At 40.4% G+C, this 118690-nt stretch overlaps 7 protein-coding genes and 1 non-coding gene across 12 annotated transcripts; 3 read left to right on the top strand and 5 right to left on the bottom strand.

Annotated features, from left to right (window-relative positions):
* Nucleotides 1–6186: 6186 nt before the first annotated feature.
* med1 (mediator complex subunit 1) lies at nt 6187–17582 on the bottom strand. The gene is made up of 16 exons (XM_085170616.1): nt 17390–17582; nt 15605–15711; nt 14930–15008; nt 14794–14848; nt 14343–14475; nt 13992–14020; nt 13753–13824; nt 13360–13434; nt 12972–13135; nt 12773–12884; nt 12487–12611; nt 12253–12380; nt 11822–12023; nt 11625–11720; nt 10753–10858; nt 6187–10669 (listed from the first exon to the last, which is right to left on the bottom strand). The coding sequence occupies exons 1-16, from the start codon at nt 17508–17510 to the stop codon at nt 6847–6849; spliced, it is 5427 nt and encodes a 1808-aa protein (XP_085026742.1). The 5' UTR covers nt 17511–17582; the 3' UTR covers nt 6187–6846.
* Nucleotides 17583–23904: 6322 nt separating this feature from the next.
* On the bottom strand, nt 23905–46338 carry LOC146512628 (neurogenic differentiation factor 2-like). 2 transcript variants are annotated; one of them, XM_085170618.1, is made up of 2 exons: nt 44515–46338; nt 23905–43319 (listed from the first exon to the last, which is right to left on the bottom strand). In XM_085170618.1, the coding sequence occupies exon 2, from the start codon at nt 43304–43306 to the stop codon at nt 42233–42235; it is 1074 nt and encodes a 357-aa protein (XP_085026744.1). In that variant the 5' UTR covers nt 43307–43319; nt 44515–46338; the 3' UTR covers nt 23905–42232. The 2 variants fall into 2 exon arrangements, with proteins under 2 accessions (XP_085026744.1, XP_085026743.1); XM_085170617.1 differs by having other exon boundaries at nt 45455–46333.
* Nucleotides 46339–52564: 6226 nt separating this feature from the next.
* Nucleotides 52565–64350, top strand: LOC146512626 (protein phosphatase 1 regulatory subunit 1B-like). Of its 2 annotated transcripts, none has more exons than XM_085170853.1 (5): nt 52565–52803; nt 59595–59678; nt 60476–60551; nt 62917–63036; nt 63143–64350. In XM_085170853.1, the coding sequence occupies exons 1-5, from the start codon at nt 52708–52710 to the stop codon at nt 63253–63255; spliced, it is 489 nt and encodes a 162-aa protein (XP_085026979.1). In that variant the 5' UTR covers nt 52565–52707; the 3' UTR covers nt 63256–64350. The 2 variants fall into 2 exon arrangements, with proteins under 2 accessions (XP_085026979.1, XP_085026978.1); XM_085170852.1 differs by having other exon boundaries at nt 60473–60551.
* trnal-aag (transfer RNA leucine (anticodon AAG)) lies at nt 61974–62055 on the top strand. Its single transcript has one exon. It is a non-coding gene; the product is annotated as a tRNA-Leu (tRNA).
* A 2543-nt stretch (nt 64351–66893) lies between the features above and the next one.
* pnmt (phenylethanolamine N-methyltransferase) lies at nt 66894–69569 on the bottom strand. The gene is made up of 3 exons (XM_085170677.1): nt 69395–69569; nt 68814–69024; nt 66894–68397 (listed from the first exon to the last, which is right to left on the bottom strand). Exons 1-3 carry the CDS (start codon nt 69567–69569, stop codon nt 67959–67961), a joined length of 825 nt encoding a protein of 274 aa, XP_085026803.1. The 3' UTR covers nt 66894–67958.
* Nucleotides 69528–90151, top strand: aldh18a1 (aldehyde dehydrogenase 18 family, member A1). Of its 3 annotated transcripts, none has more exons than XM_085170674.1 (18): nt 69528–69624; nt 73029–73134; nt 75147–75298; nt 75666–75815; nt 76235–76339; nt 76421–76579; nt 82356–82446; nt 83081–83205; nt 83619–83763; nt 83855–83928; nt 84053–84152; nt 84494–84714; nt 85059–85196; nt 85315–85510; nt 85592–85713; nt 85890–86076; nt 87466–87561; nt 87697–90151. In XM_085170674.1, exons 1-18 carry the CDS (start codon nt 69529–69531, stop codon nt 87891–87893), a joined length of 2460 nt encoding a protein of 819 aa, XP_085026800.1. In that variant the 5' UTR covers nt 69528; the 3' UTR covers nt 87894–90151. The 3 variants fall into 3 exon arrangements, with proteins under 3 accessions (XP_085026800.1, XP_085026802.1, XP_085026801.1); XM_085170676.1 differs by lacking the exon at nt 69528–69624 and adding an exon at nt 70640–72850; XM_085170675.1 differs by lacking the exon at nt 69528–69624 and adding an exon at nt 70641–72855.
* Nucleotides 90152–92942: 2791 nt separating this feature from the next.
* Nucleotides 92943–95198, bottom strand: crygmx (crystallin, gamma MX). The gene is made up of 3 exons (XM_085170679.1): nt 95101–95198; nt 93765–94007; nt 92943–93550 (listed from the first exon to the last, which is right to left on the bottom strand). Exons 1-3 carry the CDS (start codon nt 95107–95109, stop codon nt 93275–93277), a joined length of 528 nt encoding a protein of 175 aa, XP_085026805.1. The 5' UTR covers nt 95110–95198; the 3' UTR covers nt 92943–93274.
* A 384-nt stretch (nt 95199–95582) lies between these two features.
* Nucleotides 95583–97123, bottom strand: crygmxl2 (crystallin, gamma MX, like 2). Its single transcript, XM_085170680.1, has 3 exons — nt 97023–97123; nt 96423–96665; nt 95583–95910 (listed from the first exon to the last, which is right to left on the bottom strand). Exons 1-3 carry the CDS (start codon nt 97029–97031, stop codon nt 95635–95637), a joined length of 528 nt encoding a protein of 175 aa, XP_085026806.1. The 5' UTR covers nt 97032–97123; the 3' UTR covers nt 95583–95634.
* Between the last annotated feature and the right edge of the window lie 21567 nt (nt 97124–118690).

The raw sequence follows: 118690 nt of genomic DNA, 5'->3' as shown, positions 1-118690 counted from the left end.
TGCTGATAGCCTTAAACACAGTTGATATATTTAGTCATGGGAATCAATGTAAATCATAGCATTTACACCAAAAAAACAGCATCCTAAAACGATATGTTGAATGTGTGCCCTCATTATGGGGACAGTAGCCCAGAGCTGAACTCCTTTTTGAGCCTCTAAAGTGGCATTTTCAGCCAAAGTTTTTATAATCAATATTCTCATTTCTACCAGGCCATCTTTTCGCCATCCTCCAGCTGCGAGCTTCTCTCCATTCCTCCCTTTGTGGCTCTTTGACTTTATATTCCCTGCCAACCTTTTGAAACTGCTGATCTGCCTTTTTTCTCCAGCACAGCTAATTTCTCTATTGTTGACCCTGTCACTCACACTTTCTGACTGCTTGGAATATACCCACATATTTCCTTTTCTTCCCATAATCCTCTCATTCTGTGCAGTCTTTTATCGTCTCTCGGGCACAAGCCTGATGTTGACTAAAGGTCCGTGTGATGTTACTGGAATATCTCTGTGAAGGTTCTCAGTCAGTTTTTCCAAGCTCCTTTGACTGCAGTGTTACTGGAAAGTTTAGAACTGGTCACGTGACACATAATATTTATTTATATTTCTCCTCTATTAATTGATTACTTTGGCATGAATAATCCCATTCTTCCTTGCAATGTAGATACAAATTTAAAGTCCTGACAATTTCAAATTTTATTACAGAGTACTCAGCAACCCAACATTTCAGACTGCCCCATTTTTTAAAGTCTAATTTAGCGAACACATTTTTGAGCTGTGCTGGAAGTTTGCTACTATGGATGGTGATGTTGGTCTGACCACAACTTTAGTCTTCTTGGGTGATCACCTTGCTTTATGTGTAGCTCCATCATGACTCCATCAGAAAATGGGTACATTGTGATTATAAAGAGACAGACATGGTCAGCAACAATACTCAGCTAGGCTGTGTTTAAGTAATGCTCAGTTGATAATAAGGGGCCCAAAGTGTGCCAAGAAAATATTTCCCACACCATTACGCCACCCTCTTTTTCAGACCATTCACTTTAAGCCCTCGAGACCAACAACTGTGCCACATTCAAAGTCCCTTCAGTCACTATTCTTCCTCATTCTGATGCTCAGTTTGAACTTCAGCAGGGCATCTACATGCATAAGTTCATGGAGTTGAGCTGTCATCTTATTGGTTGATTAGATATTTGCTTTACTAAGTACACCTCAGCTGCTTGTTAAAGACTGTATGTCTTACATCCAATCATTTCACAAAGACAATGCAGAAAATGCAATGACGGAAAAAAGAACGCACAGTGGTCATGTGCATACAGTGATACACAGACGTTGCTTTGATTTAAAGGTATGTATCTGGTGCTACAAAGTCATACTTCTTTAAAGCACCAAACTAAAAAACTACACCAACTCATTCTGGCATATCTGTACTGTTAGGTCTTAATGCCGGTTAGTTTCCTAGAAAGATTGCCTCAACACAAGTATTTTGCTGATATTCGCATATTTTCGATATACTGTAATTCTGACATGTGATAATTCTTTTCTCGTGAATACCTAATGGATCTAAGCCTCAGCCTTCAAAATAAAGGAAAAATAGGTTTTGGATCAAATGAGCACAATATTAGGTACAGCACTCCCATAGACATTTTCAGTGGTTTTGAATGCAGGTCATGGTTATCTTATTATGCAAATTACATGGCAATAAAACAGCTGACCACCATAAAATAGTCTTGATGTAGTGGAACTGATATAAGAGAGTGGTGTGAATGTGATTGAGAATATATATATACTGTGTGTGTGTGTGTGTGTGTGTGTGTGTGTGTGTGTGTGTGTCGGTCGCAAACAAAACAGCCCATAGAGCCGCCTCCTTGAAGTGAACAACAGCCTGCAACTTTCTTCTCTTCCTCTAAATCTCTCTAAATGTTTGAATCTCTTCACTCTGAATGAGCCCTGTTTGCTCTGAGCAGTGAGGGGGGTGGGGGGTGGGGTGCAAGAGCAGGCACGTCTTTGTTAAGCAGAGGGGGGAGGGGTGTGAAATCAGCCACCTGGCTGGCTGTTTGCTACGCAGACAGGGGAAGGGCAGTCTTTGTGCCAGTGACACTACAGAGCCGGGGGGAGGGGAGAGACAGAGAGAGATCCTTTTCCAGTCATTGGATTTAAGTGCACATTTGAAGTCTGTGAGAATAGTTTGCACAGACGACACGAAATGCACTGACGTGCGCACGCACAACACGAAGCGCACGGTCAATTTTGGGGAAGTTTGGAAGCTGTGCTCATGTGCAAACAGCGCGTTATTATTGTAACTGCTGCAAATGGTAGGATATGTTCTGTCTGCAAAATCCACCCATCTAGAGGTTCGTGCTATAAAATGTAAATTACATCTTTGTTCAGTTTGTTGTTGAGTTTGTTCAGGTCAGTTCAGTTTCCCAGTGGCACAGGAACACAGAACAGGAGGGCGAGACAGAAAAAGATCATCCTCTATCCAGTAAGATAGAGGATGATCTTTTTTTAATTCAGGTGCACCTTTGAAGTCTGTGAGAATAGTTTGTAGCCTTGTCTTACTTGTCATTTCTGCACAGATGCCACGAAATGCACTGACACGCGCACGCACAACGCGAAGCGCACGGTCAATTTAGGGGAGGCTTTTGCTGAGAAAGAGCAGCGTTCCAAAAAGCGGAAGCAGTGCTCATCGTGCATACAGCGCATTATTATCATAACTGCTGCAAATGTTATATATATATATAAGATATGTCCTGTCTGCAAAATCTATCCATCTTGTGGTTCATGCTATAAAATGTAAATTACATCTTTGTTCAGTTTGTTGTTGAGTTTGTTCAGGTCAGTTCAGTTTCCCAGTGGCACAGGAACACAGAACAGGAGGGAGAGGCAGAAAAAGATAATTGTCTGTACAATAAGATAGAGGATGATCTTTTTTTAAATTCAGGTGCACCTTTGAAGTCTGTGAGAATAGTTTGCAGCCTTGTCATTTCTGCACAGACGCCACGAACAACACGAAGCGCACGGTCAATTTAGGGGAGGCTTTTGCTGAGAAAGAGCAGCGTTCCAAAAAGCGGAAGCAGGGCTCATCGTGCATACAGCACATTATTATCGTAACTGCTGCAAATGTTAGATATATATATAAGATATGTCCTGTCTGCAAAATCTATCCATCTTGTGGTTCATGCTATAAAATGTAAATTACATCTTTGTTCAGTTTGTTGTTGAGTTTGTTCAGGTCAGTTCAGTTTGTTTTTTTGCAATAAAGTGTTATTGTTCCAAAAATAATAATGCATCCAAATCAATGTTGTTATGAATTATTTACCTATTCAAGGCTGCAATAACCTCATGCCAAATATTTCCATTTGCAACTAATTTTTTGAAAATATTGCATATTATGGGTTTTCCCTCCCAAAAAAACATGGCTTTATTGTCTTTATGACAATAAAGCCATAAAAACCTAAAAAAACAATGAAAAAATAATGAAAAACTTTATAGCTGTGGTTAGGTCAGAAGTTGTTTAAAAGATCTGATGTGAAAAAAAAAAATAATAATAATATATGATATTGCTATATCACCTTTTGGATGGGGACCCGTTTGGGTCCCAAGGGACAACAGTGGATGTAAATTGCAAAAACTCTTATTGCTCCAAAAATAATAATGCATCCAAATCAATGTTGTTATAAATTATTTACCCATTCAAGGCTGTAATAACCTCATGCCAAGTAGTTCCATTTGCAACTAATTTTTTGAAAATATTGCATATTATGGGTTTTCCCTCCCAAAAAAAACATGGCTTTATTGTCTTTATGACAATAAAGCCATAAAAACCTAAAAAACAATGAAAAAATAATGAAAAACTTTATAGCTGTGGTTAGGTCAGAAGTTGTTTAAAAGATCTGATGTGAAAAAAAAAAATAATAATAATATATGATATTGCTATATCACCTTTTGGATGGGGACCCGTTTGGGTCCCAAGGGACAACAGTGGATGTAAATTGCAAAAACTCTTATTGCTCCAAAAATAATAATGCATCCAAATCAATGTTGTTATAAATTATTTACCCATTCAAGGCTGTAATAACCTCATGCCAAGTAGTTCCATTTGCAACTAATTTTTTGAAAATATTGCATATTATGGGTTTTCCCCCCCAAAAAAACAGGGTTTTTTATGACAATAAAGCCATAAAAACCTAAAAATAATTAAAAAAATAATGAAAAACTTTATATCTGTGGTTAGGTCAGAAGTTGTTTAAAAGATCTGATGTGAAAAAAAATGAAAAAAGAAATAATATATGATATTGCTATATCACCTTTTGGATGGGGACCCGTTTGGGTACGAAGGGACAACAGTGGATGTAAATTGCAAAAACTCTTATTGCTCCAAAAATAATAATGCATCCAAATCAATGTTGTTATGAATTATTTACCCATTCAAGGCTGTAATAACCTCATGCCAAGTAGTTCCATTTGCAACTAATTTTTTGAAAATATTGCATATTATGGGTTTTTCCCCCCAAAAAAAACAGGGTTTTTTATGACAATAAAGCCATAAAAACCTAAAAATAATTTAAAAAATAATGAAAAACTTTATATCTGTGGTTAGGTCAGAAGTTGTTTAAAAGATCTGATGTGAAAAAAAAAATAAAAAAAAATTAATATATGATATTGCTATATCACCTTTTGGATGGGGACCCGTTTGGGTACGAAGGGACAACAGTGGATGTAAATTGCAAAAACTCTTATTGCTCCAAAATTAATAATGCATCCAAATCAATGTTGTTATGAATTATTTACCCATTCAAGGCTGTAATAACCTCATGCCAAGTAGTTCCATTTGCAACTAATTTTTTGAAAATGTTGCATATTATGGTTTTTTTCCCCCCCAAAAAACAGGGGTTTTTATGACAATAAAGCCATAAAAACCTAAAAATAATTAAAAAAATAATGAAAAACTTTATATCTGTGGTTAGGTCTGAAGTTGTTTAAAAGATCTGATGTGAAAAAAAAAGAAAAAAAAAATTAATATATGATATTGCTATATCACCTTTTGGATGGGTACCCGTGTGGGTACGAAGGGACAACAGTGGATGTAAATTGCAAAAACTCTTATTGCTCCAAAAATAATAATGCATCCAAATCAATGTTGTTATGAATTATTTACCCATTCAAGGCTGTAATAACCTCATGCCAAGTAGTTCCATTTGCAACTAATTTTTTGAAAATATTGCATATTATGGTTTTTTCCCCCCCAAAAAACAGGGTTTTTTATGACAATAAAGCCATAAAAACCTAAAAATAATTAAAAAAATAATGAAAAACTTTATATCTGTGGTTAGGTCAGAAGTTGTTTAAAAGATCTGATGTGAAAAAAAATGAAAAAAGAAATAATATATGATATTGCTATATCACCTTTTGGATGGGGACCCGTTTGGGTACGAAGGGACAACAGTGGATGTAAATTGCAAAAACTCTTATTGCTCCAAAAATAATAATGCATCCAAATCAATGTTGTTATGAATTATTTACCCATTCAAGGCTGTAATAACCTCATGCCAAGTAGTTCCATTTGCAACTAATTTTTTGAAAATATTGCATATTATGGTTTTTTTCCCCCCAAAAAAACAGGGGTTTTTATGACAATAAAGCCATAAAAACCTAAAAATAATTAAAAAAATAATGAAAAACTTTATATCTGTGGTTAGGTCTGAAGTTGTTTAAAAGATCTGATGTGAAAAAAAAAGAAAAAAAAATTAATATATGATATTGCTATATCACCTTTTGGATGGGTACCCGTGTGGGTACGAAGGGACAACAGTGGATGTAAATTTAAAGGGATGCTCAAGAGTTAAACATGACAGTATAAACATCTCTTAGTTCTGTCAATTTGGAGGCTCAAAATGAGCCCATTGTGAGCAAAGAAAAACCCTTTAGTTGCACTCTGAATCTACAAATCATCCTTTATAATACCTGTGAATAAAGATGTGAAAATCCATTTAACCTCCACACCTTTGGGAAAATGACTCATTATAACGCACCCTGTAATTCTGCAGCCAGAAATAGAGCCTGATACACTGCTGCCATCTAGTGCCACGGACACTTTCCTCGCTTTCTCTAAATGGTTGCAACTGGTGTTTTTGTTTGACAGAAACTTATAGTAATCAAATCTCCCAAAACACATTAATATGAGGAAATTGGTTCACATGTAAAATTTTTATTCCAACCTTCAAAAACAATTCCAGTTATAAAAAATAACTGCATGTCTCTTTTACTCCACCATCGGCATCATCATCATTATCAGTTACAGTCTTTTTACCTTCACTAATTTACTCGTTAACAATTTAAAATGTATCAAAAATCTACAAATTTGAAGGTTTTGTGAAAAACAAGGCAAGTAAATGCTGTACCCTTCGGTCTTTACAATAACTTCCAATAGATGTCATACTGTATAATAGCAACACATTGTTTTTTATGACAGAAGCAGAATGTAGATGGATTACATGGATAAAAAAAATGGGGAAACATGTACTAAAAAAAATAAAAACATCTGACATCACAGGAAAGACAAAAATGGTTAACTTCTCAATTCGGAGGTGGCTTTTTATGTGTAGTGTTCACATTCACATACACCTGGCATCCTAACCTCCCCGACATCATACATCGGTATTCATACAGTAAAATACAAAACTAAAATACAGCTTTAACAGTTCAATGATCAGCTACAGAGCTTTAATATTCCTATATCCAGCTCTAATCTGCAGCTTGATTAAAATAAATAGAAGTTTACTTTACGTTTTAAAAGGAATGGGTTAAAATTTGACAACAAATGAGTAAAATCAAAGCACTTTCTACATCAAATTAAAGGTTGCCGGTGAGGGCTGAGTCCATGAGGTCATCATCTTCATTTCTCATATACATTGGGCTCGGCCGGGAAGGCCGATCTGAACTTAACATGGACAAAGATGAATCTGAAGCTGAGATGGGAGACCTTGACCAACTGTCCGATTTTATTGGATGAGAAGACGGCCCCATGGACATAGATTTCTTTTTCTCTTTGTCCCTGTCCCGTTCTCGGTCTCTGTCCCTCTCCCGTTCCCTCTCCTTCTGCTTCTTTTTCTCCTTCTTGTGTTTCTTATGTTTCTCACCTGAGCTAAGGGGAATAGAGCTCATGTAGTCCTGGGGAGGAAGTGGGCGCATGGTCTGGTCATCGTCCGAGCTGGGGCTGTTCTGGTGAGACTTTTCAGCCACTGAGCTGCTTCCTGACTCACTCTCACTATCTTGGTTAAGTGGGGTGTATCCTGGTGAGCGGCTGTGACTGGGGGAGGAGCGGTCATGTTTGGGAGTCGAGCCACTGAAGAGTGGAGAAGCTTTCAGGCTAGAAATCTGAGGACGCATATTGTCACTAGATCCTTCTCCTCCTTTCTGTAGGGTCACTTTAGCCTTGATACTTGGAGAGCCACCGTCTGGTTTGCTAATTATAATCTTGGCCAAAGCAGTCGAACCTACCCCACTTGTTTTTGGGTCCATCAACTTTTTATCCCCACTGCTCCCCCCCGACACTGACACTTTTGCCTTTGCCTCTTTATCAGACTTTTCCCGCTTATAGTCACTACTTTGAGAGGATGAGACATGCTTGGACGGTGCCATGTTTGAAGGCCCACTGGGAACATTTCCAGACCCACCGCCAGGAGTAGATGACAAACCAGTTCCCCCTACTGGTGGCCCTACCTCACAACCATCCTCCCCTACTCCTCCTCCTCCAACACTCTTCAGCTTGTCTATGACTGCTATTAGAGAGGGTTTCTTGTTACGGCTAGGAGACTTTCCTTTGGCGTTTGGGTTATTTGCATTATTCTGGCCAGCCCCTCCACCACTGCCACCTCCACCCCCACTTGCACTGCCTCCTCCACCACCTCCACCACTTCCCCCTCCACCACTGCCATACTGAGACTGAGAGCCTCCTGAGAAGCCAACTGAACCTGAAGATGACGAGGAACTGGAGGATGATGAAGAAGATGAAGAACCAGATGAAGAGCTTCCCCCAGCTGGTTTCTGTGAGCTCATGCCTCCACCGGAAGAAGACTTGGACCCTCCGGAGCTGCCACCTCCTGAGCCCATGGGGGATTTGGCCTTGGAAGAAGGTGGAGTTCCTGGAACCTGGGACTGCTGCATCTTCATAGGGGAGGATAATTTTTCACCAGAGCTACTGGAACGAGAATGGGAAGGTGAAATGTTGGGCTTTATGTTGGGATTCATAAGTGAACCAGGAGGCTTGCCCCCCTGAGGCTTAACTTTATTACCACTTCCTATTCCTCCGCCAGTACCAGGCCCAGACAGGCCATGTTTGGTGATTGGTGAAGATCCTGGCTTGCCAACACCCATCCCTTGGGAGGAGCCTTTAGACTGGGATGGCCCACTTCCTCCACTCCCTGGTTTGGAGCTGTTGCCTTGTGTCATGGAGCCTTCCTTGGATTTGATCTTTCCAGAGGACGAGGAGTGTGAATGATGGCTTTTGCTGCTGCTGGTTCCTCCAGTTCCTCCTGTGCTGCTTGTGGCTGAACTGCTGGAGGTGTATCCACTATGGGAAGAGGTTTTGCCCCCAGTTATGGTCCCTTTGGGGATCTGAATAGTGATTTTGGGAATTGGAGGTGTGGCACCTCCAGGGGGGGTTTGTGACCGTCCTGAGCTACCAGGAGACTTGGAACCGCCTCCACTTATGCTGCTACCAGAGCCTGAGCCACCACTAGGTGGTGTATAAGGTCGTCCCCCTGAGCTGTGAGAAGGGGATTTTCCATCAGGATCGAGCTTTTTGCGTTTGGGAGGTTTATCTTTAGATTTCCCCTCACTGGATGGCGTCCTGCTACGCTTCACCTGTTTTCCCTCTGTTGAGCTGCTCCCCATTCCCATCCCAGAACTGCTCCCACCGCTGCCCCCATTCTCATCTTTTGGCCGCATGAGAACCTGTTGTTGTTTAACTTTTGGTTCACCAGATGCTCCTCCAAGGCCCATGCTCAAAAGGGGGCTCTGGGACCCTCCACCATGTGTGTCTCCTAAATCAGGAGCTTGTCCCAGAAGTGGTTTACCACTACCACTGTTGCCTCCAAACACCATCCCAATATCAAAAGGGTCCTTTAGTGAAGGCTCCGGAGTGCTCTGTCCATGTGGAGTAGGATTTTGAGGCGTTCCTGATGGGGTATTCTGCTGGCTACCTCCCCCAAAACCCTTGACAAGGTCCATGTCTCCATCAGCACTTGGAGAACTGTCATCAAAGTAACTCTGGGAGAAACCATGGCCTGAGGTAAGAAGGTCAGGGTTAAAGTCCGCGGCATCAGGGAAGAAGTTGGTAGAAGAAGAGTCACTGGTGGGAGTGGTAACAGTTCCGGCCGCCTCAGCAATCAGGTCAGCGGGGTCTGTGAAGGGATTCTCATTGCTGTTGGTATTGAATATATCTGCTGAGTCAAACACTGCACTACCCTGACCTGAACTCGAAGAGTCACGGATAGGGGTACCTAGTGCGCCTCCATCCTCCCCACCGCTGCCCATTGGATGCTGCCCATGGCTCCCACCACTGCCTTTGCCAGTTTGTTCAGGTAAATCTGACAAGATTTCTGTGATATCAGGTCCAATACTATCAGAGCTGGAGAGACGGACCATACGAGGTGGTACGGTACCTGGTGGCTGCTGTTGCTGAGACTGGACATGAGACTGTGAATAAGGCATGCTGGGACCAGATGGTGGTGTTCCACACTGGCTTGGTGCAGGAGTAATGCTATGGGGCGTGTCTAAGCCATCACTAGTCAGGTTAACATCATAGATAGAATTCTGAGATGCGTCCACATCCATAGAGAGGAGCTCACGGTGGAAATCATCCTCGTGAGTGACTTGATGGTGCTGGTGGTGCTGTGGCATGGAAGATGACTGTTGAGATTTCATGCCTAAGCTACCGCCTCCAACACCAGCAGCTGTTCCAGGCAGCATGCCACCCTTTTCATTCCCCCGTGGGCGCTTCTTTTTTCCCTTCGTGGTACCTCCAGGGCAGGTTCCGCCCATGCCTTCTGTCCGTGGAGAACCAGAAGAATTCTGTCTCTCTAATGGACTAGACCCATACAGGGAAGCAAAATCTTGAGTGGGATTGTCTTTCAACAAGTTCATCAGCATGGGGTGATTCTTGGTGTTGCTGGCAGGGGAAGATGTTGGAGGTGGAGTTTGGTGGGGCTGTGGTGCATTCTGGGAGCTGGGACTAGAACCCACACTTCCAGTTATCTGTAACAGACTTGTTAGTATGGGATTTTGTGTGACTTTGCTATAGTCATCTGAATGGCCTTGACCTTGCTGCTGTTGTTGCTGCATCTGTTGCTGGCTAGCCACAGCTCCTGGGGTTAGGCACTCTCCTCCTTGAGCTTGCCTGTCAGTTCGGGACATCCCATACAGAGAAGTGATTGGACCTGTAAAATTGGGCCCTCCTCCAGTAGGTGTGTTGCCCCCTGTAAGCCCAGGCAGTCCCATGGGATTAGATCCATCAGCTGTTACCATGTTATAGGTGGGACTACCAGAGGGTGGAAGGTTGTTTTTCACCATAGTCTCCACGGTTTGTGCAATTAGTGAAAGGGCTGGAGTGTCTGCTTGAATGGTTTCTGCTTTCCTTCGAATTGCCCTCATGGTTACAGGGATGGACATGCATCTACAAGAGGAAGGAAACAATTACCAACCATGTACTAAACCGTGCATAACCACACAGTTATGGTGTTATGGTGAGTATCTCACCTCTGGACCACTTTGGTGATGAATTCATCAGTGCAGATTAGAGCATCTGACACTCCTTTATATAGCTTGCAGGATACCTGTCTGGAGTCAATCACCTCCATCACCACTAAAGGAAAAAGATCACATAGAATAGAGTTACACAAAAAACAAAAGATATTCTAGCAGATTAACCCATGAACCCCTGTAGACTGCAATCTACTCCAAAGCTAAAAGTGCAAAGTGGCTGCCTGCTAATCAACCGTGAAGTGACTGCAAGGATGTTTTTTTTTTTCAGTCAACATTTTATATCAGCCAACAGTGAAAAGACAGACAGCAAACATAGGTTTGAGATAAAGGTTCAACATGCTGCAGTCATGTGTTGAGTCCCCCAGTTAAAATAATAAATACCAGTTTAGCTGAACTTTAACCCAATGGCAATTTTATAAAAACTTTGCAATTGTTGGTTTTGTGTTTCTGGGCAATGAGTTGGGGAAACCTTTATATACTCAACCTAAGATAATTTACCATGTAAAAAAACAGTTCTCTGTAAAACCACTATACAATCAGAGAAGACCAATTTCCCACATAATTAATTAATATCAACCACTCCAACAGTGTCACATCAATTTCAGTAGTCAGAACCTCTGACTTAAAAAGGAATATATGAAATATAAACAAATTAAAGTTCAACGTCAAGCTCTCTATCAGGATTTCAAGTATTTGTAGCAAGTGACTACTGGGGAGAAAAAAAAAGTTGTATAAAGACATTTGTGTCAAATCCACTTGTTACAAAACATCATGTTTGCTGTGAGGTTTTTTAAATGTATCTATTTTAGTGAAACAACTTTATTCCCCAAAACCTCCCAGAAAAAAGAGCAAAAGTATGTGCTTACCACAGACCAGGGACTCATTCACTGGATGCTGGAAAGAAACGCTGAAACTTGAGTCAGTAAGAGGACACACCTCAAACTGCAGCAGGCCTGCACTGTCTGAAATAACAATGACACTTATTATAAGTAATGTAATATGATAGAAAACAGAGCACATGTTAATAACAGGAAATAAATACAGGAAATCAGAAGCCACCTACCTTCTTTGATAGAAGTCCGCTTCACACAGCTGCCAATCAAGGTGTTATAGGCTGCCTGATGCCGAATGATATCCAACAAGAATGGTACTTGTGCCGGGTGGCGGAAGGGGATCTTGGACACCAGTGCTCCTTGAAGAGATCGACCATCTTGCACTGGAGCATCGCCATTCAGGAAGTAACAGTGCTGCTGATCAGGTAACACCTTAGACAGCAAAATAGAAGTTTTCAGATACTTCCAATGACAGAAATTGTGATAATTGTGATATATAAATACAAGTAACGGAGACAATTCTAAAGCCAAAAGAAGAGGTTGGGGGTAACCACCGAGGGTGGACAGACCTTTAACTAAACCAAATAACGTGCAAGTTAAAAGATTCTAGAGATTTACAACACATCGCTGATATTTGTGGAGGCACGTAATGTCTGCTCACAGAATAAAAGTGCATGTTGTGTGGGGGTGGAGGCTGGGAGCTGCCCTCCTCAAGACGTTGGAGCTGGCTCTGGACAATTAACTGGTAGAGAGGTGACAAGGTGGGTGGGGTCTCAAACACTGGGATGGCTAGGAAAAAATTGACAGAGATTAAGGTTAAACCTTTCAAATAAAGAATTATATTTTCCATGTGTGTTAATGAATAGTGAATACAACATGCATTAGGTAAACTCACAAGTAGCATTGCCCATCCTCTGGATAAAAGAGAGTGAAAAGGGCGTGGGTTGGTTCATCTTAAGGAAAAAACAAGCTGGCAGGTCCACACAGTTGGAGTTGGTCACAGTGGAAAAGGATGGTGTCCTAAAATAAAGAGAAATAAATCAATTACCCATGATAACTGCCAAATATTTGCAAGAGTGGTGAATTTGTAAACAATTCCCAGTATAGCATAATTGCAGGTTTTACACAGATTAGTGTTGCTCACTGGAGGACTTTGTAAACACTGGTGAACATGTTCTTACCCCTTGTTGTCAACAGGGTGGGATCCTGTGATCAGTGGAGCAATTGGAAGCTTATAGACAGAGGAGGTTCCTTCAATTGTAACAGAGACACTGACACCCAGAGAGCGCGGCACTGTAACAACAATCATCCAGTAAGTTACATAGGTCGTGACTGGTAGATGATTCTTGATAAGGTCATCAATGTCCTGCATGCACTTGCCATTGTTGTCCATTAGGTTGACCTGTGTGCCTGTTCCCTCTTCAAATATGTCATAAGGGGACACATAGCACTGGAGAGAAACAAGGTGACCACCACTTCTGGCTGTCAGCAAGCCCACACTCCCATGCAGAATAGTTTCTACTGTATTAGCATTGGTAGCTAACCTAGAAAACATAAAAACAAAGAAGACTGCATTAAAATAGAGATGATCAAATTCAGATTCAAACTGATTAAATCTTCAGGGATTTATTATTTAACATGCTTTGACATTTTCTAGAAGCACATACATATAGCATACAACCAAAGTCCTCAGAAATGTGATGAATATGAAAAGTCCAAAGATCCCAAAGGCAACTTAAACAGTAAATCAAAGACTTATTGAACTTACCTAAACATGTGCATCATCTTTGTAAGATCTAGCTCCAAAGACTGGAGTGCTATGTACATCTTGGTTTTCAGTTTACTAATACACAGAAAGGAAATATTATTAGACATATGAAAACAATATTCAGAGATGTATGGCATATGCATCTTATAAAAAAAATAATATCACTAATCTGGTCTTTGATTGCTTTCTTTTCAGCTCTCCTGTCTCTCAGCAGTTAAAAAGCCTAAACCAAGTAATACATTACATATTTATAACTCAACAATTTAATAAAAGATAATTTTTCATAATCTGTAAGACAGCACGTGTAAATTCAATTTTATACGTGGAACGAAATATCTACTCGTGCTTTTAGATAAGCCTAAACCAAACGTCAAAGCCTGCAAGCCTACTTACTTGTCTCCAGGAAGCTTGTATAAATCAACAAGTCCCTTGAGATGTTTAGAAAACTCTTCAAAGTTCTTTTCCCTGTTAAAAAGAAAACAAAAGTGGCTCAATCAGCTATTAAACAGGAATCTCTAACAGGTAACTGCAATTTTAACTTTTAATCATTAACAGAAATGAAACACCATGCACTACAGGTTTGTCTCTTATCATCCACAAGAGTTTCAATTACACATGTGCTTTCTACTCACCTTAAATGCTGAAAAAGCTCAGGACAACTCTGTGACCAAGAATTAAATACAAAAAAAGATTACTGAATCTTCACTAGTGGAATTAGATTAATGTAATTTGCCTCTCCCAGTCACACAAGCCTAGAGACCAGTTGGCAACCCCCGGCAACCACTGGTTGTAAGGGAAAATATGTGTATTCCAAACGGTTGCCAAAGATTCCTGGTACTGCACTTTATTGGAAACCTCCTTGTGATTGGTTAGTTTTTTTCCCAGCAGGTGGAGGTTGCAATGGTGCACTGAATGGTCTCTAGACCTGTGTCACCAAGGCCTTCTATTACTAATTTATGGAACTCCATAGTGATTAGACTGACCGTGGGGCTTTCTCCTTGATGAGCCACTTTAACATCCACTAGCTGGCCACTGGTATCTAGCTGCACCTCCACGTAAAACATGTCCATTGTGATGTAGCACTCCGTTCCAGAGGGACTCAGGTGGGAGCCCAGCCTGCACAAGCAAGGCAAAAAAAATTGACAAAATAATGCTATGACGCTTCTATACTCAATTTCCTGTTGTGCTTTAGCTAAAACAGTTTTAGTATATTGGCAAAAATGTAAATATTGTTGCTGACTACGTTCACAATGGATAAATGCCATCAAAACTGTAAAATAAAGAACATCATGCAATGTGTTGTATGTAGCCCTCCCAACCAATGAAAATTCTCATTTGAAATATTAAACTAAAGGTTTTTCAACCTAAAAACTGAAAGCTTCCACTGCTTTCAGTGCTTAGGTTTACCGGCCTCCGTAACCGTAAGAGACTTACATGTTTTGTCGAGCAATGGATTCCAGACGATCTGTCATGGAGGGAAGTGATGAGACTGAAAAAGAAAGCAGTTTGTTTTTCTAAACAAAAAGGTCAACAGACTCTCCCTTGTGTTTCAATCAACTGACGTCCTCACCTTTCAAAGCTCTCTGCAGGGTCTCCAGACAGTTGAGCAGGAGCTGGTGACCTGCTGCATTCATTACACCACGTTTCTCCTGGGACACATTATGTGGAAAGAAAGAGAAACAGTTCATAAAACAAAAAATGTGCTTAATCAACAAGATCTAAAATTTGTTTTCCACCTGCTCCACTGGGTTCAAGAATGTAAATTCCACCACCATTACAGCTTTACTTATCCAGAAGCTAAGTTACTGAAGAAAATACCTTTTATGCAATTATATGTTTAATGACATTAAATGTGTTCTCTGTTGTGAATACTTGTTACATTGTGACCTGATGTGGGATTGTTAAGTAAACAGATGGATCATGATGGGTATTGTGTGTGTCTATAATGTTGTTAAGGCCTTCTAAAACTGGTATATTACACAACTGTAGAGAATATATTGTATGACTTTCCCCTTAAAGTCTTTCTAAGTCTTGGTTTTTCTGCAGAGCTAAACTGCACCACTAGGTGGTGCCTCTTACTGTTTCAAGAAATGGAGTTGAGGATGTTTTTGGCTTTCTATTCACAAAGGCACCACAGATTTTATCATAAGGGCCTTGCTGCAGATGCCTTTTTCCTGCCTTTACTGATGTAAAATAATGCTTTTGAAATTTGTACAAATCACTTATAGAAAGGTCTCTCTCTCACCATAGCCTGACGAACAACCTTGCAGGTCTCCTGCCATGGCCGGGAAGCATTGTGTTTGGCATGAAGCCTCTCCAGCAGAGCAGCCATGCGACTCTGCTTCTCTGCTTCTAAATAAAAAAAAGAAATACATGCATTTAGATAACCTTTAAGCAAATTTCATACACTTATTCTGTTCTGCATTTTAAAGGAGAGGTTTATGATCTTTTTTGCCACCCAGAATAACCATATTTATGTAATAAAAGTACTTAAACTAGAACAAGACAAAGTTTTTACTATTCCTCTAAGCAAAAACTAATTTCATCAAACAAACACTTTTTTTTTCCAGTTTAACAGCTGCAGTTTGAGTTAGTTAAGCTATATTGTATATCTTTATGGGTGTTTCTATTATCCTTGTTATTCTGAGAAAAACACAACCACAAACTATACTGTTTAGAAATAATTTGGGTTAATCAACACCTGTGTGAAAGGCTATACAAAAACTTCCCGTTCAAACTTCTATGTGGCATTTGTCTAAGAAGTGGTAAACATTGTAAAGCTACATGTGGTAACTTCAATGTTTTAAGGCAATATAAACAAACAAAACAAAACTTAAAGAAATAAAATATCAACTTAACACGCACAAACACTTTTTTTTTAGTGTAACTCTATGAGGGGAAAAAAAAGTTTTGTGCGTGTTTTTGAATGTAGATCAGCAGGAATCCCAAAAAGTGGATTCTGTTCTGAATGTAGCGTTTTCAGCAGGAGAAACAGTTTGTCACAATTGACTTCTTCAGTCTCAGCTGACTGCAGGGTTCCTCAACCTTACAAAAAGTACATTTGTTTAATAACATGACCACTAATCAAAGACCATTGATCAATGATAGATAGATAGATAGATAGATAGATAGATAGATAGATAGATAGATAGATGGATAGATATAGCTCAGCCGATCCTGGTGGCCCAAGGTCTAATAGTGTTGTAGGTATTATCATCATTTACGTATTCCAAACAAACTGGAAGCCAAATGTGTACTGTAACAAATATAAGTATAAAAATACTTTCTTTCCTCGATATTTTCAAGAGTGACCTGAGAGCATGACAACAACATCATTATCATCATCTATCTCCCACTTGTACTATTTGTGTTCCAGGCAGATGTCTCACGTAGGTAGGCGACTGGCATGATTTTTATACATTAGCTGGGTGGTAGGATTTGTCAGCTCTTTGGAAAAATAACAAAAAAAAAACAAAAAAAAAACAAAACAACTTTTAATAAAAGTGTTGGGATCCTTTTACCAGGCTGTTAGTCTAGGATGTCTAGTGTTGTCAAAACATGTCGATAATGAGCTATTACAATGTTGCAGCTTATTACACAGTTTGCCAAACTGATGGACAGACTGGCATTTTTTGCTCTACACACTGAATAAGTAAGCAAAACTTCTGTGGTGTTTATATTTTCAGAGCCTTGTTTTGCACGACCTACATATCATCAGTGTTTGCAGAAAGTTGACGTTAGCAAGTTGCTAACGTTAGCCGTTAGCTGATTACAGATCAGCAACTAACGTGACTTTAAGCGCACCAAAAAATAACACCAATCCTTGTACAGATAAGCCGCACTTATCAATCTGGAGTTATTGTGTGTATATGTTACCCACGGATGGATTTCAAATCTATAAAACATACACAAAAAGCAGCAGTACTCGCCAACATAGTGGGCTGATTTAGCAGTTAGCCATTGATAGCCCAAGTCCCAAAATAAATTATCAGTAAAGCAACGAAAAATAAAGCACGAGTCGCGTTCTTACCCGTTACTTCTTCGGTTTTAACCCGATCACCATGAGTCTGATTTCCTCCCTGCTGAACTGAAACAGAAAGTTCCCTCGCAGGGCTGCAGCTCTGCATAGAAACACCAGGCCCCGCCGCCATTGTACCCCCCTGGTGCACTTCGACTTCCCCGCTTCAGGTTCCTAGCATCCCTTCCGGGCTTCCATACTACTATAAACTCGTCATAGCAAGCGAGGGACAGCGATTTTTTTCTCCTGGGTGAGTCCTTTCTCTATTTGTATGTATTCTCCAGACTTTTTTTTTTTTTTTTTTTTAATGTATCAATTTTTTTTGCATGCTTGTGTGTATATATAACATACACGAGCACATTTAAAATAGTATAAACATTTTAAGGTTCCAACTTACCATTTTGCACGTTGTAACAATTGCTTTGGGTTATTTATCACAACGTTTCCAGGAGAAACGAAACAGTTGCCTTTATCGCTTCAAAAATAAAAGCCTTTTCAGCTTATAGTAAGACAGTGGCAAAATTAATACTGCAGATGGCGTACGGTCGCTGCGAGTAAATGATTCATGATTTGCCAACAGCAACTAACAGGCAAAATCCAAAGGAAGGTTGAAATAATCATGTAAATAATGCACTAAATTACTAATGTTTTTTGTTTGTTTGTTTGTTTTTTCCTACTGTTTTATGCCCTCTACTATAAAGCAGTCAGAGAAATAGGCTGTTTAATCAAGCAGTAGATTAAAAAAAAAAAAAAAAAAAAAGATTAAAGAGCAAAAGCATCCATGCCTTGCACACACAAGCACATACTACAGGCACACACCTGAGCCTATTGTACAGCTGAGCCTGTGGCAGAGTGCTCTCTAGGGAGGATTTTCCCACCAACCATTATGACCTGCCTAAGAGGAAAGCACAGGGTGTGTGCATGAATAGGATTCATGTGCATTTGTGCATATGCAAAGATGTATTTGTGAACATGGGTAGGCTATAAAGCAGTATGCACACAAACACAGGAGATAGCTATAGACAGCAGTGGAAATGGAGTGGGACCAGATTGGCATCGTCTGAGACAGTAGACAGACCCACAGATAGACATGAGAAAAGAGGGGAGGTGCCGCTATGTAATTGATGTGCCCACCAGGAGCTTTAGCTGGCTGCCTGGCATGGAAGAGGAGTTGGGCACTGCTGCCAAGACAGCAGTAGGAAAAAGGAAAAGGAGGCACGGGCCTTAGGGAGCACAGTAGCAGGCTGAAACCATGCCCATCAATCAGAGGCTAGTTCACCTTGCCATGCCAAGCGGGACCCCCCTCTGTGCCGAGGGATGGCGTGGCACAGGGAGTGAGGCTGGCACCGGTGTTAAACCTTCCCTAATCCTCCTGGTGGGTGTATCAGTGCCACGTCCGAATGGCAGCAGAGTGGGCAGAGTCAGGCATGAGAAAAAAAGAGAAAGTTCAACCCCTGTGCTGAGAAACGCTTCTCTGCATGTTGTTAACATGATGGAAAAATGTTCGCATTGTCTCAACTACAAAATGAATGCCACAGTGGCTAAAAAACCCCCAAAGTAAAACAACAACAACAGCAGTAAAAAAATAATAATAATCTAAGAACTGTCACATTAATCAGAAAAGGTATTATCTCATGAGGCATTATTGGCAGTACATTTTTGACGCATTATTACACATTACAAATTTTACATTTAGGCCAAATTTACATTGCTTCTTTGCACATCTTGAGTCCTCCGATCCATTTATTATCACATTTTATTATTTTATGAATAGATAAAACATACACACACACACATGTGAACACATATATACGCTCCAAGTTCACTGCTATGCAACATTTCTACACACTTTAAATGTTTAGATGCTCGTTCATCATATGGCACCATTAGGGTGTAGCCTAACAGAGCCCCAAAATCATTTTGCAGCTTGACAACTACACAGAATATACAACCAAAGTCACGAAGAACTTTCTTCAGCAAGACAAACAAGGAGTCCTGCAACAGATGGTATGACCTCCACAAAACACTGGTCTCAACATCACTGAGTCAGGGTGGAACTGAATAAAGAAGCAGAAGCTAATGAGACAGCCTAAATCAACAGAAGATACTTACCTTGGCACATGCTTAAAGGCAAATGTTAGACATACCCATTGATCCGATTCAGCTTTTTTCTGCTTTCTGCATTCGGTGCAAAGATGTGTCATTATTTTAAAAGAAACCTGATTTTACATCCAGTACACAAAATATTTGCATAATATGTGTGTGTGCATACATATAATATACACATTATATGTATGCATACACCTACATATAAGCTGTATGTGTGGGGTGGTGAACATATACACCATACATATACATATTTTGCTTGCGTCAACCACTAATTTTCAGTGTTTTTACATTTTGTAGATTTTCACAGTGTTGTTCTGTAGAACATCTCCTTATACACATGTATTTGATTTCCTCTGCATGATTCCAGCTTTAACACAGGGGATGAAGATGTGTGAACAGCTTGGCAACCTTATTGAGCGCTTTGAAGTTAACTACCCTCCTTTTTTTTTTCCCCACAGCCTCTCTTGGTGAACTCTCATGTTACCTGCAATGAATAAAGATAAATTATTTGATGCATGCATGCCTTTTTGAAAATTCATAGCCACCAGACAAATTAAGCATACAATGCATTCAGCACACTTTCTATATGGTTTGGCGGTGGGTTTAGAAGCGGCCTTATTAAGATGCTCTTGTACAAATGTGCCAGACAAAAAAGGAATCAACTGAGCTTTTTGCTTTCCACCTATCGTACAAGTTTGAGATCAGTGAGCCTGAAGGCTGGAAGCAGTCCAGAAAACAGTGAAGCATTATCAGGACACAGTTTCTGCTTCTTTGGCACCGAGTGCCTTGAAGTGCTCGGGCAGCTGGGAAGACTGGAGGGGGGAGGGTGGTGAGGGAAGAGTAAGAGACAAGGAGCGGGAGAGAGAAAGGAGGGGTTAGCCCTATAGGACCATTTGTGATGAGGCTCATTTGCACAACGGCACTTAATTGGCTACAACAATTAATTAATGTGTTGGAAAGTTGGCACAAAAAGTTCATTTAAGAGGGTTTTAATAAGCAATTAGGGAGAAGTAACCAGTGAGGTAGAAGCAAGCGCAAAAAATAGACGTAAAAAACTCTATGTATAAACTTCCAACTAGGTCTTTTTGGGAATAATGTGCCATATCTGGAAAGCAGGATGTGGTTTGCTAGTATGGGTAGTTATGACGCATCCCATTGTGAGCGCTGATGACATTAAAATACATTATTTTTACCCCATACTTTTATAACCCCACATGTTAATGGTACCCACTTTCCAAAAACAGCATTGTCTCCTCTCCCCTTCATTCTCCCTCCCACTGTCTGCCTCCCTCTCTCTCATTTTCACTCTGTGTATGAAATATCGCATGACTAATGAGTGGAGCAGGTTGAAATCCTGGGGAAGATGTCCTTGGAAGACGAATGCATTTTCAGCAGAATAATTAACTTAATTAACAAATTCACATGCATATTCATCAGCCTATTAATGTCTCCTCTGTGCGGCTTGATGAGCAGTGGGGTAATAACCATCTCATTTGCATAGCCTGTTCACACGACTCTCCGTTTAAAGACAAAATAAGGAAAGGAAGAGCGCGGGAGGAAGAAGGAAGAGAGAAACTGGAAAAGGAGATGACACGTAGAAAACAAGGGAGAGGCTCAGCAGGGTAACACGCAGAGGTGAGGCAGCGATGCAGCCTGGTTGGAAATAGGCAAACATTTATATTTTGACTGATAGGTGACATGAGGAGCGGTGACAAAAATGAGCCCAGATGAAGGGGCTTTCTCATCCCTCCAGTCAACCTTGTAGCTTCCCTCTCCTGCTGTTTTATCATCACCACTTCCTAGCATCAATGCCTTAACATTATATCTCCTCAAAGCTGCAGCGAGTGCGCTTTTGCTTTTTAATGACCCTCTTAGCCTCATAGTGAAGTCACAGTACACTAATACTAGGGTTCAGATGTTTATCTGCTGATAGTGAACTGCTCGTCCGTCATTCGGTGGAAACACATGATCATATCAGCATGCCCTCTCCGTGCCTCTCTCCCTCTCTGTCTGCCTCATTCTCTCCTTGCTACGGTCTCTCTGGGGGAATCTTCTTGGCATTGCTCCACTCCTTTCTTCTCCACTGCCAGGCTGCTGCTGCCGTCTCTACTCTGCTACCACTGTCTGCACACAACCTGGTGCTCCTAGCAACGCCACCTCTCTCGCATACACTCCACATGGCAGTCCGATTGGCATGTGTGTTTGCACCAAGCACGCACACACACACCTCGTGTTTGACGAAGGTTTATCGCCGCTCTTATGTTTGTTTGTCGTATCGTAAATCCTTTGTCCACAGTGTGAAAGCTCACTGTTTATTCTGCCACTTCAAAAGAAAACAAAATTAAAAATGTCAATTTCAATAAACCCTCTTTCTCTCTCGACTTCTGATTGGCTGCCGGTTTGGAATCACTGAGCTTGTTTCAAGCACATGCCGTCTTGAACAGTGTTCTTTACTAAATCATGTGAGACAACTCTATTACTTCTCAATAATTACAATCATTTTACCTTTTCAATAGCATAAAATTTTTAATCATGATGACTTACTGACATTTCTACAGGTTGTATGATGCTTTACTCTTTACAGCTTCATCCTAAACTTAGCCTTTTGTAGTCTTTTTAAAATGTTATTCAGGTTTTTTTTTCACCTCCAGCACATTAATTTTGTGTACTTGGAAATTGATTCGTCGCTCAGTCACTTCTTATGGTAACAGAGACTGTTAAGAGGAGTTTCACGTTTCTGTATGATTTCACTTCAAACAAATCTAAAGCACCTGATTTCACATCAGACACTGAGGAGAAATCAGTGTCTGATATCACATGACGCATCACTGTTAGATTGCAACATGCAACAAACTACTTTTCCACAAAATTTGTGGGATTTTACTTTATTTATTTATTGTCAGTTTTATTTTTTTGTATTCGCCACATTATGCTCTGATGCTGGTTGCATGTAATTCTCTGGCTTCTCTTCCGTCTGCTCTCCTTAGCATTTATATGAGCATGCACAAATGTGCGTACACATAAATTTAGAAAGCTCCTAGTCCCATTTGGGATTGTTTTGGAAGCTGACAAGTTTCTTTCTTGTATTCGAACACTCTAACATGTCTCTCTGTGAAGCATGTAATTAATCAAATTAATATGTGTGTCATAACGGTAGATCTATTCTTTTGTGTTGACAGAAATTTAGGGTTTATTTCCACCTTTTAATTTTCAGTACTCTCAGTCACTTCAGTGCTCTGTTCATATGCTTAGCGTCACGGATGACGTCCTCTGACTGAGGAAACATTTCCATTTATTTATTTTTATTTTGCTTGTGTCATATTTACTTGTTTTTGACATTGTTTAAATTTTGCTGTTTTGTGTTGGGTTTCTCCTGCATAGAGCAACGCGTGCAGTTATTTCTGTTGTTGTTTGCTCTATGCTATATGTCTTTTACTGGAGCTGATACCACACACAGATATTTTTTACTGGGGCATATAGCACCCTACACACTTCAACTGGTGGAGCTGCGGAATTGGAGATAAAAAGTTATTCCTCCTCAATTAGAAGCATTTAAAAAGTATCGGTACAAAACTCTTTACACATGTAGCAGTTTATACTATGAGATTTTTCCCCCCCACAGCATGTGAGAATGTTTTTTTTTTTCCTAATTGATTTTCTCACTTCCCACTCACACTGCAGTTTTTGATCTGGCTGCCTGTACAACTAACTTGGCGCAAGGGACTCAAAGGGTACCAGCTAATGGTTTGACACTGATAACCATAAAATGACCATGAAATCTTAGAATTTGCTGAGTTTTGTTTATTCCAGAGTAAAATTTTCTAATCACATTCGTAAAGAACACAACTACAAGACAAGCGACTGTTCTTAGATACCTGAATCTGTGTCCTTCCTTATGAGATGGTTTAGCTGTCACGCCATTCCACTTCTGTTGCTTTCATAATTTTTATCAGCATGTTAAGTCATGTTTCTTCATTTTGTGCATTATGACTCTCTGGGGGAAAACATTATCTTGATATAATACAATTACTCCCTTTTGATTAAAGATTGAACACAGTTGCAAGAGAGTTTTAGATTTCTTTTTGTAAAATATCTCTTACACTTTTTAAGTCAGCTTGGAGGATGCCGACAAGCGGTGCAAGCTGTTGTGTTCATATAGTTGTGAGAGGGAGAGCCAGGATGGGCAATTGAGATACAGAGCATTAGCCAGTGTCAGGAGAAAATTAAAGGCCAGATCGCTTTCTTAATCAGAGCACAAGCACTGCGTTAAGAAGGAATTAGGTCGACAGCTGCTGTTTAGCTGCTTACCTTGCTCCCGCGTTCTCCTTTCCTCATATATGTACACACGTTTTTCACACTGTTATTGTCATTCTCCTTTTTATTTCACTCTTTATGCTCAAAGGCTTTTTCCTTAGTCATTGTTTTGTACATGTCCTCCTGGCCTGTCACTTTTTGTTGCCCTGTCTCTCTGGCTCCCCTTCCATATTTAATCTTTTCACCCCACACGAGAGCTGTGCTTTGGCCGCTCGTCAGCACCGGACACAATCTCAGTCAAAAGTAAAAATAACCTGATTTTGTTTTTTAGAAGAGAAGAGAAGAGAAGAGAAGAGAAGAGAAGAGAAGAGAAGAGAAGAGAAGAGAAGAGAAGAGAAGAGAAGAGAAGCATGATGGATAGAGGTGGTTTTTGGTTCCGTTCCAGGAGGCTCAGTAGTCTCCCTGTGGCTGATGGATGAGTTGTCATAGTTGAGTTCTTCTACATACACCTGAGATGAATGGACAAACAGCAGTGGCTCTTTCCTTGTCTATCCATCTTCCTCTGTTTAGGTACCTTCTACTGTCCACACTTGTCCCCTACATCCGCCCATGCAAAGGGCTTTTCAGATATTGGTTTTTCAAAATGAATGTCTAATTATAGACTTGAGAAGACAATAATTGTGTGTTTGCCAAGCTTGTTGCTGGAATGATGAAAATAATTCAAAAGTGCAAGAAATGTAACAGTTGGATTTTTGTTTTATTTATTTAAAAAAAACCAGACATTGTAGAAATTGTTCATACAAAGCTTTCAAAGAACCTGCAACACAGCATGTTAGCACACTGACTGGAATGTATATGTTAAAAAGCCAATATCAGATCTGTGCCAAATCAGTATGTCAGTCTAAATGGTTTACCAAAACATCCATATTAAATTCCAGCCCATTTTTCCAGCTCTCGCAGAAATAGGGTGGACTGTTCACCGAGGTCAGGAGTCATGCCACTTTCTGATTTGGCAAATGTGGCGTATAAATTTGAATTTGTTGCGTTAATCTGTGGAATCAGCTGGAATGACCCTTAGCCCGAGTGCCAGCATTTTACCAGGGATAACCAGAGCTCTTTACACTGTGGAAATTATACCACAAAGTGGAAGGTTTTAACTGATTTTTTCATTTAACTTTCATTGCAATGCATTAGGTGCTAACAAAATTACATGAATTTTCATTTTTAATTATTTTGGTTAGGGAGAATTAATCAAATAATACTGTAAATTAATGCTGTTAGGACATTAGGTGACCTTGTGGTTAGGATAGTAGGATATCAGCAGTTATAACAGTAACTGCATTTAATATTTTGTGTGTTCTGCACTCTGTTAGAAAGGCAAGAGAGGCAAAATGCCAACACGTGCTAGTTTGTCATGTGATCAATACCCTTCAGACACAGTGGAATTCAATGTCATGAATACAAGTTTAGTTCTGGTGCATTATAGAAAGACTGACTCTTAAAATGCTTTTGTGAGTGTTGGTCTCACCCTGGGTGCACAAGCTTACCACAGACTGCCCTTATGTAGTTGGTAGGCTACATACAGCCCATACTAACCCACCTCTTTGAAGCACAGGCACACTCTGGGGTGAAACTACTCTGTGTCCTCTCCAAGGGGAAAGGTTTAAAAAACATTTAATTAGGCTTTTGGCATGGCTTCACTTTTCGCCTGGAGGTGCTGGAGGAGGTTTTACAGACTTCATCCCTATTAGAGCCTCACCGATTAAACATTCATGAGAGCAATCAGGAAACCCTATGTGTTCTCTCCTGCTGTACAACTTCATCTGTAGTTTGCAATATAGTGTTGCATGTCAAGGTTTATGTCGCTGAATTATCCGCCTGGGTGGCGTGTGCACTCTTTTTATGCAATGACTTTGTAATTATTTGTCTTTTGAAACATAGTACATGAAGGTGTTTCCTCAGTCGTGGTGCATCCATACATGCGTATAGTAAAAGTCTTCCTGTTTTGGTGGTTCCCAGATCCGGTCTAGAGAGGTGTCGTACGGCTAAGATGGCGCAGGAAGGCGGAGGAAGTTTGGGGGAGTAGGTTGGGATGGTGTTGGAGGGAGATATTGGGGGTGGGCGGGGTGGAAGGGGGGCAACAGATGGTACGCCACGCTGCGAGGGACGTCGGCTGCCACGGGTGGGGGTGGGGGGTGTGGAGTGGGGGCAGATAAATGGGAGTGGGAGGAGGTACTTTTTCCCCAAAGTGCCAGCAGGGATGATGAGGAGGGGGACTAGATGTATGTTAGCGTGCTTGTACGAGTGTGCCTGCGTCTCCATGTGTGTGCCCGCCTTGCATGTGTGAAGCAAGGGCCATATTCAGACTCCCGCTTCTCATCGAGCTGGGTGAGGAGCCGCTGCCCCAGTGCCTTGTGCCCACTCAGTGTCTGTCTGTGGACTTCCAGTGTAGGAGAAGAGTGATGACTCCCCACGTGCCAGTACACAGCTAGCTTGCTGGCATCAAGGCTGTATGAAGAAGATGCTGAAATTACTCGTAACCCAGTTGTTGTGATGAACTACAAATTGTGATCCTCACGTCAGACACCATAAATCAGCCTCGAGCAAAACGGCCATATGTGAGGGGAATTTAATAGCGCTCGTTTGATTTTTGTGCTTTTTCCTTTTTTTTTTTTGTTGGGCCAGCCTTTATTTCATTGAAAGCTGCTGAGCCAAGAAGAGAACAATTGAAACTTACCCTCAATATTTTGCATCCCTACCCATCATCTCTTTCTCCCATCTTCATCTCCCCTCTTCTACAACACCTAGGCACGCACAGAAGGCGCACATGCCCACACACATGTACACACCAACCCCCCAATTACAATGGTTGCCTGTGAGCACACCAGCTTCAGTGGTATATATGGCTCTGCCTATTGAACAGATGTTGTGGAATTTAAGATGCAAAACCACCCCTCCATCACCCCCCACCACCCCCCATGCAACTCACACATGCATGTATATATACACACACACACAACCCTCACTTTCCCTCCCCCCAGCTGGCCCTGCCATGAACATGCCATGTGGCGCTCCATTCCCCCTGGCACTCTGACTCTGGCTGTGCCAACTCTGCCGCGTCTGGCCGCCGCCAACTGGAAAGACTAAGAAAACAGCAGACTCAAAGTGCACTCTTTCTTTGTGTGCTGTCTGGGAGAGTGTGTGTGTGCATTTGTTTCTACCTGCAGAAAACTTAAACTGTCAGTTTTTTGGAGCAATAATTTTTGTAAAACTGAAGAATTGATTTTTACTTTCAAGCGACATAACAACGGCTCTGACGTTCTGTACAGTTTGATGGGAGATGGAACTGTGCGCGTGTGTGATCATTTGTGAGTTTGCGTGCCTTTTGCCTCCTTTTCTGTGCACAGGTGTACAGCGTACGCAGTGTGCACAGCATGTCACGCTGTCAGTCCGTACGTGCTGATTTTGAATCCACTTGGGAATGGCGGTGGAATTCCTGTTACCATGGAGATGTCCAAGCTCGCCTATAATAAAATTTCAACTTGAGAGAGATTAATTTAGGGGAAAGTGTTGATTTATTCATCCTTGTGGCTACTGATGCACTTCCTCATTCGCTCTGATGTTCAGCTCTGATGGCTGCCCATTTTCTGACTGGTTTTGATTTTTCAACCGTACCACAGCTGAAACGTGGCTGCTGGGCCTGCTGATGGGCTTTTCCATCTTCATCATCAGATAAGACAAAGGCTAAGTCTAATGATATTTTCAGTGTTTCTTGTAATCATCGCATTTTTTAAGCCAGCAGATCAGAGTTGCTCTTTATAGCAGTTGAGCTCTCTTGTTGGAGAAACAAACACATTCATATGTCACCTTTAAGCTGGATGATGTCTTATTTCATTACAAAGCACATGGTCACTGTATTTTATGTTAAGCCAGTATAAAATATGCCAGCCTGCTGCCATAATTCTTCACAATGTGCCATTTAAAAAAAATTCCCAAATATACTGCAACATGTATGTGTATAAAAGATGGCAACAGTCGTTGAAGATTGTTGTGAAGCTGTGAGCATGGTGCAGCTAGACCAGGAGTGTCAAACTCACTTAAGTTACTGGGCCTTACTTGAGTCCAATCTGATCTCAAGTGAGCTGAAATAGTGAAAGAGTTGCATAATAGTCATATCTTTTTAATTTAAAGATGTGCAAGCAAACATTCTCTTTTAATGAACCACCACATTTCCAAATCAGATAATGAACAGCCTGAGATATGTTTAAAAAAAAAAAGTCCAGCATAAGCATTATGTTCTATGTGATATGTGACTAGCGCGTCACAGTGGTTCATCAAAAACACAAAACCTTCACACGTCAAGTTTTTTACTTATTTTACACTTTATGATTCAATTTAGCAAAATCCTTACCTTTTATGTCCCTGACATTTCAATTCAATTTTTCAGTGCAATTTCATTTATTTATCAAATCACAACAACTGTCTCCTCAAGGTGCTTTATATTGTAAGATGAAGACCCTACAATAATACAGAGAAAAAGCCAACAATCACATGACTCCCCTGTCAGCAAGCATTTTGGCGACAGTGGCAAGGAAAAACTCCCTTTAAATAGGAAGAAACATCTGGCAGGACCAGGTTCAACGAGGGGCAGCCATCTGCCATGACTGGTTGAGGGTGAGGGAAGGAAGACAGGACAATAGGCCCACTGTGGAAGAGAGCCAGAGATTAATAATAACTAATGATTAAATGCAGAGTGGTGGATAAACACATAGTGAGTGAAGAAGAATCGCTCCGCGTCATGGGAAGCCCCCTGCAGCCTAGACTTACTGCAGCGTAACTACAGGAGGATTCAATAAAGACATCTTTAACAATGTGGAAACAATAGGTTTGCCACCCACTGCACAGATCCTTAAAATACAACAAATGCCCCTAAAACAGCTACGCAGTGTGCATTTTTAAAAAAAAACTGTAGACTGAGTAAAACAACTGCACAGGTATGTTCATTTTCAAGAAACCTGTTTGTGAGAGTCCTTATCATTGTATTGTAATCAGTGTTTCTCTTGCTAACATGTCCTTTTTGGATGCTGGTGAAAACCATTATAATGTATTTTTGTGGATGAAGCAGGTTTCGAATTGCTCAATAAAGGGAGGTCAGAGTTTCACTGGCCAGTGAGCAACCATCGTAGTACCGTGGGGTTAGTATCATCATGTATAACAGAAGATCTATTCAGAGCTATTGGCATGACCTGTCATTTTGGGGAACAATGTCAGGTTCTGTCATGCTTAGCTGAGGCAGGCCTGCTTTCAGGTCAATCCACATATGGAGTAACTGGTGATTTCACTGCAATTTTCACACTGTGAAAAGCCTACCAGTGGGGTTAAATTGGACTTTTCAGTAGGCCAGTTCTGGCCCTGGGGACACATGTTTGAAACCCCTGATCTAGCCTATTTAGGTACAAAGCACAAACAAAGAACTTAAGCACAGGTGACCTGCTAGTTATTAGATTGTTAGATTTAAAATGCTCCAAAATGCACCAAAACCACAAGGACATTCAATAAGTCAAATTAGGTGAGGCTTGCAGACATCTACTATTACTACTTATTAATCACATAAGTGAGCTTCCTAATAATGCATGCCTGTAAGAGTTAATACCTTTTAAACAGGAGGATTAGAATGCAGTTGTCATGAAGTTGCAGGCTGCAAGCATACTTATTTCTGCTGTAAAGTGGAAATCCATGAGGAATGGCTCATTTTTGGAGCCATTTATAAAATGTAAGCTTTTATTACTTCCATATTAGCTTCATTTTTTCATTCCCTGCAGTCGCAGCCTAAGAATGACACATAGACATGTCTCATTCGATGTGAAATCTCCTTCTCAGCGCTTCTTTCACTGCAGTCATGAACCATTACAAAACACAGATAAGAAGAAAAAAACATTTCAAAACCAAATATTTTGATAAGTAGAAAATAGGAAGCAAGCAGAAGACCCCTGTGAAAAAGTCAGATGTTTTGTTGACCCATGCTTGCGCCCCAAACTCCCCCGTAACTATTTATCACGCCACAACTCCATCTCCTCATTTTGTTTGTCTGAGCCTAAAGAAATATTATTTGATGCACTTGCTTAATCGAGTGAGATTTCTGCTCTTCTCCTGCCATAAATCTGCAATAAATGCTCACTGGAGCATCAAATGTATACTAATTTGCACTCGAAACAGTCAACTAAAAACATACAATTTACATAATGTTTAAATTATATTCACTATCATTTATGGGAATTAACTGAGTTGGGACTGAGTGACACATGGTGTAAAAAAAAAGTTGTGGTGGTGGGGGGTACTGCCCTTCAAAGATTTTAATATTCATCATTTCACAAACAGCTGTTGCACACTGAAATCTTCTTTTTAACAAAGCGGCTTTATAAATGTGTATTTTTTCCAGGTGCTCAACACAAGTCTTTCATCTGTAGTTTTGATAGGAAGCACTTATTACCTTTTGTTAATACCACTTCCTAGCATGAGAATAGATGTAGTGAAAAGACGCATTAATATACACAGCAGAGATAAACCCATATTTTAATTGAAATTGCAATTCAATTTAATGTAAGGTCTGTGCTATTGTTTACATTTAGTATGCATCCATGTGTGCATATGCATGGACATGTGTTTAATACCAGCATGTCTCAATGCGACCCTCATGTCTTTCTTTTATTCAATGGAATTCCCCATCGAGCCCCTCACCCACACCCCTTCCCACATGCTGTGATGTGACGTGAGAGCTAATCTGTTCATTCCTCTCCTCATAATCTCTTTTAATCTGAAAAAGCACGGATGGCTATGGCATTACCTTGTCTCAAGGCTTCCACTGGAATACGCACTCCATCTTGTTTTTAGCATGTGAGGAGAGGATGAAGGATGAGGGAATGGGGGCTATGGATCAGCAGAAAAAGAAAAGAGATATAGAACTAGAGGGAAGAGCAGAGAAAGGTGACATTGACCTATGAGAGATGGTTGCAAATATTCAGAGAGGCCATGTCAGTGCCATAGTCTATGTACGCATGTAGAGGAAAGATGGCTGTAGCAAGGTGTAACCTAATGGATTGGTTTACGTTGGAGCCAGATGGGCTCAGTTTTCAGCTGGTGCTGGTCTCATCTGTTTGAAACCATGAATTTCCACCTGAGGTTTTACCCTTCACCCTCCACAAAAAAACATTCCTAACTATCAAAGTTTAGAGTTACCCCTAGCTCAAATGGAAACACTAACATGAGGAATTCTTAGTAATAATAATAATAATAATAATAATAATAATAATAATAATAATATCACAGTCAGCTACTGCACGAGAGGCCTTTACACACCAGAACCATAAAATCCGTGCCAATATTAAGTGCATTAAAATATTTTTCAGACTGTCCTGTTTTCCACATAGCTGTTCAGATAGGCCGCATCATTTTGCAGGATGAATTTGCGTCATTTATTCTTTTCAAACCAAACTCGATAAACAGATCTGACCAATCAGACCACTGCATTTGGCAACAAGTGCACTAAAAGCTCCAAATGTGCACAGCTGCTGGATATACATTGATATGGAAATATTAAAATAGTAGTAAGACACAGATACTGCTCCAGGTCAATCAGCTCTCTGAAATGATTTCTCTGCCTCCTCAGATGTAGTCCCAACTCAATCTAACCTCCTGAACTATGCACTAAAGCAGTAGTGATACAGCTTCAACTCCTAAATCAAACCATGAAATTCTCCCTGCTGCTGCCTTCTCTTAAGCAGAGGTGGCCAAAGCACAGATATTCTGTACTTAAGTACAAAAACTAGTGTTAAAAAAAAATTCAACTGCTTTACTTAAGTGAAAGTGAAAGTGAAAAAAATCACACATCAATCACAAAAAGTTTCAAAAGCCTGAGACAAAGCATATTAGCTTGTTAGCCTGAACAGGAAGACTCCCAAAGAGATTTTTATCACGCCAACGTCTTGAAATTATCCCAGTAAAGGCTAGATTCAAGATGACAAAGAGGTTTGGTTGGGGTCAGAAACAAAAATGGGTGCCGTGCATGACAACTGACATGACAACTTTATCTTGCAACGTGTCATAATGGACACAAACCGATGCCGTATCTGGAACTCCAAAAGGCAGATTAGCATGTTAGCATTTTCTAATAAGTTGAAAAGTGTTCATTGTCAGCCTTTCAGGGGTAATAAAGAGGAATCTGCTGGTGTAGCTAGGTGAACTACAACAGGGAGCAACACAAAACAGCCACTATCATGAACACCATGTCAATCCTATTGTACAGGGTGGGCCATTTATATGGATACACCGTAATAACATGGGAATGGTTGGTGATATCAAAGTCCTGTTTGTGGCACATTAGTATATGTGAGGGGGCAAACTCCTCAAGATGGGTGGTGACCATGGTGGCCATTTAGAAGTCGGCCATCTTGGATACAACTTTTTTTTCGATAGGAAGAGGGCCATGTGATACATCAAACTTATTGGTAATGTCACAAGAAAAACAATCGTGTGCTTGGTTTCAACGTAACTTTATTATTTCATGAGTTATTTACAAGTTTCTCTTTGTTCACAGCCATTGACATGTCGAAGATGTTAACACGTGAGGAGCGGATCTAAATTGTGTATCTGGTGAACGCAGTAACTGGGTCATTGCAGCAGATTTCAATGCAAGACACCCTACGAGACCACCCATCTCCCATGCTACAGTTAGCAAACTGCTTGCTAAGTTTCGTGAAACTGGTTCAGTGTTGGATTTGCCAAAATGTGGACGCAAGAAAACTGTCACTAATGAAGAAACATCAGTGGCTATCCTAGCTTCATTCAGCAAGAGCCCACAGCGAAGCACTCGCCGCATGTCACTGGAGAGTGGCATTAGTCGAACATCCCTTCGGCGGATATTAGCTACTCACAAATGGCACCCTTACAAACTCCAGTTACTGCTGGAATCCATTGCATTCATTTCCTAGAAAGTGCTAGCTGATGCCGTCTTCCTAATGAAATCAAACACATTGTAAAAGCCGAAGAGCGTGATGAAGTCTGTCATTTTGCTCATTTGCAAGAAGTCAATATTATATGATCACCAGCACATTAATCAAAGCTCTAAATTTAGCTGTTGAAACCACAATGAAACCGACTGTTGAAATAACTAATTGGTTTGAAAATTTTACACTTTTTAAATCAGATTGAGATTTGATTTGAATCCAGCACCCAGCGACTGTTGTTTGCACTGCACTTCAGCACTGGCTTCAGCCTCAAACCGTGGTATTTGACTTGTGCAAAACAGCCTGAGAGATTTGAGATTATGTTAATAAAGGTCAACAATACACAGTAATTATCAGGACATGATTGCCAGTTGTTGCTTTACATAATGCCGAACAGCTCAAATTATAAAGCTTTGGCAAACTCATCATAATCAGCATGAAAGTGAAGAGCACTTACCTCAGAGTGCTCCATGTCTATATGGAGGATCATAAAATCAAAACAAGGATAGAGCAAAATGCAACTGTTTCATGCAAAGCCAGAATATGCAACACTTCACACTCTTGACATTTCACACATGGTAAGCTGCTACACCAAGTAAACACAATAAACATTGTGGATCTTACATAACTCTGGGTACAACGTGAAACTAAATTACCAATTACCTTAACACACAAATTAGTGAAACTGTAAATCAAAGCATCTGTATGTTGTGTCAGCTCAGTAAGTATTTCCAGTCATGTATCAATGTGATATTACTATGTACATTTTTCTGAGGACCAAGAGCAGAAACCTTTATTAATCTTCAGTAAGTTCACAAAAAACCTGCTTATGTTGATCCAAATACTAAACTCTTGTTTCTTTCCTTAACAATGTGAACAAATACACTCTTTGCTTCATTGGGCTATTATATGTCTCTATGTTTGACGAAAAAGAAGTATAGCATTTAAAATTAAAGGTAGAAACTGTCTTGAATTTTCCTCTTTATCACAACAAGTATAGGATTATAAATCTCTTGTTAGGTGGAACATAGTAGATATTTAATTAAAAGCTATTGTTTTCTCAAAAGGGATTGGAAGCACGTTGTTTGTTGGAAATAACTGAATGTTTTTACTGTCCTAATATCTGATTGTGTTGTGTAAATCTGTTGTTTTGAGTCTGAACATGTTTAACTTGTTAATAATTTCAGTATGTTCCAATTCACCAAAGCTAGATTTTGACATTTCTTTACTGTATATTTTTTATTTTTGCCAAATACTACACTGAAACTGATTACTGATGCTAATGGTAAAAGCGCTGACAGCATGTAAAAAAATTAAAAATTCAGAAATATGCATTCCTTTAAATGTGATTCTGAGGACATAAGAATATGTAAAGACAGCTCATCGTACCGCTGATTTTGAAATCATTGTACACAGCATGATTTCCCTGTAAATCTAAGCCTCGTATTTACAGTAAAATAAAATCAGGGGCAGGTCTACAACAAGACAGAGAACTCTTTCAAATTTAACATCTGGGCTGTTCTGATCAAAGGCTTTTTTTTTTTTAAACCAGGGGAAAACAAGTGTTTTATATGCACATCAAGCAAAAAACTCAGGTACAAATGCACACTTAGAGGTCAGAGCCACACAAAGTCGAAACCTGTGGGTGGTTGCTAAGTCAAGGCCAGTGACTAAAGAGAGAGAAGAGGTTGTGTGTGTATACATGTCTGCACATATGTGTATGTGCATGTGTGTGTGTGTGTTGTGAGCATCTGCATGCATGAGAGACACTGTGGTAGTCTCAGTATGTGTGAGAGAGTGTTTAAATTCAGTGACAGCTGTTCATTAGTCCATTACAACCCCACACTGCTGATTCCTCGAAGCAGCACATACAAGCAGAAAGACACAACAGGAAGGACGGGCCACATTTCATATACATACATCTTAATTGTTGTTGTGTGTGTGTGTTCTTATGATACCTGTCTTTCCTCTGGCGTTATATTTCATACAGGTTTATGTATTAAAAGAGGAAAATTGTATACATTGCTGTTTTTGACAAATCTAAATTTTAGCTAAACATTAAAGCTTCTTCTTAAATTTTCTTTTCCTTCTGTCTTTTCTTTGTCTTCATTTTTATCTTGGTTGATTTTTTCAGGCCAGCATAATATTATCTCACTGATAACAATCTCCATTGGTGTTATTTTAATTTTGGTCTTTTTTGTAACCTAATCACCCTTCACTTAAAAAAAGAGCATTTAATAATAGTTGAAACTGCTTCTTTTGAAATAAAAGGTGTAATTCTTAATGCATCAGTGTTTCAAATGCATGCATACAACAAACGTATGTTTTATTTAAAAAATTGACCCCCTACCTAATTGCATCCTCGTGAGCGAGTGCTGAGTGTCTGAGCTTCTCCTGTGGACATGCAAATAGTTTTCCTTCTGTTATGGTGTGTTTGCTGTGTTATGCTGCGTGTACATCTGGGGGATGTCTAATGTGTGAGTGGGAGAATGCAGAAACATATGGACAGCGGCCAGCACGGGTCTATTTCACTGAACTTTAAATGAAATCTGCACACCTGGCAGATTCTCGTCTTACTGTATCTAAAATCAGGTCTTTGGTAGTTGCATTTACATATTTTAATATATAGGAATCCACTAAAGACACTGGATTTTTTTTTTGTCTGTGTTAATGACAGTTTGTGCAGCATTTTTCAGGTTTTATAAAATCAGAGATACACTGATGTTACGGTTAAATATTAAAATATTAGTCTGTGTAATATGGAAATATAAAACACACACACATGTGCACAGAGACACCCAAGCACTGTCACTGTGACCTCACCATACACAGATGATTTAGCCACACTGACAACTAACAGCTACAATACAACCACATTATCATTTGTAATTGAATTAAATGCTCAAAACATTTCGGAATAGAGTAAATTTACATCTTACATCGTTTTACATGTTGTGGATATTTAATATTAAATATAATTTGTGATTTCCATTTATCCAAATTCTGCTGTTTATTATAATATTGATCATAATAATACAATTAATCTTCCTGAATATCATGTTATTATGTGGGAGAGGCAGGAGCCACAAAGACAAACTGCAGAGGTCGGTTAAGTTAGGACACTTGGATGCTATTTGTTGGATCCAGGCCCAGATTTCCTCAGCTGGGAAGAGATTTGACCTCTAATCTTAAGTCTATCACCTCTTTAGAACTGAACCTGCGTAAAGCATCATCCATATGGTTGATTGTCTCACTTTAACCTCAGCAGAAAGCCTGGAAATTATAATGTGAATATTAAACTCAACAAATCCAGTACAGTGTATGGGTAGCTACTTCATACTCCTGTCATGTCACTCTCTATGTCCTGTAAAGCAGCCCTGATGTCCTCTCACTTAAAATTACTAGTTATTACTACACCGTTAAATGAAGCTGCCTAGCTCTAAATTTTCAGACACTATTGGCTGCATCAGCATCTGATAAAATTTCAAGAAAGGACTTCTTTAATAGGAAGTCAATGTTTAGCAAGAGAGACACAACTGCGAGGGTGGGAACTATATTGAGTATCTTAGAAGGAATGCTTGCATGAGGTGTGTACATGTATGAAAAAGTATACTTGTGTTGTTCATGTTGTGGGGACATAAATTTGCATTCACACGTTGTTAGGCAAGTAGGAGTTCTGGTTCAATTTAGGGTAAATCTTCTGGAAGTGAGTGCTCGCTGTGAGTTGTAATGTCCTCCGAAGTTATGAAAACACGACTTTGCATGTGTGCGTGTGTTTGTGAATGTGGGTGACCAGTGACGGAGGAGATAGGCAAGGGTGTGATGTACTTTTAGATACTGAACGTGTTAGATAGAAGTGACCATGTGCCATTAGTGCGAAAAACCGAGGCGAAAAAAAGTAAAGAGAAGAGAAAGGTGAGGAAAAAAGTGATATGCCGGGAGGAGAAAGTGCTGTGTGGAAGAAAAAAAAGGAGAGAGAGAAAGAAATATGCGATGAGTGTGTGATTAAAGAAAATAGGAGCTGTGAGGGAGAGTTTGTGTAAGTTTGTGTGTGGGATGAAGTAAAGATGGGTAAAAAGGCAGGGAGGAGAGGAGAAGAACAAAAAGAAGTGAACATGCCAGAGTAGGAGAGGAGATGGAGGGAAAGAGAGGAGAAAGGAGCAGAGGAGCGAGGGCAATGAGCTGGATTGAATACCATCTGACAGGTCCAGCTGGGAGTTTGCCCACCCTGCAGCACCGCAAAACCCCTCAATATGGAGGCCAATTACTGCTGCCCGTGTGACCGTGGCATGGCAGCATCAGAGACGCAACCCTCCTCCTCGCCTCTCCTTTCCCTCTTCCTCTGCCCCCCTCCTCCCCTTCTCATTTCCTCACACTCCCCCAAAAAATAAATAAAAAACACTCCCACCATCTGTGCAGAGTGACAACAACCTCTATAGCCTACCATGCACAACACAGACTGTACACTGCACACACAGACACACACACACAGGCACTTGGGGCAAACACACACATCAAACATGACAAATCCTCACTGATGGGCTCTGTGTGCTTTCATACTCACCATCAAGTGTGTGAGTGGTTGGGTATCAGTGTGTTTGAGTTGTGTGTGCATCTTTTTTTTCGAGGTCTGATACTTTTACACTTGCATTTTAAAAAGAAAAATAATAAATGTAATAACCCTGCAACACACAAAGACAGTCAGCCATGCACATGGGTATCCATGCTGTACCCAGTCACACAGACTTGCACACAACACTATTGTTCTGCAGATGCAGTGGAATTTCACCCCATGCCAGCTTCATCTCTTTTCACAGAGCTGGGCGTGGCGCTCAGGCTGGCAGGGTGGTAATGGTGGGAGGGGGCACGGTGGCTAAATATGATGCAGTGCCCACTGCAGTGGAGGTGAGTGCAGAATTTAGCCAGGAATAAAAAGATCAAGGATGAAAAATTAAAAGACACATTTTTTTTGTTCTTGTGCCTTCTCTTCAACTGTTGGGGAGTAAGTGACAAAACATGTTGCATATTATATAGAGCTCTCTCTCTATGTGTCACACACACACACACACACACACACACACACACACACACACACACTGGGCCCCACAGAAGCTCTCCAGTGAGTGATCCTGGTGCTGCATTGGGACTTTGTCACTCTTCTTTTAATAGCACTAAGTTATTTTAAGCCTGATTTATTTGTGCCTTCCGCCTGTCTCTCTCCCTCTCCTCTAACGCACAAACACTCTATGCTATGACACTGATTAGTCCCATTAAACCATTAAATACATTTTCGAGATTAATCCCAATACAATTAATCCGGCAAATGTTTACCTAATCTGATAAATGGGAGTAAAGCGGTCCAGATGGAGATCTGTGTAGGCTCCCGTAAGCCTGGGACTACCTTGTGACCTGTTTGCAGTGTCGCGAGTGTTGTTTGGTGTCCGGCGACTTTAGCGAATCGCCAAATTGGAGCTCTGAGCTGGATTATTTAATTACAGTAATTGCACGGTATTTTATAAACACTCATTTGAACAATTACGCCTAAACGCGATACCAGAGAAATTGTTTTTTTTTGGTCATTAGTAATGTCACTTAACCCGATTTGTCATAGATATCCAGAAATACCACGTGTAGCTACGATAATGTAAGATGTAAATATATATTTTATTAAGATCTGGCAAATCTAACTTGAAACCCGTAATGATAAATAATTAATCGGGTAATTGTTTTAGACCGAGGCCCATAGACGTATGGGTGTCAGTGGAACACTGTTCAGGGGCTAATTTGACATTTATAATGATTATAATAATATTATTATTATTATTTGTTTTTATTTTCTGAATGCCCCTGGACCCACAGGTGAGTTTAAAGGGTTAAAGGTCATGCACCATTTAAAAGAGTGCTGCAGGAGGGACTAACGGGAGGTGAAACGGACACCTCTTTAACCCAGTTCAGTGTCCGATTAGTTTCACGCTCGGTCTCTCTGCAGTCTCCTTCAAAAGTGCACGACCGGGGGAAAAAGGGTCCCTTTCTGCGCGGGGCCGGGGCACTCAGCCTCCTTTAACGGCGGAGAATAATGAACAGATGCTGAGTGAATTAGGAAAGAAATACTGGGTCCCTCCCACAAGGGCCACTTTGGCAGGGGCCGCCTGGCTGCCACGTGGCGCAGCTGGCACCCGGGTCGGTGATGGTGGGCTCTAGTAGTCTCTGGCTTTACTGGTGCTCAGACATTTAGCGACTTGGCACTGAGCTCAGCCATCAAATCCACTGCCAACCGACACCCTCCTCGCTAAAAGAAGTCCACCACCGAACTGTCAGGTTACAGCGGAAAATAAAGTCAAAAATGTACCGTCTCACCTTGCCCTCTGAGACCTGCCCTTCACCCGGGACAGAATAGTGGTCAACTGGGGAGAGGGGGTGCCGGAAATATCAGGTGGTGATCACTTTATTTTCCCAAGATTGTTTTATGCAACCTAATTTTATCTTATGCAAAACGTTAAAAATATACGTCTGTGTGGCCACGCTCGCTTTCAGGGATGCAGCCACTTGTAGGATACAGGGACATAGAGTTTTCCTTTTCTTTCTAATGCTGGCTAATTAATATATAATCTAAGAGTTTCCAAAATGAAGAAGCTTTTCGTTACTTGAATTAATCAAAATTGTTTTCTGGAAATTGTTTTTGCGGTTTTTTTACGCACTCGTGGGCAACACCACATAATAAATATTAAACGCCGGATGCAAAAGAAAAGATGTAAACCCCAAATTACGATTTTCTTTAAAAATCACTTTAATATCAAATATTTCTTAGCGTGCAAATGCTTTTAACCATGTTTAGGTTAAGTCAGTTTATAGTTGAGTGCACGCATAATACAAAACTGCGTGATTTTCCCTTCAAAAGTAGAAATAAATAAATGAAAAAATAAAATTATGTTTAAGGGTTAGATCCGTTTAGTAAATATTAAAGTAAAATAAATTACAATAAATTAATCATTTAAATTCCTAAAAGACATCAAGCTCGTTATCTGAGAACTTTCTCGGACCAAAAATGGCCTTTTAACCCATGTTTGCTTGTCTGCCCTTCCACGATCATCAAAACTGCGGCCCTGCCAAAACCTTTCAACACTGTGCATTTTCTGTATTTATACAGGATATATGTTACTACTATGTATCATTTATGTTGGTGGTTTAGCCTTTACGGTGCAGGTGTGCGTGCATGTCTATTCTGGCACGGACTTGATCTTCAGGGGATCGGGCCACTGACTCACCTGATTTTGCACCTGCACATCTCTTTCACCGTTTTAGGGCGTCAGATGGGCTTTTTTTAAATGGTAAAATGTAATTAAATTAAAATGCAAAAATAAAATTCTTACAGTACCAATCGATTTTTTTGCAGTGCAAATCTTTTTTACGTACATTTTTGCTGACATTTTTTTCTTTTTTGCTTGTGTTAGTGCTTGGATGGGACCGTTTCCACCCTGCGGTGCCCGGTACTGATTTCCCCTGGATGTCCAGAGCAACATATGGGACCCAGGGCACTGGTCCAAAGATGGTGGCTGCTTTCTCCAGTGATATGAGAAATCACCCAAAATATGATCTCGACCACACATGATTAAACTGTGAACTATTCGCTCAAAAGGAGGAGTTTAACTTCAGCTCTTGCCAAAACGTGGTTTAAAGCGAGCATTAAAAACTTTACCAATAACTTATTTGTGGTCAGTGTTAATATTAATAGTATTGTTTTGCATTAAGTAAGTGTTGTGAATCTTTAATGAGGTCATTCTATTATTTAAGCTGTTGGACAAATACACTCACCTGAGAATCAAACCACGGTGGCGTGACAGGGCCCAGATCCATGCGCGGTGTGCTGGAAAAGAGAATCTGAATCTGAATGCCAGGCGCCCAGTTTCTGAAGACCACTTGTTCTTCCTCCTACGCTCTGCATTCAGGGGCCTTTAAACTATACCCATATTGAACGGATCCCTTGCATTCCATTGTTGAGAATTTAAAACCGTGGAGTTAAAAAAGAAGAAAAAGGAGGAAAAAACGCAACCACAAAATAAAAAGATGGAAGCCAAAAAAGATATGGCACGATTTTATCGCCAAACACTTGAGGGTTTCGTTAAGGTTGCCGTGTGAACTGCTAAAAATAAAATAAAATAAAATGTGTTTTAAAAGCAACACATCTCAAGTATATTATCCGCATATTTGATTTGGCAACGACGTCTTTTCCTAGCGCAACTCTCCCCGTTTTCTGGGCTTGTGAGCGGCACTAGGATTACACTGGCTTGTGCCCCCCTCCCCTGTGGCTGGGTTACATATCGCCTCAAAGAATTGGCCTCAGATTTAGCATTACATACTTGCCATTTAGCAGGGTACATCACTCCTTATGGATGATAATTCTGTTCCAGGCCTCTTCAAAGTTCAAGGATCCATCCTGCTACGAAGGCAGGAGAATGTGCCTTTAATGAGTGCACATTATGGCACAGTGAAATACAGCCCAATTTCTTTTTCTTTTTAGTCAAAGTGCTGTTTCAGTTTGTGTAACAGGTTTGTTTGATTTCTATACCTGTTTATCGTAGCCTTTACTTTACAGTGCGCATGCGTAGAGGCTGTTACAAGTGGTTGTTAACCTAATTAACCCACGCCTTCAGCAGTCCAGATTTTCTAACTATCAGCTGTGTTTAAAATGTTTTTGTTCGTTGGATATTTTGGGACCTAAAAGCCAGGGTCACAGACTTCACTCCAAAATTTAATGATTTTTCTTTCTGCGTTTGATTCTAATAAGCTGTTGTCTAGCAACGTACATAAATTCTTAATTTATAAAGCAGAGATCAAGTACATATTGGCATTGAGCAGAGATAAAAGGCTTTTAGCCTACTGCTCTAATCTGTCTACTGTAAATCTTTCACTGCCCTGAGAGCGAGTGAGCTGTAGGACGTGTGTATCCTGCAAAAAGCGACTTTAATGTGTTGTTTACAGCCAGAATGTGTTTAGTCACGACTGCTGACCACAGGGAAAATTTGCACCCAGTTATATTAAAAAATATTACTGAATTACAACCGTTAAGTGCTATTTTTTGTATTTTTTTTTTATTTTCAAGGAACCTTTTTTATGAATTATTTTCATGATATATTGCAGTAACTGAATGAAAGCTCCCCTAGTGAAGAAAGAAGATTTGTTCGCTCATTTCAGACGATTAGAAAACACTTTTTTATTTTAAGTCGTTTGAGTCATAACATGTTTCATGTTGGCCTATACATTGTTTATGTCAATTGCACTCATTCTGCATACAGGATAATACTGGACACACTTTGATATGATGTACAACAGTATAGGGATGACATCAGTAGAATACAGAAGATAATCAAAAGACTCTTTCTGTCACCTCCATCACCTCCCTTTAGAGACTCTTCTTGTTTCCCAAACAATATTAAACATTATAGGATTGTCATTAGAATGTCAATAAGCCTGATTGGACCGTAGTATGGAATCAATTGTGGAAAAAGGCATTGAGATCCTCGTATGGGGGCGCCCTGTCGTGGTGCAAGTGTACGTCGTGGAATGGTGGAATGTTTTCTGAGTGCGCACCACCACTGCGCGTACCCGAGGGCCCAAAGGGTATGCTGTGGCTGGGTCGAGAAGTGGTCAGTCCAGAGTAGTGCACAGAGTAATGATAGTTCCTGTCAGTCTCAGAGGACTCCTGCTGCCTCCCGGAGAGTCCGCCGTTCAGGCACACGGGAGGGCTGTGCTGGCCTTCGTAGTCCGGGCTGCTGTAGTCAGGGGACGTGCCTCCAGGCGGGTACACGGCCTCGTATCCAGAGCCGTAGGAGTGGCTTCGCAAGTTGAGAGCACCGGTTCCGGGCTGGTAATGAGGGCTGGAGAGGCGCGAACATCGGTACGAGTAGGGATGGACCGAGAAAGGAGAACTCGGCATGTGGAATCGGGCTCCGTCTGAACACTGTTCAGTTAGGAAGTTCCTGGTGTTGAGCTGCAGGCAGCCTGCCACCAGATTGGTGGTGGGCTGGGACAGGCCTTTGCACAACATCTGCACGTAGGTCACCACATCTGGACGCTTTCCGTTGCGTAAAATTTCCCCGAGGGCTAATATGTAATTCTTGGCCAGCCTCAGAGTCTCGATCTTGGAGAGTTTTTGGGTTTTTGAATAGCAGGGCACCACCTTGCGTAGGTTGTCCAGCGCGGAATTCAAGTCGTGCATGCGCATGCGCTCCCGAGCGTTTGCCTTTACCCGACGCATCTTGGAGCGCTCCACGCGAGCTGCCGTCATCTTACGTTTCTTTGGGCCGCGCTTCTTGGGTTTGTCCCCGCTGTTCTCATCCCCACACTCCTCTTCCTCGGCCTCCTCGTCCTCATCATCGTCGCCGGCCATCTCAGACTCAGCTCGACTGCTGCCTTCCTGTGGCTCGTCCAGCTCGTCCTCCTCGAGGTGGCAGGGCTCGTGGTCATCTTCCTTGGCTTTGCCGTCCTCGACCTCATTGTCCTCCACCCAGTCGGCTGCGAGCCTCTGGACGTCTGGCAGCACCTCGCTGAACAGACGGCTCAACATTGTGGCATGCAACCTGCAAGACAGACAAACAGCGCTTCAGCCTGGCTGTTGGGCGCCCTGCTTTTTACGCACCCACAAGCACGCATTGCAAAAAATCTCTGTTGAGCCCTCATAGGGTCGTAGCTTATAGACGTCCCTAATCTTAAGAAAGAAACAAAAGAAAAACAAAAAACAGTTATTATTCGCTAATTATTTTATAAGCAGTGAGAGTGCCCTGTGGCTTATATCACCGAGTTTTGCGTTGAACGTCAAGACTTCTTCAGACTGAAATCCACCAAGCAGGGTATCCCAGCTGTTCCACAGTGGGTTACATCTTTGTTTGAAAAATAGTCGCATGAGACAACCTAGAGTTTGTAAAATGATCCCATCACCTAGGGTTCAAAATTCTACAAGTCAGGTTATCTATATGCCATGAAATATTGTTCAATTGCTAAAAACAAAAAACAAAAAACCCCGGTCATCTTTTGTGTAAAAAAAAAATACATGCATGCATTTAATATTTAGTTCAATTTAAAATCAATTTAGTTTCATATTGTGCTTAACCAAATTGGTCGTATAAAATTGCTCTTAATGCGCTTAATGTTCCCACCTTTTAAAAAATATATAGCAAAAACATTTTTATGGGACATTCTCTTAATAAAAACTTTATAATTTAGTACTTTCTTTTTTTCAAGAAAATCAGATGCATTTGTTTTTTTTCTTCAGGCATGAAGTAACAGTGTAGGCCACTGTTCGGCCTCAGCATGTGCTTCGATCTGTTCCCTCCAGCAGCACGGCGCAGACTGGCCTGATTCAGCTGAACCCCCAAGGGGCTCACTGGGGTGCGGGTCCCTCCTCTGTCCAATAAATTACCAACTTGGAGGAATTCCATTACACACAGGCCGCACACAGGACCAAGAGAGCAAACAGATTTTTGTTAAAATTTACATTTATAAAATACACCTTTTTCTATTTTTATTTTTTTTATCTTAATCGTGAAGACTTAAAAAAAAATCAGATATATGCGTTTAACTTATAACATCCAGATAGTGTAAAAATGAAATGCACCAGAACCTCAGTAAACTCTCTGCGGGTTCATGAACCCTGTTTGGCACAGATCACGCAGGTCACAGATAAATCCTCATCTGAGGACTTTAGTTTGTCTGGACTTAATAAATAAATAAATAATAGATTTGTGAGCGAAAATTAGAGTATGTCTTCATACTGACCTTGACTGTTTGTTTTTTAAATAATTCCATCAATACCTTTCTTTTCCGTCAGAGATTCCAGCCCGATCAAAGCTCTTTTTAAGTTACATAAATCTAGCTTTTAATTAAATTTCTCCTCATAATCTTTTTTTTCTGAAACCAACTTAGTCAAAATGTAAATCCTCTCCGAATTCATGTCACCACATTCACCGACGACACGGGTTAAATAGACAAGTTCTGTGCTAAAATTAAATTTAAAGATATTATAAAAGCTGCCACATCCACAGATCTCCTCAGATTCTCACTACCCTGAGCTCAGCTGTGCGTTTGGTGTCCAAGGGCGTATTTTTTATCTAATCTTGTAAGCACAATGTAATTAATGCCTACCAATACCTTGTCAATTAGCCTATGTATCTCTGTGGAGAATACTACCCCCACAGTGCTCTGACGTGAATCATGCAAGAGCACACACACACACACACACACACACACACACACACACACACACACACACACACACACACACACACACACATGCTGCTCATTTTCTAAGACAATAAAATGCAAATTATTAATGCAAAAGTGACAAGTAGAACCTATCTCTTGAGGGTCAGTGTGGATTTATTTAAACGAAATCTATGAAACACAGAATGATCGATGTCCTCCGGTAATAAAAACATTAATATATATATATATATATATATATATAACAAAAATTAAAAAGCCTTAAAAAAGATTACAAGCCCAATCTGATCATATCGCTTGCGATAAAATGATCAAAAAGAGCCAGGAAAACTGCACCCTTCTTCCAAAACAGGTTTAAAGCATTACATTATCTCAATCTGGCATCGAAACCCAAATTACCCTCCCCTAACCGTAGCTGTAAGAGACATCAGCACAAAGACAAAAACAAATCTGGATCATTATCTGATAGTCTACTGACTAGAATTGTGCAACCTACCTCCGTGGTGGAGCTCAGTGACGGGGCAAAGCGGGTTTGTTTACACCATCTCTCTCCGGGTGGGCATCACATCCACACGCCCTGCACGGATGCTTGTGCGAGCGAGGCGCTGCGTTCTGCTCTCACACCTCTCTCTCCTCTCCTGCCACCCTGCTCTGTCTGCTGCTGCTATCCTCAGCCCAAACGCGAGGAGGGAGCCGTGTGGCACCTCAGAGGCAGGACTGGGTGGGTTACATACCAGCTCTGATGCCAGGCCCATATGGCTGGCACGTCATTGGCAAGAGCCATCACATGAGAGCCGGTGATTGACATGCGGCCGCATTCACAGAGACTGGCTTCCCCTGGGGGAGAGGGACTCGCCATCTGTCACTGAGCTGAAAGAGAAAATGGAATAAGGAGAGGATGGCACAAAAAAAAAGAAACGTAGGATTCAGGCTGCTTCTCTTAACCTCCATCTTTGGGGAAAATTGGGTTAATCTCGTATAGAAGATGTAGGAAAATCCCCTTATAGCATTAATTTTAATATACATGTAATAGCATTCATATAGTTGGCTACGCCACAACAAATATCCCCAGCGCGGAGATCTAAAATGAGCTAACTGTGTAGGATAAGAAAATCATGATGATGGAAATCATCCACATATGGGAAAATTTTGGAAGTATTTCAGTGAAACAGTATATTGGCCCAAAGAAACAAACAGCAACTGAACTCATCCCCGATTCCAACAACAGAAACTTGAGCAAACCAGCGTGTCCACACCCCACACAAAGGTCTGGGATGAGTAAGTTGCCGTTCATACAGATCAGAGTCAGAGTGCAATTGCCTAAACGAATCAGTTGAACTGAGCTTAGCAAGGCGTCTTGGTTTGGGTTGCCAGGACTGGCACAGGTGCCAGCGGCCGAACTGACGCCAAAGGTGGCGAAGGCACAGATTGCAGAGAGGGGCCAGAAGATGGGGCAAGGCAAGAGGTAGAGAGAAGCAACTAAAAACGAAAGGCGGGGTGGGTGGTGGGGAGGCTTATCAGCAGCAGCATCATCATCATCATGCTATTGAGCCTCACTCGACTGTCCGCTGTGTAATTTGTGCATTCTCAGTGGAAAAAACCAAAGTGCCTGACAGACAAGTATCTTTATTTTTTATTGTTTCACACATTTAAATCTCTGATAAAAGTCATACACGGGCATAGATGTGAATGGAGGTTAATGAGAGATATTATGTGCCATTTTCAGGAGTCCTTTAGGTTCGTAACAAAAGCTCAAACCCAATAAGAAGAATTTCATGCTATTTTTCTTTCACTATTAAATGCCAAACATACACTTACATCAAATGGACATTTAAATAATGAAGACATGTCATGCATATCATCATATTATCCTACAGGCAAAAGGAGAGTTCGAGATTCTCGGTTTTAGGAGCCACCAAAGGCGTAATGTCACAGCTCAGATTAAAAGTAAGAACTAAATGAACAAATAAATGCATTTTCCCCTCTGCTACACAGCAAATCCAGCATGTCCAGATTAACACTGTCAGATTTGATTTCAACACTTTTAAAGTGTCTATATGGGTCCACACCAGAGAGTGTTAATTTAACTCTTTTTGGAGAGTTGGTACGTTAACTCTGATTTAGTGTTAAACACCAAATCTCTCTGGAGTTGATAATTTAACACTTGGTGTTAAGAGTTTATATATTAACTCTCAAAGAGTATTTTAGTTTAACTACGTAAGAGTTATCTTCTAATTAATTCTAAAAAGCGGGAATTTTACTGTTCTGAACTTCTAGAAATTTCTTTTGGAAATAAACATTTACTAAAAAGATGCAATGGTTTTTGAAAAACATTTATTCTGAACTGTGCACCACAATTTCAAAACATTTTCTGAAAGATGTAACAGTGTACATGTTCTCACTTTCATTAGAATTTCATTTATCAAAAGGTCTGACATAGGTGAGCTGGTAAATGCAAATAACAGCATTCTCATCACTTATTTCAATAAATACAAAATACAATATGCATGTCCTTCATTCATCACTTTGTGGAACTTCAACGCACTTCTGCTCTCCCCCATATTCCATCTTCACAAGCATATCCTATGTGGAGATTGAATAAAAATTAGTTGACACTAATTAATGGCACAAATCAATTGCAGCACAGAAAAAAAAAGGAATCCTTTTTGAGCCATTACTTGTGTAAAGTATTTTCCCAAAAGATAAGGACACAGGCAACAGGTAATACTGAACTAAATGTAAAACCTCAACCTTTTTCATTTTTTCCTAAACCGTGTGCACAAAACTCTGGAGGGATCTAAATGCTAACGTAGAACTCAGTCGGGACTCAGGACGTCTGCTACTGCTGTTTGCTCGTTTTTTATGGGAGATCGTTTTCAGGCTTCAAGTAGCACCATTATACCAACATTTCACATTGTAGACATTGTTTTAAGTGTATTTGACCAAGAAATTTGATTGAAAATTCACATGCAAGCTTTTTTTCAAGGCTGTGGTATTTGCCCGCAAACAATACCTTTCAGCTAGCTAAAACAGCGAGCGGTGCTATCAGCGAGCAACACGGCTAATGCCTTTCACACAGCTTTGTCTCAACTCCAAAGAGCCACAGAAGTAAAAGCTAATAACAATAATTGAAACAATCTTTGAAAAAATGACTTACCAAGCATGGCAAACAACTCAAATATGTAGAGCAAAATGTTCTGAAACGGCTTCACTTCAGCTTCGATTGGAGCCGTGCTGGGGGCGGAGTCTGTGAATTTACTCTATTAGTGTCATAGCCCCTGTAGGAGTTCAGAGTTAAGAGGTCAAGAGTTAATGTTTCCATTGTAACACCTCCAGATTTGAAATAGAAACACTCATTTTTAACACTCGATTTTAACTACTATCATTTTACACCTCAGAGTTACATTAAAAGAATGTGACTCTACTTAGAGTAAAATTAACTCTAAGACTACTAACACCAAAACATTTAACACTTTTGAATTTGCTGTGTATGATTGAAAAGGTTTAAAACCTGGAGAAGAGTATTGTATAGTATTGTTTATTCTATATCTGCCTTGAGTTATTATATTTAAAGAGGAAAATGAAGAGATTAGGAGAAGCTTTAAAGTTAATTTGGCCTTATATGTCCTGAACTGCCAAGCCTTTGGTTTTATCAATCTTATAAACATCTATATTTTACGGCTCGGTTCACATATCACTGAAATTCTCAGTTACTACTCTTTCCACAGTTATGTGTGGGTGACACCTGCTGGAAATAGAAAGCAAATACACGACGTCCTCGGTAAAATAAAATAAAATTACGCATTTTCAGCTTTTCCAAAAGAGGATGGAACGACGTTTTTAATTTAGAGTGTGTAGTAAATAAACACAGCCAAGTAATTACCGTCTTCAGCAGAAGTAAAGACATCAGTCTTCTGTGGATATTTGCGTCATGTTTTATTGCTTTGAGGTTTTGTGAAATATATTAAAATATTAATATTTTTAAATATTGCAAATAAATATTCTTGTTATTTCAATACTTAAAAATTTAAATATTGCTGTGTGCAAATGTCAGTCATAAACAGTGTTGGGACTAACGCGTTATTAAGTAACGCGTTACAGTAACTACGTTATTATTGTGGTAACGAGCACGGTAACTAGTTATTATGCCAAAATCAGGAACGCGTTAGTCGTTACTGGGATTTAGATAGGGTCGTTACTCGTTACTTCGTGTGGTGGCTATCGCGGAGCTTCCACAGATTCTGTAACATTAGCAAGTGGTGGAGGCCAGCAGGTGGATGAGGGAAAGGGGACGCAGAAGGAAAAGAGACCTGAGGCGGCCGCCGGTCCAAGTGTGAACTGAACTTAAGGTAAGAAGTTATGACCTGCAGGCTATCTGGGTCAGATATAAACCAAGTTTAGGTGGAGTTTATTTTCGTTATTCTGACTTTTTCCGTACTGCGTACTAGCTAGCATGACGGAGTTTCTATACAGCTGGGTGGGTGCTATGATGTTAACGATGTAAAACTTTATTTTGTTCATAAGTTATTAGAGTTGCCAACCGTCCCGTCTGGTATTCAGAGAAAATATTACGCATTTCTTATTGAGGTGAAAAGGAACATTTCGTCCCGGACTTCAGCTACAATGAAAAAGACACAAAGCTGGAGTTATTCTGTGTCTTTGCTGCACAGCTGCCTCTTCTTCTTTCATTCTCCCCCCTCCCTCTCCCGTTTCTACTTCAATCATAAAAACTGATCAATGATCAGCTGATCGGCTCTCTTGTTTGTTTATCACCCACTTTGCGCCAGAAAGAGGAAACCAGCCGATGTCGCGTTAAACAACAGCAGCACGTTTAAGCTTGATCAGCTGTTGTTAGAATTTATTTAATATTAATTTATAGTATCAGCTGATGTTTGCTGGAGCCACAGCTGTAAAGCTGCTGGTCATGATATCGGTTTGGTTATCTGGTGAGAGGGAAACATGAAGATGAAACCAGGAGATGTCCATACTGAATAATCAGAGCTGGACAGGTGATGGAGAAACAGGTTTATCTTTTAGGTGACATAAATGAGTTGAAGGGAAGTTATGAACTGTTTCTGAGAGACAGATAACCCCAGGATCCTTTTTTAGGTAGCTGACAGCTGGTAACTGTGCAGGTGCGGATCTAGCAAAGTTTTGCCAGGGGGGCCAGGTAGGGCATTAACAGGGAGAGGGGGGCACAAATAAATACTTTTCTTTCTTATTCTCATTTAAAATGTCTAGCTTTTAAAAAATAATTATCTGAATCTTACAACAAACGATTGATAGATTGATGCATATATACCATCAAAACAGTGTACATCACTGTCACAACAGCGTTTGTTTTCATTCAAAGGCTTTATGATTTTTCCTATAATGGCAGGCCGGTCTCTAGTCAAAACGCCCGGGCCGATTTTTTGTCCCAGTCCAGCCCTGTATGCAGCTCATCTGCAGTCTGGTGTTACCTACATCTTCCTATTCAGAAGGCAGAATTTCCGAGTTCTGAGTACAATCAAAAGCACCACGACTGCAGTTTTTGTGTTGGATGTAAAAGGCGCACATGACGCTGTGACGTAGGCTAGAATCATGGCAGGGGTCAATGATGGTCCAGGCGTGGGATTTCTCTCGTGGAAATATGCACATTATCTTTTCCTTTCTATTGGTAGGTGGCACAGTTCACTTGTGGCAAGTAAGCAAGCTAGAAGACTGGCAAAGTTGTGGAAGCAACACATTAACAAGAGAATTCTGAGTAAAACCAAAGTTACTTTCCCTAGTAACTAGTTACTTTGAAGGTAACGAGTAACTTGAAGTAACTGAGTTACTTTTGATAGAAGTAACTAGTAATGTAACTAAGTTACTATTTTAAAGTAACTTACCCAACACTGGTCATAAGAAATTAGAAATGGCTGCTTTTTCTTAGCAGTTTGTCGCCACCTTCTGGTGGTTTCAGGAACTACACAGTGCCACACAGGAACGCTCACATATATGATCTGTAGTGGATTCTACTTTACATTTATAATAACACAATAATCTTATAAATATTTCACCTTCAGCTCTGCTCATTTTTGTACTGTGTCTTGAGTTTGGACTATCATATATTTACTTGCATTCAAACCTCCCCTCAGTGAAGTGATTTCTTTACTTTTGGCCATAAGATGGTGCTGACTTGTCATCCCAGTGTTGCTTGGTGTCACGTGTTGTTGAAAGTGCTCGCAAACATACATTATGTTTTCAAGGACGACAGACTGAAACGGAGCTGAGCCACAGATGGGCTCTTTTAAAATGTCCAAGGTGGCGAGCTCTTTTATCTGCGGACCTCGCCCAGCAGGCCTGAGTTTGCTGTCATTAGCAACTCTTCCTGAAGCTGGCAGATGTCCAGAGCTTTTCTCAAGTCCAGTACTTCAGTAGAGGGTGAACCCTTGGGCTTGTGGCAAGTGTGAACAAGCATGGGGCCCTCTGCTTACAGGGGCATCTGGCTCGTTTTCCAATATACACACAATATACACCACAAGGAGAAAGCCTTTAGAGAAGTTTGTTTTTCAATCTCCTTTTGGTTATATTTAGTCACCAAATGTATTATGTTATTTGAGTTTTAGGAAAACATAATGATTTGGGTGAAAGTTTTCCTTTTTCCACTTCTTTACGAATTGCATGACACATGAAAAATAGAACACTTCCGCCTGAAATAGCCTACATGCTCGGGGGGATCCCACATACAAATAAATGACAGTTCGTGACAGCTTGGCCGCTGATTGTGTTGCGCGCTGACAAATGCATTTGTCCTCTCTTGCCCTGCCTCTCCTCTCCTCGAACTTATGCCGAAGCACACACTCCAACACACTTCCTGCACTGCCAGTTCTCTAAGAAGAAAAGCTGTTGTCATGGCAACTGAGTGCCTCGCATATATTCGCTGTGTATATGGTAAAGCCAAGGTGGGCACCGGCGAAAGCAGAGGTTAATACTTTTGCCTCTGGAAGGGGGGAGCGATTAGATCTTTATTTATTTATATTTCCAGTTTGTTGCTCGTCCTCAAAGTGAACACGCAAATTTGCACACACAACGTCAGTGCAATAAAATACGACCTTAAGTGCCTACCTAAAATTAATTAATTCGTTAATTCATTAAAATTAAAAAATCGATTTCTTCCCAACCAGGATTCAGCACAGCTTTGCTAAGATAGCAGTGAGTGGCATCTTCTTAATAACTTAATATTCGTTTCTTTTAGTTCACTATGACTCGATGCTGACTTTAGTTGTTTATCAGTTTGTGAAATTCTTTGAAGTTGTGTAACATCCTCGTCATCTCTGCTTTTTTTTTTTTTTTCCAATTTCCCCTTCATTCGGGTAGATTTCTTTATCGGGCAACTTCAAAATGCAAATGCGCAAAGTTTCCAGCTCCAGTAAAGGCAACAAAACCTTCACTGCTCTTCTTTCCTCCTCACGCATTAAGGTCAGCGGACAAAGTGTGAGAGGGAGGGGAGGGGAGACTGGCGGGGAGGCGGGGAAGAGGAGCTGATCGCTGCTGTTAAACGGAACTCCAGACACCAGAGGATCGCCGGGACAGAGAGAGATGCCGCTGTTTACTCACTGACGGCGAGTTTTTGTCAAGTATAAGCACTTTACTGCAGTTTTTCCACAGGCGGTTCCACTGAAGCTGACCTCGTCTGGACTCTAGGTTTGTGCGCTCGGCTGCGGAGGTGACAGGCGGGACTCGTTGCTGCTGCTGCTGCTGTTCCCCGCAGAGACGGAGGTGATGGACCGAGAGGCAGACGCGGATGCGAGGAGGAAGATCCAATTTTCCGTGCCTTCCTCCGTGCCCACCCAGCTAGACCCGCGACAGGTGGAGATGGTGAGATCTGAGGGAGTGTGGCTGTAGCCTACACGGATGATGACAGTGGTTGTGGAGATGAGTGAGTGTGTGGAAGGATTGTTAAGCTCAGGCTGGGTAACTGCATCTATACATTTTAAAAGTAAATATCTAAGACATGCTCGCCTGTAGCTCCATCATTAATGCTTCTTCAGGGGCATCAGTGCTAACACGGAGGCTAACAGACTGCTCTAGCAAGACTTTGCAAAACTGTGTTTTGATGTTTGTATGTTACTCTGTGGGCAGCAGGGTATGGGCAGTGCTGGAATTAAGCAGAGCTCTCCAGCTACAGATTTTTTTTGGAGTCCTTAAAGTTGATGAGATATCTTTGCCCTTCTATCCGAATGGAGGAGGAAGAGGAGGAGGAGGAAGTGAGGGATAAAGCACCATTTGTGGCATTAAAAATTAGTTGCGCCTGAGTAATAAATCCTTTACCACACACAAGAAGCAAAATGTAGAAGGTATTACTCATACGCTGGTGGAGGTGGTGAGCATATTATGTAAAGTCAGATCCATTATCTGTTGCTTATGCTGAATCATCCCAAAGCGAGCACTGGTCAATGCAAACAGTGCAGGGCAGGGTGAAGAGGGAAGGTATTATGCTGTACAGTATGAGCAGAGATGTGCATATGCTATTGGTGGTGTTAAAGACAAGAGCCCATAAAGGTCACAAAGTTGCCAATGAGGTAATATTTGGACACAAAAAGCAGCAAATGACAGGCTTATCCATTCCTTCTTCAGTCGCTCCCTTAAGGGAAGTTTTACTGGAGACCAGGTGCAGAGTAAGAAATGTTGTTTTTTTTCCAAGTAGGAGATTTGGAAAATTTCAAATGGCATCTGTTTGGAAAGCTTGTTTCAGCCTAATAAATCAATAAGTTCTGGGCAGATATTTTCTGCTGCATCTGCTGTTTACAGCCCACTCTTGGTCTCTGGGTTTTCTGTTTGCTTGATTCATATCCTGTCCAGTACAGAAGGGATCATTTATTTGCTTTTCTAAGCAAGCCCATGCATTTTAACCCACTGATTAGGATGGCACAATTCTGAGTGATATTTTAACTTAAATACAGTCTGATGCTAATTAGTTGCTATACTCTGATAGACTCCTGATAGACTTGTTCACTTCTTCACTCATTTTGTCTATAAGATGCTCTGGCAGTTTTATCAGCTCAGATCTTAGTAAGATTATGGCAATCTTCCTCCACTGATTAAATAAGACTGAAAGAAGCCAGAGACATTATATATCAGGAGGACCCTGAAGAAGCACATTTCCTTCAAAGTAGGAGCTACATAAGATTACAGGGCTTAATTTTTTGTGTTTCTGAAGCCATCACGTCACCAAAGTGACCAAAGTCTGCTGGAACAGTGTGCACAAAATAATAATCCTCAGGCATCTGTTGATGAAAATTAGAGGGACGGGATCAAACTAAGGAAGTTCTGCAATGTACAAGAGATACAAAGAAACAGTCTGAGGAGATAAATATTCACCTGCAAAAAGATCTTTGTGATCTATAGTTTTGGAAAACTGTATCATAATCTTCGAATTTCTTCTTTCTAACTGACCAAAAATGCCCTGTGGTCATATCATGTGGAATGAGACTGGTGGGAATGCTTAAAACCACAACTCTCATCGATAACTTAACCCAACATGTAGCAAGTCCTTCTGGGAATGGGTTCCTAGCTCGAAAGACCTTGATAGCACCTCATCAGCTGAATTTCTTGATCACTTTTTAAAAAGCTAAACTTGAAATGACCATCTTCAGCATCAGTGTACACACACATAAAAGGAAGTGATTTCAAATTCATACATACAGTAAAAGTGGCACAACAACAAGTAGAAAAAAAGGAGATTCAAATCCTGTGAGGCCAGACCTCAGCAATGACTTATATTCAGCAAATTTCCTCTGTAAGGAAGTCTTGTACCCTGGCAGCGATCCTAGTAATGACTCAGGCAGTTATTTTGGCAGTGTTTTTTTAAGGTCCCTTGAGTGAAAGAGGAGAGAGTAATAACTTTAAATCCAATAGTTCTCGGCACATAAAAATTGCAAGAGCATAATAAGCAGTCAGAGATGATTTTTTTAATGCTTAAAAATAAATTGTGCTTACTTTGATTTTAAAAGCGTTTTGATTATAAGTTACACCTGAGCTACACATGCACAAAGTCACATGATATTTTTGCATCATTATCAGCTCTTCCAGTGTGCCAACAGAGCACATCAGAGCACGCACACCATCCTAATTCATGTTATGGACAATATCAGCTTGCTTATCTAAATCTTTCTACTATAACAAGTAGATGAGCTGCCACCAAACAGTCTAGAGCCTCTACTTTATGCATGTGTGAGTGCAACAGCATGACTAGTTAATACGATCTGTCTTGTAATACTTCTGTTTCCGTCCAGTGGTGGAATTTGCTTCAAAAAACAAGTGGAGAGCTGCAGGAGCAGCGCTGAAATGTATTTTTTTCTTTTCTGTCTTTGAAATTTTGGTTTACTGAGGTTTTATGTTCCAAGAAGGTTGTTTTCACTTTTGATAGCCACCTTCTCTTACTGTATTGTGAGGTCTCATCAAGAGTTTCTTGTCCTTTTGTGGTCCTTGAGAAATGCCGCCCGTCAATAGCGACTGAAACGTCCAGAATAAATCAAAATAAAGGCAGGAATAAACGGAACACATTGAGCTGGAAAGGGAAAAACGGCAGAAGAAAAGAGACAAAGATAGCTGACAGAAGCCGAACAAGACGAGCAAAAGGAGGAAAATCATCAGCCAAGGAGACGACTGATTAAAAAGAAAGAGATTAGCTGTGGATGACTGAGGAATGAATCAAGGGCGAGGACAGCTATTGCCAAGAGCACAAATAAAAAGCTCTAAAGTCTAATAGGGTCTTATTCTTACAAACCCAGCATACGCACCCCTGTTAATCATTAATGCTATTTACAGAGTGGGCTGATGGCTTAATATTGGTCTTAATATTGGTAAATCTTCAGACCTAGATCAAGTGACTGTAGCTGACAAAGGGAGTTGGTAGCAGGAGAATAAAATAAACAAGACAGTTCCAGTCTTCCAATGGGAAGTTTCTATTTTCAAGTGCATTAATTATGTTTCCTTTAATTTGTGTGGGTTAAGCTCCTGTTCTCCACTATCCAGGCCAACGCTACACCAAGATTACACCATTTAAAGTTTATTTACAAAGAAAGAAAGAAAAAAAAAAACAGGTCAAAAGTCCGAAGTCATGAGTCATGTTGTGGTCAAATCAAGTTCTGCAAAGGATTATTCCCTGAAAAGTGTTTTGTGTACACAGTTTTATACTTTTACTGCATGCATTTAATCATTAAGCACATAAGTTATTTTTGCGTAAAAGGCTTTTTAGGTCACTACCCCCCACCCAGTGTTGTCATTGTTCATTTAAAAATCCAGTATGACGCATTGGAGTTGAATGTTATGCAACTAAAGGTCATCTGACCTACAAAAAAATGGGGTGTGGGATTAATGATTTACTACATGACCACTAAACTTAGAACCCATGCTGCTGCTTAAATTTGCCTTTCCAGACGTGTCTGTGTTTTGATGGTAGCTGCAACATAAAAAGAGCTATTTTGACTGGCTTCTTATAACCCCAAAGCATCGATCAACGAGTTCCAGTAACATTTAAAACACATTACATTTCTAAGTGGATTGAAAAATATGATCAATAAGTTGACCTTTCTGGATATTGATAAGTACAGAGTAAAGAGTTAGCTATTAAAAGGAAATATTAGACATAATTCATTTAGAGAGGTTTCTGTTATGTTTTAAACAATAGCCCAAACTTCTTTAAAGAACTCTCCTTCTGCTTTTTGTTTTCCAAATTTTTGTCAGACCCCTCACTCAGTTTTGTGTGTTGCTATCTTTATTGTCCCTCTATCAGTATCCTAATCCTCAGCCTTAACCCTATGCTATCAGAACATGGCAGAGGGACTTTGTCCCCTGAAAAATCTCCTCAGAAGTCTCAAAAAGCAATCAGGGGATAAAAGATAAATATCATAAAACCAACAGCTGATGTCAAAAACAAACTTTACATTTTTTAGGGTTAAGGTTACTTCTTATCATCAATGATAACATGATAACTTAGACCTCACTGGTTTGAGACATTATTGGACCAATAAAATGCATTTTCAAAAAACGCTTTGGGTAATACAGTTTTTAAAAACCTGAAGAATAGAATATCACCTAAATAATAAGGTCCATATTATAAAATACAATGTTATAATTATTTATTATTCTAAAATAACAAACACAATAAGCCCAGCATGTGAGGAGGAACTATGAAACATTAATTTGTTTCCAGTGAAATCAAACGTCCACTGCAGCCACACTGAGCAATCAGTGGTATTTACAGGAATTTCAGACATGCACAACAAGGATCTGATAAAAATAAAATATGTTCTCTACAGGTGCTTGACCTTCCGGCTACAGTGTTAACAAAACATAGGCCACTATGTCTGAAGAGGCTCTCAGACAGGTGCTCAAAATGTGGTTTGGTCCTTTGGCCCCACATGCCTTTTTTCCCCTCCTGAGTGCTGTGTGCACATGTTTTATGTGTTTATTGGATTGCCACACTCATATTTTCATGTTAACACATCTTTAACCTCTAATAGGATGCTCCCCCCAAAAAGGGGCTGCATATTTAATTCTAGTGTATGACTCATGAATATGGATGAATGCAGTGCACAAAGGGAAGCAGAAGATGTGAGAGTTACTCCAGAGTGAAAGCTGCCCACACATTTCAATGCCTACACTCTTCGCTGTGATTGGCTTGGCAGCCACTTGTATCTCATAACAATGTTATCACCATCACACATCACAAAATAGATCCGGCGATGAGTATAGTGTGTGGTTTCCATAAATAACAAGTTATAAAAATAATGGTGAGAAAATGTAATCAATCTAATAAAAGTAAAAAATCTATGAAAGGACACAATAAGGATCCTAACAGTGTTATATTATTGGATTTTTGCTGTTTCTATAAATTAAATTCTTAATTGTGCCTACTTTATTTAGTGTGGAGCAAATTAATTGATTTGTAAATATGGTATTTTCAATCAGTAATTTATTTACCCAGTTGTTATGTATTTTGCTTTTGGGACTTTGAAACCTGGAAATGACCTTAACAACTCTGCTTTAAAATCTTAATCTGAAAACTATCCAGAAATAGTGCATGAAAAAGTACATTATTTCACTTTGAAATGTTATGGGAAAGTAAAATATAAACTGAAGGTCCAAGAATACAAGAGCATTACTAATACAATGTATTCACGTGTCACAGGAGGTGACGAATACAGCAAAATTTTGCCCCGTGGCCTCAAATTGCCTCTTTCTGAACCGAATTAAAAGTTAGAGAGTTTGTTTACAAGTCATATTACTGACAGGCTTAGTTTTGCCATGCCCAACTATCAGAGGAATGTGACAGGTCGGGATATGCTGTAGATAAACACTCATCGGACACTTGCTAGTACTGAGTTGGCCCTCTTATACCTTCAGAACTGCCTTCATTTTTCATTGAATAGACCCTACAAGGTGCTGGAAAATACATGTGGTCATAAAGGGACAGACACACTGGTGTTTGAACAATACTCAGTTGGTACTAAGGTGCCCAAAGTGTGCCAAGAAAATATTCCCACACTATTACACTCCAGCAGTGTCAGGACTAGTGTGGCAGGTAGGAAGTGGGCCCAAATGCAGGACTCAAACACAAAAAGGTAAACTTAGAAAAGCAGCTTCATGTTGCTGCTGCTAAAATTAAGACAGACCAGATTAGGCTACATTTTTCCAAACTTCTGTTGTCCAATTTTGGTGAGCCTGTGCAAACTGTAGCCTCAGTTTCCTGTTCTTAGCTGACAGGAGTGGCACCTGGTGTGGTCTGCTGCTGCAGCCGATCTGCTTCGAGGTTCAACATGTTCTTCTTCTGCTCTTCAATGCTGCCTTGGTTGTAGCAAGTTTTCACTTGAGTTACTGCTGAATTCCTTTCAGCTCAAGGCAGTCTGACTACTCTGCTCTGACCTGATTTTCTTTTCATATTCTCTGTAAACTCTATTGATAGCTGTGTAGGAAAATCACAGTAGGTCAGCAGTTTCTGAGATACTTAGACCAGACTTCCTAACAAACAACCATGCTGCATTCATAGTAACTTAAATCATCTTTCTTCAAGAAACGTAAAGAAAGGCTTGAACTTTTTTTATGTATGCTTTTATGCATAAATGCGCTGTCATGTGAATTCCTGATTAAATATTTGCATTAACTAGCAGTTGAACAGGTGTGCCTAACAATTTGGCAGTTGGGTGTATATTTAATGTTTTGTGTGTTTTGTGGTTACTTTGACTCTCTCTGCTTCACACATAAAAGACAAGGAGATGAAGAAGTACCGGCTGCTTTGTATGATGGAGACATACTGTAAACATGTTACAAAAGAACTAGAAAAATCAAAATGATTTCATCCACGCGATAGGAACTTGTAGCAGAAAAGGAAATACATTTAAATAATCCTTATTTAAATTTATTTATAATTTAAATAATCCTTCTGCCTTCTATCATAAAACATAATCCTCATTCACAAACAAGCTGGACAGTCTCTTGAATGTTGTTGCATAAGGATATGCATTTATTTTTTAATGCATCTAACTTTCAAAGAACAAGTCCTCTGCATACATGTCATAAACCACAGTTTAGAATAAATGAATGCTGATTATTGAAGCAGTGAAGCCCTAAAGAAAAAAACCTCTTGTATTTCTCTCTTTCTGCAGATTCGTCGTCGGAGGCCGACACCTGCCACGCTGTTCAGATTGACGGACCCACCATCACCAGAAGAAGACAGCAGCCCACATCAGGTAGATATGCATGTGAATTATACAAGTTAAAGATCCAGTAGTAAAAGGTTTGAATCAAATTTCAACAATACAGTAGTCATAAGTTCCAAAAGACCACAGTACAATGCAATCATGAAATGATTGGAAAGGTGGTGTTTTGACTTTCTATGTGCATTTTGAATGTCTCTTTAGTTTTTTTTTTGTTATCATTAAGCCCACATTTTGCTATTTAAGTCAAAGTTTCAGGTTATTATATCAAAATTTCCAGATAGGTATCTCAAACATGTCACTTCCTAAATCAAATGTCTGAGAAAAGAATTAGAGACTGAAAAAATAACTTTAATTTCCAAGCTATTAAATTGAAATAATAACTTGAAATTTTGACTTATTGATGAGGAAAAATATTATTTTTCTGTTTTGAAACCACCTTCTACATTTTCAAGCTGTTTCTAAAACAGCTGCAGAAAAGCTTTCATAGGAAATGTCAAATTCGATTATTTACATTATGTACATTACAGTGACAACTAATTCTGCAACTTCACTTAATAACGCAACAAATATGTGAATAAGTGATGATGTTTTTATTTATGTTTTACTCCATAATTTACCTCTTACAAGTATGAAAGTGCTTTAACATTTTGTTTTATCTTTTCATTGACTTTTGCTGACAAACCTGCACATTGTGCATTACTGCCTTTGGAAAGGAGTGATTATTAGATTTCTTATATTGTATCATTTGTTTGAGGCAACAATAAGACAAAAAAGTGTTGCGTACACTTTTAGCTGTAAACCTGGTTTGCATTTTTTTATTTCAGCAGTGGGTTCTTGGGGAAAATGGAGCTTTGAAAGCCAAATTGGTTCACATGTCAACCTACCAGCCGCCATCTCTTAAAGGTAAATGAACCCTGACTCAAATCATTTTGTGTGTGTTTTTCCCTTGTACCCACACACTGGTTTTTCTTGTTTATATAACAAATGACACCAAATGAAAGAATTTGGGAGACCTAATTCTGCTGTGGCAACCACCATGTGGTCTCTATCTGTCTGGACTACGCACATATTCAAAAACCACAATGAGAGTGTGTGTGTCATGTAAGATTAGGAGCAGTGGCAGCTGTGAGTCTGTTCTGGATCATCCTGGATTATAGAATGGCTGCACAGCTGTAACACGGTCTCACCCACTCACTGGCACATGCACACAGACTATCAGATGCAACCAGAGTCACACAGACTTAAATACACACAAAAAAACCAACTGTGTTGTTATAAATATCTATACAACATACGTTTTTATGCGTCTTCTATTTTGTGGAAATTGTGGCTTTGGCACCTGCAGTCATGACAGTTGCCACTCATAATATTAACTGGGTTTTGCTCCTTTTATTTGAGTGATGTTTAGCATTTATAATTTTATATAACAATTTTTTTTCCTTTCATAAGACATGCATGTATATTTTAAAATTGAAAATCCACATTAAAAAAATGTAACAAAATTTTAAGATTGATTTTTACTTTATTTTAATAGCTCAACAGCTTCATGAGTTTGTTATATTCTCATTGCTTCATAGAAAATTATTTATCTTTACCTTGGCATTAACTTGTTGTCTCTATATGCAGATGACATAGTCCTTTCTTGTGGATATTGATTATTAAATAAATGACCAGACAGGCGATTAGAAACCTAACTCCAAAATGATGATACTAACCCGTATAAAAAAAATTAAAAACAATTCTGACCTGATCAGTGATGCTGAGTTCAAAAATATCAGTTTAAATAATAAATCTTTTTTGTCACCTTTTTTCACATTTGGTCCATTTGTGCTAATTGTATTTCTGCTTCTCCAAAACATTTTGCAAATTTTCATATGTTTCTTTTAACAAGCCATTTGTCATGCATGCACTAAATGGTAAATAGCCTGTATTTGTATAGCGCTTTACTAGTCCCTAAGGACCCCAAGGCACTTTACACAACCAGTCATCCACCCATTCACACACTGATGATGGCAAGCTACATTGCAGCCACAGCCTCCCTGGGGCGCACTGACAGAGGCGAGGCGGTCGGACACTGGCGCCACTGGGCCCTCTGACCACCACCAGTAGGCAACGGGTGAAGTGTCTTGCCCAAAGACACAACGACCAAGACTGTCCAAGCTGGGGCTCGAACCGGCAACCTTCCGATTACAAGGCGAACTCCCAACTCTTGAGCCACGATCGCCCGTGGACACATTATAGGTTCTGTTTCGAGCTGTCAATGAATAGCCTCCACTCATCTGCATTGTACTTATAACACATTGCACCCAGTGGTCAGACAGCGATGGTAGCGTGGCCGAGCGGTCTAAGGCGCTGGATTAAGGCTCCAGTCTCTTCGGGGCCGTGGGTTCGAATCCCACCGCTGCCAAAGCACATTTTCCAGAATTTCTCATACATTTGCAATGAAGGGCTATTCTATTTCTATCTAAAGAACATTTCAAAGAATCGAATAGGATCCTTTTCATGATTCTTATTAAAAGAAAAAGCATAGACACAAACAACTGAAGTGCGTCCTTTGGCATATCCAAATCTCTTACTAAATCATTAAACTCTGGCTTAGTGAATAACTGGAGGACAAATGAACTACTGGATAATGGATCTTCAAAGTCTGAATCTGCATCTGGAGACAAAACATCATGAGATCTTCTTCCTCATCAACTAACCCAATAAAAATCAGAGAGGGTATTTCATTTAAACATGGTACAGGTCTTATTGTAGATGGGAGGTTAAGGCAACTGATAGATGATTTAGTTTTGGAAGTTCATCCAGAAATATTAACTAAACAGTGGTAGTCATCAAAATGACTCTGTGACTCCCTATATACCACTGGAATACCAAAACCCAGCCTCTTCCCCTTAGTAGAATTACAACACACACCCTGCTCAACTAAATGAGGTCCACATGGATGGTTCTGTTCACCCAGTTTCATATCAAAATAAGCAAAGGATCCTGTTATAGTGGTAATAGAGCAAAGGGGATATCATTTGTTAAGTCAATCAATCAAAGCCAAAATTAGTAAAGAGCAAGTGTTAGATTTCACACGCATTGCACACAGTTGATGTGTAACATTACAACTCTAGATATACAAATCCAAACACAATAATCTCTTTTATCAACCTATTCTTTGTCCTCTAGAGGACAATGGGCAGATGATTGGAAAAATTGGTATTTTTGTTAGTAAAATGTTTGCAGTGTGACTTCATTCATCATAACTGATTTGTATTTTCAGCTGTCCAGAAGATGGCACAGGCCCATTTGTCCTCACTTGACATGAAGTCTGTAGACACAGAGTCCTCTTCAGGGGAAGAAGAGGAGCAACATGATGAGGAAAGGCAGCAGAAAGCCTCAGGTGGGTAAGCTAGGATAGGCGTTCCCATTTTTGGATTTTCGCTGGCACCTATACCAAGTATGGACACTTACACTTTGGAAATTTCTTTTCATGTTGGATCTAAAAGAAGAAAGCAAGGCACAGAGGGATCAGCGTGGTCTCCTGGACAGTCTGACAGAAGGTCATCGCCACAAAGACAAAGAGGATGCCAAAGAAAGAGAGGAAGGAAATGCAGAATGACAAATGAAGAGAGCCCTGAATCGAGACAGTTTTATGATGAATCAATATGCATAGCACATGTGTGTGCCGTACATATGCGTGTATGGATATGTGTATGAGTGTGTATTAATTGGGTCTGTGGGTTTGTGGAAACATACAGTGTAAAAGAGGAATGTGGGGAAAAAAGAGAAACACAACAGAGATTATATGATGAAGGTCAGAATATCATTGAGTTGACGGAGGAAATCTTTAGCTGGAGACTTGTGAAGGAAACTGCGTCTCCGTCAGCCAAAGAAACGAGGGCTAAATTCCAATCAGCCAAGGACGCTGCGCATGAAATATAAGAATAGCTCAGAACTCTCGTATTTTCACAAAGCATTCATTAGTTCAAAAAGGTGTTTTGTTTTTGTTTTGTTTTATTCACTTTGAAGGTCTGGGAATACTGTGAGACATCTGAGTTTGAAGAATTAAAATTTAAATAGCCTTTGTTGACATCATGTAAAAGGGGCATGAGCTGAAGTGACACGGGTGCTAAATTTACAGTTCATGTCCGATTAGAAGCAAAAGAAGTACATAAAAAAATCAAATGCCAAATGATACACAAGATACATCTGCAGCTAACGTGTGTGTTGTACAAATGCACAAGATTATATTTTGTATGTAGTATCAGTGCAGACAGTAACAGACTGCAGTGCGATGACCATAGCCAGTTTCAACTGGAATTTAGCTCAGAAACTGTGACACTGCTTTCAAAGTTATGTCCATCTCTGAAGTGCTTTCCTCAGTCTTTCAGACATTTGTCTGCAAGGTCAAGAAATCAAAAGACGGAGGATTACAGACGAATTCAGCGCAGTCACAGTAGACCAGATTATATCCTAACAGATTAATCCAACTAATCACGATAATGCAGCAAACTGTTTCAGGCTAGATATTTTAAACTGGGTTTTTTTGTAACATGGAGATTAGCAGACATGATATGTTTGGGATGCCACGCATGTTAGCTTGATACTGAAATAAAATTACCTGATTTTCAGAAACATCACATATGAAGGTTCATTCATGACCCTGTACATAAACACTGTTTCGTGCCGGTTGATAATAAATCATTTATGAGGCTGTTGGTGTTTGTGTATTTGTGTATGCCTAATGCTTCAAACATTTCTTTTCCTTGAAAGACATATTTCATTTGATTTTTATTCAAACCAAACCATGTCACCATATTTAGGTCATATGTAGCTTAAGCTCAAACATTTTTTTAAATGTTTGTGGGATTTAACCAAGAGTATTTGTGTTCTTTATCAGTACACACTCACCTGCCAGTTTATTGCGTTCACCTGCTCAACTGCTTATTAATGCAAATATCTGACTAGCTAATCACAATGCAGTAACTAAATACATTTAGGCATGTAGACATAATCGCGAAGACCTGCTGAAGTTCAAACTGAGCATCAATGAGGAGGAAAGATGGTTGATTATAAGTGAATCTGGATATTTCATAAACTGCTGATCTACTGGAACTGTCCCATGCAACCATCTCAAGAGGATACAGTCATGGTCTGAAAAAGAGAAAATATTCACTGACCTGCAGCTCTGGGTGAAAATGCCTTGTTGTTGTCAAACAAAGTTTATAGAAGAACATCTCTGAGTGCACAACAGGTTAAAACTTGAATCAGATGGCTTACAGCAGCAGAAGACCGCACCTGTGCTGTTACTGTCAGCTAAGAACAAGAAACTGAGGCAAAAATTTGCTCACCATGGAAAAATGCTGTCTGATCTGATGAGTACTGATTTTTCAGATTTTAGTGTAAACAAGCCTGTATCCAACCTGTTGATGGTTCAGGCTGGTGTGGTGGTGTAATAGTATGGGTCATATTTCTTGCCACTTTAGTATCAATGAATCCTTGTTTAAAGCCAGAGCCTACCTGAATAATGTTTTTGACTATATCCATCCTTTTCTGTGTACCCACAGTGTACCCATCATCTGGCTCCTTTCAGTAGGATAAAGTGTCATGTCACAAAGCTCAAATATTCCAAGCCTGGTTTGTTGACATGACAATGAGTTTCCTGTACTAAAATAATCTCAACAGTCACCAGATGTGGGAGGAAAAGTGGTACCGACTACACAGAGGCCCAGTAGTAGAAGAGAGCGTGTAAACCCAGAATGAAAAGCTTTTGCTTGCAATTTTTTGCCCCTAATAAATATGTGCTACAATTAAATTGCTTGAATAAATTAGTTGGGTGAATGAACTTCGATTCCTCAAACGTTCGTCACTTACAAACAAGCTGAAGGAAGCCAGCTCTTTCAAAACAGGTGTGACCAGACCATAACTAATGGGTTAAGAATGGTTTGGCTATTAGCAGTTGTTAAAAACAACTTAACTCCAGGAAACTCAAGGTCCTTAATTCCAGGAACAGCCAAAAAGTGAAGCAGTGGGAGCTTGTGTTCTCATCTATATCGAGTGCAGTCTCAACCAAAAGCTTAGCACTACGCTTTACTGTATGTTGGACCACCAGTTCTTAACTGTGAGGTATTTTAAGGAAGCCACTGCGTTTCATGCTGATAAAACAGCATTTTAAAATACTAAAATGACACTTCTTATGAATGAAAAGAAAAGGTTGTAGGTAGTCAGTTATATCTTCTAATCGCCAAGGTATCATTTATTAAACTTCAAATAGTTCTAATTAAAAACCATGGGGCAGCATTACAGTGCAGCAGATCCCTGCATAATATTTCAAAAGTGGATAAATGTACCATAATGTGCATATTTGTCCCTTTTTGATTTATATGCTTTTGACTTTTGACACATTCTGGTTTGTCTTTATTATTCAGTGGTGGAGAGTAATTCTAATTTCTGCTATATTGTCTAGTATTCTTCACTCTATAGTCAACAAGAGCAAATTCAATAACATTGTGAACATGGGCAGTCCAATTGCAAGTCAGTAGCAACACGGTATGACAAAAGTTAATGAGTCCTAAGAGGTATAAAAGTGGAGAGACATCCTCAGTGACGCACCTTCTTTATAGTGAGTATAACTTCCTACCATCAGGACAAATGTATGGGGTTCCACCTCTGCAAACTTCTTGTGCCAGAGGTTTTTTATACTTTGCAGTGTAATTGTTGAATAAATCCAGGTGTAACGTCGAGAGTGTCATTTGCACATAGCTGTGCTTTGATTCTGGGTGATGTTTCAGGTCCATCTTGTTAATATCTGTGATGTTTGTAACTGTGACATCTTTATTGTTGTGGTTCTGTTTATCTGAAAGCTGCCCAAAGGGGCAAATTGAATTTCTGGATTATAAATGTTACTGCTACTATATGGCATCACTAACATTTGTGTTGTGATAACATTTAAAACAAGGGTATCAAACTTAAGGCCGCGGCCCAGAACTTTGGACTTTTAAGTGTATTTTCATAAAATTAATTACTATTATTAGTTGCTCTCAACTAAGGTACCTCTAATTTAGTGTTTCATAAACACAAATAAGTTTGGACACTTATTTTCTTGCTGATAGTGACAATGTGACGCAAACAACAGAATTTGCTGAGAAACAAGGGTTGAAGATGGAGATTTCAAACTGTCAAACTGTGCATATATATATATATATATATATATATATATATATATATATATCCTAGATTATTATTAAATGTGGTGTATAGGGCCCAGAGTTCTGTGTTAGGTCCTGTGCATATGGTAAAACAGAAGATTTGCCTCACACATAAAACCAAAATCTCTGAAGAATGTTTCCAGCATCCTGTTGAATCTTTACTATGACAAATTAAAACAGTTGTCAAGCCAAAATGAACATGTGAGTGTAATACGTATTACCCAAGGCAACAAGTTAGTTTTGTTAAGCTTTTTTTTAATGTTAGGGGAACACAAAATAAGCTAGAGATAAGAGTACAATTAGTAACCGTTTTGCAGCAAGAATAATAATAATAATAATAATAATAATAATAATAATAATAATAACAACAACAACAATGATATCTCTTTACTAAAGAGATGTGTTAAGGCCCGTGATGAGATTTGAGGAGCAACTCAAGATGATCAAGTAGCGACACCTTGTGTTCAATCCTTCTAATTACACAAAGACGTTTCTAGATGGCAATATAAAATGATTCTCTAAAATAGCACATAGTACCAAGAAAAATAAATAAGCATTGCATTTTTATTCATACAATCAAAAATCATCTCAACCTTTTGAGTAATTAGCAGCTGAACGAAGATAAGCACATGCTGTTTACATACAGCTGGGTAATTCCTGTGGGGATTTTATGTGATATGCCTACTGTAGTACTAATGTTTACATTCTTGATGCTGTAGGAACTGCAGGAGGTGGCTGCCTTTACTAAACCAATAAGTGCTTCTGCAGCAAAATAGTCTCTCATTTACTTTCCCTCTTAGAAAGACAGACGGAGGTCCAGAGTAACATGATGAAAATGCGACAAAATGTGGTGGAATAAAGTGAAACATGTCATTTGTGTGGAAACTGGAATACCTTAAAAGGACTAAAGCACAGGCTCTAACTCAAAACAGAAATATGTGTGCATTTTATTCTCAGCATTATCAGCAATCCACTTTCTAAATAACTGCTACACATTTACCCAGGCTTAATCTATATGATTTCAGTCTGAATAGTGACTTATTTAATTTCTTCTTTGAGATTTTTTTTTATCTGCCTTCTTTGCTTTTCTCTCACTTGTTTACTTTCTCCCTTGTTAATCCTTCTTTGCCTTTACAAAAAACACTCCAGTCACATCATCAACCCCCACCCTCATATCCTGAGTCAGTGTGTAAACCTCCAGTCGGATCAGAGTGTACCCACTCTCCTTCAAACTAGTACAGACCTGGGCCTCATTCAGCGGGACCACTGGGATCCTCACCCCAGGCCCCGCAAAATAATAACTCTCCCCGAGGGCTCCGATGAGCATGAGGTGCCCACCAGGGCGCAGGAGCTTCCCAATGTGGCCAAGGGCCCTGGTGAAGGCAGCGAGGTCAGGGCTGACACTCTCCAGGCAGAAGCAGGACACCAGACAGTCAGCCCCTGCTGAAGGAAGGGCGTCAGGAGCCAGGGGCTGAGAGCAGTGCACGTCAATGGGGAGGATGTCCGCGACGACCTGACGTAACTTTGCAGCTTTCTCAGTCCACACTGAGGGCCTGTTTGAGTGAATCATCAAACTGTATAAAACAGCTCTTTCAGACTGGCACCATATTCTAATCAGTGCATGATTTTTTTATCATTATCATTAAACTGGCAAGTATTTTATTCTAACTTAGACACTTTTTTCTTGTCTTATTATTAAGAAGAACACTCCATGATAGAACCCAAAATAAATTGTTATGACACAGAAGGCAACTTCATTCTGATGACTGTGCAAGAAAAGAGTGTTGCTTCAAGAAAATCAAAAAGAAAGAGGAAAATATGTGATCTATGTGATCTTATTTTTCTCTCTCTCTCTGTCTTTGGTTAGCCATAGAATATACCAGGTATCTAACGTTCACTGAATCTTAGTAACCATCATTTTAAGCTTTACCAAGTCTTTAGCTGTAGTTCAAAGTGATCTTTTCCATACCTTCGTCCCTCCAGTTTGCAGACGTGCTGTAGGTATGGTGTCCAGTCAAGACTGCATTGTCCCTCATCCTGCAGCCAGCACCTCAGCTCCTTCCGGTTCACCTCCAGGAAGTCTGTCAGGAGCACTTTACTAAAAACCTCACAGCCACTCATCACCTGGTACAAGGTGGGACCTGAACCTATGTCCACGAGGAGCTCACCACTCATATCACCTGGGAAGAGGGGAGAAAAAAAAGAGCAAAGTGAGATCATGAAGGAAAGTTTTCGTGGTTAAAACATTATCATATTAGATGTAAACATCCTCCATCCATTATCATTCCTGACACTGAATCACTCAGTAAAATAAAAGTGATCATTCATTAAGTAACCTTGTAGGAAAAGAAAAAGAGGTTTAGTTGCCTTTTTAAAAATTATTATTTTTATTAGGGAAAAGCTCTTCAGCGGTGTTTGGACCCACCCAAGGCTCTATTTGTTTTCTGCTACAAACTAGGAGAAGGAAAAATGGGGCAATGAAAAAGCAAATGAGTGATGAAGGAAATTTTTATTGCATTTCAGAAACAAAATACGCCAGAACCTCCTTACCTTCAGTAAAAGCTCTGTGCAGGCATGCCAGTTTCCACGGCACAATACTGTCTTTTCTTGTGAAGTCAGCCCGTGGTGGAGTGTAGTTGTACTGCAGATACGCAGCAGGATCAAATCTCCGGTAGCAGGCTTTCATGGCTGCCACTCCATTCTCTCTTCCTTTTTCTTCCATCATCCTGATTTCTCTGCTGCGATACCTTGCACGTCTGTTTTGGCTGGTCAGTCTTCAGGTAAGCTGCTGAGACCCCTTGAGCTGAATTATATACTTGTGTCTGTGTGTCTCTGTGTGGGTGTATCTGTGGTATTATGCGTGTGCTTTTGCTTTGGGCTACTCTGAGTTTCATGGACAGAGATAGAGATCCTCTTTTTTTAGTCGATGCTGCCTGATAGCATTTGTTCTGTTCACTTTCCCTGCCCTAAGGCACTGATACCATCAGATCAGGGGGCTTCCTCCAACACTAGACCCAATAATGGACTCTTCATATGGCTTTTAGCTCCTTCGCCCACCTTTCAAAAGCCTCTCATATCTACACAATCATTCTAAAGGGCCTTTTGGAGTTATATGGCACTGAGCAGGTTTGTTCTTAAGCAACCCCTTTCGAAAATACAAACAGGTCTGTCTCAAAGACAAACAAGTTTGTGTCTGTCTTTGTTGGCCATTTCACTTTGTGATTTTGGTACTGAGCTGCAGAGATAAGGAATATCAAGTGGTTGCAAAGTAAAGGTGGGGAAGACTGCCTCTTTATGTATGCCTCACATAGGAAGTCAAAGATTCAAAAAGAAGTTTGAAACTTATAAAGTCTTTCACTGACACTCACAGAAAAAGGAGAATGCTAATATTGTTGTCTTGCTAACAATCTCATGGTTTTTAAAATAAAGCTTTAAAAAATATAATTACAATGCTCTTTAAATATTTTTATATATACACTCAAACAGAAAATCTTTCTCTTGCTCACCTCAAAGCATTCCTCTGTCCCCTGAGTGTCCACAGACATTTCACACTCTGGAGACTGTAACACACATTGAGACAATTTGGATTGTTATTAGTCCAAAATATGTAAATAGTTGTGAAGCTCTGTTATTATTGTTAGGTTGAGTCTAACACATGTAAGAGCCCCATTTTAATAAAGCTAATTAGGTTTGTGGGTATTAATCAGCAGTGTAATGAAAGATTTATTTACTAAATACTTTGCAATTTAATCCTTTAAATTTAAATTCATTAAAATATGTAAATGGTAAATTATGACTGAGAAAAGAAAGAAATTACTGATACTGTCTGAAAAGAAAACGGCAAAGACAGATGCATTCAGCATTTATCTGTGATCAGCATTGTTTAAGACAAACAACAATCAAAATGTATAAAATCCAGGTGAAATTCCAGTACCAACCAGAAAAAACAATGCAAAGGTATCAGATGTATCAGGGCTGCTCAATCACACACAATACACAACAATATAAAAACCACCGGGATTAGAAATATAAAAATATGTTTCCACTGAAGTTATCAGACATAATAATATATAAAATGTACATTAAACATTCTGTAACTAAGTTTCTACTTCTTAAAAACAAACAAACAAATACTCTGAAAACAGATATCAATGGGAGAGAAAATCCTGCTGGATAATTATGTACAGATATGGACTGGGTAATGTGTTAAAACGTTTAAAGGAAATGAAAATGATTATCCTACAGCGGCTAAGTTAAAAGATAGCTTGAAAAACAAAGTGAAAAAAAGATGTACCAGGCTTTTTTTTTTTTTTAATGCCACCTGTTGGGGTCAGACAGATGGAAACACAGAGTTGATGCTACACTGATCACTGAAATGTGTTCTTTAATTTTTTTGACCAGTGTTTATTCCCTAACACCACTGTATATGTCTGTATAAGTTTTGAAGGAGAGGGTCTTATTGCTTTGTATTCTGAACATGACAAGATTCAACCATGTCACTGTGCACTTTTACTCGGGCTGTACTCAATGTTTAGAGGTAAATGTGAATATCGGTACACTGCTCACAGTTCAAATAAAAACACGTTGATGTTATGCAGGTATAATGTGCAGTCTGCTCAAAACTGTTAAATATTTCACGATGCTAACACTTCTAACAAGAACTGAAGACAAAGTACACCTGAGGTTGATATACCCTAGTAGTTATCAAGAGGGAGACGTGAATGTGTATGTCCTCATAATTCCATGAAATCATTGTGAAGAACACAAACATAGTTAAAAAGAGTTAAAAAGAGCCAAAAATAAACAGAGTTAAAATGTTGCATCACCCACTCGCATAGACACGTTTGTGGATTAGTGCAGGCAGGAGTACGGTAAGGGTCAGTTCCTTCCCCTGAGTCAGATAGACAGATAATAGAGCAAAGGAGAGGAGGAACATGGAAGAACAGATAAAAGGGATAAAACAGACAACAGAGAAAAGAACAGGTCAGGTATAATGGAATAATACACACTTAGCCAGAACAACAGGAGTCAATTTTGTTATCTATAGTCCCAGGGGCAGTGGGGGTTCAACAGTGTGAGTCAAGTCTCCTCTGGGTTACTCTATTTTGTCGGAGCACAATAGTGTAATTACAAAAATACAAAAGCAAAATAAAGTCATGTTTTGATATTTTTTAACTATATGGAGTAACTGAAATATAGGTGACAAAGTAATTATAGAAGTGCAGGACATGATTTCTGCATCCACCACTTCCAGTTACTTTTAAATTGACTAAATGAGAATAATAAAGGAAGGATTTAATAAAAAATATTTTCGTTTCAAACTGCTGTGGCCCTCTGTATCATTACATGTCCTAATGTGAGGTTATGGGTTGGAAAAGCATTTAGAATATATTGATTACTTAAGTAACCATCAACACACAAGTCAGGATTTTTATTAAACAACACAATTTATTTTTATGATCTCTTTTGCTTTACTAGAAACTCTTACCTATTTATCACCCCTTACCTTTGGTGCTCCTCCACCAATGCCGCTGGAGTAGAGCACTGTCAGTATTACAGTAGTGCTCAACAGCATTGTACGAGTGCATGACTGTCGGGTGGCAGGGGTTTATTTTGAAAAGTGAAAAAAATTACCGTCTTCCGTTCTTGTTCCGCATTTCGCCGGCCGGCCTGACGTCATCTCCTACCACTTCACAGCCAAGGCGTCGGTTTTTATTTTTAAATATCAGACTACAGAGTGAGAGTTGTTAGTTTATTGTAGTTATCAGTATAATATTTTTAACGAATATTTTTTAAACGTTAGCGAAACGCTCCGTGTGCATTCTCTTTGCTGTAAGCTGCAGCAAAGGTTTCATCACTTAGGGGAGGAGCCGTGTCCGTCTGTGTTCAGAGCACTGCTGTGATAAATGAAGGAATCAAAGCTTAAAGAAGAAGAAGGTGAACAAGAATTAACAGAAGACAGGGGCTGGTTCGCAGGCAGGACAACATATACCGCGACTTCAGGAGGTTAAGTAAGAAGAAACATGTTAATATGCATGGAGCAGGAGGTTTATTTATATTTTGACTGTGCACGTGGATGCAAGGAATCAGGTTTCATGTTGCTATGCAAGAAGACGTCTTAGGTGGATGGAAAAAGTTGATGTATTTGTCCTAATGTGCACTGGTGTTTCTGTCTCTATTAAAGACCATAAAAATGACCATGCTGCTGCTGAGGCTCACCCTGTGTTCAAAGATCCCCCCGGATTCACCAAGACACTTAAGCCAGCTGCTCTCCAGAAAACTGACACAAGGCAAGTAATCCAGTGCTGTGTGTGCCTTAACCAAATTTCCCCTTGTGGGAAAGTTAAAGGAATAGATTATTCTATGTGTTATGATAATATTGTGGCAGTCTGGGCTGTATCAAAAAAGTTATTTCTGGTATTTGCCCCCCAAAAAACCAAAACAAATTTAAACTTGTGTCTTGATGGTCTGTAATCTGTCAAACATATGTGAAACATCTGTATCTCTAATGAATGATGAAAAGCATTTTGAGCCAGAAAGAACATTTTTTTGTCTCAATATAGAAGCCTCAACTGGTTTTTGGCAAAGTCACTTTTATATATCCTTTATTTTTGGGGGTAAAATGTGTAAATTGACATATAAAATGTATTTTTTCAATGGAAATCCGTCCATAAAAACAGGGCAAAGGACATCAGATATGCCATCACAGTGCTATAAAGATATTTTAAGTGACCAAAAAGGACTGGATTGATTATATTGTAGGTACAATAACACGAGTCATGAAAAAAACTTGTATAACAAATAGTTTTCCTCATTTTATTTATAACCCCTCTGTAAAACCTGTTGACTATCTATTTACCAATATAAGCAAAGCTGTTACACATAGAAAACACACAGAAACATTAAAAATCTCTTTTTGGCAGTCGAACACCAGCAAGTAAATGTAATATGCCAATTGTTTTAATTAATCCCAGGACAGAAACTTTTTGATATGTGGTAAATCACTTCAAAATAATAATTCTTCATGCAAATCTTTTTTCCCAGAGGACTGTCTAAGAATTGGTTACGAAAACAGACATTTTAAAAACAATAACTATATATTGTGACTGTTGTTTCAGTTAATCATCACACATATAGACCAGCGATTGATCCAGAATTAAACAAATAATCACCAATGAAATTATAATTAAAGTGATCTTAGCAAGATAAAAAGTTTTTATAGTGTATTGGTCACATGCTCAAACATTAAACGATGTGCTTTTGTAGGTCAGGGCAGTTTCTGACCTGCTCTACTCTGTAAAAGATGTCACCAGCTGCTCTCTTTCTCCTTTTTTCCCTCCTTTTTCTTTCTTTTTTTTCTTTTTGGTGCGCTCTCTCTGCCCACCTCTCTCACGCGCCTGGTTGCTCCACAGAGATGTGTAATGTCAGCACAGGCTTTCTCTGAGTGTCCTGCTGATGTGGCAGTTTGAAGGCTGTGATTATCTGTTTCCCAGGTTGCAAATGGATGTGTGGAAGGGCCTCACACTGTTTGCTTCATTCATGTAATCAATGAAACGGAAACCCAGCAAAAAAAAAAAGGTTGTTTGAAGTGGTCCGTTAAAGGAAAAATATTTACCCAGATAGTGTTACATCAGCAAATGTGGAAGGGAGACATTTTTAAACTACAATAAGTAAAGAGATGTACACTCACTTGCCACATATTTGTTACACCGTGCTTGTACTGAGTTGGACTCCTTACCTTCAGATCTGCCTTAATTCTTTAATCATCATGCAATTGCTGCAGATTTGTCCGCTCCACATTCATGATGCTCTTCTGCATGCCTTCCTTTCAGCTCAAAACTGTCTGGATATTCTGCTCTGATCTCTGACATTAACAAGGGATTTTTTTCCCCAGGGAACTCACCACTCACCGGATATTTTCTCTTTTTCTGACCATTCTCTGTCAACTAGATCAGCAGTTTTTGAAATACTCAAACCAGCTCATCCATCGCCAACAACGATGCAACATTGAAAGCCACTTAAATCACCTGATATTCACTTTAAACTCCAGCAGGTCATCATGACCATGTCTACATGCCTAAATGCATTTAGTTGCTGCCATGTGACTGGCTGATTAGGTAACTGCATTTTGCTAGCTGTACCTCGTAAAGTGAATGCTGAGTGAATGTAATCAGGCGTTATGAGATCATCTTAGTATTTAGTCTAGTGGGCAGCATCATGAACATTATGTTGGCAGCTGGCTCTTATTAAGTACAGTACTGAAAAGTTAAGTGTGATTAATAATCAGAAAAATATCTTCCAGGTGGCCAGGGCAGGGCCCATAGCAGCTCCTTTGCACACCGCAGTGAGCTGCGTCAGGCCAAGAGGATCGTAGTTAAGCTCGGCAGTGCCGTTGTTACACGTGGAGATGAGTGTGGCTTGGCTCTTGGGAGGCTGGCCTCGATTGTGGAGCAGGTGAAAAACCAAATAAAATGATGCACTCTATACATTTTAGAGATTATTGTGTAGAAAATTCTTGACACGGGGGAAAAAAATCAGGTAACACAAGCTTTGACCTAACTGTTTTAAAATTCAGTGACGTGTAAGCCAATCTGTGGGTTTTCATGATGTTTCCCATCTACTGATGATGTTTTAATGTCCCATATTTCCTTTGCTTCAATTCATTTTCTATCTATCTGTAGACACATGTACTGTAGTACTTGCTACAGATGTATGGGTTCATAATTGGTTTAAACTGAGCTTTAAATCAAAATCATTAGTGAGCCTGAAGAGGAAGAAAATAGCCCCAGCAGTGAAACTAAATGGGTCCGTTGTTGCACAGGTGGCTATGTTGCAGAATCAAGGCAGGGAGATGATGATTGTCACCAGTGGAGCTGTGGCCTTCGGCAAGCAAAGACTGAGACATGAGATCCTGCTGTCCCAGAGTGTTCGGCAGGCGCTGCACTCTGGACACAGTCAACTCAATGACATGGTGAGAAAAGATGGGAACTTGGGGTATCTCAGAAAATCAAGATGCTGATGTTAGCTGAAAACTTTGCCACTTTGCTGACAAGGTAAGTCAAATCTTCACCAAATGCTTTAGATTTTCTTCAGTGTGAAAATACAATGAAATATCATCCCAATATAATCCCACAATAATTTCTATTATTGTGAAGCTCATTGTTTACAGTTAATTAAAACTTTATGTTTATGCTATGGTGCAGTTAGCTTTATCACACAGTTCACTTGAACAAACACGTGCACTTCAGTGCAAATACTATCATATGTTGCACTAGCTTACATTTATTCTTCTTTGTGTAAAGAGTGTGTAGGTCACACCTTTCTGTCTAGCTTATAAATTGCACTTGGTCGGTGTGGTGTAATTTGTCTTTGTGTTTGTTTGTGTTTCAGTCTTTGCCGGTGCTGGAGGCCCGAGCCTGTGCTGCAGCTGGACAGAGCGGCCTGATGGCCCTGTATGAAGCCATGTTCACCCAGTACAGCACTTGTACAGCACAGGTGCTTTGCAAAATTGTTGCTTAATTAATTACTACTGTTTAAATTTCTCCCTCACTACATTTTCTGATTTTGTGCCGTCAGGTCCTGGTGACAAATCTGGATTTCCACGATGACCAAAAGAGGCAGAACCTGAACAGCACACTGCGGGAGCTGTTGCACATGAACATCGTGCCAATCATCAACACCAATGATGCTGTGGTGCCCCCTCCGGAGCCCAACAGCGACCTGCAGGGGGTAAATGTGGGTACAGACAGCATGGGGGCACCGCTGGTTGTAGTGATGGTGGCAGCAGGGGTGGCAGACGGTGTTTTGTTTTTTTTTAACATCCACTATTCATTAACTACAACATTTTCTATCTTACACACACACAAATGCTGAAACACCTCTGCCACCCCACCTTACCTTGTCAGCTCTGCAATCAACCATAAAGGCATGTGTAATCACACATTGGTTCGCTCGCTCTGTGGTATAGTATCGCTTCCTGTTCCTGCTCAAACACAGTGGTGTTTCTGAGTAGCTTATTTGCTTAGCAGTTTAATTAACAACTTTTAAATACATTCTTTTTTCACAGTATAATCTTCACGTGCTTCATCCGAAGCACACTTTCTCTGTACTCACTACCTAATTTATAGCCAAAGTATTCACTCACTGTCTCTGTACTGTTTCGCTAGCTTAGCTCGTAGCCGACCCGTTAGCACCATGGCTACTTCACCTGTCCCTTCTGCACTTTCTTGCTCATTGTGTCAGATGTTTAGTTACTCCTCGGCCTCCTTTAGCAGTAATGATATCTGTAACAAATGTAGCATATTTGCAGCTCTGGAGGCCAGGATTACTGATCTGGAGACTCGGCTTTGCACCCTGCTCTCACCCTTAGCTAGCCAGGCCCCTGTAGCTGGTGCAGCCGAAGATAGCGTAGGCCCCGCTAGCTGTTCCCCGGCAGACCCCAAGCAGCTGGGGAAAGATGGCTGGGTAACGGTGAGGAGGAAGCGTAGTCCTAAACAGAAGCCCCAGGTACACCACCAACCCGTTCATGTGTCTAACCGTTTTTCCCCACTCGGTGACACACCCGCTGGGGGTCAAACTCTGGTAATTGGTGATTCTGTTCTCAGACATGTGAAGCTAGAGACACCGGCAACCATAGTCAATTGTCTTCCAGGGGCCAGAGCAGGCGACATTGAAGGAAATTTAAAACTGCTGGCTAAGGGTAAACGTAAATTCAATAAAATCATAATTCACGTCGGCAGTAATGACACCCGGTTACGCCAATCGGAGGTCACTAAAATCAATATTGAATCGGTGTGCAACTTTGCCAAAACAATGTCGGACTCTGTAGTTTTCTCTGGTCCCCTCCCCAATCAGACCAGGAGTGACATGTTTAGCCGCATGTTCTCCTTAAATTGCTGGCTGTCTGAGTGGTGTCCCAGAAACGATGTGGGCTTCATAGATAATTGGCAAACCTTCTGGAGGAAACCTGGTCTTGTTAGGAGAGACGGCATCCATCCCACTTTGGATGGAGCAGCTCTCATTTCTAGAAATATGGACAAATTTATTAAACCCCTCAAAACATGACTATCCAGAGTTGGGACCAGGAAGCAGAGTTGCAGTCTTACACGCCTCTCTGCAGCTTCTCTCCTCCTGCTACCCCCCCAAAAACCCATCTCCATAGAGACTGTGTCTGCTTCCAAAAAGACAAAAAACAAACTAAAAACCAGCAACAAACAACTTAAACATTTACAAAGAAAGAACAATGCAGTATCCACATCTGAACCAAAGAGTAAAACAGTGAAATGTGGATTATTAAATATTAGGTCTCTCTCCTCCAAGTCTCTGTTAGTACATGACTTAATAATTGATCAACAAATTGATTTACTCTGCCTTACAGAAACCTGGTTGCAGCAGGATGATTATGTTAGTTTAAATGAATCAACACCCCCGAGTCATTCTAACTACCAGAAATCTCGAAGCACAGGTCGAGGGGGTGGTGTGGCAGCAATTTTTCACACCAGTCTATTAATTAATGAAAGACCAAGACAGACTTTTAATTCATTTGAAAGCCTGATGCTTAGCCTCGTCCACCCCAGCTGTGAAACTCAGAAACCAGTCTTACTTGTTATCATCTATCGTCCACCTGGGCCTTACACAGAGTTTCTGTCTGATTTCTCAGACTTTATATCTAATTTAGTTCTGAGCTCAGATAAAATAATTATTGTGGGTGATTTTAACATCCATGTTGATGCTAAAAATGACAGCCTCAACATGGCATTTAATCTGTTGTTAGACTCAATTGGTTTCTCTCAAAATGTAAAAGAACCCACCCACCACTTTAATCACACTCTAGATCTTGTTTTAACATATGGCATAGAAACTGAACATTTAACAGTGTTTCCTGAAAACCCTCTCCTGTCTGATCATTTCTTGATAACATTTACATTTACAATAATTGATTACGCAGCAGTGGAGAGTAGACTTTATCAAAGTAGATGTCTTTCTGAAAGCGCTGTAACTAAGTTTAAGAATATAATCCAGCCACTGTTATCATCGTCAATGCCCTGTACCAACACAGAGCAGAGCAGCTATCTGAACGCTACCCCAACAGAGGTCGATTATCTTGTTAATAATTTCACCTCCTCACTACGTACGACTCTGGATACTGTAGCTCCAGTGAAAACTAAGGTCTCTAATCAGAAGTACCTGACCCCGTGGTATAATTCTCAAACACGTACCCTAAAGCAGATGACTCGTAATCTGGAGAGGAAATGGCGTGTCACAAATTTAGAGGATCATCATTTAGCCTGGAGAAATAGTTTGTTGCTTTATAAGAAAGCCCTCCGCAAAGCCAGAACAGCTTACTACTCATCACTGATTGAAGAAAATAAGAACAACCCCAGGTTTCTCTTCAGCACTGTAGCCAGGCTGACAAAAAGTCAGAGCTCTTTTGAGCCAACCATCCCTTTAACGTTAACTAGTGATGACTTCATGAACTTCTTCACAAATAAAATTTTTATCATTAGAGAAAAAATTACCAATAATCATCCCACAGATGTAATATTATCTACAGCTACTCTTAGTTTCATTGATGTTAAGTTAGACTCTTTTTCTCCAATTGATCTTTCTGAGTTAACTTCAATAATTACTTCCTCCAAACCATCAACGTGTCTTTTAGACCCCATTCCTACAAAACTGCTCAAAGAAGTCCTGCCATTGATTAATTCTTCGATCTTATATATGATCAACCTATCTCTAATAATCGGCTATGTACCACAGGCCTTCAAGGTGGCTGCAGTTAAACCTTTACTCAAAAAGTAATCTCTAGACCCAGCAGTCTTAGCTAATTATAGGCCAATCTCCAACCTTCCTTTCATATCAAAAATCCTTGAAAGAGTAGTTGTCAAACAGCTAACAGATCATCTGCAGAGGAATGGTTTATTTGAAGAGTTTCAGTCAGGTTTCAGAGTTCATCACAGCACAGAAACAGCTTTAGTGAAGGTTACAAATGATCTTCTTATGGCCTCTGACAGTGGACTCATCTCTGTGCTTGTCCTTCTTGACCTTAGTGCAGCATTCGATACTGTTGACCATAATATCCTATTAGAGCGATTAGAACATGCTGTAGGTATTACAGGTATTGCACTGCAGTGGTTTGTATCATATCTATCTAATAGACTCCAATTTGTGCATGTAAATGGAGAGTCCTCTTCACACACTGAGGTTAATTATGGAGTTCCACAGGGTTCAGTGCTAGGACCAATTCTGTTTACATTATACATGCTTCCCCTAGGCAGCATCATTAGAAGACATAGCATACATTTTCACTGCTATGCAGATGACACCCAGCTCTATCTGTCCATGAAGCCAGAGAACACACACCAATTAGTTAAACTGCAGGAATGTCTTAAAGACATAAAGACTTGGATGGCCACTAACTTTCTGCTTCTTAACTCAGATAAAACTGAGGTCATTGTACTCGGCGCTGAAAAGCTTAGAAATATGGTATCTAACCAGATTCTTACTCTGGATGGCATTACCTTGGCCTCCAGTAACACTGTGAGGAACCTTGGAGTCATTTTTGACCAGGATATGTCCTTCAACGCACATATTAAACAAATATGTAAGACTGCGTTCTTCCATTTGCGCAACATCTCTAAAATTAGAAATATCCTGTCTCAGAGTGACGCTGAAAAACTAGTTCATGCATTTATTACTTCCAGGCTGGACTACTGCAATTCATTATTATCAGGATGTCCAAAAAACTCACTGAAAAGCCTTCAGTTAATCCAAAATGCTGCAGCAAGAGTACTGACAGGGACTAGAAAGAGAGAGCATATTTCTCCTGTTTTGGCTTCCCTTCATTGGCTTCCTGTTAAATCCAGAATTGAATTCAAAATCCTGCTCCTCACATACAAGGTCTTAAATAATCAGGCCCCATCTTATCTTAATGACCTTGTAGTACCATATCACCCTATTAGAGCACTTCGCTCTCGCTCTGCAGGCCTACTTGTTGTTCCTAGAGTATTTAAAAGTAGAATGGGAGGGAGAGCCTTCAGTTTTCAGGCCCCTCTTCTGTGGAACCAGCTTCCAGTTTGGATTCGGGAGACAGACACTATCTCTACTTTTAAGATTAGGCTTAAAACTTTCCTTTTTGCTAAAGCATATAGTTAGGGCTGGACCAGGTGACCCTGAATCCTCCCTTAGTTATGCTGCAATAGATGTAGGCTGCCGGGGGATTCCCATGATGCATTGAGTTTTTCCTTTCCAGTCACCTTTCTCACTCACTATGTGTTAACAGACCTCTCTGTATTGAATCGTATCTGTTATTAATCTCTGTCTCTCTTCCACAGCATGTCTTTTATCCTGTCTTCCTTCTCTCACCCCAACCGGTCGCAGCAGATGGCCGCCCCTCCCTGAGCCTGGTTCTGCCGGAGGTTTCTTCCTGTTAAAAGGGAGTTTTTCCTTCCCACTGTCGCCAAAGTGCTTGCTCATAGGGGGTCATATGATTGTTGGGCTTTTCTCTGTATCTATGAAGCGCCTTGAGGCGACATTTGTTGTGATTTGGCGCTATATAAATAAAATTGAATTGAATTGTATGCAGGGAGGGGATAGACAGCAGTGCATGTGATCACCGGGCATCCTGTGAGGATAACTTACCTCTTTTTATCAGATTATTTAGCTTCACTTTCTACTGCGTTGTATTTGTATTATTATTATTATTACTAATTATTGACTTAGGCAGCTAGAAGACTACTACTTATAAGTCAGTGGTATAACTTTAGGGTTTTTTTTTAATTAACAGAAAAAAAACTTTCTAGCAAAATCGATATTTTAATAAAAATAACTACCTATTTTATGTAATTTACCTGCTAAAATTTATGCCCTGGTGAGAAATCTACACTGTATGTATGCCACAACTACAAATCTTACATTGAAACCTGGCGTGCACCTCCCTAGTAATCACAATGTTTGGCCTGTTCAGTGCTTGTGATTCATTTTGTGCATTTTTCGTTACATTTCCGCTGCAGTTTTTGAATTTATCAGTGAGAAAATAACAATCATTACCTCAGTGTAAGGAATAATAATCTTAGCATCAATGTAAGGACACAAATTTTCTGGTGGGAGATTTCCAAAATCTCTACAAAGATTCATCTCCAATGTCTAAATCAGCTATTAGAGTGGCCACACCTACTTTTGTATCGTTTAACTTTAGGTTGCCCTGAAAGCAGTCAGTGTTAACTTCACAGCTCTGTCCAAATACAGTCACATCTGATGGAAAAAAACAACAAAAAAGGCCAAACCTCAAGCATCAAAACAGCTCTTCACAAGCTCATCTCTGAGTTGATCAGCTCTGTTTAACATTTTCCAGATGTTGCTGCCAACAGTGTTGCAGAGTCATATGTATTAACATATTTGTGTTTCAGTTTATCTGCTTAGTTCTGTCTTTAAAAAATAAGCTCATGGGTTACTCTCTGCTGCCGCTTTTCTGCCTTCAGGAGCTTACATGAGCAATTTTCTGTTTCTGCAGGTGATCAGCATTAAGGACAACGACAGCCTGGCAGCACGGCTAGCTGTAGAGATGAAGGCTGACCTGCTCATCGCACTCTCTGATGTGGAGGGTATGTGTGTCACTGCAACAACACTCTGGGTCAGCTGTTAGGTAACAACACCATCTGTCTGCTCACTTTGCTGACGGGGGGAAAAAACATCCCTCTCAGGGTCAATGGAGAGCCATATGAGAAAGACAAACACACACCTTCTGCCTTCGTGTTTGAAACTAATGCTGATGGAGCTGACACATGGCGTCCATGCGCACACAGAATCACGGCTGTAGTCATTCAGCATCATCTGGATGGCTTTTAGAATATTAAATAAAACAAAACTTCAGCAGAGAAGAGTGATCATAGTAAATTATCATATGATTATGCACAATAAAAGGGTACTATCCAGGATTTTCCTTTTAAAAGGGGTTGACTTGTGCAAAAATAGTACCTTTCAATCATCACATAGGGCTTTCTTATCAACAGAGATCTTGCAGTTTCTTTCTATATCTGTATTATTACGTGTTTGGGATGTTTCTGAGGATGCAACCTTTGCTTTGTTGTTGCTAACTAAACTATATTCCCCAGCTTTGTTTATGGCTTTAGTAACATTAGCAATAAAATGGATGTGGGAACAATTTAGGCTGATGTGTAAACGCTGGTTATTTTCATCTCGAACAAATAAGTCATATCCGTAATGTTCATATTGTAGGACTATACAACAGCCCCCCTGGAACAGATGATGCCAAGCTCATTGACATCTTCTACCCTGGAGACCAGCAGTCCATCACCTATGGTACAAAGTCTAGAGTTGGGATCGGAGGCATGGAGGCCAAGGTTGGTGAAGTTGCCCATCAATTCATTACAATAAGAAAAAGTTCAGGCTTTTCCTGTACATTTCTTCTTTTCTTTTTTTTTTTTTTTTTGGCATCAGTTTTCTTCAGAAAATTCTTTTACATAAACCTAAATGAGAAATACAAGCGACCAACAAAACTCAGGGCAGATATCACAGACTGGGGGCAAAAATCCTTAAAGTATGAGTGGTGATATATAAAATAAGATGAACAATAAGAGGTCAGATTGTGCTTGCTATTACATGTAACGTGTTGGAATGACCCAACTCTCAGATGGTGTCTTCCAATATGATAATGCTTGCATGTCATATAAAAGATTGTACGTTTGATTGGACTGAGTATTAAAATTAAGTAAATCTTATATAAAATATTTTTTTAATCTCTGCTTGGCTGCAGGTCAAAGCTGCCCTTTGGGCCTTGCACAGTGGCACCTCAGTGGTTATTGCAAATGGCACCAACCCCAAAGTAACAGGCCATGTCATCACTGACATTGTGGAGGGCAAGAAAGTAGGAACCTTCTTCTCTGAATTTAAACCTGCCGGTGAGTTTACCTGAGCTGAATCATTTTTTTTATTGCTGTAAAACTGCATCTGCAGGCTCTGATGTTTAATTCTGTCCTGACTCTCCTTCAGGCCCATCTGTGGAGGAACAGACAGAAATGGCGCGCCGTTCTGGAAGAACCCTTGCATCTCTGCATCCAGTCCAGGTGACATAGTGTTTTTAGATAAAGGACTCGGGCAATATCTTTTATAAACATTAAAAATGTAAACAGCTCTTTGGGTGCTTTATCACTTAAAGAGAAAAACTGAATTATTTTGTTTACTTATCAGAGGAGTGAGATCATCTGCCATCTAGCAGATCTGCTGACTGAAAGGAAGGAAGAGATTCTGGCTGCAAACAAGATGGATATGGACCTGGCTGTCAGTGCAGGTAACAGGACACCACATCAAGTGTGTCTGGTTTTTGAAATATAAACTAGACTTGCAGAGACATTTTCTTTGTTTGATGTTTTATGTTGCTATTGTAGTGCTAGTGCTTTCACATTCTCTTAAAAAAACAAGGATAATAAATTCATGTGCCATGTATGTAACTGATTTCCAGACTTCAGCAGCTTTTGCATGTATATTGCTACAATAACTTCAACATTGAACCTAAGGGATGACATTCTCATGTGTTGCCACCAGAGGGCGACTTTCCCTTTCTCTACATATGAGTTTTATACCTCACTACCTGCTATGAAAGTGTAACTCTGCTATGCCTTCTTTCTGTAGGCCATTTGCCACCAGCCATGCTGAAGCGTCTCAGTCTGTCACCGGCCAAACTTAACAGCTTGGCAGTAGGTCTCCGCCAGATAGCCATGTCCGCCCAGGACAGTGTGGGTCGAGTGCTGCGCAGGACCAGAGTGGCTCATAATTTAGAGCTGGAGCAGATTACTGTACCCATCGGGTTGCTTCTGGTCATATTTGAGGCCCGACCCGACTGCCTGCCTCAGGTATTGCTGCAGAAGAACTTAAATCTTAACAAAAACATATAAAACACTTGAACATTGTTGAAAAAAAATTACGTATGGGACAATATCAAGACAAGGCCTCTTAATGGCCTTGTATTTCATCACACACATGTATTAGACTGGGATAAAACTAAAATGTTAGAGGTCAATGGATATATGGGGAAGTTACTATGAATAGGAGATTAACATATGAATAAATAATAACACCTTATATTTCTGCAGAACTTACCATAACACATTCTGTGGTTTATATGCTTAGCTAACTTTTTGGTTTCCATTTTTATAAATGTACTTTGTCACTTTCTTGGAACACCTGTAAAAACTAGGTATCAACACTGGCAATAGCCAGTGGCAATGCCCTCCTGCTGAAAGGAGGAAAAGAGGCAGCCAATACCAACCATGTCCTCCACCAGCTCACCCAGGAAGCTCTTTCCATGCATGGAGTCAAGGAGGCTGTGCAGATGGTAAAACTGATTTCCTACATATTTATTAAAAAGCAGTGAGAACCTTGTGTCATCTTTATAGCACTTTACAGCACACTCTTCTATCTGATGTGATTCACAAACCTGTATTTCTTCCCAGGTGAGCACCCGTGAGGAAGTGGAGGATCTCTGCCGACTGGATAAGATGATAGACTTGATCGTCCCCCGAGGTTCATCCCAGCTGGTGCGGGACATTCAGCGAGCGGCCAAGGGCATTCCTGTGCTGGGTCACAGCGAGGGAATTTGTCACGTCTATGTGGACTCAGAAGCCAGCATTGACAAAGTCATAAAAATCGGTCCGTTAGAACAGTTCCCCCCCATATAAATGCCTGTCAGTCATAACATGCCAGCGACTGACTAATGCTTTCCTCTTCTAGTGAGAGACTCCAAGTGTGACTACCCAGCTGCATGTAATGCTATGGAAACTCTGCTGATTCACCGGGACATCCTCAGGACCCCTATGTTCGACCAAATTATCGACATGCTCCGCACTGAACGGGTAAAATGCCAAATACATGCACTAAGTCAATATTCTGATTGATAAATTAAGGAAAACTGTGGCTGACTTTCAATGTTACTCATTTTTAGATACATCACTAGTCATCCAACAAAATGAAAATGTTTTTTGTCATAATATATTAAAGTTAGAAATTTATTTCTGTCTGATGTGACTAGGTGAAGATTCACGCAGGCCCTCGGTTTGCCTCCTACCTGACCTTCAGCCCCTCAGAGGCAAAGTCTATGCGGACAGAGTATGGTGAGCTGGAGTGCTGCATGGAGGTGGTGGACAGCATGCAGGAGGCCGTAGAGCACATACATAAGTATGGCAGCTCCCACACAGATGTTATAATCACGGAAAATGGTAGGTGATGCAATATCTCGCTGTTAGTACTTAGTTCTTGCCCAGTCTCTTTCTCTCTCGCTCTTTTTAAATACATTCTACCAATTTGCTTTTTAATTCCTTTGCCTTGTAGTTTCACAATTTCTGTCACATCTTACCTCACCATGACTGAGTAGCACCTGTCAGTTTGGTCATTCTTTTTTTGTTCCGTGTCTTAATATTCATCAAGTTTTCCGTCTCTCTCTGTTGGATTCAGTCCACCTTACGTCTCACTTTCTGCCATAGCGATTAATGAGCAGTGACAAGGTGTTGTCAGGATGAGTGCACATCCTCCCTTTGTGACTCTAGATTGTGGACGGAGCCCATTTAAAATGTAGAGCAGCTGATTAACAGTTTAAAAGGCTTCTCATAACTTTGAAACATGCTCAGACACACTTCTGTCTTTGAAGTGAGCCGTCATGCTGTGTGTCCTTAACTCATTTTGAAAGAAGCTATCCTGTGCAGTTTCCAGTGTGTTCTCTCAGTTTAAGGCTGTGGTCATTACCATGTGGACAAAACTGATGTCTCATATATTTTACAATTTTCTATTCACACGTGGACACTATTTTATGAGTATCGTTTGAATGGTGGGAGCTTAAGTTTTTCAGTAAGGCAAAGAAACTCAGGTTCACGTTCCTTTGAAAATATAAATATTAAAAACATTATGTGCTTTTATTCTGGCAGTCAGAATTAACTTTTAAAAAATAAAGCAAAGTGTTTACTGGTAAGATTTCCACCTTGAGGATGATCTCACGTGCAGTGGAGGATGTGTTGCTGCCATCTAGTGACTACAGAAGGAACCTCAGTGAATTCCGGACTAATCAGTTTGTATCAAAGTTGGATATTATCAGAGAGGGAGATTGATAAAAATGGTGAATGCGCTGTCTTCATTAACCTGCTTGTAGATATATTTTTGGATGGATGTGCACGGTTCACGTGAATTTCAAAGATTATGTCAGGGGACATATCTTTGTTTTCAGGAAAGCCTTTAAATCAGAGATGGGGGAACTCCAGGCCTCAAGGGCCGGTGTCCTGCAGGTTTTAAATGTGTCCTTGATCCAAGGCAGCTGATTTAAATGGCTAAATTACCTCCTCAACATGTCTTGAAGTTCTCCAGCGGCATGGCAATGAAGTAATCATTTGATTCAGGTGTACTGACACAAGGTGATATTTAAAACCTGCAGGACACCTTGAGCCCTGGAGTTCTCCACCCCTGCTTTAAATGATAGGTTTAGGTTTTATATAAGCTTTCAGTCTCATTCAGTGCATTAATGTGTCAGTTTAGCTCAGTTTCTATTCTCATTTCTTTAAATTAAGCCCCAAAAGTGTTTACAGACACAATAGCACTAATGAGATGTTTTGTTCTGTCAGAGGACACAGCAGAGAAGTTTCTTCAGCAGCTGGACAGCGCCTGTGTTTTCTGGAACGCTAGTTCACGTTTTGCAGATGGCTACCGCTTTGGACTGGGTATGTGGTGGTCTTGTGTTGACATCCTCTGTGTTGTTTTCTCTAAACCTGCCTGAATATTTTTACTCATATTTCACTGATATGTTCTCTTCATGTAGTCCTCATTATTTGCACTCTTTCTGTACTTTTCTCTAGGAGCAGAGGTAGGTATCAGCACGGCTCGTATACATGCCCGAGGCCCTGTAGGCCTGGAGGGCCTGCTCACAACCAAGTGGGTCCTGAGAGGTGATGGACACACAGTAGCCGACTTCTCGGAGCATGGTACCATGAAGTACCTGCATGAAAACCTGCCTGCTGGGCAGCCTTTAGCTGGACAGAGAGACAGCAACTAGGCCAGAGAGTCTGACAGCATTCCTTTGGCCTTATTACGAACGTTGTTTGCATCACCATCCAGAAGCTCCCTCGGATTTTTCTCAAGATGATGGTTGACTGTTTTCACTATCTTCAACCTTTGAAGCACATAGCTGCTCAAAACAGCAATGGTTCGTTTTATTACTATATTTAAAAAGATGTTCCTATTTAAGGACTAAGAGTCTGAAAATATTCTACCTCAGCTTAGGTTGGGTAAGTCAATAAGCCCCAATATTAAACTATGCAAAAACCCCAAATGGTGTTTAAACCATGCAAAAAAAATACTTCACACAGATTGAGATTTGTCATTATTTTCTCATTTGAATTTGTACTGGGCAAACTAATTTTAGTAATGGTATCTTTTAATTAAATTACTTTATTTTTTTTTTTTTAAAGATTTTGGTAGAAAACAATATTAAAACTGTTCATTTATTTACACATCTATTTAATAACTTTAAATTCCTTGCTTGATGTCATTTCTTTTTCCTTTATTTCCTGGTAATATCTCACTTTAATAATGGTTGTCTGACTATTCTCCCACTTTAACCTCCTAGGACCTGGCGTCCACATATGTGGACATCACATTTTGGGTTATTTAGACCAAAATACTCAATTTTGCTCTACATGTGCCTGATATCCACTTACGAGGACATTATACTGCCACTGTTATATCAAAATTTTAAACGAATATCCTTATATGTGGCTCTTATTTTTCTTAAAAACAAAAATAAGGTAAAAAAAAAAATCTGGTAATTCTTTGTTTTTACATTCATTGGGCCCCAATATGTCCATATATCAAAGAGAAATTAAAAATGCATGTCGTGGAAGAGTTCGGGTCTTAGGAGGTTAAGCTGACAGGTCATATGGTCCCTGTCTGTCTATATGAAAAGTGTGGCTGTATGCTGATTACAGATAACTAGCATGCATCTGTCTGCAGTGACTCTGATTAGCTAACATATGTCTGGTACCAAGAAGCCAGAGCCCCTGTTTAATTACTCTGACAGTAACTGTGCAAACTAAGAATCTTTCTAAGCACACATTAGTAATGGACATTTGTACCTTCACAGTTACACATTACTCTAATAACCTATGAAAAACACTTCATTGCTATAATTGATATATCAAAAAGAACCCCTAGCAGTGTGTTTTAAACAATCACAGAACATGATTTTTCAGTTTGATCAAAAATATCCCAAAATATTTATAACAAAATTCACTTGTTCATTAGAGGTTATTATATGTGTGGTCATGGATACACATAGCTAATGGCTTCTCTCTAGCCACTACAGTATTACTATGGTAAAATGATCATTTAATTTAAATTTACATTTAATATTGTAACCTCTCAGTGACTAAGGGCTCAGTGGATTTCATCGGTTCATTACCCACGAGGTTCACACTGACTGTACTGTAAGTGCTTTCTTTGTTCAAACAATATTTGTACCCCCCGCTTTAATTCTGGGATGAACTTTCTGTATGTTTCTGATATATTGTCTTTTGAAAATACCCGTGACATTATCAGACATGCAGCTTGTAAATGTGTTCGTAAAATCTTACCTAATAGGATTAAAAATATGCAATTCTAGGACATCAGAAAATGAGGTTTTCTCTGCAATAATGACACTTAAATACACTCCAATTTACATGTATCCATTTATTCCCATATTTTTTTTATTTATTTGATTATTGTTGCATGTTGTGTTCATTTTTCCATGCTTTGTTGCTTTCCTGCTTGTTCCTTTTGGCGCCCAAAGCTTCTGTCAGAGCGGGAATCGTAATTGACAAGCTGCCTCCTTCAAGCTGGAGGGGAGAATGCGACTGCCTTTAAATTAAGCTTTGTAACATTCCAGCCTCTGAGCTGCTATCAGATGTCTTGCAATGCACACTTAAGGATTAGTTCGGGTTATTTAATAGCAGTATTGTGGAATAAAAAGTTGAAAAAGAATATTTGGATATTTTTCTTTCTTTTGTCTTTTTTCTTTTTTTTTTGGCAGATGAAATGTTGAGCATTTTCACATGTATGTTCATCTCTGTCCTGGCACTAGTCTTTCTACTTTCACAAAGAACACAAATTAATGGGGAAAAAAGTCATACTGATCTGAAAAACAGATGTCTAAAAAGGCCCTTTTTAAAGTTGCCCATAGGGGAATTCGCATTGCTGGAAGTGGGGCAAGTAACATGGAAGACAATACTATAGAGGTTTAATTATCCAGCCATCAGAAATGAAAAGGGAGAAAAGGAGAACTGAGACTAATAATGGAATCACAGTCTTATGTTCTGGGTTTCTCTGTTTCTTCTTTTTTCCTTTTTTCTTTTCGATCATCTAAAGAATTCATTCTCCAAAACGCACTACTTACCCTTCAATCAGCTTCCCATCATCAAGTCCAAAGGGTTCAGAGATGAAGAGGGAGACAAAACTCGGATCTCACTCTTTTGTCCTTGTTATGTGTGGAGCGATTGAAAATATCATCTAAATGACTGGAGGTAGAGAAGGAACAATCCAGGGACATTCAGCATTGCTTCTTTGATACATAATGTTTGATAGAATTGTATTTTACCATCTCTTAAGTGTAAAGAGTTGTTTGTTACAGTAGCTATTGAAGTGCAGGTGTGTGCATCTAGTTCACGTAGTAACAGGAGTTTTCTACGTAACGGAACACCGAGAAGTGTTTTTGTTATGAACCAGGGAGGTTACTAACTGAAACTGCTATTTTAAATATAATTTCCATTTTGCATTGACATAAACCTTTGCAGGACCATTTTACCCTTCCTGGGACAGGGTTAACATGGGAGAGACGTCTGGTTGCTGGGCCTTAGCCTGAAGCAGCTATATGGGTCTGCCCTCCTGTGGGCCCACTACCTACAGGAGGGCAGGATTGTGACGCATGCAATGTCACTTCCCTGGTGCAGTACGTGAGGTTGAGGGATATTAATTCAATATTAATCCAATATTGGCTCAACGCACAATTTAGGCTCTGGAATCAGTTTTGTGGAGAGGAGTTGGACTTGCTCCAAGCGTAATGCGACTGGCAGAGTATACTTGTATCCCCCCAATTTGGTGCCTGCACATTAAGATTTTTTCCAGTGGACAAGATGGTTGCTTCCCTGTACCTTCAGGTCAGAGGACTGGTCCTGATTGTTTTTCTTGTGTGCCTGCCAAATGACAGTTCAGAGTACCCAGCTTTGGTGGGGTGTCAGAGTGTTTAATGTGGGGATTTCGTTGTCTTGCTGATTGACTTCAGGGTATGATTGGGAGTTACTGCCTTCCATTACTGATCAAGCATAAGATGTCAATTAGTGCACGTTGCAGCAAGACACGCTAAGGTGCAAGTCAGTAATTGAGTTTTGTGATCGTGTCATCAGGAGCTGCAACTGCAAGATCACTGGTGCCAATTGTAGCAGTAATTCCAGTCACACTGGAAGTCAAAGGAGCTGTCAGGCTGTAGAAAAGGTCTGATTAGGTTGGTCAGCCTGACTATGTGTAGGTTACATCGTAGATTCTGCAAAGATTCACCCCAGGAGTTTAAATCAGGCAGTAGGGTGCCCAGAGGGTTTGCCGTTATAACATACCTACGGTTTAGATTTCCCACTGAAGCATAAATCTCTAGTTTGACTGCTGCCCCTACAACCCAAACCCAAATAAATGGCAAAGAATGCATGGATGGAGAAAACTTTGCCCTTTACAGATACCTGGTTGAAATGTTTCCACAGTACGGTTTGTTTTTGAATTCAAGCTTTGACTTGGTTGAAGCTTTCAAAGGAAGAAATATTGGGATGACCAACAATGAAAATAGAAAAAGTACTGTAACTTTTGTCCTTATCTACCAAGTAGATTTTTCAGTTATGTTAAAAGTGGACAGTGAAGTAAAATTTACTATACGGAATATTATGCAAGATCATTTTCAGTATTTTTTGTTTGTTTGTTTGCATGATTGTTTTGGGTTTGTTTGTTTTGGGGAAGGGGGGGGGGGGTTAGCATGCACCCTTTTTTTTAACTGCAACATTATATGCAGAGCTATTTCTGTAGTTCTGTGTATGCCTGAAATGCTTTCCTTACTGAATTTTGTAAATATCTGATGTCGATGTTCCTTTTGACCTTGGATTAACTTCCAGTTATGTGTCAGGCTAGGCAGCCTGTAAGATTTCCTCTCATCTCTTATCTGGCTTTGCCCTGAGACCCCGGGTGATCTGATCCCATGTTGCACTCTGTTGATGTTGTGTTGTCTGCTGGGCATTGTTGTCCACAGATATAAAAAAATGTGATAAGGGCAAATCACTGGACTTGAACAGCAAAGCTGACAGTCCTTTAATTGGACATTACTCAAGGCCAAAACTCATATTTCTTGTTGTGCTTGATCTTAAGAGATTCTCAAATGCACTCTCTGCTGGGGTTCAATTTTTTTTGAATCAATAATTAATGGTCAGTGTTATTTATTCATGTGTATCTTCGCCAATTACGTAGTGTCTAATTAACAATTTCAATAATTGATATTTATTTCTGAAAGGGTTCAGTATCTTGGGCTGATGAAAAATGCATGAGCAGGGATATGGACTGGGTTTTGTTTTTTGTTCTGAGAGAGCTTGATGCTCGGGGCTAATACCAGGCCACTTTGACTCCAACTCTTTGAGTTGGCACTGGCCTTGTGATGTGGATCTAATATGGGCATCTTTCATGGACCCAAAGCGCTTACTCTGTACCATGTGATCTCATAAAGACTCCAACATGCCCATCCTCAGATACCCTTTTTTATGGTCTTTAATAGTGAACTTCAAAGAATAAGCTTCTGTTTCCTTGATAATTTTTCTTTGTGTATGTGGTTCTGTAATATCATGAAAAACTGTAGAAACTCTTGGTATTGTTAGGACCTCAGTGATTCCACTACAGTGTCTAACTCTGTGGCCTGATGAAACTAAAGTTCAATCACCATATTAAAGAGAAAAATACCCCTCAGATTTATGACAAGCTATATCCCCCTGATCTTTTGACAGTGACAGCTGTAGCAGTCAATAGAAAATTAACAAAGGCTTCCTTTAGTTGACTTTCATCAAGTTTTCATTTATTGTGATTCCAGGAGGACAGGAGGTTAGGGACCGGCGAGGCAAAACATTCTGCTATGGAACGACCAAAGCATTGCTTGAGCACTAAGTTGGGTAGTAATTTTACCCAACAATGCAAAGCAACACAACAAAACAGGAACCCCAACATCCGACGCATCCAAACCCGCATCATTAAAATGCATGATTTCAGGTTTGAACATCACAGTGTTGAGACCACACTGAAACAGTACAGCCATTAAGGGAACAAGAGGTGGTATTCTTAATGATGGGATTAAATAAGGGTTAAAAATAAAAGTAATGGGAATCAGTTGAGCTCAGTGACACGTCTCAGAGAGCCAATGGTGGGACTGGCGCTTCCCCACTCGCTGTGCCTCCTGTATTCTCCAGGACGCAAGAAGTACTGGCGTCCCCTATAGTTGGGGTGTTCGTGCAGCATCCAGTAGCCCTCCATGACATTGACGGAGGAGATATCACGGGTGTGGAAACGCTCGTGCAGGTCTGGGCAGTCTTCCATTAGCTCCATGTTTTGACCGCCAAAGTCAGATCGCTCGAAGATCTTCATCCTGTAGTTCCCATTATACTAGGAAAGAAATAAGAGAATAAGATAATACCACAAATTAAGGTAAAAATGTCTTTTTTGTTGCAGTCAGCCAGGATAAATGATCCTGACTGGTTACCCAGTCTACACTTCGAGATGTGTTAAAATAATCCTGGCTACTGGCATTGATGCTTCAAGTAACAGCAGTAGACATAAGAACCAAATGATCCTGAAGAGAAAATGAGTTTAAACTCACAGGAGGCACCATACGACAGGAGCGGATACAGTCATTGAAGCCTGCCCAGCGCTGGTAGTCGGGGTACTCTCCCTTGTGCAGCATGTACTGGTAGCCGCCATAATTTGGCTTTTCGTAGGCCACCCAGCAACCGCTCTCAACTCTTATCGAGTTACAGCGGCTGAAGTAGTTTTGCATCTCAGGGCAGTCAGTACTGCACTCGTAGTGACGACCCTGGAAGTTCCTGTCTTCATAGAAGATAATCTGCACAGAACAGATGGCTCAGCATTAGTGTATCACCACAGAGATGTTCCAAAGACCACAGCAGAAATGTAACCGTGTAGTTACCTGTCAGGTTTTCAGGCTCTTAAACACTAATAACATGAACGCTTAGTGTTCACTGTTCAGTATTCTGAGCCAGACTTTTAAAGTTAGTTTTATCTAACAAAAGTTTCTGAGTAGAAAATTTGTAAGTGGAGAAATTTGAAAAAAAGATAAGCTTAAGGGAGTACAAAAAAGTCCCAAAAGATGTGCTAGAAGCAAAGCCGAATAAAATAAAGTATAGCATTTGGTACATTTTAATGAATGAACTGTGTAATACTTTTCACAAGTTCTTTGTCTGTTTTCACAGGAAATAGGACTATAAGATCAATTAAATATTTGAGGCTTCTACTATCCTTGAGAGAAGAATTAAATTTCCCTGCACTTTTAGCATTTCTTACATTAATTTATAGGTTATGTAAATATGGTAAATAGTCCTAAAGAACTAATGGTATGTTTAACCCAGAGAGCGATACGTTGTTACTCTTTAAAGGTCTTTTACATTTCATATGACCAAAAAATGTATATATTTTTACTGCTCGTTATCAGAATATATTAGTTCAACTTAATTATTTATCTATAGTGCTTAACAAATATATTAGATCACGACTCAAAGTAAGTTTTTTGTCACAGCTACCCTAAATTGGCAGTGTTGGTAATGATAAAATTATATTTTTAATGCTAAAATATAGTTATTGTTATTCTCCATTAATTTTTAAATCTACAGTCTTACTAAAAAGCCAAATTAAGTCTTATTTTTTACCAAATTATAGGTATTTACTTGCATTCCTGAAAAGAAACTTTTGTTTTAGTGGTTAAATGTTATGCTTGAAGTCCAGTGGGAAAAAGTGAATTCAGTTTGGTATTTCCTAATAAATAAAAATATGCTTTTTAAATATTTGTGTTTTCTTTTTTCATATATATATATATAACAGGTGATCTAACAAATTCGTAAAGCACTATATTTACTACACAAATCGGTATACCGTACATCAAATATCAGTGAAACATTACATTTGTTAAATTTCTTCCTTACCTTGCCCATTGTAACTGCGTTAAGTTCAGACCAGACCAGATGCGGGGCTCTCCCAGACCTCTTTATAGACCCTGCTTAGATCAGGGCTTTGCAATAGTGAAACAAAGCTTTGTCGTGTCAGCACAGTGCGCTTTATAGACTGCACAACACTATGGCACTGTTGAGCCACCGCAGCCGCTTTGTCTCTGTCAAAGCTCTGTCTGTCTATGGAAAATACTGTCCAACTGCATTTTCTCAAAGGCCTACAATAAGAGTTGCAAACATCTGCCTTTAATGGCATGAATGTTTGAAACCTGCATGCAGACTGTGAAGCTAGACAGAGCAGCAAACAGTCTGAGATCTGACGTGTATTTTAAACCCATTCAAGCAGCAGCCTTTGTTGGTTGAATATAATCAGGAAGCAAATATGCTGCCTTGCTAGAGTGTCACTGCACGTTGCATTCATGTCTACGTTCAAAAAAGAAAGCTCACAAAGGACATCATTATTTTAAAGTTTTGTGTTTAATGTTCATTTGAGATGCACATGGGTGCAGTTTACATGAGAGTCCTCATTCTCCTGAATGAGCCCACCATGGGATTGTGGCAGCCCCAGTCGCCACAGGCCCTGTACTCTCCAGGGCGAAGGAAATACTGGCGTCCCCTGTAGTTGGGGTGCTCGTAGAAGATCCAGTAACCCTCCATGATGTTGCAGGAGAAAATATCACGGTAGCGGAAGCGGTCATACACGTTGGGGCAGTCATCCATAAACTCCATTGAGTGTCCCATCATGTCTGGCCTGTTGTAGATCCTCATCCTGTAGGATCCCCTATACTGCATTGTGAAAGAAAACAGGGTAATCATGACTATTATGTTATTTTCAATAGGTGTAATCTCTAGAGAACTCTTTCCACAACGAGCTAACTTTTTAATTCAGTACTCGCACTACTCGGTTTCTTTAACTACAAACGAGATTGAGCAACAACTCTTTCGGAGCATGACAGAATTAGATTTTTTTTCCTCCTCCCTGAACTGCCAGAAACACTCAATGTGACAAACAGAATTAGAGTGAAGGCACCAAGTCTTATGGGGGGTATGTCATATTCTTTTTAAAGGCTGACTCGGTCTCCTTTGTGGGCCTTGCAGCAGAGACTTTTATGCTATGACCTGTGTGCGTATCTGTAAATGACATCAAAAAGCCAGTGATTGACATCCATATCCAAAGCAGCTTTTGATGTACAAGGTGAGTGTAACGGAGGGTGGGGGGGGGGGGGGGGGTGGGAGGGTGGGGGGGGGGGGGGGTGGGAGGGTGCTACCAATTCTATCTGTCTGTTTGATTGACTTACAGGAGGGAACATCTGGCAGGAGCGGATGCAGTTGTTGAAGCCCATCCACCAGTGGTAGTCAGGGTACTCGCCAGGGCTGAGAATATACTGGTATCCCATGTAGTGAGGTTTCTCGTAGAGCACGCAGTGGCCGCCGCTGACACGGAGGGAGTTGCAGTAGTTGAAGTGCCTAAAGGTGTCCATGCAGTCACTGCTGCACTCCCAGTGGCGGCCCTGGAAGTTGCGGCCCTCGTAGAAGACGATCTCGAGGAGAGAAGGGAGAGAGAGAATACAGTTTATGTTCGGCATAAAGAAATGCTATCTCGTAGACTCGTGAATAGGCTCTCTTTACCAGCCCTCTACACTTCTTTACACATTTATTTGCACTGCTTAATAGATGAAAATCAAGGTAACTAAAACCACTGTTTGAGCTGGGAGGGGGGGGGGGGTCTGCTTGTCCCATCCAAACACATCAAAACAAAGACAAAAGAGTATTTCTGCTGCCCTGTCTTCTCCTTCACTGAAACTCCTTCCTATACATGACTGCATGTTTTCAATTAATGCTATTTTCTCCTTCACCACCTGTCCAAAGCTGTTCCCTTACTGCAGGTGAGCTCATACCTTTCCCATGGTTGTAGGACTGTGGATGTTTGCGCACCGTAGAGTTAGACACACTTACAGGTCCTTTTATACTCTCCTGCTGACCATGAGGCCTCTGACACATTGGGGACTACTATCTTTACCTTTTCAGATGCCAGCTACTGTTCTCTTTTGTCTCATATCCTATGGGTAACTTATCTCCAAACTGCTAGAGTTTACCTATAGAATTGGCAACCCCCCCTCGCTCACAAAAATGACCACCACACAAGTGCTATTCTGTATTTGCGTGACCCCTGTTCCGCCATGACCTTGTGATGTAGCCTTTTCAAATATAACACAAAGGCTCTTTGGGTGTGAGGCCCCCCTGACAACAAAGCGTCTAAAGTGTACAGCAGCTCAGGTCATTTTTGCGGAGCACTCGCTGAAGTTGTACTCAATGAGGTCATGCTTTTCATTTTGTCTTGCTTGGATGTCACATTATAACGGTTGCTTTTCATCCGGTCCCAGCTCAAGTTTAGATCGGGGCATTACCGACGAGGTTTAGGTTCTAATTTAACTGTTGCTCAGTTTCCATTAAAGGGAGTTGATGTTGATACTGAGTTGCGCTTTTGAGTTGATGTAATCTAAAGTGATTTGTTGTCTCTTTTTGCTTCCATAGCCTGCAGTTGTACTGTGATGTCAGACGGGACTGGTCTGTTTGCAGATGAACAGACAGGACTGCTCAGTGTGTGTCTGTTTTTGTATGTGTGTGTGTGTTTTTATGATATAAAAGAAGGGGTTCGGGGCATGTGTGCGTTTGAGTCTTTGTATAAAATGATAGATGTTTGGACTTGAGTCTTTGGCTTGTAAGCATAGCCCAGAGCCGAAGGGGAAAAGGCCAGAAAGAGTTGCCGCCATGTATTGTGCTCCCAAAGCCCAGCTGATGCCAGAAAGGTCAGTTCCATCCTTTAGCCTTTCATGGGGATAAAGAGCTCGTGCCCCCTCTCCACTCTGTATGCTTTTTACAGCTTTAACTCTGGAAAAAAAAGGGCTAATGTTTTCAGAAAACACAATAGCCATTATGTTTTTAGGCATAAACACTCCTACCCTGGTAGTATATCCAAAGCCACATGACACTATTTCAATGCTAAGAAACGGCACTGATAAGCTTTTGCTCCTTTGATCACTGATCGACTCAAAACTCTCATAGGCTTCAATAGGTTTCATGTTTGAAGCTCCTCTCTTTTTCTGTGACATAAGTAGACCATTGATATCCTTTCATCATGCTGTGTAGCGTAATTGTGGTGGATTATCAGATGGGATGTTGTTTTGTTTTGTGAGTTTCTGGAGCAAATGTTTACTTTGGGAGAAAGGTTTTTATCGGAATGCATAAGAAACATGTTTAGATTTTTCTCATATGTTCACAGATTAATCATTTCTTTCATCATGCTAATTAAACGTAAAGCCTTTTTAGCTGCAAGAGGGCAAGAAATTGTACTCCGTCAAACGCTCGTTTAAGCTTTAAGACCGTGATGCATTTGCTAGAATTTATTCTTTTTTTGTGCTCAGGTGTCTTTGAGTTGGGCTACAGCTAAGCCTGACCCCTGACCTATTTGCAAAGAGAAGCGTGTAACTGTGGTGCAATACAGTGTCTAAACTGAGGGAAAAAAGTGATTGCCACTGTCATTACTGTTATTGTTCTCATTTTCATCATTGAGGAACATCAGCTAACCCTAACTCATTAGTCGGGACCTCGCCATGTCTCTTTGGCACCTTGTTTCACGGGCTCTCAAATGATCATCTTTAGCTGTGCTACAAGACATCTCCTCCCCACCCTGAAGGGAAACTAACATCACAGAGACCCTTGCCTGCTTTCTTAGTTCCCCCCGGAGGAGAAGAAAGCTACCCGCTGCGGAGCTTTCCACTCTTCATCTTAGAATGATGGAAGAAAAGGAAAGTAGAGGGGAACAGAATGGGGGTGGAGACGGGGGGGCTGTATTCGCTGCTCCATTGTGTCCGAGGATCTCGTTGCGCAATCTGTGTAATCGCATGGGAGATGACGACACTATTAGCCCACAGAACGACTGTCAGTTGGGGACATCAGTGATTGATGCACACTCCACGAATAGAGGAGAAACTCTGACAGATAGCAGCCCAACACTAGTTAACTTGCAACCTTTTTCATCTATCCGGCTTCCCAAAGCAAAACCCATTCGTGTTGCTGATACCTAATTAGAATCTGAATGAGCAATTCAGTCAGTAAAACACAGTTTTTTTGGTCAGAGGAGACTTCTTTCAGTATGAAACAAATCCTATTCCCTTAATCCAGACCATAGTCTCTCTGACCCTGATACATACAATAAGTGTCACCCCTAAAATGTTGCTGGTGGAGATAGGAGAGCAGCCGTGCTTGTGTGCAGTGTGCAGTCATTACAAAAACACTATGTACTGAGGTGTAAACAAGGGTTCTATGTGAGTTTTGCTCCTGAGAACTGGCTAATCTGGTGCTGAAAATGTGGTATGATGGGAAAGCGCTTGCCAAAAAGCCTCCCACGCCGGGAGTAGAATGAGGACCTCTCTTTTGCTGAGAGATCATCCTCTCCATTCTTTCTGTCAGAAAATCTCCAGGCATCCTCCCTGTCTTGTCACTGCCAGCGCACAGGCTCTATCGGGATTGCCAGACGCAGGAGCCACTGTGAGCCCGTGCCAGGGCCAGGATTTACCGCGATGCGTCTGATGTGCTCCATCTTTTTTGCTGGGGGATAATTAAAAGAGGAAATGGTGTTGGAAGAACAGAGTGGAAAAGCAGGAGAGGAGGGAGGGGCCGGGGGCTTGGAATGAGCAAATGGATGCAGCTGTCAATTATGTTGAATTGTTGATATGTTTGTTTTCCTTTCTCTGAGATTTTGTGTTGAACTGTTCTCCATCAGGATTTAGTTTTAAAGTTTGCAGTAAATCTTCAGACTCTACATGTAATTAAAAAAATATATGTAGGCTAATTAAGAACTTCTCTTAGCAATGAAATCACCATAAAGATTTTGTTTTAGTGCGATGCTGATGGCCCACAGGTGATTTGAAAGATACAACTGTTAATGTTGGTTTATACCTTTTTATGACTTTTTTATGACCTCTGTTTTATCTACTGTGGCAGTTTTCTCATACCTGGGCCACACTTTCCAACCTTTATGTCAGATCTTCCTTTCTGCGTTGTGCTTACACATTAAATTTAAGCTTAGAGGTTATTCGCAGCACTCTTCAGCGTTTGATTTCCCTTATCTGTATATTTATTTTTTGTGTTTGGTTTTTTTTTACAAATCTGTGTCGATCGAATGAACCGAGCATCTTTCTTTATTTGACGAGATCAGTTTGAGATGCTCCGCCATGACCCAAACTCTGTGAAAAGCAGGACGACTCCTTCGTCTCTCAGCAGACGCACTTTGGGGAGTGATGGCTTTTAGTTGCTCTCACTCCTCATCTTCACACTTTGTTTTTGACGTGGCGTGTCTCCTGTATCCCAGAGCTTTAAAGGTTTAAAGAGCAACTTTTCACCCTGTAATCCAGGTGCCTTTCAAACAAGTCACGCTGTTTACTGACACATGACAAAAAAGTTCAACCCCCCTCTCATCTCTTTGCTTACAAGACTGTAACTCACCTCAGAGCTTGGTAGTCATTCCTCCAGAGCGCCCTGAACAAACAGAGCCTCAGCGAGAAGGGCCCCGTGCCTTTCACCAACTCACTAAATTTATAATAAGATGTGATGCTGTTGTTCACTTCTTCAAATTTGTCATCAAAGCAAATGTGTTCTGACAACAGCTAGTGACAAGTGCACCAGAGGAGAGGCAGCAAATCAGCTTTTTCACACCACATATCAATTATTGATCATGTTGCCCCCCCCCCCACACACACACACACACACACTCTCCTCCACCCCGCTACCCCACCAAGTAGACACCTTGTGATAATGAAATACATCAATTTAGAAAATAAATAATAAAGTGGGGTCAGCTTCATTGTTGCAAAGCCTTAAGAGCTTGATTGACTGCCTGCACATTTTCCTCGTTGGCAGTCAGGCAGATCAAAGGAGGGTTCCTCTTATTGCCCAAGGCCACTTGCAATTTATTTAGAGGAGCAGTGCTGCTGTCCCAGCAGGTAACATTATTGGGCAGAGACACTCAGGATAATCATATCTTTGAGGTGCCTCTCAAATCCCACCTCTGCCAGCTTTGTCATGCATGCACAAAAATACATGCATATCATTTACTAAACCCTGTCATTACTATATTAAATTAGGCAGTATATATAAAACTACGTTAATATCTTCACATGGAGGATCCAGTTGCTGAAAAGTGACTGGCCCACCTGACCTTAGTATAATTGACTATATTTACATGTCAAATGTGTCAAAAATGAGGAAAGGTGAAGAAATTCAATCATTTGAAGGAATAAAGAAATTGAAGACAAAAAGCGAGATTTAAGTGTATTATAACTATTTAACTCTATAATAAAGCTATAAAGAAAAACAATAAAACTATGAGTTTCATGATTAAGCAAGCAACATTACATTTTCGGACACGCCAATCTCCTTTTAGATTTTTTTTTGTGTGTGTGTGTGTGTGTGTGTGTGTGTGTGTGTGTGTGTGTGTGTGTGTGTGTGTGTGTGTGTGTGTGTGTGTGTGTGTGTGCGCACAGCACATGACTAATAGACAACAAAGAGCATAATAACAGGGTCTATTTTCTGTCGCGACTCACGCGTATGCTTACGGGCCCATGGTTTAAAATAACCTAAAGTCCTAGATGACTCGCTTCTATTACACTCAGTTTAAACAAACTGTTATAGCTAATAAAGCCTTTTTATTTTATGTATATTATTATGTTACTGCCTACATCTCAGCTTTGAGAAGCATCTAAGTTACTGAAAACTAAACAAGATTTTGGCTCATTTGATTTCAAGATTTTCCCACCTTAACATATAAAAGAAAGTGAGAGCTTATTTTGATTATTTTATGTTCTAATGTCAAATCCAAAAAAATGCCCCAAATCTGACCTTTTAGAAAGGTAAATACAAACTAAAAGCTATGTGATTTTTAAAAAAAAATTAGATCAATATCACAAAGTGAACAGATGAAACAGCCTTTTTTCGTTTAAATAACATTGTATATTTTTTAAACTGATTTTGATTTAAAATTTCCAAATAATTTTTAGACAAATATTTATTATTAGCAGCAATTTAGTAAGAAAGAAATGATTATTTTAAAGTTTAAGAATATTTTACACACTAACAACCAGTTAAACGATTGATTGCTTCATGATCTGAATCTATTAATAATCAGTTGTTTGCCTGAAACGTGATAATTAGATTTTATATTATTGCACAGCGAACATATTTATACATATATTTATTGTTATTTGAAAACTTTGCTTTACTCCCTGTATTAATGCCAGTGTACTCATTGGGAAATTTCCAATAGCTGCTTCTTTGTTCTAATCCACTAAAAGACTACATATTTTCAAACTTTACTATTAAATCTATAGGCACACACAGATTTGTTTTTCTGTTATACTGGGACTTTTTAGTGGGGCTCAGTTTGTCTTGATAGTTGGCCAGTTTCAGAAGATATTTGCCAATCAGCTCCAAGCACTAGAGGGCACTGGAAGCTAAAGCATTATCTGGCTGCCTGGTGGCTGTTTTTAAGTCCTTTATACAACAGCCATATCTCAGAGGTGCTTCGATGTGTGTTTGTTTGCTTGCATCTATACATTAGTAGGTAAGCTTGGACTCACATGTATATAGACACGAGTTAGACAATGGCACAATTTCATGTGGTACGGCTCCGTGTAAGTCAGTGCCACGACTCGTGTCTGTACTGACGCCTATCAGTGGTCCAACATGGCTCCACCAGGGGAGAACTTTATAAAATCACTAACAGGCTGACATGACCTGTGTCCCTCAGCACACACACTGCTTGTCCACTTGTTTGTAGAAGTCAAACACACACGCTGTACACACAAACACACATGCTCTAGAGTTGGTTTTACAATGCTAGTTTCAAACAAACTTTGACTAGACGGGCACACACTTGCGTGCGCACACACACCCACACAGCATGGTCAAACAAAGTCTCAGATAGACAATGAACAGTTAGCTTTGTAGCAGTTTCAAGCCACTGTGTGTTTTTGAACTGCAGATGTGGATGCTGACTGAAGGATCAGTGCACAAACTGCAGGACTGCAGAGATGGCAGTTCTCCCATAGGGTCTGGCACAGCCCAGGCCTTTTGTGTCGTACACCATTTACACTGTTCATTTAGCCACAGTAAAGAGACTGGTGGTGCTCTCTCTCTCTCTGTTTTGTGGCAGGTGATCATTTAAAAGTGCATCCTCAAGCTCGTGCGTGCGCATTTTACTCAATATGGCAACCGCAAACGCTTTTCACCGATATGTTGCTTTAAAAGTGTTTTGTCATTCTGGGATAGCAAGGAAAGAATCCAAATTGAGTTCTCCTTTTTCTATTTGGTATTGAAGACTATAGGTTTTAGAGTTATAAATTCTATACCTATCTCTGTGAAAACTACTGGTTTTTCCCTTTCCTACTGGGAATTAATTGCAGCCATGAAGCGCATGTATGCGAGGTGGAATCAAGAATATTATTAAGATCGGTGCACAGTTGTTTTGCGTTGAAGGGTAGCAGCGAGACGCACGTGAGGCTTGACTTGATCTGAGTGAGGCCTCGGAGGAGCAGGAGAGAGATGCTGCTGTCCCTGGACTGCGGAGAGAACGGGCCCTCGGCACAGTCCCTGGAAGACCGAAAGCTCCACTCAGGGGAGTTTCAACCAAATTAAAAAACAATGATACACTAAGGGAGAAACTAATGCCAGTTCCCATCATCAAGACCCACATTCTTCACTGTTTTGCTTTTAACTTTTGGTTTGTTTTTTTCCTCTCTCCCCTTTCCCTCTCCCTCTCAGTCTCTGACTCTATTTCTCTTTTCCCTCCGCACTGTTGTTTTCTAGTTTGTTTTCCATCCGTACTCCTCTGGCTGTCGCCGAGCGCTACAGCCACTTTCAAAGGCTCGGCTGTCACGCGCCGCCTTTGAGTCCCGTTTGAAATTTTAACGTACATGTTGTCAGGGTGCCGTCAGGAGTGATTGACAGGTCCGTCCCAGAGCAACACCGGGCTTGGCAGGCTGGTTGTCTTTTGTCAGAGGCAGCCGAGGAGAAGCAACAAAGGAAAGGAGCAGAGGAGGAAAAAAAACATACATAAATAAAACAAAACTGCTCTTACCCATTTCTCAATAAAGACCAAATTAGATTAATCTTAAGGCAGAGCAAGGCAGGGAGGCAGCTGTGGAAAAAGACTTGATATTTTCTCTGGGTTTGTTCCCTGCTATTGATGGTACACTGCTTAGACACTCTCTCAACAGGACACCAAAGGCAGCACAGCACGAGTGATATAAAGAGCCAGCTGTACATATTAATGTTCATTTTCACCTTCCTTCAATGCAGAGAAATTCCAAAGTACACAGTTTGTCCTGGACTCACCTTTGTTTGAAACTGAAGATGTGATGCTTGTGGCCTTGTCTGCAGTAGTTTTTTCCCCTTTAAATAAAAGCTCGATAGTGCCAAGATCTGGTGGAAGAATACAAAAATCCTCTTTCTTTAGAATGTTGATAACTGGAATAACGGATATGAGTCAACTCAATTTTTAACAATAGCATCTTCAGGAAGAAAATTCTTCACCTGATGTGATGCACCAGTTAATAGATGGAGAAGAGTGTGACAACAAGCCTCCGATATTTTCCTCACCTCTATTTCCATCGGCAGTAAAAAGTATTCTTTTTTTAAACTTGGCAGATACGCAAGATGCTTCTGTTTGCTTTCTTAGGTAATTACCTCACTCGAGCTGTTGTGTAGCTGAATTGCAGGTCAGATTAAGCATTTCTAGGGATGTTGTAATTTCCTATTCTGAGATAAAAGTCACTGATTACGCTCTGCCTCTCTAGACAGCCCAAGAATAAAAGTCTAGGATAAAAATATTCAGTCTTTGAGATTCATATCAACTGCCAGTGCTGGAGTTGCAGGGCAGCGTAGCTGAGCTCGGGGCCCACAGTAACAGAGCACCCAGTCTGCTCGAGTGTCTTTGAGCAAGACACTGAATCGCTGCCAGCTCCAGCCTGATCTCTGACCTCCCCGTGCAGCGAGCACAAAGCTGCAGACTTCCTCCGAATAAAATCAAAAAATAATGAGAGCAGAAGCGCAGGTTCATGTGAAAGTTGTGCAGAAGTTTGTTTGAACGGTACAATGGAGCGGTGATGATTGATTCAGTGGTTTACATAAAAACGAGGGCATTAACAAGTCTCAGCGCTTTGAAAATCAAGGACAAAAAAAAGAAAAAAAACGTCCCATCTCTCTTTTCACGCAAGAGCGGCTCGGCGTGAAGGGAGTTGAACAACGTCAGCTGCAGGAACTGGAACACCGAAATACAACTGTATGTGCAGTGTTAAGCAAGCTGTTTCTGTCAGCCTGGGTCGTCGACGGTGCTGTGAAATCCTGCACGGGCCCTATTGAGATGTAAACATGAGACGGAAGAGCAAGGACCTGCAGTAAGGACCTTGAAATCTGAGATCTAAATGTGACCGTGAATTGAGGGAAAACACGAGTTCTGGGTGGGTTACTTACTGTAAAATTACTTAATTTTATGTGCCCACATCTATAGAAAACACCCTTTTTTGTGCGTGAATGTTAGTTTGGCTTCTTTTTTCTTTTACTCGGTTGTGAGCTACCGATAAATAATTCCCCAGAACCGGGTATTTTTAGAGTTCCATTTATTTCAGCCATCGACAACTTGTGTCAGCAGCTATGGATTTGAATCAGAGGGGAAAGTGTAAGCCTTGTAAAGAGCGAGGGCTTTTGCTTGTATAGAGTACCGCACATGATGGGTTGAGTGACTTCCACTCACTTGCTGAAAGGTTAGGCTTTTCCTTCTGCTGGTATCTTTTTAAAAGAAAACAAGTCTTCTGTTTGATAACTGCTTGACATTTGACAGTCTTTTCAGACCAATCAGACGAGTTTTTTTTCTTCTTTTATTTTTTTTTTGTATTTTTGTTAGCCGCCTGGAAGAGCATCAACAAGAAAAAAAACATACTGTATTGTCACTTCCCTCAAGCCTTTCAAAGACTGTCTTTCACCACAGCTATCAACATCAGATACTGTGGGTGCTGTGCTGATTTTTTTCTCCTTTCATTTGTGTTTATTTTTTCTCTTCTCTTGGCCTAACCCATTCCCCTGAGACCTCATCGCTACCATCAGAGCAGTGTCAAAGTGTCAACCACCTAATCCTATGGCAGCATTGCCACAATATGAACCTCGGCTCTCCTCTCCTCTGCAACTCTCACAATCAGCTCGGCTGGTTGCACTGAAGCACTCTGTTTTGTTCTCTGCGGGGCATTGTCGCTATATCTTTCTTTATAGTTTCAGAATGTGTTCTACTGTAAATTATCAACTGTATGTTATCTTGGAGGAAAAGCGAAGAGCAAGAGGGAAGCAACAAAGCCACCAGTCTCTATGGTTACATAATTCATGTTAGCCATATTCAAATAAAATTTATCACATTGTCAATCATCAAGAAGCAAACGTGTACGAAAGTGTGTGTGTGTGTGTGTGTGTGTGTGTGTGTGTGTGTGTGTGTGTGTGTGTGTGTGTGTGTGTGTGTGTGTGTGCATGTGAGAGACAGAGCACAGATAACTCTGAAGTGATAAATTAATAACGTCCTACCATGGGAGCATGTGAATGAGCATGTTTAGTCATTCTGTTTGACAACAGAAGGAAACGGCCTATTCCGTGGGGTAGAAATCAAATTTCACACTTTTCATAGATATTGTTTCCTCCTCCAAATGTTTAAAATATGGAGTCTTGCTCTGGCAGGGGAAGTGGCTCAAACAGTACTTTGCACTGAAGCAACTTTTGTTTGGCCATAAAAAAGAACATTCTCTCAAGGAGAAATAAAACAACAAAAAAACAGCATGTGGTCTGAATGTCCTTGGTTTTTAAGAGGAAAGCAGCGGTTCATAAGTTCTCTATAAACTGGAGAATCTTGAAAATAAACACACATGCCACATGCACTTTTTATTTTTAAAGAAACAGTTTCCCGTTAAATAATTCTCACCTGACACGTCCTTTAGTATTCACAGTTTAGATCTCCTTTTAGGGCTAAAAACAAATGGTGAGCATTTTAGTTAATTAAAGAAAAAATAAAAACAGAGGCTGGTTTTAATCTCAAACATACAAACAATTCACATGTCCTTAATACCGTCACGTACCAACCTGCCCACACCTGCTTTCCAGTAAGCTCTGAGTCTTTATGATCTGTCTATAGAGGAAGATCTCCCCGAATGCATAGGCTTGAACATGTGAGGAGCGACTGAATGGATGATTAAAAAAAAGAAACACACAGACTTCTCCGCTGATTTCGGCTCTGAAGTCAGCCAGCCAGGTGTCGAGTGTTTGGGAGATGTCGTTTGAAAAACTTGTGAGAGACGGAGAGAGAGGGAGTGACTGATTGAGACTCTTGAGCGATTATGAGCAGGAACAATGTGCCACAGATAAACAAGCCCTCACATCTCAAAACTGGAAGTCTAAAATGTTGAACGTTTGAAAGTCTTTTTTTTTCTTCCTTATAAATAAGACGAGCCTCCCTCTCATCGGCATAGAAAGCATGTGTTTTCAGCATGTGTATCGACACAGACAGCCTACCACCATATGCACCTTCTACCTACTCCATTCTGTCCTGCTTTGCACAAGCGCGCCGATAGAAGCACTGCTGCTGTCTAAACAGAGGTATGCCAAACAACTCATTCTCTTTTTCTCTTTCGTTTCCTTTTGTGTAGGGCCAATCTGACCCCTGTCTTGCACCAGGTGTGCATTTCCTTGATCCCGCTCTCCTTCAACCCTCCCCTTCATATTTACACCCCTGCCGCCCGCAATGAATGATTCACTTGGAGAGGCTCCCTTCCTCCATCAGAAAGCTTTGCAACTATACACTATAGCCCAGCCTCCATTTCTCTGATCTCACTATGTTGTGTAACGCTTGAAACACCCTTGCGTTCTCGTACTTGTTTCTTTTTTTTTCCACGCTCCCTCTCTTGCTCTTTCTCTGAGTTACATTCAGTATTGACTGTTTATGCTTTTTAATGTTGTGGAGAGGGCCCGGGGCTTGCGGATGGGGGAAAAGCGCTCTTCTTGACACACTTACGCCCCCGTAGTGAACTCTAGCTCCCAGCACTCCAGCAAGTACACAGACCTTCTTCTTCTTCCTCTCCCTCCCTTCTCTGTCTCTTTCGCTCCCTCTTTCTTTCTACAACTGGGAGCTCCTCTGAACATCAGCACCCCATGTTGCTCCACTCCAAAGATCACCTTATGGAAGATTAAGATACTCAAATGCTCAAGCAAAATATTTACACAATAACTCCCCCCCACCCCCCCCTTCTTTTTTTTGCATCAAAGTGGAGGCAGTGGAGTTGAGTGGAAGGATCTCAGGGGGGTGTTAGAGGGCACCAGAAAGAGCAACAGTCACCTCTGAGCAGAGAAGGCCTCGGTCAAACCTGACAGAGAACAAACGTGATCTCTCCATCTTTAGGTCCTCCATGTGTATTGCATCTGTCAGCCCACCTTCAGATCCCCTTTTGACTCATACTCTCTTTCACACACTTACTTTTACCGATCGATAGGCTGAAATCTCTCTAGCTCAGCTGTGATAAGGAATGACTACCACAGATGATGCTTAATATGAACATGCAGACTTTAATAGTTATTTGTCTGCTGGTATATTTAACTCACTTTTTTATCTCATCTGGCTGCCAGAATATATTTCTCACTTAGTCAGGCAGCTTCATTTTGTGTGGGTATTCTCAGTAGAGCAGTGCAGAAATAAATTGCAGCATACATAATAAACAGGGCAATGCCAGACCAGGGAGCCATATGTTGCCTGCTGTAGGCAGTGTGGGTCAGCCAAGTATCTTGAACAAGTCTCTGGTCTCTTCCTGCTCAGCTACGTGGAAAACCGGATCTCGATTCCACGCAAACTGTCGTCGCATGCCTGCAGCTAATGCAGAGCGACAGCTAGCTGCTCGCTGAAAGGCCGATGTCTGCTCTTTGTGTCGACGCTCATACTTGTGATGGCCATCTTAGCGGGCTTCAGTGGGTGTGGGAAGCCTTACGTTTTATTATCACTGGATTTTCTTGCGTGTGTGTCTGTGTGCGTGTCCCCGCTGCTTTGATATCCAGTGATTGACTCCTCACTGGCATTTTCAAGGGAAAAAAAAGGAAACTTCAAGTCCCGCTCATCTTTCAAGTCTCGTTCATCTGCTTAAAGAGCATTTCATGGTCAAAAATTGCATTCAGGCGCCTCTTGTTCTGGAGGCAGCCACTAATAGAGTCGGTTTGAAGGCTGTTTGGAGTGTGTTTAATGAACACTGGTACACAGTCAGATCCATCAGCGCTGCCTCTTTGGCGGTGACAACCGGATCCTGTAAAGTCGATGTTTTGAGATAATGCTACAAATTAAACAAGCACATCTGTCCAATTGTGCCCACGAGGGAATATACGTTACAGTTCACAAAACAATGAAATATAACTCCATCCCAACATGTGACCGGATAGATGCCTGCGATAAGAACCACTAAATGGGATTCTAATGTGAAAAAAGCCGGGGTCTGTTTCTGCTGCTTAATCACAGAGCCCGGTGACAGACCAAAGAGGATGCTTTCACCATTCAGACAAAGGAAGAGAGAGGCTGAATCTGCGGTGTCTAGTGGAGGAGGGGGACACTGCCCCCTCCTCCATCCCATGCACCCCTCCCTTTTCGACCAAAGGAAGACATCATTATGAGTAAATGACATGAGGCGGTTGGTTCTGTTCCACTCGTGGCCCCCCAAGGACTCTTTTGCCCCACTGTGTAGCCTGTTCCCATCCTGCTTTGCTGCTGGCCACAGGCCTTCAGAAGCCCAGGCTCAGGCTGCAACTCAAAGAGATGGACGCTCGCACATTATTGATTGGACACTCGATAAAAGGTCACGGGGGCCCTCCTCTGCTATGGGGTCCAGCGCTGTGAGTAAGCCCCTCTCCATCCAGCCACACACACATATGCAAACACACACACGCAGCACTGTCCCCTGCATCAAGCCACCTGGGGGATAAGCAGAGCTTGCAAACAAGCTAATCATTCTGTCCTTTTTCCCCTCCTTTCCTCTCTCTTTCTCTCTCACAGACACACACACAGCAGCTCCTGAGTGGCTGACAAATGTCAGAATGGCTTGTATGGGATTTTAAGAAAATTATTTATTAATTGAACTGGTTAATTAGGTCCCTGAGGCTTGCACGCTAATTGAGAGCCACAGAGCTGGCAAGGCAAGAAAGCCAAAACAAAAGCTATGGGCTCAAACAAATAGACAAGCGCTTGAGAACTGCTAACTCTCACGCTCAGCGCACACGCGCGCACGCACACAAATGTACACATACACACAGTCACCCATAAATTAACGAAAAAATAAACAACTGTTTACATTTTTTTTTCCCGGGCTTCCCCTTTTCCTCGCATAATTTCGTGACCTGCCAAATGTTCTCCTCTTCTTGATGTTCCAGCGATGGAGAGAGACGCGCAGCCACTGAAATCTGCCACATTGCACAAAGCATCTGTCTCCACACAGCACCCTGCATTCATTAAGTTTGTACCAATTAGCAGCAATAGCTTATAGCACAAACATCCATTTGTGCCTCCCACTTTGAAAAATCTTCCTAAAGTGAGTGTGTCCCTCAATATGCCCTTGTGTCACCCAACTTTATCTTCACAAAGTCTCTTTTTCTTGCATAATTAGAGAAGAAATCCATTTCTTCTCCTATCTTCTCTCAGGCTCTGTCTTTGTCCCTTTTTATATCGCTCTCGAGTGCACCTTGAGAGCGAGCGCGCTTTTGTCAAGAAATCACACCAAGGTTGTCTGAAAGACTTATGAGATGGAGTCATAGGCAGAGGTTGGTTCAGGGACCAGAACACAGACAGCGGCACGCTGACACTTCGACAGCTACACCTGTTTCAACAATTATCCTGCTCTCTGATAAGAGCTGAACTCCTTTGGAAGTGTGCTTCGTCGAGTTAACTGAAAGTTTTCATTGGTGACAAAGTCTTGTGTATTCTAACTTCCAAGCCCCAGTTTCATAGCACTTGAAGGCGGGATTACTGTGAAGGGAAAAAAAAGAAAGAAAACAAGGTGATGCGGAATATTATAAATAGATCTATAAATCTCTTTGTATTTTAATTTAAAGTGCAACATAGCAGCATGAGTTTTGATCTGTTGAGTAAAACTTTCAAGACACATGGAGCTTAATTGGTAACCTCGCGACGGTGCCGACACTCCGTGTCAAATGAGAGATCATTTAGTTACTTCTGGTAAACGCCCATGTTGACAGTGAATATGTGTCGATGTTTAATGGGGCATATCTTTCCAACTACTATTACAACTTTTGTTACATTGTTTAAAATCCATATCCCTCTAGCTATCTAGGTGTCTACCTAGCTATATATCAATATCTGTTTCTATGTACAGTTTTTTTACATAAATACAAGGAAGTTTGAAGGGGGGTTAGCGTTCCCTGATTTGAAATTTGGCAACAACAAAAAAAAACTGCACACATTGTAATTCTAATCATCATAGTGTGTTGGAGTCTCAACAAAAGGTCAGTGTTTGATATCAGGGGTAATTTTGAAGGCCTTTAAAACAGTCCTCCTTAACATTCATAAGCATACATGACCCCAGCAGCTAGAGCACTATCACATTATGATTACCTGCTTAACGCTGGCGCAATGTGAAAATTGTGCACCCCCCCCCCCCCCTTCCTCCCCAAGTAAACGCCGCCTCTGACCCGCATTCCCTCACTCTTGAGGGAACACTTGTGCTCTGTCTCGGAAGGGAGAGTTGGATGATGGGGCACCAGGGTCAGATGCTATTGAGCGATGCTTCAAAAAAATGTATGAATAAATTACTTGATAAATGAATGGCTGGACTGAAATCACAGGAGGAAAACCAAAGATGTGAACTTGACCGAGCATGTAGAGGAAAGGCAGGGGTAAAAAAAAGAAGAAGAAGAAGAAGTGCTCTTGTTTCAGTCTGAAAACTTGCAGTTTAAAAATTCAGAAAAGCAGAGTTTTGATTGATTTAATGAAAAGCTCTACTGAAATTAGGAGGAAATGTCTGACATCGAAGTTAAGGAAAAGGCTAAAACCTGGGAACTGATCTGTAGTTTTTACAACTAAAAATGTAATTTCATAGCAGAGAGGTAAAAAGACATGATTACTGCAGCAATATTGCAACTCATAAAACACTTACATTAGGATTCAGGCCAAATTTTTAATAACATATCCAAGTAAAGTGATATATATTATTTAAAATAAAGGATAAACTAACAGTTAAACATGACCCATTTTGGACCTTTTGTTTCCAGGCTGAATAAAAAAAGTTATCAACATGTATTTACCAAATGCATTCAGTAACTGGAGGCCTATTGCCTGTTTTGCCTGTTTTATTTTCTCTTTTTAAATCTTTTTATGACTTGTAATCTTATGTGCAGCACTTTGTGATTCTGTCTTGAAAGGTGCTATGTAAATAAAAATGTATTTATTTATTTATTTATTTATTTATTTATTTATTGAAGGGAAAGGAGGGCAAACATGTCGGAGGCAGGAAGTATACACAATACATCTCTCTTTAGCCTTTAGAGCTTTGAAGTTCTGAAGGCTAAAGGCTGGTACGTATGATCCAGGGAAAGTGGAGGCTGAGCGTTGGCCAACACAGCTTGCAGTGTGTGTTGATCATGGATGTACATTGTTGATCCCTTCATGTGACAGGCAGGTGCACATTGTGGTGCACCACAGATCAAAAGGAGCTCTGCTCTTTTCGCAGAACCGAAAAAGCCGAGGAAGATGTTTAGTCGTCACATGTGACAATTGACAACAGGTCAAAGATAAGTCCAAGAATTCAGAAAAAGACCAGCTGCAAACCCAACTTGCGCTTTTGTTTTGTTTTAAATTGAGTGTAGATTGACTCCCATGCCTGCCTCAAACCTTTTCCGAGTGCATTACATGGCTAATGTGGTATACATCAAAGGGCAAAGAATAATGCAAACAGCACTGGCATACAGCCAGGTCTCGTGCTGGTTCAACAATTACCACATGGACCATAATCTCAGAAGTGCCATCTCCTATTTTGGACTATTTAAAGCCTTTAAGTCAGACTTTAAATATCTTTTCTCTATTTCTTTTGTAAAAGGTACTAAAAAATCCACCTTCTCCTCTTCATTCAAATCTAAACATAAATACAAATAAGAACAGAGGATTTTAGGTAAATCAAATGGGGACTATTATATAGGCCACTTGTATTAAATTTCCTTTTAATCTTATTAAGACTATTCTGTCTGGGAATTTTAAAAATATTTAATATTTGCTTGATGGGACAAACCATTCTATATGGCGGAGCATTTTTGTTGCTGTATGTATATTTCAAATAAAATTTAGCCTAGTTTTCAATTCAAATCATTTTTATTTATACAGCACTAAATCACAACAATAGTTGCCTCAAGGTGCTTTATTGTGTAAGGTAGACCCTACAATAATATATACAGAGAAAAGTCCAACAATCATATGATCCCCTATGAGCAAGGAGTTGGGTGACAGTGGGAAGGAAAAATTACCTTTTAACGGGAAGAAACCCCAGGCCATCTTCCGCGACCAGTTTTCTAAACAGATGCATATTTTGTGAAGCAATAACTACCTGTAGATGTCCTGAACCTGAGAGTATAGTCCTCGCCGAACTCTGATGTCAGGATCACAGAGTCAATCTCAGATTTCACTAAGAAACAGGGGCCAGTGATATTGATAACTCCACAGATGAGCTGCCAAGAGTACTAAGGCTAGCTTGAATATTTATCATTTGAAGTCATATCACACCAAAACACAGTTTTGCATTGTTTTATGTTTTATGTTGTTTTGTTTTTAACACTTTTATGTGGTTTTATGTAATTTTATCTTTATTTTATAAGCAAACAAATGCATGTTTTAATCTTCCTGAGACCTTGAACTAGATCTTATTGTCCGTGTAAGCACTATGCGAGGCCATGGGGGTAGTATTGATCATAGAGTCGTAATTGTGTGACCCTAAAATGATGTTATTCCTTCTTAGACCTCAGTCACCACAGTGAAGTCCCACAAAACCATAAACATCTGTGCTGTTTTAACATAACAATAGCCACAGTGTCGTCTGCGTGTCCACGAAGAAAAAATGTAATAGTGTGGCTGTGCCTGAGCCTTTAGCTGATGAAAATCCCCCTCCACACCTCAAGGCCCTGCTGTCCCAATCCCCCTCAGACAGCCGCTGATCGATTGCTGGTTGTTATTGACATGACACCCGCTGAGGCGGGCTTTAAGCCATCGAAAACCGATGTGGCAGATCAAAAATAGGACGCTGGCTTTCATGTTTGTAAACAGTATCGATTTGCATAATAACCTTAAAAATTAGTTCCCCGGATTAGGCAAGGACAAACCTGTTTCAGTGTTTGTTATGATGCCTCCAGCATATGCCTAATTAGAGAAAAAAAGGCAGAGGCTGTGATCGGCTTGAAAAACAGGCTGTGATCGGCTTGACAAGTCGGTGCATCGCTGTCAACACCTTTTGCTTTGCCACTGTTAATGAAAGCCATTTTCCATTAAATAATAAAATAAAAAACACACCTCTAGACTTCTTGGCAGACAAAAGCGCTGATGCGTCACTTTTACACGGATGCAAATTATTGCTGTGTGTCACAATCATTTATTCATGAGGAGGCCTTCTATCCCTTGGCGGGTTTTTACCTGCGCCACGGAAGTGCACTTTCCTCCATTGTGCCACGGCGCTGAGAGAGATGTCAGACTCCCGAAGTGACGAGGAGACAGATGTACTGAAGCAACAACACAGGCGCTACTCACTTCACCAGACAGGTCCAGTTTAAATGCACTGAATTATGTATCTTAGCTGCTGACACAATCACAGAATTACTTGTCAGCGCTGAATATCTCCATTTTCCATCTCAGACAAACAGTGACCTAGTTGGCTCCCAAGGAGCGCTGATTAGCTGCAGATTCACAACTAATTATGACATTTACCGAAAGGCTGTTAACTGTTAGCACTATCAGCTGCACGGTGATGCCTTCAGTAAAGCGATTACTCGCGTTGCAGTGCCTGACATTAAACCTGCAGCTCTGTAATTCGTGTGTATTTTAATACTTTTGCACTCCAGTGCTGCAGCACACAGGCATCACAACAAAAGATGCTGCAAGGCAAAGATGAAGGAGGCTTCTATTTTAACTCCCAGTTGTGGACATTTTTCGTATAATCCGTTGCAACAGTATCCCAGCAGAAACAATCCCCCAGTGTAAAATGCAAAAGATTAAAAAAAGTTTATGGAAAAATAAAAGGGCTAGTGGTGTCTGACAAGCCTTTAAATCTAGGACAGTCATCCCAAAGAGGAATGCACATACTCATTGTGGGAACATAAAAGCAGAGTTTTAACTGTGCTACAACAGAGATGGTGATGGTAGGCCATTAGCTGGATGCCATTCTTGCAGTCTGTGAAGACTTCTTTGGCACCCCACATGTTTGAAAGATTTTGCTTTTGTTTTTTTTAACACCAAAAGCTTTTCTTACATATAAATAATACACATCTGGACAGAAAACAGTGGCGTAGCTAAACATTTATTTTAAGAAAAAAAGGAAAAGTTGTGGCAGGTAGATTCTTTTTAATTAATGAATTAAATTTATAAGCATTTCATCATCTTCTATGGGCACTGCCCTCAGTATGTTCACATCTAGAGACAGGATTATGATTTACTCTAAATCAGTCTTAGCAAGAACAATCCATGAAGGAACTGTGAGCAGCAGACAGGTGTTCACAGTATGAGAGACAGTTTATAGTAAAAAAAGAACCCTAGCAGCAACATTCAGAAAACCTCATGGGTAGATGTGGCAGATTACAGCAGCCAGAATGGTTCTCCCAGACCAACCTTAAGAAAACAATACCATATGTGCAAGTTTATTTACGAAGTGTTGACACGAGGGCCTGAAAGAATTAGTATTCTGTTAGGTAAATGTTTTCCTCTGGGCTCTGTTTCTCCAACAGCTTACAGATGTTTCGGCCATGCAGAGAACACAAGGCTTTTCCCACCACGCCATGAATGAAAAAGCATGTTGAAGGTTTTGCTCCAGCCAAGCTCGGAAAGTGATCTACAACTTATACTCTGGTGCACTTCTGCTAAGTACTATATCCTGCACCGGCCAAGGTTTCATCTGACACAGACGCTATTTAGTGCCGCTTCCGTGAACTCCGGTGCATATTGTTCTGCACAGATTTGTAAAGCTGGCGACTCTCCAGCGACAGATGTACTGGCAGCAACGCAGCAAAAACAGAACTTAGACTGCGCGGCGCAGGAGTGTAAAAATAATGCTGAATGAATTATAAGTCTGTTCACAAATTTGTAATCCAGGCTAATTTGTGTTGGTGTTGAAGAAGTGTTTATTGTGTAAAAGATTTTTTTTCTTCACAGTTTCTCTTTTAATCTCTTGTTCACTCCATCTCCCTCTCTCTCTCTCTCTCTTAAACAGACACACAAACACACACATGACTGAGCGGTAAAAGCAAACTGAGCCAATCTTGTTTACAAGGAGTAGCGTAGGACTGCAGACTGCTGCTGCAGCTCAGCCCCAGCCTTGACTCCCATTTACTAGTGTAACAAACCATCAGGGAGGGGAACAAGGCAGGGGAAAACATTGTTATCAGCAGGCCAGATAAACCCCCTCCAGAGGTAGCGCTGATAGAGAGGCAGCCCTGCCGCTGGGCAAATAGAAAGATCCTATCTGGTCCTTGCACTGAGCCGGCCAATCAGCCCAGCGGAAGCACTGAGGCTTTCTCGAACAGGGGAGATGTGTGGCGAGAGGACACCAGACGATCACCAGGTCTGCTCTTTTTAGATGGACATTTAGAGGAGGAGCTGAAGCTCAGCTGTCTACTAGAGATGGCTGAGAGGAGAGAGACCTCGGCTGGAGCTGAAGAGCTCTGCGATGGGCGACCCGGGTGTAGAAGATCAGGTTGGGGTTGAAGGAGGCTGCTTTTATAGATGGAAAGGCTCGAGTGTGGATTTTTTAAAACCTGATCTGGTGACCAGGATCAAATGTTCATTTTAACACTGTGTTGATTGACTTTTTGTGAACGATGATGATCGATTAGAGTTCATGCTCAATCTTCACATATGGGATTACTATTTGTAACAGCAGAAGGGTTTGCAATAAATGAAATAACAGTAATTACATTAATTTTATAATCTGATGAAATTTTACCGCAGTGACAGAGGTTTATAAAGAATAATGATGTGCTTAAATGAACTTAACATGCTCAGGTATCATCAAAACATTATTACCATTGATTGCTAGAACTGCATCTATTATTTTCCAGTGAATACATGTCCAGAGCTTTCTTGGATATGTGCTTCTCGGTGTGTAACATTGTAGGCACGGTGTTTTCCAGTTACAGTTACTTACTTTTCCAGTAACTAAACTCAACCTGACAGTAAATACTGACAGTATATCGAGTGAACCATGTGGTAAATGGAACTTCTACTCATTCACAGATTCAAAGAGTATAGGGTCATATAAAGTCTGTGTAAACTTTAACCCGTTTTCTTCTTATTCTTGAATTTAATGACAGTTTGGAAACAACATTATAGTGCCACCAACTGAAATGGAAGGTAGATCAGGCCTCTACCTATAAATACGCCATTTTAATAATAATGAAAAAAGTGCAACTCAGCTGTTTTGGAATTTTGTTTTGTTTTTTGTTTGTTTGCTTTCATTTTTAAATGGCTGAACCGAGGTAGTATGTACGTTATCATTACCTTGTCTTCAACAGCTCCAAATTTTAGTTATGTTAAATTTTTCAGATGAATCAAGGAGAAATTCAGCAATGAACGGGAGAAATTGTTGTTCAGTGGTGGTAGTGCCTGCATCTACCTGCAGAAAGCATCTATTGATGGATGCAGTGTACAAAAATGCGGTACACCTGGTCTGTGTGCTAGATGAAGATGAGCTGAAGTGAGGCGAAGTGTTAAAAACAAAGTTTCAACATCATCCATGTCAAGCACCGTTTGAAAACCCCTCTCTGTTATTCATTTATGTGTGGCGGGTAACAGTAAAATTATGTTATGACATATAATTTTGTTCCTTTTTGTTCCTTTTATGTCATAACATAATTTTACTGTTACCTTGACAATTACTTTGACTGTGCTGCTGTAGAAGTGTGCACCCAGAATTCAAAGAGTAGAAATGGCTAATACAGGGTTTTACCTGGTTTGATTGTGCTTTGACCCATTGGTAATGCCTTAGGGCTCCAGTAGGAGGAATCTCAGCTCAGTGGTAATCTCTTCACTCATCTCCTCTCTGGTTTTCCCCTGCTGAAGGTAATTACCGCACAAAAAGCACGATAAGCTTAGCAACATGTTATGGTTAATTGTTACTTCTTTATGCTCATTCATTTATGCGAGAAGGTGGTGAATTTTGGACTTTTTTTCTCCGAGCACTTTGAGAGAAACTCGCTGTGGAACCTAGCTTTTGGTATTGTCTCACTATATTGTATGACAGTTATTCTG

The sequence above is a fragment of the Neolamprologus multifasciatus genome, chromosome 8 (genome assembly GCF_963576455.1).
Source record: "Neolamprologus multifasciatus chromosome 8, fNeoMul1.2, whole genome shotgun sequence".
Lineage (NCBI taxonomy): Eukaryota > Metazoa > Chordata > Actinopteri > Cichliformes > Cichlidae > Neolamprologus > Neolamprologus multifasciatus.
Note: the sequence above shows the minus strand (reverse complement) of the source record. Positions and strands in the feature narration are given on the sequence as shown.

Coding starts and splice junctions, on each gene's coding strand:
- med1 (XM_085170616.1), bottom strand. CDS start 17,510: ATGGCGGCGGGGCCTGGTGTTTCTATGCAGAGCTGCAGCCCTGCGAGG. Junction 14,021..14,342: donor ATCAAGGAGAAAGCCCCACG/GTCAGTCTAATC, acceptor TCTTGGTCACAG/AGTTGTCCTGAGCTTTTTCA. Junction 12,381..12,486: donor GAGGATGGGCAATGCTACTT/GTGAGTTTACCT, acceptor ATTTTTTCCTAG/CCATCCCAGTGTTTGAGACC.
- LOC146512628 (XM_085170618.1), bottom strand. CDS start 43,306: ATGTTGAGCCGTCTGTTCAGCGAGGTGCTGCCAGACGTCCAGAGGCTC.
- LOC146512626 (XM_085170852.1), top strand. CDS start 52,708: ATGGACCGAGAGGCAGACGCGGATGCGAGGAGGAAGATCCAATTTTCC. Junction 52,804..59,594: donor ACCCGCGACAGGTGGAGATG/GTGAGATCTGAG, acceptor CTCTTTCTGCAG/ATTCGTCGTCGGAGGCCGAC. Junction 59,679..60,472: donor AAGACAGCAGCCCACATCAG/GTAGATATGCAT, acceptor TTTTTATTTCAG/CAGTGGGTTCTTGGGGAAAA.
- aldh18a1 (XM_085170674.1), top strand. CDS start 69,529: ATGGCTGCCACTCCATTCTCTCTTCCTTTTTCTTCCATCATCCTGATT. Junction 83,206..83,618: donor TCGGAGGCATGGAGGCCAAG/GTTGGTGAAGTT, acceptor GCTTGGCTGCAG/GTCAAAGCTGCCCTTTGGGC. Junction 85,197..85,314: donor TCAAGGAGGCTGTGCAGATG/GTAAAACTGATT, acceptor ATTTCTTCCCAG/GTGAGCACCCGTGAGGAAGT.
- pnmt (XM_085170677.1), bottom strand. CDS start 69,569: ATGATGGAAGAAAAAGGAAGAGAGAATGGAGTGGCAGCCATGAAAGCC. Junction 69,025..69,394: donor GCACAGAGCTTTTACTGAAG/GTAAGGAGGTTC, acceptor CCCTCTTCCCAG/GTGATATGAGTGGTGAGCTC. Junction 68,398..68,813: donor TGCAAACTGGAGGGACGAAG/GTATGGAAAAGA, acceptor TCACTCAAACAG/GCCCTCAGTGTGGACTGAGA.
- crygmx (XM_085170679.1), bottom strand. Junction 93,551..93,764: donor CCTGTCGTATGGTGCCTCCT/GTGAGTTTAAAC, acceptor TTTCTTTCCTAG/TATAATGGGAACTACAGGAT.
- crygmxl2 (XM_085170680.1), bottom strand. Junction 95,911..96,422: donor CCTGCCAGATGTTCCCTCCT/GTAAGTCAATCA, acceptor TTCACAATGCAG/TATAGGGGATCCTACAGGAT.